A 143,765-nucleotide genomic window follows, 5' to 3' on the forward strand; every position below is an offset into this window, starting at 1 on the left:
CACTAGTGTTGGAAATTTAGTTAAGAGATTCCTTGATAATTCTTGCTATTTTTTTATTTCTAATATTCACAATAAAAACAAAAGAGAATTATGGCCAATCAACATCAACAACTTACTAAGTTTGTATATAATTCTGTATTTAATCATGATGCTCAACAACCCAATAGTGTTTATTGTCTTTTCTAATGGAAACGCCATTTAAATAAAAGTCATTATTAATATGTGATAAATATTATGGTTGTAGTGTTTAAAACAATGTTTGGATACTGTGATGCAAATGTTATACTCGAATTCTTGTAATTGCATTATTGCTAACCCCAAACCTAGATGACAAAAAAAGAAAGGGTGTCGTATTCGGCATTTGACAGCCAACAATTAAACTTTTGTTAGAAAATAAAGAACACGAGTTTTAACTAAATATCGAGATGTAGATGGATGAATTATGAGATTGTTTTTTTGTGCATGTTATTGTGCTCCTTTGTTTTTTTTTTTCATAGTTGATCTCTTTTTTTACTTTTCTAATAAAATATATATAATATAAATTTACTTGTTTTTACATAACTAAATAAAATTTTAAAAATTAAGAAAAAACATCTCCTTAAAAAAATAAATTGCACAATTAAAATGAATCAAATTCTTCAAAATTTTAAAAAACTTTATACTATATATACATTACAAGTTTAGACGGTAACAAGCCATAATAACAAAAAATATATACTTTCTATATAAATTATGGTACTTATTATTTTTAAAATCCTCTTAATCAGTATACAACATCAACTTGGTTTCAAAATAAAATTACCTAAAATCCTAAAACACGACATCAGTAGGAAAAAAAACTCTGAAAACTTCTATTATAAATTTTATAAACTACTCCATAAATAAAAAATAACATAATTTATTTTATAAACAAGATATGCACACACACATATGTATATATATACATATATAATTCTTTTTATCTATAAAGACAAAGTGCCTCCTTATAAGGACAATAACTAAAACATAGGTAGACAAGGGTTTAATTTATAATTTTATTGGAGACCATGAAGCTAATAATAAGTAGAGATGCAAGAGTCTATTATTAATTTATTATAAACATGAAGGAAAGACTAAAGAGTAGCACATAGAGATTGGGAAAGGCCTGTTAGTTTTCTAATAATTAACAAGAGACCAAAAGAACCACATGTGCACAACCCCACCATGCTTTGCTCCTTCACCGTTTCACAACCATCCACAACATCCGCCATTGCTTCTGCTTCTCTCTTTCCTTTTTAATTAATTATTTATTTTATTCCCCTAATTACTTTTTTTCTTTATTTATTAATTACCTTCTTATTCACTTTATTCTTCTTTTTATTTTTATTTTAACTGTATATATATATATATATATATATATATATGTATGTATATATATATATGGAAAACATCATCTAGGTAAGTCCCTAGATTTCAAATCTAGGGATGTTTTAAATCTAGTCATTTGGATCATCATCGATGGTTGATTGTTTACATCACTGTAGACCTTTTCTTTGTTTATGATCAGCATGCAATGACATCGAGCGCTTGGTTTATACGTAATGATAATAGGCAGTCAAATTCTGAGTCCGATACATCTTCTATGTGACGTCTATCAGATTTGAAATCTGAGGGACGTCGCTGGGATGATGAGTCCCTCTATATATATATATATATATAGAGAGAACATCGTCTAGGGACGTCCCCTGGATTTCAAATCTAGGGATGTTCATAGTAATGCCATCGGATGATCGGCGACTCTTTGATCATTACTAAAACGATGAAAGCTAGCGTTTACCGGTGTTGATCGATGATCATGAGCATGAAAAAGTGTATAAAGATTTATATAATCAATCAACCGTCGGATGATGATCCGACAGCTCGTTAAAAACATCCATAGATTTGAAATCTAGGGACGTCCCTAGATGATGTTTTCCCATATATATATATATATAATATCCCGGGTAGGATGTATTTTGTTTGGTGAACTCCAATGATTGTTTTTTTAAGTAATGATTTACATCTTATTTAGTATAATTAATATAATGTATTTAATATCAACTTTTATAAATATAGTTTAAAAAAATCAATTTAGCAGGTTACAAATTCAATTATCATGATGAAAATGTAGAATAACTTTTGAAGTTCTTATTTGACTAAAAAAAAATAGTATTTCAATTTAATATGGTCTGAGCGCAAGTCAAAAAGTTGTAGTTCTTTATACATTTCTATGTTTACAAATATAAATTTTTTTTTTTATCATAAACACTCAAAATTGATATAAATTTAAATAAATAAGTTATCTATGATAATGAGTCAAAAATTTTTTTAAAAAAATCATTATAAAAATTTTAAAAATATATTATATATATAGATAGATAAATAGATAGAGGTCAAAACTTTTTAGACCTAGATGAATAATGAGTAATTAACTATACATCCACTTGCAATTGCAAAAATCAACCATCTCACTAACCATGTGATTATAGTAATATGTCCAAGAGAAATGATAAAAACTTTTATTAATTTAGCCAATTAATCTTGTTTTGATTGCACAACTCTATTGGAAAAAAGTACTTAAACTTATTGGCTACAACAATTGCATAATCTTTGCATAGTAGAGATTCTCTTCAATCAAGCTTGCAATGTTTGGCATTTATCAAGATTAGGTTGTTCTTGTTGTTGATGTGATAAGATCTAAAGAATATAATGTGCTTTTTGAGCAAAGTTTAGTAATTATTTTACTAATAAAACACTATTATTTGTCATGTTTCACTCCATGTTACATTATGTAGGTTCATTAGTCTTTATGTAAATATTATTAAAAAATTATTATAGTGGTAATTGGCAACAAGAAAAAGGCTATCCAAGAGCTGTTATTCTCATTAAGGTTTTTATTTTTATTTTTTAACTTTTATACAAATATGACAAAACACTATCATGGGCATGCACACAGTGGAAATTAATCATTTAACTATGTGCCCATACATTTCAAATTTAGATAATGAAAATTTTATAAACCAAATCTTAAATTGATAATAAAGTTATTAAAATTTAAATTTATTACAATGTGACTTTATGAAACCGAAAAGATGACATTGTTCTTATTTTATTAAAAAGATATATTATTGATAAATTTGTAATTATAAATTCTTCAATTATTAAAAATAAAGATTAATAAGTAAATTTTGCTTACATTATTTAGATGTATTGTAACAAGCTGATGGATAAATAATAAATATCATATGGAAACGGAAGTTATATTTGAATTATTAATTTTATTATTCAAATGTCCCGTGAAATATTTCTTATGCATCCAGTGCATGGCCTTTTGAGAGCTTTTGCAAAAATAATAATAATAATAATAATAATAATAATAATAATAATAATAATAATAAATTATATAGCATCTAAATGTAAACTTGAAAAAAAAACTGAAATCTCTTAAATGTTTCACATTCATTTTTTATAATAGCATCAATATCGCTAATTATTCATATTCATTATCGTAAGCCAAAAATATTTTACAACATTCTGTTATGTGCTTTTCTGCTTTTAACATGAAATAATTAAAAAACTTCTTGCATGAAATGTTAATATCCTTTTTTAAGTAATATATTGAAATATTTATTCCACATCTATACACACAACCTCATTGACTACTGAAATTGGCATGGTTATTCCTCATATTTGCTGCAATAAACCAACCACAATCAACATAAAAATAAAAAGAAAAAAAAAAGAAAAAAAGATTTGATGATCAAAGAAAAGCATATCAAGGATTTGAAAAACACTAACAAGTCTATAAACTTCACATTGTCTCAACAGACACAGCATTCACATAATTTATTTAAAGATGCTTTCTTTCTTTTCTTTATTAAAAAAAAAAAAGTAAATTTAATCTAACCATAAATTTACATAAAACTAAAGAGTAACATCATGCCCCAGCTCTTATACTTCATCTATTTGTTCCTGCAAACATGAAGAGTATGGTTAAATTTAGTATGATTTTCTTACTTTACAGTTCGATAGTTTAAAAAATACGAGAAACTCTTAAGAAAATATTAACCTGTGCATCAGAAGACCAAAGGGTGAGATTATCGCGCAGAAGTTGCATTATGAGTGTGCTATCCTTGTAAGACTCTTCACCCAGTGAGTCAAGTTCAGCAATCGCATCCTCGAATGCCTGCATTCGTAGAAAATTTATAAGTAATCAATTAAAAGTAATTCTAGTTATGTTAATGCTGTTACTGCAAGCAATTTTACCGGAAAATTTTGATTTTAGCAACCAGTTTATTTGTGCTAAATTGCACTAAATACTTAGAACTTAAAAAGATAGCGATGACTAATTAAGAGTTGTCTTTAAAAAGTCAAGTGTTCACAACTTCACATTTATTGCCAATTTTATCATAACATTAAACTTCAACTTCTCAGCATTCCGCAAATTTAGATAGCTCTTTTTCGGTAATATTGTTACATATCTAACTTGCCGATGACTTTGGCACTAGTACTAGTCACACCAAGTTCTCTTCATAGGGGTACTAAGATCATTATTATCAAATGGCTTAATGCTAGTTTAATGGTAATCTCCACAATAATAGACCATATGTTGTAGTACTTATTCATAAGTTATTCAAGTTAAAACAATAAGTTTTGATAAAGTAGCTTTGCTGATCTTAGGGTGCTCTTTTCAACATCTTCTAAGCAAATGCATTGTGGAAACAGACCTGTTTCTAAGAAAAACAAAATTAATTCAAAAGCTTTTTGGTATACATAATGACACAACAATCAGTTAAATTTTTTCAATAATTGGCATGTTTTCTGCAAATTATTAATAGCCATATAATGTCCACACAAACCTCCACTGTACCTTGGTATACTTGCACTCTAATTAAGACACACACACTTGTATTTGTGAAAAGGGATTATGGCCCCTCTACAAGAGGCAAGATGAGCATTTGTTTGGTTGGGGGACAACCCATCAAGGGGGGCCACATTTCCATATCTTAAGAAAGATATGCATGTAACCCATCTTTTTAAGTGCCTTGTGAGAGAAAGGGAAGCATATGACCCCACTAGTCCCTTAAATTCAATGGGGTCCCAATTAAATGATCAAGTCATGACCATATTGGATGTCACATCATCTATGGTGCTAATCTTAAGAGAAACTAGTGTTGGCTTAGCAGCAACAAACAAACTTTAACTATTAATAATTGAATTTTCAATGATTTCATGCTTCTACTTATAATTCCAGCACACAAGTAATTTTGAAAGAGTTGAAGTGAATATATGTAAAGGAATAACAATGCTCTCACTTCTACCCTAGTGAAGGTAAATAATTGAACACAAGAAAACCACAGGTATAATCTCTCAAAGTTTACTGAAGATAAAACTAGATAATAAGAATGTGGACCTGAATGCTCATGTTCTAAGCTGCCTCCTATCAGGAGACAACAGAACATAAAACCTTTTTCAATAAAAAAGAACTGGTATAAGATTTCACAAAGCTTGATGAATTTAGTAGATGTTAACTAGCAAGTATCTTTCAGTTTTTTCACTTTACCATCTCTATAGACCTATCTTGGCATTTCTATTTTATAGAATCTGCAAGTTATTACAACAATGAGAGAGGTAGGCTGAAAAATATAAAGAGATGATGTATGAAACTGTTAGCTTAGTAGAGAACAAAATAAAGATAACCTGTTTTGCCATGCTACAAGCCTTCTCGGATGAATTCAGGATCTCATAATAAAAGACGGAGAAATTTAGTGCCAGGCCCAGCCTAATAGGCTGTGTTGGTGGAAGATCCACAAGTGCAATACCCTAACAAAGTAGAAACAAGAAAAATCAAGGAAAATTAACAAGTAAGAAGCGCATTACAAATACAACATAATTCTAGGAAGTAGTCCCACTGATCACACCTAAATTCAGATTATAATATGATAACTGAATATCTCAGAAAGTATATCCTATGGTAAAGTTCTTTGCTTCAATCAATAGCATGCATGCGCTCAAGAAAGAAAGTGTACAGAATTGAATGCATCATTCAAACAACTATGAGTAGACAATAACTCTGAATAACAAGGCTAAGTCGCAATATTTTAATAAACGAAACAAAACTAGAAATGCACCATTTTTATTTCTTACATCAGGCTCTCGATAACAACCGTGTTTAGGAAAGCGAAGAGATCAATTACCAAGGAAAATTTTGATTCCACACTATAATAAAGAATGCTTGGGGAGTGACTGTAGTATGCTCTGTAAATAAGAGTAATGATATAATGAACAAATAAAAAAGAGCCTGTGACAAGCCACCATTATAGAACCCTAAAAAAATGGACTGGAGAAGGATCTCCGCTCATTGATCTGAATAAATTCCAGAAGGGCATATGAAATCAATCCTATTTACTGCTCTAACAGTCCATATGTTCACTACACAAGAAGAATTGATAGTAATAGCTGAACAGTGGAACATTTTCCCATGGAGCAAGCAACCTTTGATTAGTATTTGAAGAAAACTTTAGATCATAACCAGAGAATTAACACGCTATTATGCATTGTGAGGTTTTAAAATTGAGAAAGAAAGAAAAAAAAAACGTACTCACCAAACCAAATGCCTAATAATAAAGAGAGAAAAGAGAAAAATGATGATGACTAAATTAAGCAAATTAACCAACCAAAATTTCACCTTGTTATTATCAGCATAGAACTTCATGGTGTTCAATTAGTGAGAATTGAAATCTACGTTGTTAAGGCCCTTTAATATAGATTACAATAAGAACAAGTCATCTCTTACAAAGAAATAGGTATTAATAAGCAACCAACTATACACAACTAAACCATAAAAAAGAAAATAAAAACAAGGTGGGAAAATTGGTAAAGAAAAGAAGACAACAATTACTAATTTTCAAGTAGTAACAAACAATCCTAATCCAAAAAAATGAAAGGCTATTCTTAAATTGAGGGAAACTACAAGGAAAAGAAGGGAAAGAAAAAAGATGGCATAAAATTATACTTGTGCTCACTTAATATCTGAACACAATAAAATGAACAAGTAAATAGAACAATCAAACTTTTGTGGCAGTGTTTCCCTTTCCTTTTCCCCCCAAATCCCATTATACTCCAATTTTTTTCACTTTCTATCCTATTACACCATTTCACCCCAATCCAAACTACATAATCACAGTTAGATAATTCTATGTAAAATCAATAAAGATGCAAACTTTGCAAGAAGAAAGCCCCAAAAATTCATCAAAAAAAAAAAAAGTATACCTGTGCTTCCTTGTACGCAGCCATGGTCTCATCGGCCGCCTTCTTCCTCTCATCCCCAATCTTAAACTCCGCAACATATCGATGATAATCCCCCTTCATCTTCAAATAGAAAACCTTGCTCTCACTCGACTCCACTGAGGGCACAAGGTTTGAATCAAGAAGCCCTAGAATCTCTCCACAAACCGAGCTCAGCTCACTCTCGATCCGACCACGGTACGAGCGCACAAGCGCGACGTGATCCTCATTCCGGCGCGATTCCTCCTTCTGCTCGATCGATGAGACGATCCTCCACGCCGCTCGGCGAGATCCTACCATGTTCTTATAAGCGACGGAGAAGAGGTTCCGCTCCTCCACCGTGAGCTCTTCGCCCGGTGAGCAGCATCGGACGAGACTCTTCATGAACCCCGCCATCTCCTCGTAGCGCTCCGCTTGCTCTGCTAGCTTAGCGAGGTACACCCACTCCTCACGAGTTCGCCCTTCCGCCATCTCCGCCATTGGAATCAGAGCTCAAGCACCGCTCGCGAGAGAAAAGACGAAGACTCTGAAGACGACGACGACAACCACGTGTTCTTCTTTTTATCTCCCCTAAAAAACTTAAATTTTTATTTTCATTTATTCCTTTTTTTTAAAAATATTTTTTTTAAAAAAATTATTTATTATTATTATTCTGTTTATGGAATATGGATAAACCCTTATCCACCCCCAACTATTTTAAATAAATAACTATATAATAATAATAAAAAATTTAAAAACGAATAAAAATCTAAATTATCAACAAAAAAAAATAAAGAATTTTTTTATATTAATTAATTTTAATTAATTAAACACTCCATTATCTCCAAAAACAAACACTTTTTTAGTCCAAGAGAAATTTCCCACCAAAATTCATGCCAAGGATCTATTAAAAATAGTCACCATCTCAGGGACCAGTCATAAATTTCACCCACTACCATCTTCTTCTTCTTCGCGCTCAACCGCCATTGTTGCCCTCTTTGCAAGCTCGCTGAAGCTCTCAATGCCCTCCAATGGTATCTCCTCGTCCTCCCCCTCTCCCCTGGATCTCTCCTCTCCACTACCCGAAAGGGCTGAAACCTTCCTCCCCTTCCCCTCCTCCCTGCCCCGCCGAGAGCCGCCCTCGCCGCCGCTTCATCTCCCATACTGACGCCATCCGCCTGATCACTCACCACTCCGACCCCCAGCAAGCCCTCGACCTCTTCAACTCTTGCGCCGCGCAGCCCGGCTTCGCCCACAACCACGCCACCTACTCCGCCATCCTCCTCCGCCTCGCACGCTCCCGCAAGTTCCTCGCCATCGACGCTCTCCTCCACCGCATCTCCTCCGAGCCCTGCCGCTTCCACGAGTCCATCCTCCTCTCCCTTATGCCCTTCTTCTCTCGTGCTTCCCTCCATGAGAAAACCCTCGATGCCTTCTTCTCCATTCTCCCCCTCACCCGCTTCAAACCCTCCTCCAAAGCCCTCGCCACCTGCCTCAACCTCCTCCTCTCCTCCTCCCGTTTCGATCTCGCCCAATCCCTTCTCTCCCATGCCCAATCCCATCTCGGCATCTCCCCCAACACTTGCGTCCGCAACATCCTCATCAAACACCTCTGCAAGTCCGGCGATCTCAGCGCCGCATTCAAGGTGTTCGACGAAATGCGCCACTCGGACTCCTCCTCCCCGCCCAATCTCATCACCTACTCCACTCTCATGGCCGCTCTCTGCAATGAAGGTAAGCTCAAGGATGCATATCAACTGTTTGAGGAAATGATCGAGAGAGACAAGATCGCCCCCGATGCTCTCACTTACAATGTCCTCATCAATGGATTCTGTAAACACGGGAAGGTTGAGAAGGCGAAGGCCGTGCTGGAGTTCATGCGGAGGAATGACTGCGAGCCGAATGTCTTCAACTATGCTTCTCTCATGAATGGTTTCTGCAAACAAAGCAGGATTGAGGATGCAAAGAAGGTGTTTGATGAAATGCAAAGCTCTTGCCTTGAGCCTGATGCAGTGACTTACACTACATTGATCAGTTGCTATTGCCGAGCTGGGAGAGTTGATGAAGGGATTGAATTGGTTAAGCAAATGAGGAACAGAGATTGCAAGGCTGATGTTGTCACTTATAATGTGGTCATTGAAGGTTTGTGCAAGGTTGAGAGGTTTCGGGAGGCGATGGAATTGCTCGAGAGCTTGCCGTATGAAGGTGTTCGATTAAACGTTGCAAGTTATAGGATAGTGATGAACTCCTTGTGTGCAAAAGGGGATATGGAGATGGCTTTGGGATTGCTGGGTTTGATGCTTGGAAGAGGAGTTGTACCACATTTCGCCACTTCGAACAAGTTGTTGGTTGGATTGTGTGACGCCGGAAGCGTTGCTAATACAGCAATTGCTTTGTTTGGATTGGCTGAGATGGGGTTTGCGCCGGAGATTGGTTGTTGGATTAGATTGGTTGAGTGTATGTGCCGGGAGAGGAAGCTTGTGAGGGTTCTGCAAGTGTTCGATGAAATTATCAATCATTGTGGAGCTTTAGAGTTCTGAGATTTAAGCAGTGGAGATGATGAGATTGCTCTAGAGAGCTTGTGGTGAGAAAGTGTTCAACTTTATGGGCATGTTCATTTGGGCTGAAGTGGGGGAAGTGGGGGAAGTGGTGCACTTCCTCCACTTCCCACTGAAGTGAAAACATAACTAGATCCACTTCAGGCTTTTGTTACTGAAATGACTACCATATAAATAATGAGTTCCTTCCACTTCCCCCATCCTAATGAGCTCCTTGGAAGTGAGACTTCCTCATCGGCCCTACCTCTTTCTTCCTTTTTCACCACTCTTCCTCTCTGGATCTTTCAGACCTTTTCAAATGTGTTCATCGACGCAACAACGCCGGCAGATCGACTGCTGACTGCCGGCCGTGACCATCGCCAGTGCTTTTTTTGGGTTGTTTTCTCAAAGGTAAATTTTTTTCCATGTCTTCTAGACTTTTTCATCAGCCTTACCTCTTCTTTCCTTTTCACCGCTCTTCCTCTCTGGATCCACAGATCTTTTCAGACGTGTTCATCGTCGCAACAACGCCGGCGGATCTGACAGATCTTTTCAGCCCTACCTCAAGGTAAATTTTTTCCTTTTCTTCTAATATTGGTTTTGATCTACAGCATGCTGCCAAAAAAATAATTTTTTTTTTTTAGTAATTTTTTGTGGTTGATCCAGATTGATAGCCAGTTTGAGTTATCAATGGTTACAAATGATTCTTATGTTTTTTGCTAATAAATCATTGTTTTGATCAGTGTGCAGTTCCCAAAATTTTGATTTTTTTTTAGTTATATGATGGTGTGCGGTTCCCAAAATTTTGATCTTTTGAAACTAATTTATAGCTTCATACCAATATTTATTAAAATTAACTGAAAAACACCAACAAATATTTGTGTGGAGTAAAATTTAAATATGCAACATTCTAAAATAAAAATTAAAAATATGTAATTAAATAGAGACCTCCAAACATCATATCATACAAGCGATCAGGTACATGCTTTGCAACCCTGGACTTGGCCACCTCTTTTAGTGACTACGTTATGCAGGCACATTATGGAGATAAATATAGAAATAAAAATGGTAAATGAAAACACTATTGACAGAGCACAACACAACACAAGATAGGATAAAAAGATCAGAGCCTAGAATTAGGAAACACTGATGCATAAAATTATTGTCATCTGTGAAGCTGGTCAGCAGCTGAACTGGTTGTGGCTGATGAGGCAGTTGCCCTGCCATTCGAAACTCCATTGTCTACAGGTGATGAAATTCCCCATCTACCTTCCGACTCAATTGGCTCGACAACTTTAACTTATCCATCAGTTAATCCTTGGTTAGTCAAAAATTTATAGGTTTCTCTGTTAATCAACATTGAGTTTTACTTTTGAGAAATCTAGTCTTGTGGATGTTCAGAATTGTGTATTTAGAGTTATGCTTAGTCAATACTTGCACTATATTTAGTCTTTCCTGTTTGTTGGAGGAGAATTAGAGTCGCTGAATTTTTGGTTGTGTTGATAGTATCATACATAAGAAGGAAGACAACAACTAGTATATATATTAATTAAATTCAGTCAGAACTATAATTTTAGGTATAATCTTCTTTCTAAATGATTAGCCAGGATAAATATTGTATTAACTAAACAAAAAGTTGCTATCTTTTGCATATTGGCAGCTTTTTCATAATATTTTTTTTTGTTTACCATAGGTCTACAATGGTTACTGATAATTTAGATGATCTCCTTCACATTGACGTACCAATGTTTGCAACTATGGCAGTTATTTCAGTCATGATGTCTAACCGAGAACAACGGCAAGCACTACCCCGAGAGCCTTATAAGGAGGTATGTGAATGAATGTTATTTTTTATGTTTTCTTTTTTAATGTTAATTTTCGATATGATCAATGAGTTTGATTCATTTAAATAAATATTTTTTTAACGGAGACAACCAAATAGAGTACCTAAACAAGCCTGTACCTGTTTTTTAGGAGTTAAAGTTGGTTGATGATGATGATCATGCCACCGGTGATCATGTCCGTTCAATCTTTGACCAATTTGGTGGTACAAACCCTGACGACGATTGTGCGCCTCCAACTAATGAGCCAAAGGACTGTGAATCATTTGAGGTAAATAGCCGAAGACATGAAACGCCAAGATCATCTGGAACTAAGACTGGCCGCACAACAAGGACTGTGGGTGAAAACACTGCTATGGACAATGTCGGGGATAAGTTGGGTGAGTTGGCGGCGTCAATTGATCGGGCAAGAAAGAAAACATGGAAGGAAAAACTATCAGATGCTCTATGGGATATGGAAGGTTATGATGATGGGGACATGGAAATGGTCTTTGATAGATTAATGACTAACAAAAAACAAGCCGAATTATTCTACTTGAGAAAGCCATCTCTTCGCAAAAGATGGTTAGATAACTTTATTGAATCTATAAAGAATTCCAACTCCTGAAGTTAGCATCAAGGTAAGTTTTACTCATGAATTATTTTAACATTAGTTTCTTCATAATATGGAACCTAATGTTGAACATAGTTGCTTGTTTGCAGGAAACAAGAGTATCTATTTGCTGGTGATCATGTTGCATGGAGTTTATGGGTTTGCTGGCACAAGTTGATCTTATAAAAGAAACAAAATCCTGCCAACATGTTGTTTCTTTAGCTTATGATTTTGTAATGCAAAACCCTGTGTTGTTCTTCATTATGCAATGGGTTAAATTTTTATTTTTTACTATGAACTGTGAAACATTGTATTGGTATTTGTTATGTGAAACCTTGTGTTGATGTTATGCTACTATTACTAATTGTATGCAATATTTGCACTAATGAATTTTTACATGTGAGTTTGTTAGGTGGATGAATGTCTCTAGAATAATGGGAATTTTTACATGATGTTGTAAATGTGAATTTTTTACATATGAGTTTGTTAGATGAATGAATGTCTCTTGAATAATGTGAATTCTACAAGAATTTTTATATGTATGGTAGGTGGATGAATGTCTCTAGAATAATGACGCTGTAATTTCTTGTATACATGAATTTTTACATGTGAAGTTGGAACCTTATTTTGCATTTGTTAATTTTTCAATTTTTGACAATAATGTGGATCCTATTAAATCTATGCCGTCAATAGTTCCACAATTAAGATGCAAATTATTTTTTAATATTAAATAATAATGGAAATAACGATAATATTATTATTAATATAAACTATGATAATAGTTTTTTCACAAATATTTAAAAATGGAGAAGTGGTCACTTCAGGAAAATGTCAATTTCCTTCTGAATAAACTAACGAAAGTGATATCACTTCTATTTATTTCTGAAAACGGCACTTTTTTTTCACTTCAGTCCAAATGAATATTCCTAAGTAATTTTGTGTGTGAAAAAAAATACAAAAAAATGGTTTTGTGATTGCATGTAACAAGAATTTTTTTTTCTCCTCCAATACGAACAGCATAAACCTCGACAGAGCAAGAGGAATTGGAAGCGTACACATGTGGGTACTAGAACTACTCATATATAATTATTATTTACACTTTTAAAAATATGGCTTCATTTGAGATTTTAATTTTTATCATTTATAAAGGTATTTTAATTAAGACCCGACTACTAATAGATTATTTGGTCGCTGGTTGCATGTAAATATGCAACAAAAATTGGCCCTGCCAGGTAGGACATGTTAGGCAATTGATTAGTTTCAGGACTATTATAATTCACTTTTAACTGTCTATTTAAACATGTGTTCTTTCTTTCTTTTTCTTATTTGCTAGATAGTTGATACACAAAGGAAAGACAACCAACAAATGATTTCTTGGCAAGAGATGGTTGACAACAGACATACACCAACTTGTATACTATTTTTATATATCACATACTATTTATAAAAAAACAAATCATAAAAAAACATATGGATGGAAACCAAAAGTTTTAAAATAACTAACGACATTTAGGTCAATTGGTATCGAGACTTTTACATAGAGTGTTCATTTTGAGGAAGACCTGACATCGAATCTTATATCCATACAAGGTGAGGACACGTGGGTCAGTGTTGAGTTCTGCTTCCCATGCACGTCCCTGACTTGCTTTTAAATAGGAGGCGCTTGTCGTCTATTTGTCAAAAAAAAAAATTTAAATACATGTACCTTAAGTCTTTTTAATGTAATTTTCATACATACTGTGTATTATGTATATCAACGTATGCATACCGTATATCTGTCTATACCAATGTATATATATACATGGACACAAGTGAAAGTAATAAATAAATAAAGATAAATGCCAAAAAAAAAAAAAAATGAACTTCCACACGTGTGTCCGTTTCCCGCCGTCTACCACACGTGTGTCAAACCCTTTTCCATTATATATATATATATATATATTAAAAAAATTATTTTCCATGAACCCACACCTTTTTGTTCTCTAGTTCAACAGGGTTCTTGTTTCTTTCACTGCGTTTTCCCCCAAATCCCAAATGCTTTGAATTTGGCCTCTTCCTCTCTCCTTCTCCTTCTCCGCCACCATCATCCACCTCTCCAATGGCCTCCATCTCCGGCTTCTGCTCCTCCTCCGCTTCCCCTGCCGCAGCTCTCAAGCCTCGCCGCTTGCTATCTCCACAGAAATCCCCTCTTCTCCGCCCTATTGTCGGCCCCCGCACGCTTGTCTCCGTTGCCCGCGATATCTCCGCTGATCTCTCCACTAACTCTTCCATTCCCGTCTCCCCGAAGTCTGCCGCCATCGAGAAGGACCCTGTCAATCTCTGGCGACGCTATGTTGATTGGCTTTACCAGCACAAGGAGTTGGGACTGTACCTTGATGTTAGCCGGATCAGCTTCACTGATGAGTTCTTTGATTCGATGGAACCCCGGCTTCAGAAGGCTTTTTTGCATATGAAGGAGTTGGAGAAGGGAGCGATTGCGAACCCTGATGAGGGGCGGATGGTGGGGCATTACTGGCTTCGGAACCCTAAAATGGCGCCGAATTCGTTCTTGAGGTTGCAGATTGAGAACACGCTGGAAGCTATCTGTGACTTTGCGGATAAGATAATCAGTGGGCAGGTATAAGAGTTTGATGGGGTTTTTGTGATCTAGTGTTTTTGTGAAAGAAATTCATTTTATGATTCTCTAGTGACATATTGAAATGTGGAACAGATAAAGCCTCCATCTTTTCCAGAGGGCCGGTTTACCCAGATTCTTTCTGTTGGAATTGGTGGTTCTGCCTTGGGGCCTCAGTTTGTTGCTGAGGCATTAGCCCCTGATAATCCTCCTCTAAAGGTGATTGCTTTTGTTGTGGATGAAACTGTTGTTATTTATTTGTATTAGTTGATTATAATAGCTCGGTGTGATGGATTGCATTGTTTTCATGGTTTATTTCAATTCCAATGCGTAACTCTTTTGTTATATACACATCTCAATACATATTAAAGATTGCTAGAGGCTGTTTTGTAGTACTCACTTGCATTGTCAAAAGGAGAGAGAAATGGAAGCCCATATACAGGCACATATTTTGAACTTGGAGATCTTTTTGCAATCTTAGTGTTCTAATGTGTGAGGATAAAGAACAGTTTTAGCAAAATTGCTTTGTTTTTATGGTTTATTTCAATTCCAAACCACTACTCTTCTGCTTTGTGCCCATATCAAAGCATATTATAGAGTAGGGGAGGCTGCTTTTGTAACACTCACTTGCTTTGTCAGAAATTAGAGAAATCAAGTTCCAAACATAGGCACAATAGCTTGGACTTTGGAGATCTTTTTGCAATCTTATTATTCTAATGCTTGAGGATAAACAAAATTTTTGACAAATGTTCTGATACTTCATGCAGTAACTATTAATTAATAAGGTGAAAATAGTACTCTTACCTCATCTAAAGTTCTAAACTAGGTTGCTGTGATCCTTGAAGGTAGGAAATAGTTCTATAGTGAAGAAAATTAGGTGAAGAAGTATAGGTAGAAGCAGAAAAATTGTAATGGACCCATGCATTCTTTGGTGGGGCACATGGACATGCACTTTCCTTTATGGGTCAGTATTTTTTTCTCAATTAGAAATTTGAATTGTATTATAAACCATAGATCTTGACTATAAAGTGTCATTATGCTTTGAAGTCCTTGTTTGATATCACTGGACTATTGGAAAGCTTTTTATAAATGCCTTTATTAGCTTGGATGTATATTTTGCTTACTGTTCTCTTTTAGGTGACGTGTAATTTTTGTTTAGCAATCCTAGATTATGACAATATACGACAAACTTTGATGTAACTTTCTGTGGTGATGTCTTTGTTCGCATGTCTAGATAGAAGTATCCTTCGAAAAGCCTCTTCCCTTTACTTTCTCTTTTTTCTTTCTCCCATGATGCTAGATTATCTTTCTGATTTCATCATAAATGATTTGAGGTATCTTGTTTATTTAACAGCTTTTATTGAGTCTTGACAATGGAGTGAATTCATGGTTAATTTATTAAAATGTTGATCATGTACTTGAGCCTGCAACATCTTTGCAGTCCTGAGTTTTTAACCTGATACTGCAAACCATGTGTCTTCATCACGAATGAAATTTTCTTGTGTAAGTCAAAACAAGAAAACTCATATGAAGCATGTAGGTGGCGACCTCAATTTGATTCATGAAATCCATTTTTAGTAACTATCTGGTTTTAATTTTTTTTAGCATGTCCCTTTGCTTGTTGCAGATATTCATTTTCACTGCAAATTGAAGGTGACAATTTCAGTGTTAAAAATGCTTATTTATCTTGTAATTCTATGATTGCCCAGATAAGATTTATTGACAACACAGATCCTGCTGGAATTGATCATCAAGTTGCACAGCTTGGATCAGAGTTAGCATCTACGCTTGTTATTGTCATATCAAAGGTCTGTGTAGCAGGGTTTTCCCCCCTTTCTTTTTATTTTAATTTGTTGGTCATTTATGTTGGTAATTTTGGAAAATTGCTTATGAGAGATGCTGACAATTCTTGCAAATGGTTAGAGTGGCGGAACACCTGAAACCAGAAATGGCCTGTTGGAAGTACAAAAAGCTTTTCGAGATGCTGGATTGGACTTTGCGAAACAGGTTTTAATCTCAGGTTTTTGTTTCTGCTTTGTTTTCTTTGTCAAGTTGGCTACACCGTATATCAGGTGTTTTCTTTTACCCCATAGTTGTTGACATCTCAATGCCTGACAAGTTTTCTTCCTTGTCAATGACGATGTTATATCAATTGGTGACACATTTGCTAATAACTATATTTTTCGAACTCTGGATATGCTCAATGCTATAAAATTTACCTTCATGTGAACGGATTACTTCCTATATATTGCTAGTCTCTTTGTTTCCTACTTTACATGCTATTTGTGATGCATTTTCTGCACCAATATTCCTACCTTTGGTGTCATTATGGTGATTCGCTCTGATTTGGTCATCTTTCACATAATATTTAAAATATATATATATATATATTTGATTTAGAAGTGGGCTATGGGAGGGGATGATGTGTTGCTAGGATATACTGATGATCCCTTAGATCATTTCTGTGTATTGCCCATGGTTTGAGTGTATTCACCTAGGCCAGGGATTTAATCAGACATCATTTCAAATTTCAAAAACATATATGTTGTTTAAATTGGGCCAGTTTTTCCTTTGAATCTATTTTTTTTTCTATGCTCAACTATTCAGTGTTTGAAGCAAAATTATTTTGCAGGGTGTTGCTATTACCCAACAAAATTCCTTGCTAGATAATACCGCTAGGATTGAGGGGTGGTTAGCAAGGTTTCCTATGTTTGATTGGGTAGGTGGTAGAACCTCTGAGATGTCTGCAGTGGGGTTACTTCCAGCAGCACTCCAGGTAAATTGTGTGCTATTATTTGCCCAAGTCTGTGTAAAGTACTTCATTATGAAAGTGCCTGTACATATGGCTTTGTTTGCTATCTAGGGCATAGACATAAGAGAAATGCTTGCTGGTGCAGCACTGATGGATGTTGCAAATAGGAATACGGAGGTAATGGATATGTTTTTGTGAATACTTCTTGTATAGCATTTATCCATGTGCCCCTTATGTTTTAATGTGCCACTTGAAAAATATATTTGCTGATCTTCCTTTGCTTTCCATTATTGCATCTAGGTAAAGAATAATCCAGCAGCTTTGCTTGCTCTTTGTTGGTATTGGGCTTCAGATGGAGTTGGATCAAAGGTATGGTTTTGCTCTTCTTCTTCCTTAATGGACTCTCTCTATTATAGCCATGTTGATTAATTTTATACAATGGGTCTTTACAGGATATGGTTGTCCTCCCTTATAAGGACAGCTTGCTATTATTTAGCAGGTATTTGCAACAGTTGGTTATGGAATCACTAGGAAAGGAATTTGATCTTGATGGCAATCGGGTATATATATCTCTTTGCCTGACAAATATCCATGTGTATACTTATAAATTTATCATGCTTATTTATCTCAATACTGAGAAAAAAAAACATGGTTTCTGAATGTTTCTCATCTTACTAGCGTTTGCCCTACAAATATACACATACATACATACATCATGAAGTTGTATATGCTTATTTGTCTCAATACTGAGGTAAACATTTGGTCTTTGGCCAATGTTTATCTAACTTGGTGATCATATATTAAAATTCCATATTATAAATTATAGATTTGTTATGCATCTGAATTTCTTTGGGTTTACTTTGTGAACCATTTTGCTTTGTATGTACCTTAAGAGGCTACCGAAGGTTAATTTAGAGGGAAGGCTGGTGGTTTTTTAAGAGGTAAATATTAGTAGGTTGTTTGCAATTGTTTCTTCAAGAGTAAGAGGCAAGAAATGCCACTTTCAGGTGGTCAACTTTAGAATGATAATGGCATAATGCTAGATATTTCTGTACAAACTCTAATCTGGCCATTATATGGATGGATGCAATTATTTGTTTAGACTTTAGGGATTAGTATTAGCGATCAGGACTATTTTCAGGAAACCGACTGGTTTCCAATTGTGAAAATGATCTAGGTATCCAAAACAATGACAGAGCTTGTCAAATAACAAACAAATGTAGGGGATCTCCCTCTTTTGAGCTATGATGGTTCTAGTGGATTACATTATTTCCTTTGATGCAACAAAATGATATAAAAGAGGACAAATTCAAAAAGCATTTTTAAGTTTGTGATATTTCATTATCCAAGCAAATAATCTAATGCAAAATTATAAAATTACTTTACCCTGTACCCCTCGAAAATAATATTGTATATGTAACTTCATGTGATCAAAATATCTATTTATCATATTTTCTGTGACATATCTTTTATTTTGTCAGAGTAATTTGTTATTTGAATGAGCACTATGCTGACTTAGTTAACTTGCAACAGACTGCTTGTCAATTTGCCTTTGACATCCTCATTTTTTGATTGTTCTAGAATTAAGTAGGCTTTGAAGGTCATGAGCAAGGGTTAGATTTCTTTTGGTTGCAGTCTAACCATAACAAACTTTTTTTTTTTTGGTACAGGTCAATCAAGGGCTTAGTGTTTATGGAAATAAAGGGAGCACAGATCAGCATGCGTATGTATCTTACTTATTACAAGCATTCATGAAATATTAAGTTATATGATTACTGACATCGTTGTTTATTCCGATTGCCAGCTACATTCAGCAGCTGAGAGAAGGTGTTCACAATTTTTTTGTTACTTTCATTGAAGTGCTCCGAGATAGGCCCCCTGGTCATGATTGGGAGCTTGAGCCCGGTGTCACATGCGGTGATTACTTGTTTGGAATGTTACAGGTTTGTTTTTTCTTTTTCAAATACCTTGTTAAATGCTTGTAATTTGATTTCAAGGCCAATAATTACTGAAATATAAGGAATTAAATATCACACTAAATCATGTTTAACACATTGATATTTCCACAACAGTCAAATATATTCACTTCTCAAAAGCTTAGGACCATATAGTATTATTACCATGTCTAGTTATTATTATTGTTATTATTATTATTATTGAAATATGTACAGTAAGTTTAGAAGCATGTATTATGATGGTTTTGTCCTAAAACATATAAGAAATAAATGTAAAAATTTGCAATTGGTCATCAAAGTTTTTGAATATAATTATATTTTTTTTTTCTTAGATCCATTTTCCATACCCACAACCACAAGGCTTCAATCCCATGTCTCTTGCTCCAATAAGCCCAAAAGTTCCTTGTTCCCTCCCTGCTCACAAACATCTGGTTTCACCTTTCCATCCATCTCTTGCACATTTGTAGCACGTCCAATTTTAAACATGTGGTTCTAATTAAGGAACATAATCTCCTATTCATAAAAGTAGTGACTGTCAGAAATATATCAAGTTGAAGAATGGCCCTCATTCCCAAACATGTGTCTACTTCATGGATGAAAGCACTTCATTGGACATATGATTTTGGTACAAGTAGCTGTTCATATTCTCCATCTGTTTCAAGATTATATTCTATTGTAGATGCAATGCTATTCTACATCGCATTTTAATCCAACACCCTAATCAAACTCACTGAAATGCATTTGCCATTTGTGCAGGGTACGCGTTCGGCCCTTTATGGAAATAATCGGGAGTCCATATCAGTAACAGTGCAGGAAGTTACTCCTAGATCTGTGGGAGCACTTATAGCACTTTATGAACGGGCTGTAGGGATCTATGCTTCTCTTGTTAACATTAATGCTTACCATCAACCTGGTATGTATCCTGGTGATGCTCAATGAATGACCTTCAAATTTGCTCTTTCTTTAAGAAAAAAAGAAAAAAATTGTTCTTGTAAATGATTACGCTCTTCTTGGCTGCGCTTTCTGCTTTTTCAAATTTACTGTAAGTGTTCTTACTGCAGGTGTTGAAGCTGGGAAAAAGGCAGCTGGGGAAGTATTAGCTCTTCAAAAGAGAGTTCTGGCTGTGCTAAATGAAGCTAGGTATAATAACTTATTCATTTGCATATTTCTTTTTCCTGCTGGCATTCATTTTTTCTTCATTCAAACATGGATCTCTGTACATTCTCTTGTAAGTTGACTAGGCTTGTATTATTTATTTTAGCTATTTGCTTTTCATATTTTTCTCTCTAAGCATCCGGATTGTGATTAACTTCAAGGTAACTGCCAAACATTAGCTATTTCCTGTGTTTTCTCCTATCAGAAATTAAATTTTTAAGCTAATTCTTGAGTTGGGAAAAATCACCTTGTACATTAGAGTTTGTTTTGTTTTTTTAAAAGCATACATCTATGCTGTGCCTAAATACTTAAGAATAATGTAAATGAAATTCTAAATCCACTTAGAGAAAATGCTAAGCATAAAAATATTAGAACGAAGAATTTTATTTCAAAGTTTTCTGCTGAAGCAATCTAAATGCATTACAAAGTAGGCTCTTCCTAGAAATTCCCAACTACCGTGGTATTTTAAGCACTCCCCCGTCTTACATTTCAAAGTGAAAATCAGGATCATCTTATTTACTAGCAATTATAATATTGAAAAATAAATGGTTTATATTTAGATTTTTTTAAAAAATTTTAAAGTACCAAAGAAACCCCTAATTGAAGTGGTCATGCATGTAGACCAATTTTTCGGTACACATGTTGGCACAGCTCTTGAATTCAAGAAGTTCATCACGATTATAGGTTTCTAACTTTGTATTCTTTCAATATTAGTTGTATGCCCTTTTTCGAGTTGGTCTTGAGAGATAATTATTATCTTTAACGTTCTGCTCTATCAAGATTAGTTGTGGATCATGGTTTGAGTTGGTCTCAGGAGATCGATCTTATTTTATTTGTTTGCTTTTATGTTTGAAAACCATGCACATTCCTTCCTAGTTGATGGTACTCAATTTATACTGATTAAAGTTAGATATTCCATTGGTAGTGGTGGTTTAATATGGCATTGCTTTTTGAGGATGACACAGGTGTCTTCACATGAGATCTTGTGGAGGTCAATGATAATTTTAAGTTCTGCACTTCATTTTACTTGGCTAAATAACTATGCTTAAATTCATCGTTAGCTCTTTCAAAGAATTTCATGTCAGGCTTCTTATGTGTTACAAATTAGCTTGAAGTGTCCTGATGAAAAAGAAATCCCTTTTCACATCCAAAATGATCAAGTTTTTGACAGTGTGCATGTGCCTCTTCAACTAGAATTTCACAAAAATTAAGTGACAATTTTGTGCCCATATATGCCTTATTTTAGCAAACACTTTATGCCACCAAAAGATTTGATTTTAGTTCAAAATGCACGGCTCTAGTTATTTATCTTTTTAAATTCTTTTGCAGTTGTAAAGAGCCTGTCGAACCATTGACACTCGACGAAATTGCAGATCGCTGCCATGCTCCTGAAGAGGTAATCTTGTTCTTTTGCCTTGTTGAGCATCCGTTGTTAAAACTTAATTTCCGTCACCATTTCCATACCACTCGTAGTCTACTCACACTTCTGCAAATGTCGAAACATCTAGTAATATCATTCGCGTACGTGTTGCTTGAAATCTTCGAAGAAAATGATTAATCTCTTTTTTGCATGATTTGCAGATTGAAATGATATATAAAATAATTGTGCATATGGCCGCGAACGACAGAGCTCTCATAGCTGAGGGCAGCTGCGGTTCACCTCGAAGCATCAAAGTATTCCTTGGTGAGTGCAATGTCGATGACTTGTATGCTTAAACATCACTTTTCTATGTAATTTTGTTTGATACAGCAACAAGAGTTCGAAATAATTTACGATGAAGGCTTGTATCCGACCTTCGAGTAAAAAACACCATTGCCCAATCATTCGATTTACTCGATCTTTTGGGTAATTTTCAGATTTCTGTTTTATGTTTTCGAATTTCTTTACCCTTTATTTTTATTAGATCAGTGGTTCTTAAATGGTTGCCCTTGTTTTGTTTCTTTGGATTTCATCCTGTATTGTTTTGTTTTGGTATGTTTATGCTTTCTGAAGCAGTGTTTTTTTTTTACATGAACACACCTGTAAAAACCTGAAATTATGTTTTAGGTGAAAAAAAAACATATATTTAATAAATTTTAAAAGAACTACATATTATTTTCTATAATTTTGAAATATATGTAAGAGATCAAATCAGCCAAAATCAAGTGAAGTTTACTGCAGCTGTAGAACTTTGGAAAAAAAAACAAAAGCTGTGCTAAATGAAGCCAGGTATTGTAATTAATTCATTTTATGTTGATCTTTTGATCTATTAACACTAGAAAATCATATTCATTGACACCGGATCTCTGGATGTCCTGAGATATTAATATGGTATTTACATATTTTGTTTTTGTTTTTTTTTTAAATCATTGTTTCTTCAATAACAATTAGCATTTGATTGCATCAGTTTCAAACATGGATCTGTGTGCATTTCTCTTTTGTAACTTGACTAAGCTTGTAGTATTATTAGTTTTAGTTATTGATTCTTTTTTTTTCTTTTCATATTTTGCCTCTAAACATCAAGATTGACATTAACTTCAAGATAAACCGCCAAAAACTAACAAATTCACCTTATAAATTAGATTATTAATTAATTATTAATTAATTAATTAATAATAATATTGTTATTAATATTTAAAAAATTTACAGCAATAATGCACTGCCTAACTTTCAGTGGGAAATGATATAAAATTCATTTCTAATTTTTACATATATATATATATATATATATAGATAAAAAAAATTATATCATAAAAGAAATATAAATATATAATTAATCTATAAATATTTCATGAAATTTAAAATTTAAGTTACAATTACTTTACACAAAAATATAATTAAGAAGTGTATCGATTTTCTAATTATTTTTCAAGAAATAAATTATGATTTCAAATAATAGTATACATGTACTAAAATTTTATATAATGATAGTATAATAAATATTTATAAAATCACAATCCCATAAATAGATATATTTATAGTATATTGTTTTAAACAATTAAGATAAATATTTATAGATTAAGTTATTTATCAAATTTTAAATTAATTTTTAAATAAAATAATATTTTTTTTAAAAAAAAGATAAATTTAAAGATCAATTCCCAAATCTAGAATCAAGAATAAGATTTATTTCTAATTTCGCCCTCTTTATAAAACCATCAAGAAACTTGTGCACACAGAGAGAGGCTGAGGAAAAGAGGTCAAGGTCTGTTCTTTTTTTCTTTAGTTGCTTGTTTTCAATAGTTATTGATTGTTTTTGGGTGATTAATGAAATTGATTTCATTGTAATTAAATGTTAATTGTTTGTGTTTAGTTCTTGGTTCCCTTTTTTTTTCTGTAATTTGTGGGGTTTTTTTATTTGAATTTTATTTAGGGTTTACTTGGTGATAGTGTTAGTTTAGATTTGAATTCAAATTAAATAACGTGGTCCAGTAGCTATAATTAAAATCCTATTGTGATCATAGTAGTTAATTTGGATAACTATCTATTTAAAAGTTTTAAAATGAGTTAATTTTGAAAAAAATTATATATAAAGCCGTAATATTTTTATGAATACCAAGTTTGATTAATTGAGGAGGACGGAGAGAATTGGATAGATTGGTCATCTTGTTTTATTCATTATGGCTGAAGGTAAATGATTCTATTTTTGTTGTTCCTGTGAATTATATGAAATATTTATATTTTTAATTACAGATAATTTTTAATATATATATATATATATATATATATTTAATTATTAGCATGTTTTGTTCTTAGTGCTTGAGATCATATATGCTTGTGGGGGTTTTTTTTTTTATTGTTTTATGATTGGCATTAAATTTTAGTTTCAGATTTGTTTAGGGGGCATATAATATAGTTGTTCTCTTGGTTTATTTCTAGTGTTTACTAATTTGAAATATTTTGTTCATGTAAATTGCTGTACTATTTGCTTCCATCCACCTAGTTCTAAAATACTAAACATAAGAGGTCATGTTATCATTTTATTTTATTTTATTTTATTATTATTATTATTTTTTAGGAAAAGTAATTGAGACAACTTTTTATTCAAATAAAAAAAAAGGTACATAAGTCTTGGAAAACAAGAACACACAAAACAAAGATACAAATAATCTGAACTAGCAAGTAAGAAAGAAAAAACAAATACTAGACAAAAAAATTAATTTTGAGAAAGATTTGAATGACTTCTCTAATATGCTTCTAGCTCATCACCATCCCATTAATTATGTATATATATATATAGAGATACAATATTGGATTACAGACCTAGTGGTCACTCCAATGATATATATATATATATATATACACACACACACGATAAGCACAACATTCAAGGATATATGCACAATCTAGAATTGATCATTCGGTCATATGTTAAATGCACGCGAGGAATTATATGTTAAATGCACACGAGGAATTGATCGTCTGATCATACACTGGTCATATGCTGGATGCATACTTGAAATTGATTATCTCATCATACCCCTTTCATCTGTCGGTATAAGGTTTAGGCTACAAACTCGCTACAAACTCACTTCCACACCGAAGACTCTCACTAGACTGGGAATTTTTGTTGATTATGTGATGGGTGGGATTTTTATTCTTGACACCTTATATAGCAGCTAATACTTTATTTGTTAGGCTAACCCAATTTTAATGATGTAAAAAAAAAATCAAGCATCATGGTAAAATACACCTATAAATTAAGATGATCCTAAAAATTATTATATGCATGCTTTGAATGTTAACCTAATGAAAATGCATACCTTGTCCTTAATCAAATTATTTGCTTATTGTATGAGTAATTTTGAGAACAGGGTATGTTACTATGCTTCCATTAAATCAATTATTTCCTCATTGCTTTCTTATTATAAGTCATTCTAAATATTAAATTTGTTGTTTTGCTTTCTTATGCATTTGTCCACTTAAACATTTACTAAATTAGTTATTTTGTTTAATGTTCAAAATAGTTGTATTATATATTTTTGGTAATCTAGGTTTGATGAAGATATAAATGTGATTTGTTTTTGGGACATTGAGATTTTTTATTTTTTTTTAATCTTTAGATTCATCCTAAATATATAATGTAGTTGTCTTGTATATTGATTCTTAATGTTTAATTGTTTGAAATATTTGTGTAATTTTTTCTTAAAGATCAAAATTGATAGAGCTAGTAACATACCATGTTATCGTTTAGACATTTCTTGATTAATTTTCAGTTTTTATTTGTTTGAAATATTATGTAATTTGGTTTTTTTTTTTAATGTATTTGTTTAAATAGTTATTTTGGTTATGTAATAATACACTCGTTTATATTATTTGTGGATATTTTTGAGTAATATTTGTATGATATAAAATATAATTTCTTTGGTGCACTTTTGGGTTAAATAATTCTCTTTAGTATGCTTTGCAATATGGTGCCATATATGCTAAGTATGGGAATCTTATAGGTATATTTGGGGTGTTAAAAGCAAAATAATTGAAACATGAATATATTCTTATCTTTTGACATTTTTATATGATTATTTCTTAGTTTAAGTTATTTTTTATTAAAACTAATTAGTTTTCAAAATTGAATGTAATAAGCCCACCCATGCTTACCTTCTGGTAGTGAAATTGAGCTTTGTTAGTTATTTCCTTATTATAATGAAAGCTTAACTTTAATTAAATGCTTAATTAAGAAGGTGTGTATGTTGTCAACATATTACTCTATACTGTTCTTTTTTATTCCATTAATTTAATATATGAAATGAAATATTGCTTCCTGTTTAACTTGACACATTTCATTATTTTATTCTCTTATTTTTTAAAAATAAAGAAAAAAAATCATCATCTATTTAATGTCATTTATTTCTGCATTTGTTGGTTATAATGCTTAAATTTTCATTTTTAAAAAAAATTTAATCTATTGTTAAACAAATATTTTATAATAGTATAATTTTCTAAACAGTTCCTCTAATTTTTTTTAAACTTACCATTTTAGTCCATTTACTAGAGATTGACATGTAAAGAAACTAAATGTTACAATTTAAAGCGAAGCACTAAAAAAATATGTTTTAAAAAAATAAAAAAATTATTTAGAGAATTATACCTTTTATAATCATACAACAGTGATTACCTAAACCTATTCTCCTCCAATGTATTCCCCACCTTCTTTCATTTCTTCATGTAATTTTAATTGATCACTTCTTAACAGTTTACTCTACTTCACAGAACAAAGTAACATGAGTGGCTCCATTAGAAGCAATAGCAATGGAGGTGAAGGTGGTGATGGTGATTATTGCGGAGCTTGTAAGTATTTGAGAAGAAAGTGTGCACCTGATTGCATATTTGCACCATACTTTAACTCGGAGCAAGGTGTTGCCGACTTTGCCATAGTCGAAAAAGTTTTCGAGCCAAGCAATGTGTCTAGACTTCTACATGAGATCCCTGATCACCATAATCGACTAACAGCCGTAAAGGCCATCATTTGTGATGCTCAAGTCCGTATTGATGATCCCATCTATGGTTGCTGTGGTCGTATTTTGAAGTTAGAAAAACGATTGCGGAGTCTACAAGAGCAGATACAGAAGAAAGAAAAGGTTAAGCGAGATCTAGAAAAGCAGATACAGAATTTACAGAAATAGTTGGCGATATTTCAATCATAACCGGTGATGGTAATGATCAAGATAAAAGCATTGATCTTGCTCTTTTTGATAACATCATAGTTCTAGCTCTTACCATTCTCCTCCATTTAAATAAAGTTTAATCCCCGTTGAAAATGTCATATAACTTGTTTATCTTGTTGAAAACTTATTTAAAAGTTTTATTCATGGAAAATGTTGTTTAAATTTCTACATATTCCCTTATTAAACATTTTTAATATATATGTTGATCTACTTATAAATACATGTACAAGATTCTATTATAGCTTCACTAGATAACTTGCATGTTTTCTTTACTTTGTTAATTTTCTCAATCCATCTATCTTTATATATATATATATATATATATATCATGTATAATAACCCACTGATTGTTAAAACAAGGATGTAAAAACTTGCTATATCAACATCTAACTATAGTAAAACAATTAAAATAAATAGCAATTTAATGAAATAATATAACTAGATTAAGTAACATGAAAAAACACTAGTATTTGTTTTATGAATAGCAACAAAATAAGAAACTTTTGAGTATGAGTGGGTAAACTTAACATAGGTCAACTGCAATTTCTAAAAAGAGATGTAATATCAAGTTGATGAATCAAAAGGATAAAGAAAAAGAATTGAGTTCTAGAATTCTTACAGAATAATAGGGCAAAAAGCAAGGTGAAATGCTCCATATCTTGATGCACCCAAGAAACAGTGAAACACTAACATCATCAACAACATGAAATCAGGCTTAGGAAAACGAAAACAAAGAATTTCATTCATTTCATATGGTATCCAAATAACAAATGCTAAGAAACAATTTTCACTCAAAATTGCATCAGTAATGCTCCAACAGTTTGGACAAAAATAAAAAGTATACTACTAATGCATAACTTACTCATTTTAATCCTAAATGTGGAGGCAGAGCCTTTTATTTTATTAAAAATGAAATCACTATCAAGTATATCAGTCTTCTAATATCTTACAAGTATGCATGCAAATCCAAACAAGTATGAGAACCGGTAAATAAGAGTGCATTGTTTAAAGTGTTTACCACCTTCAATGCCTCTGCCAATAAACAGGCATTACTGCACTGATCTGTTCTCTTTCTTTTAATATTTTATATTCAACATGAACAAACTAAGTTCATGAGTATATAATCAGAAAAGCAATAATATGAGACATGGAAGAGCTAAAACGAAAGAAGAATAACACCACTTAACCGGATAAAGGAAAAATGAATTGCAGAAAGGGGACCACAAAACAGTGAAACCATGACTACAAGATCTTAAAGAATCAACATTAAAAACATAAATTCACCGATTGTAATGCAGGAAACAAAATGATGATGCTATTAATCTGCGTTGTCTCTGAAAGAAATCATTGTTATCAAAAGTAAAAAAAATTCTAAAGATCATAAAGCTCCAACATCACACTTCTTAGTACTCTAAAACGAGACAATCTGCAGGTAATCACCAGCTGATAAAACTCAAAGGATATGTCTTATTCAAAAATGAAGTACACTTCTCCATCACCATGCATTTACATTTTTTCTTTTTTGGCACTTCCTCAATTGGTATTAATCTCAGAATGTAATGCATTAATAGCTTTCATCTAACACTCTTTGGCTTTATTTAAACAGGTGAAACAGTATTCAACTCATGAATTCAAAACAACAGATACCTAACATCTGAACCTCAAAGCTTGAATATTATTACAAATGTTAACAATTGGCTCAATTGTCAAATGATTAGCAGAAATCAATATTGCATTGGTTCAGCAGATCAGGCAAACAAAATATAACCACTTTCCATGTTCTCTCAAGGACTAAAAATCTAATTAAAAACAAGTTGAATAAACAAAAAATAGCACATCAAATTGCAAGTTCAATAAACTAAAATCAACAGATTTCAAGCAAAAACCATAATTAAATTCAAATCAAAACCAAAAAAATTCAAACAAGATCAAAGCTTTTTGATCAACAGAACAACAGAAAATAGCAAAGAAATAAAAGGAAGCTTGAGTTGAGTGTTTCTTCAAAGAATAATAAATGTTGGAAAGTTCTTTTCCATGCTAATTCAGCAATTAACAAAGTTTTTATACCTCATCTTGTTTGAAGGTGTTCCTCCGATCTGCAAGCTTTTGACTTTCTTCCAAATTCCACAGAGATGCGTCTTGCGCTTACCACCGGTTTTCTCGCCGATGAGGAAGATGGCTCGCCGACCTCCACCATGGCTTCAAGATTCGGAGGATTAGGCTAGGGTTTTGAGAAGTGAATTAAAAGAAAAAACACAAAAAAACATGGGCGTTGGGAGAAGAGGCGACCGGTGATGATGCGCAGGAGAGTGCGCCAGTGATGGCCGTGAGTGGAGAAGCCGATGGTAGAGCCATTGCCGGTGAGGAAGAAGCCGGAGAGGAGGGAAGAGCTGGCGGCGGAGGTGTGATCGGAGGTGGCGAAGGTGAGAGCTTGGGCTAAAACATCAAGCTTTTTAAATATTGAAATCCAGTTTCTAATTTTTGAAATAAAAACATTTATATATTTTTTTAAATTAAACATAGATTAAAAGAAATTTACTTATTTGTATCACTTATATCTATAAATATTTAAATTAAAATAGCTTTTTTTTAAAAAAAAATTTGTAATTATAGATTTATGTTGCTTATCAATTTTTTTAAAAATAAATATTTTATTTTATTTTCATAAAATATAAATTAAGAAAAGGATTTCAGAATTCAGATCAATTGAAGATTTTTAAAAAATAGAATGAGATTCGCTTTCTTCATAAAAATAATATTTTTATAACAGAGATCAAAGGCTCTTCTTTCTCTCATTGATTGTTTTTGAATAATTAATGACATTGATGTTATACAGTTACAGTATTATGCTGAATGTTTGTGCTATGTGCTCTTATGTAAATTTTCGGAGTTTTTTAATTTAAATTTAAATTCAAATTAAATAAAGTCATCCATTACTTCCAATTAAAATCTTATTTTTATAATGGTTAATTTGGATAATATATTTTTTAAAATTTTTAAGTTAGTTAACTTTGGATGAAAGATTATATATAGAGTCATCTCTATTTATAATCTCATTATCTATCTGTCTGTCTTATTTGTTATGGCGGGAGGTAAATAATTCTGTATTTTGATATTACTGTATATTATGTTTGAATGCTCATATGTAGATAGTTTTTAATAATTTTTAGGGGTTGAGATGTTATGGACATGAGAATACAATATGCTTTGTGGCTTATTTGAGTTTTTTTTTTACTTTTTTTTTTTAGGCAAGTAATACAATTGTTATCTAGATTGATTTCTAGTGTTTATTTGTGCTATTTACTTCTATTCCTTGACGAACTTTTGGCTTATCACCATACTAAATTTTTTTTTATTAAGAAAAAAATATGAAGTAGACTTTGACACCATAGAATCAATCCAATATGACATGCGGCCTTATCATCCATATTAACTCTATAAATTCTGAGGAGTAATATATATAAGATTATAGACCTCATTGGATATTTTAGAACACGCTTGATACAATAGTGCCAAAAGCTCCCACAGCAAATTTGCAACCAAATTCTCATACAACTAATTTATGTCATGACGGTCAATTATTACAAATAGTCTTTGAATATTTTTGCTGATGAAATAGATCAATTATTTCATCAATTATTTTTATTATATGGGTATTTTTAAACATCAAATTTATTATTTTGCTTTCTTATGTGTTTGTTCACCTAAAACATTAATAAACTAATTACTTATTCAATGTTCAAACAATTTTGAGAAGTGGCTTAGGGGTCATTCTTGTTTTGGTGTTTCTCGGTAAATTTGTAGATTTTTTTTAGCTTTGATAGTTATATTATTTGTTTCCAGGATCTAGATTTGATGGAGACATAAATATGATTTGTTTTTAGCACTTTTTTTCTTTCTTTTTTAGCTTTTGGTTTGTTTAGTAATATGTAATGGATTTTTTTTCACACTTTTTGGTTGATTCTTAATGTTTAATTGTTTAAAATGTTTGTGTAATTTTTTCTTAGAGATCAAAATTCCATGAATTTAGTAATATGAGATTTGGTATTTAGGATTTTTTTAAAGTTAATTTTCAGTATTTATTTCTTTGAAATATTTATATAATTTGGTTTTTTTTGTGATTCATTAATAATTTTAGATTAAAATTCATTTTTGAGATATTTAATGCAACCAATTGATGCTTTGTTAATTTTAGATTATGACTTCATATTTAAATTGGAGATGTGCAGTGCAATAGCTTGTAGTTCTATGGTCTGTTTGCTTGAAATATATAAATAGTTTTTGAGTTATGTAATACACTTGTTTATATTGTTCTTAAATTCTTTTGAGTGAAATCTGTTTGATTTGAAATATAGTTTCTTTAATTGGTGTATTTTTTTTTAACTAATTCTCTTTAGTATGTATTGAAATATGGTGTAATAATATGTATGGAATGTTATAGTCATCTTTAGGATGTTATAAAGCAAAATGAATGAAGTATGAATATATTCGTACCTTTTTATACTCTCATATGATTATTTGCTAGTTAAGTTTTCTATTAATAATGATTTGCTTTCAAAGTTGAATGTAATAAGCCCACTCATGCTGATTGAGCTTGTTAATAATTTCCTTTATTAAGCTTGAATACTTGCAAAGATATATATGCTGCCAGCATGCTACTCTCTTGATATTACTGTTGTTTTTCCATTAATTTAAGATATAAATTAGAGTATTGGTTTTCTATTTAACTTAGCATATTTTATTATTTAGTAAAGGAATCATCATCTATTTTGTTTAGTGTTATATACTGCTTCTGTTTTTTGGTGTTATGTTTTTTATTTTTATTTTTATTTTTATAAAAATAAATAAATTACAAATTTATTGAGATAGAAGTAAAACGAATTAATACATAACAAACAAATAAAAAAAAAAAAAAAACTCTCACCAAAGATAAGGCACAAACACAACTAAAGTCATAACCGAAAAAAAAAACCACAAAAATAGAAACAATTTTGTAGACAAACGCCACCAACAAAGAACATAGGTCTGCGTTTGGTGTTATGTTTGGATATTTATTTTTATTTTCCTAGAAATATGAGCTCCTTTTAAACATATATATTTTATTTTCCTAGAAATATGAGCTCCTTTTAAACATATATATTTTATTTCCCAGATGAAAATGATTTTCTAAACCTCTTTCTCCTCATATTACTCCCCACTTATAGTTTAATTTATTCTACTTCACAGAACAAGATAACATAAGTGGTTGCACTAGTGGCAGTGATGGTGGAGGTAAAAGTCATCAAGGTGGTGGTCGTTGCGGAGCTTGTAAATATTTGAGAAGAAAGTGTTTAACTGATTGCATTTTTGCACCATATTTTGACTCAGAGCAAAGTGTCTCCCACTTTGCTATAGTACACAAGGTCTTTGACTTAAACTATGTATCTAAACTTCTATGTGAGATCACTGATCACCATAAGCGTCTTGATGCCATAAAGGCCATTGTCTATGAGGCTCAGGTCCGTGTTGATGATCCCATTTATGGTTGTTGTGGTCGCATCTTGACATTACAAGAACAGTTGAGGAGTCTACAAGAGCAGGTGCAGTATCAACAACAACTAGTGGCAACAAGGCAGTTGCCAGTGACTAGAGATTTTCTTTCACTTCTTGATAAAGATCTTAGTTCTAGTTCTGATAATCCTCCTTCATTGAAATGAAGTTTAATCTAATGAAAAATGTCATATCATTGGTAGTTCATTTTGTTAAAAACTGAGTCAAAGTTTTATTCAATGAAAATGTTATTCATTAACCTACATTGACATTGTTGTTTTAATCTCTACAGATTCCCTTATTAAACATTTTGTTGGGTCCAGCCCATTTGTTAGGTTGGCCCATGGTTAATAATAATAGAAGCTAGGTCAATAGTGGAGAAGATGGAGGGCAAGAAGGTAACTTCACAAGGTGAAATTACTTCTCATTCTTTGGGAATGAGGAGAGGTCATGCAGGAGAGTGTGGGCTTCTTTTTTGGATTGAGAAGGAGTAGAGAGAGAGAGAAAAGAAGAAGAGGGAAAAAGAAGAAGAGAGGGCTAGGGCAAGGATTTCACTCAAACTTCGGGAGAAGACTCCTTGCAAGAAGCACTACCTATTGATTAGGTTTGATCCTTCTATTTTCCCTTACTTGTTGTTTGTTAGCCATCTTGATGATGATGATGATGATGTTTGTCAATGAGAATTTTTCTCTCATGAATGTCTTTGCCTTTGTGCATGTAAACCTCTAGTTAGCTAGAGAAGATCCATTGTAATTCATTATTGACCTAGTGGATTCATGTTTAAGAGGCTCTAAGGAGTCCCGTGGTTTTTCCCTCGATTTCTAGGGTTTCCACGCTAAAAATCGTTGTCTTGAATCTTTGTATGTTTGTTCATCTCGTTCTAACAAGATTTGAGGGTTTGATGGTGTTTTTGAGCTTGTTTTGAAGCCTTGAAGATTTGTAGAACATTTGGGAAGATTTTGAAGCCTCAAAGGATCTAGTTCAAGGTGTTTCCAGTTCACGCGGGCTGCACGTGGGCCGCGCAAACTTGTTAGTGAAGTGTGCGGGCTGCACGCGGGCCGCGCAAGCTTATTTGTGAACCACAGCGGATCGCCAGTGAACCGCGCGGGCCACACGCGGGCCGCGTAGAATTGCCAGTGAAGTTTGCGGGCCGCACACCGTCCGCGCGTAAACAGTAACAGTGCTACAGTGAACAGTACCATTGCTACAGTAATTTCCGCAGTTTTTCACTGTTTCAAAATATCGTCCAAACCCCAACACATTTGATAGGAACTCTTAAGAAGAAGTCTAGATCTATAACCAGTTCTTCAATCTGAGATAAACAAGGATGCTCAAGAGAATGCTACTCAAAAATACTTATAAAATGAAGAGAAGGTTGTTTTTAAAACATAAGCAAGTTCACTCATTTAATACATTCAAAGCAACTGAATATAAAGATACATAATGTGAATGCTAGTCAAGCATCTCACAAGATACAGGATAATACAACAAACATTAAACAGTAATGATTCAAAGTGAACCATTCCAAACAGCATACAAACAACACACACATATAATTGATCAAGGTTGCCTCTACTGTTCTTCAGTCTTCTCAACAGATACCAGCACTGAAATATTCCCGCCAATTCTCTGATCAAACGCCAACAACATTAATCTGTTTTTCTTTATATATCTTGATTTACTTATAAGATTCTATTATAGCTTCACTAGATAACTTGCATGTTTCTCTTTATTGTTATTTCTCTTTTTTACCTTGAACTTGTTCCAACATTAGCATAAGATAAGATGGACTTTGATATATGTCCATGTAGGTACCTTAGACAATTGTTTGACAAAATCTATCGATAATTAATTGAGTGTGAACTATTGTTTTTGGTTTTAGAACGCTATTTTTAAGATAAAAAGAACTTCTATTAAATATGAAATATGGTTTTTTTTATTTATTTATTATGGTTTCACTAAATCTTTATCAACAAAGTTAAGAGTTTTTATTGAGTTAGGGTCTTTGTGATAGCAACGACTTTTTCTCACAACACAAGCATAGTACTCCCCTCACTTATCATCATCCTGCCCACATATCACCTTATTCTCACCTTTATCATCTTGCTTGATAGCATTCACATTTTTGAGAAGTGGACATTCACTAAATGACGGCATGCATTGCTGATTACACTTGTAGCACTAGCCCAAAATTCGCCCGGATTTGTTGATTTACTCACCTCTTTTCCCACTACTTCCTTTTATCTTCCCTAATTTAGATCATTAAGTTTCTCATAGTTGGGGTGTTCATTTCAAGAGAAGTGAACTAAAATAGGGAAATGGGGATGTACCACTTTTCTGAAGTGAGAGAAGTGATATTACTTCCCCTCATTTCTAGTGTCAGAAAGTGAGAATATAATTGGAGAATTTAGGTGTTGAGTAAACATCTATGAGTTTAAAAAAAATTTGAAAGTGAGGGAAAATGAGTTTTTATAAATTGGATCACTCCCACCTCCCACTTCAATAAAAAATATGTTGAAGTGGGTTTAGTTCAAAATCCACTTCAGATATAAGTGGGGGAAGTGACACTTCCCCACTTCAGGACAAATGAACACCAGAAGTGAGGGAAATCAGACCACTTCCCTTCACTTCTCCCCACTTCTCCTAAAATGAGATAAATTCTTGTATAGAACTCCTATCCCATTCAAATCTCCAATGTTCCTTTCATAGAACTCACCATGGCCTTTTTCTTGAATCAACACCTCAAATTCTGAGCCCATGTTTCAAGCCTCCGCCAATATATAAAGTGACTAAATCCAAATTATGTCCTCAATTGCAGGTGTTAAACCATCCGAATACTGGACAACTTGTTACCCCTCAAATTCTTGCAATTCATTATGCTTTGCTAACCTCAAAAACTCCACAATATTGTCATGCACATTCTTATCAGCTTATACATATTTATAATATTCTAAAAATAAAATTTGTTTATAATATGGGGTTAAAAACCTCGCTAATAGTTTCTGTTTGATCTTTTGCCATGTACTCATAGCGTGCTTCCCCTACCTTCACCTATTAGTTTACAGCCTATTCCACCAAAGAAGCACCTCCTTTCGATTGATATAAGCAACTAACTTTACTCGCTTCCCCTCTTGTTTTTTTATATATATTTATTTTGTCAAGATGAGCGGTCTAGCCGCTAAAAAAAATAGGGACATGCGCAAGCCTCGGCGGAGCAAGTGGGAGCGGGGCATGCGTACACATGGGCATTGGGACCACCCGCACACAATCACTATTCACACTCTCAGAAATGTGCCCTCACCCAATATCCAAACTCTCACCACTTGTAAAGAGTTCTATTGGGGATCCGGTTACCAATAGACCACTCGCCTCTCCTCTTCTTAGAAATCTCCAAATATTCAAAGAACCATTCAACCTCAAAATCTCAATCAATAGTCTCTTCAATGCTTATCTTCCAATTAAAGTTGAGAATATCTACTTTTAGCTTGAATGATTATCTTTACAATTATTGTCACCTCCAACCACATAATCAGTTTATCCACTATCCTCATGTAACAAGTCATCGATATTAAAATGCTTACGTGCAGGTTGTTGTTCAAGCCTAAATATAGCCGCTTTTTTGACACCTAATAACCGAGTTGTCTCTTCAATAAGATGTTCCATGCTCCTAATTAAATTAAAAATAATGGATCAAAAGTAAAGTTTGTGGCCAACGACCAAATGGTTTATTTGTATACGGGTCACTGATAGAGCTCTTCACCGAGTGGTGAGAGTTCGATTCTCAGCTGAGGACACATTTTCTGGAAGATGTGAGCGGTGGTTGTGTGCGGGTAGTCCCAGCGCCCATGTGTGTGCGGGCCCCGGCCCCACTCCCCACTTGCTCCACCGAAGCTTGTGCATGCTCCTGATGGTTTAGCAAGGCCTTCGGGTTGTCTGTTCCTTGTAAAAAAAGATAGAGTAAAGTTTGTGACAATAGGCCATTTTAAGATATATATAATAAATCAAATTTAAAGAGTAAAAAGGTCTATTTTTTTTTTATTAGTTAATTTTAAAGAGTAATATGTTGCCACCATCAGCCAAGGAGAAGATAAAGAGTTTGGCATGCTAGGCAAGAAACAAATACATATGTTAAAAGAACATTGGTTTTCCAACATTGACTTAAGAAAAATATTTGGTGTTAGATAAGTTTGTTTATGGATTATTAAGAACTTTAGCTTGGGTATTTGTTGGCCAAACCATTCAAAAAGTTTTAAAGATTACATGCGTGCTTTGTTGGTTAGAAAATCTTTTTTTAAAGTTCTTTAGAGTTAGCTTGGTACATATACAACAAGTGGATGACTTGTTTTATTTTTGTTTTGCAATTGAAGTTGGTCATCTATAATTCAAGCTTACAAGTTTGCTTCTTGATTTATTAAATAAATTTATAAAAACAAAAATTAAATTTGGTTATTTCTGAAAAATGTATTGATGAAATTGCTTACGGATCCCTACAAGTTTTTAATATTTTTTTCGATACTTTTCAATATTTCATTTTTTATATTTTCTTGTCCTTATTACTATATATACACACATATATTTATAAAATACCAAAAATACTCATATTACTGACAGTCAAAACACAAGATGATGGGTGAGTTTGTCTTTTATAGCGTGCGTGTGGTTAGGTGTTTGCACTGCACTAACACACCTGTGCCTAAATGTGAGGAAACAAGCACTAGGAGTCTAGCACTCTATGTTGTCTCTAGCATTAGTGTCATTGAGTAAAGACATACTGCCAGTTTCATATTTATTTAGATTTAAAAATAAATGGTACAAAAAGAAATAAAGATTTTTTTTATATGATAAATTAGAGAAATGTTTATAGAATTGGAAAAACCTTGAGGGATTTTCTTGTAGTATTAAAAAAGCCAGAGAATATTGAAATATATATATATATATACATATATAAAAATGAAAACAAAAAATTGGAATACTTGACTGAGAAAATAAAATAAAATAAAATTATAATAAAGGAGAGCAACAAAAACAAAGGACTGATTAGCAATTAAAAGAAGTTCAAGTACTAATCTGTCAGCTTGAAAATCTATGGGGACTAGTAATTAAATAACTTAGTTTCTTTTTTCAATTCCAACGTTAATTCCAATCACAATTCCGCGGGTTCTCAAGAGTGTGTGTATATATATATATATATATATATGAAACCCTCGCTGGAAGGCTTGCAGAGCTGGAGAAATCCCTAAATCATCTGAAAATCTCTTCTTGTGTGAGTTCTCTATGAGTTATTCTCAGTAATTCAAGCAATTCTTGATTTTGATTGGAACTGTGGAGTGTTATATATATATATATATATATATATATATATATATAGTTGAATTCATGTAGGAAATGGTTCTATTTGTAGAAGTTGATAATTGTTATGGATTTAACCATGCTTTTGGTTATTTTCTAACAAATTTTTGATGTCAATGAAAGCTTTCATGTAGTTTTTGTGGTTGAATTTGAATTGTTAGTTTTTATTTATTTATTTTTGATGGATTTTTACAGGTGAAATGTAAGCAATGCTATATGTGTAGAATTTGAGTTTTCTTTGAGGAAAGTTTAGTGCTTTTATTTCTTTTCTAAGAGTTTTGATGCCACTGAAAGTTTTCCAGCTTGTTGTTCTATTCTTCTTCTTAATTTTTGGTGATGAAATGTTGTAGGACATGCCATTTTCTTAGAATTTGATTATCATTGTTATTATTCATTATAAATTGCTGTGCTTTTGGTTCTTTTCTAGAAATTCTGATTGTATTAATCATTATTTTGTGCAGTTTCTGTCGCTTGAATGGTACAGCTGTTTTCTTTGATTTATGTATTTTTGTTTTCAATTTTTTCATGAAACTGTTTTTTTGGATTTTTCATGGTGAAAGGGTTCATAGATTTTCATGATTTAATATTATGCTTGCAAGATATGGCCCCTTTATCTGATTGTTTTTCTTTTGTGGGTTTAGGCTTATTGTTTTTTCATGTTTAAAAACCATGATGCCCTCTGAGAAACTTGAGCCACAAGGGCTACAATGGCCCCAAGAGGTTAGCGGTGCCTGAAATCTCTGATTTTTGGTTTATTTGTCTTGAAAAAATTGATTCTATTTTCATGTGATTTTGATTGTTGGATGAATGTGTTTTTTAGGAGCATACATTTACTTTGAACCCAAATGATGGGCACTTGCCCCCCAGTGCCATCCCAGTTTCTGTGCTGATGGAGGATGATTCTGATTCAAGCTCATATTTATATGATTCCTCTGAAATTGAGGAGGATGATGTTTCAGATAAAAAAATTCAAGACGTTAACTCTATGGTTGCATTGGCTCCGGCTTCTGCCTCTGCAAAAAGTTTCGGTAATGGGCTTCGGAGGCATACCGATGCTACACATGAGTATGGAGAGACTGAAGTGAAGCAAATGCATCAACAGAGGAAGCAAGGTTTTTTCCATGGTTATGTAGAGAGTTTGTCTTTGGATTCTCGGCGGAGTTTGGAGTTCAGTCAGCCACCAGAGAGAAGCAATGGTGGAGTCGGGACGGATTCACAAAGGAATACTGATGTTAGGAGTTACTTTTACAGTAGTCCGCATCAAGAGTATGTGGAATTGGATGATACAGAGGTTTGTTTTTTGCGGCTGTATTCTGTTATTGTTAAAAGTAGCAATCTTTGTGTATTTAGATAACTTGTAGTATAATTTTGTTGATATCTTGTGTCCAATGCATGCAGTATACTGTTTTCACTTAAGTACAGTTTAAGATATCTGTCAGTTATATTTAACTGCATGCAGAATACACTACTATCATTGCATGGATGTGATCAACCACCATTTGCAAGACCATGTGATACTATCAGTTCAAATGGTTCAGATGGATCATTTTGCGAAAGATTATTAGTTTCACAGGCTAATCAACATGTCAGGTATGTGTAGAGTTAATAATTGTCGCTCTGTTTAGCTTAAGTCTTACATAGAAGAAAGATTAGATGCTTGTATTTATTAACTTCCATGTTTAAATAGGAGCATTTCAATTTGTGCTGAAGCCTCTCTGCCATCTTGCTCATTACCGGTTCGAGTTCCTATTTACCATGCTAGGTAAAACTCAAGATTTTTTAAGTTTCTGGAATCCCTAGATTTAGTGTTATTGTATCAAATGCAAAAGGTGGAGCTACTGCAACTGCAACATTGTTTTCTTTGAAATTCTACAGTCACCGTTGTTTATTGTATTATCTTTCATCTTTTAGAACACAAGGGCCTTGGCATTCTGTAATTGCCTATGATGCATGTGTGCGGTTGTGCCTTTATTCATGGGCTACAGGTTGCTTGGAAGCCCGAATCTTTTTGGAAAACGAATGCGAGTTGTTGCGGAATGCATTTGGGTGAGTTTTATCTAACTTGCTTCATTGTGCATTTTATGAATAAATGATAGTAGAGTGAAATCTTGGAGTTCTGAAATTTAAATTGTCTGAATTTTGTATTGGACTTAAAGATTAGTGATGATTACTTTGAAAATTTTACTAATTTTTTTTTGGATTACTAATAACTACATCAACTGGCCAAGGGATAATTATTCACTAGTCCGTTTAACTTGTGTAATGTAGGCTAAAGCAGATTCTATTACAATCTGAGGAGGAGTTACTGGCAGAGCAGCCTTTGCAGCTTGTCAGTGAAGGGGTTATGGCGAAGCCCCAAAAGACAATTGGCAAGATGAAAATCCAAGGTGGTTTTTTATTATTTCCCGAGTAACTTGTCGCTTTCTCAACAAGTAGCTTCGAACTGTATCTTTATGGTTATAGGAAGTTATGTGATAGATCAACATTTTATTCATGATCTACTTTCAATGCAGTAGTATAAGTGCACATTTGGTCGCTAAACTATGCAAGGAAATTCATTTTGGTCTTAAACTCCAGAGATCAAAAAACTTTAAGTAGGGCACAGAGGTCTGAAACCACTCATGTTTTTTCATAGTTTCAGGACTGTTTGTGCACTCTTTGTCTTAGTTTCATGTGTAATGCACTAATATATGCTAACATTGCAGTGCGTGAAGTCAAAATCTCTCCGAACTTGACTCCAGGATGCAAAGTTTTAGCAATAAAGCGACCAACCATAAATTTTGGTGCTTTACATGGTCATCTGTCCAAGCTACAATTTACTCTCTCATCAGCAAGGAAATCATTCGGAAAAATTTGTGTATTGCATCATCGACCTGCCAACCTTTCCTTTTCGCAGTATACATTGACACATTTGCGCCATGGTGTCCAGTATATTAAAAAAGTATCAGGACTCCTTAAAAATAAGGCAACAGCTTTGCATAAGAGTTTTTCCTACAAGAACACTGAAGGTACCTAATCTATGTTTACCCCAATGTATATTGTTTCATTTGTACTTCTGACAGTTATGAATTTTTCAGAAATGTATTCTTGTCATTTGAGATTAAAAAGTTCAACAGAGGACGGAGTCATAATGCAGCCTGGTGGAACTCATCTCTTGTGTGTATTGTTCTTCCTTGTTTTCACTAGTGATTTTCCTCTTGAACATGATTCATATTTCTTGCTTAATAAGCTGTAATGGTCTTTGATTGTTATCGACTCTAAAGATACATTTTCTGGTATCCAAAGTTTGGGCCTTACTGGTTAAATTTCTCTGTAAGTTACAGTTTCCCAAGTAGTCTGATGGATGATTTGGTTGTCGAAGTCTACAATTCAAGAGGAAAGCTTCATGGTCATGTTATTGCTCAGTTAGCTAATATTTCTGAAAATCCAGTAAGCATTTATCCTATAATGATGGACTGACTAGTAAGAAGCAGTGTGGGTTACATAATTATTCTCTTTAATGCAGGGTGGTAAAGCATGTTGGTGGTCTATTTATCGAAAGTCAGATCAGAAACGTGTGGGCAAAATTCTAGTCGATATAAATTACACAAGCAGTCTTGACGAGAAGAATATTAAGGTTTAGTATTTAAAATATAACATGAGGTAGCTGAAAATGCATCATTTTTTGTCTTTTATTTCCTATCTCATTAACAAGCATTTTGGTCTTTTGATGCTGGTAAATTATGGTCTTAAAATCCATCACACCCTTTGAATATGTTAATATATTGCACTAAATGAAAATTTCCTGCTTTCCTTTGTTGAATACTCATTGCAGTCGATCTTTCATGTCATATGTTCAGTGACGAGGTTGCTCAAGCGTCCTTCTCAGCATCTTTGCATTGTCAATAGCACAATTTTCACGCTTCTCTTTTGTTGGCAGTGTGGGTCTGTTGCAGAGACAGTTGCTTATGATATTGTCTTAGAAGTTGCAATGAAAGTCCAACAATTTCAAGAAAGACGGTTATCATTGCATGGAGAATGGAAATGGTTGTTGACAAAATTTGCATCTTATTTTGGTGTTTCAGATGCCTACACTAAACTTAGGTATTATACATAGCTTGGTTTGTTCTATATTTTTTTGCCGTCACTTTGTGTTTTCAATCTTAATTTGTAGTTTAATGTTTATTAGATACCTTTCGTATGTAATGGATGTAGCAACCCCAACGGCAGACTGCCTCACATTGGTGCATGATTTGCTATCACCTGTTATTATGCAAAAACGCAACAAAAATACCCTGAGCCATCAAGAGGTACATCTTTTCTTATTTTCATAATTGAAACCGAAAACAGATAGATCATTTGGCTGCTTAGATTTTACTTTACATCTAAAATATTAAAAAAAATATATATAGTTTACTGTCATGTCTTACTCATTACTACATTTTTCTTGAATAACATCATTTACTGTTGCTTCTGGAGCAGAACCGAATTCTCGGTGAAATTGAAGAGCAAATTGAGCAAGTTTTGGCTATGGTATTTGAGAATTACAAATCACTAGATGAGTCACTGCCTTCAGGATTGGCTGAAGATTTTAGGCCTTTCACTGGATCTCCAGCTCCGGCACTATTGGCTGCCGTCAAGTTATATACTCTTCTTCATGAAATGCTTCTGCCGGAGGAACAATTCAAGCTATGGAGTTATTTTCAGGTTTATGAATGTGCAAAATTGGCAAGAAGGTTCTGTTACTCTATTTGAGATATTCTTGTTCATGAACACTTTGCATGTACAGCTGGCTGTTATGAAGAGATCAAGGAGACACTTGGTTGATTCCGATGAGTTTCTTCCCAGTAATTTTGAAGGCCGTGTGATGGATGCTGTAACTCTTTCTATTGCTTACCAGAAAATGAAAACCCTCTGCTTTAACATGAAGAATGAAATTCTTACGGACATCGAAATCTATGACCAACATGTGCTTCCAAGGTATTCTTTTTTTTAATGTCTCTGATAATGGTTACATTTTCATACTATAACTAAGATAAGCACACACAAACTAACAATGTTCACATTCTTGAATGCAAGACATTTCATAGTCCATTTTTCATGAAAAAACTTTATAAATGAAAATTCAAGATACGGTTAACAAGACTATTGTTTGCGTTAGTTTTATTATGATAGATGAAGAGATAGAATCATTATACATTATACTTCCATTGATGTAACAGAAGATAAAAACACTTTCTTGCTGAAAGTAAAAAAAATTACATTGTTTAATTGCAAACCTCTTGAAGAAAGCTTCATCAATCTTGCTTATAATGGTTATAGAAGTCTTATTGGATTGTCTTCATTGATACCTACAAATACCATGTTTTTCTGTTTTGGCACATTAGCACGATATTATTCATAGCAATAATAAAATCATTAAGATAGCAATCATCTTTCTAGGAACATTACATCAACTTTTATCAATCCATCTTCTCTGGTTGGTTTGTGAATCATCCGATCTTAGTTCATGTTCGTGTCCTTAGCAAACGGTGCTTAAGTGAAGCAATGGATTTCTCTATACTTGAATAATTGTACTTGAACATTTTTTTTTGTCAAAGTCTTCTCATGGCTACTTCACTTGCATTTATTTTCTAGCTAAAAGTTTCCATATCATGTTCAACTAATCACTGCTCTTGTGAAATGTTCATTTGTAGTTTCATAGACCTTCCAAACCTATCTGCATCAATCTACAGCACTGAACTTTGCAGTAGATTGCGTGCATTCCTTGTCGCATGCCCTCCAACTGGTCCTTCCTCAGCTGTAATGGAGCTTGTAACTGCTATCACCGATTTCCCGAATGACCTTACTCACTGGAACATATGGTAACGAATAAACACGTTATTTAATGTGTTCATATTTTGTTTTGTTGGAAAACTATTTTTCTACCATGATGTTTGAACTTTTTTATATAGTCCTGTCCAAGGAGGTGTTGATGCAAAAGACTTGTTTCATAAGTATATAATTTCATGGATTCAAGATAAACGTATTTCTCTGCTGGACTCTTGCAAATTTGATAAGGTATGATATGATCTGCAGTTCTTTTGGAAACTGTTATTATTTGCTATAGCAAAATACTTAGATTTGCCTACAATGATCATAATGCAGGAGAAATACTCAGGGGTTCACACACAGCATCAAACAACTCCATTCATTGATGAAATCCATGAGCAACTAAAGAACATCTTAATTGAATATGAGATGATTATTTTTCTTTGGCCAGGCTACACTTTTGCCCTGGAAAATGTATGAATACATCTTCTCTAGTGCTTCAGAATTTAAATTTTTTCATGTATATATATATATATATACAACTTTTTTTTATGTTTGATCTGTTTTATGTCTTTGCAAATTAAAAGGCAATTGTTGATATTGAGAAGGCAGTCATTAAGGCTTTGGAGAAGCAATATGCAGATATTTTAGCACCTTTGAAGTGCTTTATGAGACCGAAGAAATTTGGACTAAAATATGTTCAGAAATTTGCAAAGCGCAATCCCGTATGCCCTTACATTGTACCCGTTGAGGTGAGCTCCTTCAAACAACTTCTTTAGTTAACAATGTCGGTAAATATGTTACTTGCTGAGATTATGAACTGTCAATTTCAGCTGGGAATTTTCTTAAATTCTATCAAGAGATTGCTCGATGTACTTTTGCCATCAATTGAAATGCAATTAAAATCTTGGGGTTCATGCATCCCTGGAGCGGAAAACAACACTGTTGGAGATCGTCTTAGTGAATTAAATGCGAATTTGAAGACCAAGTTCAGAAACTACATAGAGGCCGTGGTGGAGAAACTGGCCGAGAATGTAAGTATTACAAAATAGTTTTATAACTTCAGTTCATTATTTCTGTTACATGTGAACCAAACACATATTACTCGAGCTTGACTCAATGCAAAAACTAAAGATTGATGTGAGCCTTTTAGTTATTCTAATACGCCAACTTGATACAAGCATCTTTGATTTACTAAGTTAAACTACGTCGTACTGTTCTTAATAATTTCAATTGTTTCCTTTTAGAATCAGTTACAGAATGATACAAAACTTGAGAAGATCATCCAAGATTCAAAGAATGTTGCGGCGGAGACTGATATTCAGAATATGATGCAACCTTTGAAAGAGCAACTGATTCGAACAATCAATCAACTCCGTTCTGTTTTTGAGGTTCATATCTTTGTTGTTCTATGCCGAAGTTACTGGGATTGGCTCGGAAAGGTACACAATTTCACTAAAAAGATCGTCTTTCTTTAATTTTATTCTATTAGTTTAACAAACCACCTTTCTATAACGTCGTCGCATTGTAGTGATTGAAGAAATTATATTAATAATTCCTTGTTACTTTTAAATGATGTTTAAACTTTGATTGAATCTGTTTGCAGGAACTGCTTAATTTCTTGAAAAATCAAGAGAATAAGTCATTATACAATACTTCCAAAGTCATTGTAGATGTGAGTATCTCAGTCTAATTTCCATTTTTCATTAACTGATGAATTGCTTATAATTGTGTATCTTAGTCTGAATCAAGAAGCATAATAGTACTAATTATCATGGAGTTTTCCTTAACTAGTTATGATTATAATTTTTAATTTATTGCATTTCATGTATAGTTATATATGCTCCATAAAACTGTGGATTGTTGCATATGTGTATATCCAATTGCCTCCCTCTTCATGGACTTAATTTGGTTTAGTTTGAGTATTTTAGCAGTAATTAATAACTCTTTAAAACGAAAAATTATTTCTAGAAAATATAAGGGCTCTAACTTCAATTTTAGCTAACTTCTCACAAAGGTATTCTTATGGCAAATTGAGAATAATTATTTTCTAAAATTATGATGCTTGGTAATTGGTCAAAAGACAGTCTGTCTTGCCAAAGAGTTTATACTCCAACGGCATTGACTTCACCATAAAAACTATTGGTGTGGGATATTTAAAAGGTCCTGAGTTCAAATCCTGTTAGACGCACTTGTGATAACAGATCCTTAGTTGAGGATGTGGGCTTGCAACCAACACCTCGCGTCGTCAGGTGAGGGCACATAGGTTGAAAGTTCAATTTTCGGCCAATGCACCCCTGCTATCCATGTTACATCTTGTTAAAAAAAAATTCATGTTAAATTAGGAGATATCTAGCCATTATTTTGGGGATGTATGCTCAATTTTAGACATATGGAAAGGTGAAGGTAAGTATGAGAGCTATTAAAAAATAAATAAATAAATAAATACTGTAAGTTCCTAAATTAAAGGTTATAGTTTGTTTTGGTCCCTTAATTGAACAAGTTTGTTTGTTTACTCCTCAAATATCACCATGACTAGTATGGTTGAGAATTGGTAGTCCAATGATGGAGAAATATACTGCTAATGAATAAATCATTCAATTGAGAGATGAAAACTAATAAATTACTAGTAAATTTTGAAATTTGAGAGATGAAAACTAATAAATTACTAGTAAATTTTGAAATTAAATCTTGAGGGAAATCTTGATTTTATATAATTTTCACAATAACAACAAACTGATAGTCCCAACTATTTGGGATCGGCTACATGAGTCTTTCTCTTTTACACTGTTCTATCAAGAGCCAAAAAACTAGATAATCCAATCTTAGACATATCATTTTGTAAAGTTTCTGCTAAATATTTTTTTTGTCTATCTCTTCTTTATCTATGCCCCTTTACTTGGAAGAACTTCTAATTTTTTTTTATAAAATCATTTACCAGTCATTTAAGAACATATCCATATCATAATAACTGATTTTCTTTTACCTTGTCAATAATAAAAGGTGCAACTTTCCATATGTTTTAACTAATTTTTTAAAAATAATAAATAATAAGTTCTTTGAGAAATAAAGAAGAAGAGATTAATGATAGGAGGGCATGAGTTTGGGGCAGGTGTTGCAGGAGACATTTTTAACACAGATGCAACAAATGGTTGGAGGGGGAAATGCACTACAAGACAAGGACTTGGAACCACCAAGGTCAGTATTGGAACTTCACTCTTTGATTTGCAAGAAGAACACATATATTTGATCACCTGTGCATTTATTGTATATTAATAGGAAATCAAAGTACATATTTATATGATTTTTTTTAATTATTATTATTCCCAAGTTCAATTATCTTGATCTTTGTACCAATAATGATATGTAAATATGTACAATATTATCAAACTGAGTTTCATGAGCACAATCAAAGTCTAATGAAAAGGTTTTTAGTGGCTGAAGAGAAAAATTAAGCAGTCTGAAATGAGCTTCTGAAATTATTAACCTGTGATTAAGTCTATTCAAGAAATACAACAATTAATGATCAACATAAATTTCAAAATCCTTTAGATAAAACACAATTTTCAGCTCTGAATTCACAAATTAACAATGAATTAACAATACTAACACTACGAGTTTTCCAATCGGGATAACAAATAAACATAATTCATTGCACAAGATGACTAAAAAACGAAATACCTACAAAAATTTTACACAGTCAAAGGATTTATAGTTCAACGATGTTAACCCCACTACGAAAAGTATTGATGTTAAACATTCTAAAGATCTCGAGTTCAAATCCCACTAGATGCAATAATAGTAACAGATCCCTAGTTATGAAATATGTTAATAAAAAAAAATCACACATGTAATCTGAGGAAGAATATATACAAACAACCAAGAATATGCTTAAGATTAAAGGCCACAAAAACCATTATAACAAGTTTGTTAGTTCAGAGTGTCCATGGAGACAGCTTTCCTCACTGAACAAGAACAATATATTTACAACTGCACACTTGGTTTAAAGTTTAGATAAATAAATACAGCAAGGGTTTCCATACATGCACTATGATTTTTGAGTAAACAAGCAGTGTGGTATGTCTGGCACAAGAGTGAAAGATCGAAAAGCCATCAAAACTGTGCTTGTCTGAGAAGTAGCAAGTGACCGATACTTGTCGAGTGATATGAGGAATGGAATATGTACACTTTTTCCTCAGTATGTGATCGTAAATGCAATCACATAGTAATGCAAGAGTTTAATTAGTTTACGTTCATAGTAACTTGGATATCACACCGAAAGAACTCCAGACGGCCGCAGTTGCTGCCTTCACTATTGCTGGATTTTGATATATCCTGAAAAGACGAAAACAAAGAGAAAGGGAGAATGAATTACCTGACTGAAATACGATAAATGATACATGAATGGTTCACTCATCTTAAATAAAGAAAATGATACGACCAACGAGTAGATATGAACTTCACTGATATGGTTTTGGTGAAAGATAAACAATTTGGGAAGCATTTTAATGTTGAAGAAAATTAAACATATATAAAGACGGAAAATATCAAACACGATGGTTTTAAGAAGTGCAACTATTCGTGTAATTTTGGGATATGTTCATACAGTTCAAAAAAAAAAAAAAGTTGAGCTTGACTAAGTTTTAATACAGGACACCATAGTAGGATATCTATCATCAACATATGAAATTTTCAATTTCTTAGATTCTACAATGGTCTGTAATTTCTCAGCAAGGAACTCGACATAGACAAGAAACAAATGCTCTTCGATGACAAACTAAAATGACAAAAGTTTTCCAAGACAAAACAAGTACATACTATACACTTAAATTTTGAATGGCTTGATGCAATTGGGGCATTCTTGGCAGTATGTGCCAGAATTTGACTGGTACGATAATAAGACAACCCTTCTATCCTCAAACCATTTACTAATCTCTATGCCTCAAAGTAAATGCTAAAACAGGTAGAGAACCTAGCCGGTGTCTAAAGATGTAACAAAACATAACATCTAAAGCGCGGCATAAATCACACAGCTCAAACATGAACGAAAAATGCTGTGTCAATGCTTAACCCTATCAATATAGCAAATTGCAATCGCATTGTAACACAAACTTAAATAAGAAATGATACTTTACGCATATCAGAGATCAAAAATAAACTGCAAGAAAAAGAAATGTATTGTGGAAAGATAGCATGCATAATTATCCTGAGTTTGAACAATATTACCTGAAAAATGGTTGCTATTGAACAAGAAACTACTAAATAATGCTGAGATAATGGAATTGAAATTACAAAAGAAAATGCACACTTACCCAACTGCAGTTGCACCCCAAGAAGCAACATTATAAATAACTTTGCTTCCATCCCATGCCTTCAGAAGTCTACTCTTTCTCTTTTTTACAGAGAATGTTTTGCTAAGAGCTGATAATATTGAAAGGAAGTGGTAAGCATACCATAAAAACAGGTACTTCAATGGTTGCTATTAATTAATGGTGATGTGAAGAACGAAATAGAATTGTTTCCTGATACTAACCTTCTTGAAGTTTGTTGGGAGACAATTCCTGAAAAAATTAACTGAAACATATGAAACCCCCAGCACGCATAGCATGGCAAAACAAATATTAGAATATCAACTTTCCATGACATATAATGAGCAATTTAATTAAATTCATTCCTCATGCAACTGATTCATCTCACAAATACAACTATTTTGGTTACTTCAAAAACATGCATCATATAATGAAAACCCATATGGATTATACTTATAAATAAGTCATCTTAAGTGTTTAGTGAGAACAGACAAATTAATTTCATAATTATATGTGTATTACACGGTTCAAGATAGTCTGATGAATAAAATAATTAAATAAATTGATGTGAGGGCAAAATTTTGATGAAGAAACTGTATAAGGTCCAAAGTGGAAACTCTCTTCTGATAATGCTATAGGATATTACATTTACTATCTTAGTGATGGTTTATAGGATCCCAATGCTAGGAGGTAATGATGTTTCAGTTCTTCAAAGGTCTTACCCCTGAATTTTCACAGCTGGCCTTTTTCAAGTCATGCAAAATTAAACCAAGAGAAAGGGTGTAGAGAAAGAATTCAAATCCACATCAAATAAAAGGGCTATAAAAATTTGTAAATAGCCTCTGTCCTTTGTAAGCCAAGCAAGACTGAGTTTCGCAATGCTTAAACTCTTTTGCTATGCACTTGTTCTCCAAACCATATGTCAAGGACAATATTATAGAAGAGAATAAGAGATCACAAATATAACACCACTGTTTCCAAAACAATGGGGTTAAGGTAACTGACTTAAACACCAAATTAAAAAGGGGAGATATAGGAAATGAAAAGTAGAAGCAAGCATAGGAAGATGATACATACTTTTGTCTGTTTCAGTGATAGTAGATATGCAGCCATAAAGCCAGCAATGCCCTCCACTACGTCCTCTTGTCTAACAAGCACAAAACTATCTTGATCCAATTCATTCTCGCTGTTCAAATATGTATCTTCCCACAGATCTGCAGTACTGACCATATCCCAAGATGCATTATCATCTACAAATGTATAGAAATACTATTAGCAACAGTGACTGATACTGAATTGAATGCAATATCAAGCAACATTCATTTAAAATCTTAAATGATCCAGTTAGCTACTTACCATAACTATTTTCTAAAACTGATGCATGGATACTCCCAAGCTTTTCAAGAAAGTCAGGTGATTCCACTTTAGACTTGATAAGATCATATAACTGTATAAACAAAAAGAGTTTATACCTGTCATGAAATATACATGACATATCTAAAGCAAAGTAATAAATCACTATGAATAATTTCACCATAGTCTAGAGATATAAAATCAATCATGAGTGTATACACAATTTATGCACAACAGAAGTAACAAAGGTTCCGGAGAAAATACTTACAAGATTTCCTTCCCAACCATGAACCTCAACCCAATCAAAAGAAAAATAAAAAAATTTATATATGCAGTTTCCCATATTTTTGCTACATTGCAAAACTGTGAAAGTTTCCTTTCTTACAATATATATTTTTATAAAAGATTTCTCTACTATTTCTCCTCCACTTCTAAATACTGCCTGTTTATGAAAATTGGCTAATGATTTGCATCATTATTATCCACTATTCACATAGCTACCTCAACCTTTCCATATACCTCATCATAGCATCAAGATATAATCCACTATTCTCGCATTTGCCTTAACCTCTCCATGCGCCTTGTCATATTTAAGAATAACTAATTAATATTTTACCAAGGGGGTTTATGATAAGATATTATATAATCAGTAAATTAATGCCATTACCAAGCATGATGGCCATGTATTTATAAATTTTTGTTAGAAGAGTAAATTATAAAATTCTTATTTGCTATTCTAGAATAAATAATTTGGTTGAATATATTACGTAAATATTTATCAAAAGATGATGAGATAAATATGAATATTAATAAAATTGGAATTTATTATTTAATGCTAATTCTCAAGCTTAAAAATTGGATGTATGTTGAATATGTTATGAAATAATCACAAAAATAAATACAGTTTAGCCTTGACTGATCTTCAAGTTGATATTGCTTCTAGTTACTTTCTTGACAAGGACAATCTTGGTAAATAATTCAAACAGCTCTAGATCTAGTATATATAAAATAAAGATATGTGGTAAAAGTAACGCCTACAAACTGAAAAATCTTTGGCAAAATATCTATGCATTTTATAATCATAGATAAAGAAAGTCAGACAACAGCTGGCTCCTGGTTCTTTCGTTGAAGGAGTTTACTAGGTGATATCAAATAGCTCCGAAATAGTAGACACCTTTACTCATTTAGGTGTATTCAAAAACCTCAAAATTCAAACAGTGCAACAAGCAAAATGATCGTAAAAACAAAAGACAAATACAGTAATCATCAAGGAGACTAATTTCTATATACACATAGAAAGTTAACATCTTTCATGTAAACTTATATGTGACTTAAAACTTAGATCATATTTCCTACACTACGTATAGAAATATTAGTAAATACATAACAATGGACTTATTTCCATTAAATAAGATTCAAAACGTATGATATGCGTATGTATTTGTCATGTGGCAATGATTTCATTTCATCTATGGAGAGGAACATATATCAGGGATTTCTTTCTTCATCCAATTTTTCTCAATCCAAAAAATCCCATCAATGTCACATTGCAAATTTCCCTCATCTCACAACATACTTATCAAATTCAATCCCTATAACAATTGCATCAGAAACCCTAATTCCGTAAGAACTCTATAATCAAGAAAAGAACTCTCATCAATGTCACATTGTAATCAAAACAACCAATCTCCCTCATCTCATCGCATAATTCTTATCTAATTCAAAATCTACAACCATCCCATCACAAACCCTAATTGACCCAAATCCCAATTCAGTAAGAATAACACAATTAAATACTCCAATAACCAAGATCTGATGATTAATTTAAAAAAAAAAACAATTCAATCACATTCACCATCCAAACAAAACACAACAAAACAAAATTAAAGAAAAAACCAAAAAAATCATGAAGAACCCTAGAAAAACAAAAAAAAAAACAAAAGGCATTACCTCCTCGGTTTCAAAATCACTTTCAGACGATCCCACCCCCTTCCCATCCTTCTCCTCCTTCTCCATCATCTGCTCTCCATCATCATCATCATCATCATCATCATCTGTTAGCCCAGCCCCCAAATCCCGATCCGCAACCCTGAGCAATTCAAGGGTTCTCTGGCACTGCTCGATCATCTGATGCAACGCCTTCTTCCCCAATCTGACCTCCTCCGGCATCCTCCGCCGGACTGGCCTCGCCGTCGACGCATCCACCACCTCCATCACCACCATGAAACCCTAATTCCTAACAAGATCTCCAAAACCTCAACATTGAGATTTCAAATAACACCAAAACAATTTTATATATATATATATATATATATATATATAGACGTAGTTGGCCGCCGACGGCAAAGTTCACTGTTTTAAATAGAGAATTACCTAAATACCCCTACATAATTACTAATACAACCTCTGTAAAAATCATATTTATTTATTATTACCTTTAAAAAAATATATTTTTTTAAAAAATTTATGAAATTATAAATTATTTATGTTCTTCATTTTCTTTTTTTATTTTTTAAGAAGTTTTCTGGCTGATTCTACTCGGAGAGTATAAAAAAACAAAATCTATATGAAATATAATTATTTTGAAAAATATAACATAAAAATTCTGAAATTATGCATATATCCTCATAAATTTTTTATGACATAAATATATATATATATATATAGGACTAGTATTTGAAGGGTGTTCACAGATAGTTTTTCTTTTTATTGACCGTTCGATTTGAATCCAACGGTTGACATCATTCATTTCACTGGACAATATTCTATCAATAGTGTTAAGTTTGATGAATTATAAATATTAACACAAAGTATTTATATCTCAACCATTTGATCTTGACCTAGCCGTAAAAAATTTAATCCCACTCAACCACTGTTATTTATATATATATAATTACAAGCCTAAGTTGCAATCATTTATTAACTCACCTTGATATTTATTATAGCATGTAAATTTATTTTATTAATAATTGGAAACTAAAATGTGGAAAAGAATAAATGAATATATTACCAATAATTTATAAATAAAATTTTAAAATATTTGGAAATTCATATTTATGTAATTTTAAGACTCAAGAGAGGCTATAAAAAAATATATTATTTTTCTATGATGTTGTCCAATTAAGTGAACCAGACTTTTAATGTTTTCATTAGTTCAAATAAAATTTTATATAAAATTAGCCTTTTAAATAAATATATAAAGTAATTTTGCTTATTCACCTCTATAATATTTAAATAACTGGCATTGTAATTACTGAGTTTTAATCTTATAATTAGTTAATATTTTATAAGTTTGGTTAAAAAACCAATTAAAGTTAATAAAAGTTTTAGGTACTCTAATTGATATTAAGGAGCATTATATTTCAACCAAAAATAATTAGAAAATTACATACAATTTCATATAAATCAAATTTTTTCAAAGAGAAAAGACAGTTCATGTGAACTAACTTCGTGGACCCCACTCCCACATGCCACGTGCTTTAAAAAAAATCAATAAAATAAACCACTAACATATAAATAATTATTAATTAAAAAAACCTCCTCCGCATAACATGAAAAACATTGTTTTAAATAACAAATTAAATAATAGAAGGACCACACGTTTAAAACAAAATATATATATATATATATATCAAAATTTAAATAATATTAATTGGCACCATCACAGCCCTCCATCCAAAATCCAACGGTGAACAACATTTAAAAAAAACCAACATATATTTTTTTAATTAATTATGGAAAATTCCAGCTCAGCAAAACACCTCCCAACAAACAAGGAACAACACACGACCTTTTTTTTAAAAGTAAAAAAAAGAAAAAGAAAAATAATTCTCGAAAATAAGCATAATTGATCATCATCATCATCAACATCATCAGAGCCGTCCATTTCAAATCCAACGGCTGATCACACGTCCTTGAACAAACGCTTAACCTGTTCCAGCGTCACAAAGAGCACGACCGTGAACGGCCCCTGCCTCGACACCGTCGGCACGAAACCCTTATAAAGGGCCATCACCCCCTCCGCCCTCACCGTCTTCACGGCGCAATCCAGTGCTCCGGCGTACGGCGGCGCCTCTCCCGGCGCCGTGCGCATGTTCATCACCCTCGTCTTCACAACATCCACCGGATTCGACGCCATCGCCGCCACCAGCCCTGCAGCGAAGCTAGCCACGACGTGCGTCCCAAGCCCGTCAGCGCCGGCGCCGCGGTGCCGGAGGATCGCCTCCTTCGCCTGATCGTACGTCGCCAGCTGCGACGCCGTCACGATCATCGCCCGATTCACCGTCAGCGACGACCCCCGCCAGAGGCTCGTCACCCCTTCCTCTCTCGCCATCCGTCCGATCGCATCCACGACGCTCTTGTAGTTCCGGCGCTGCGCGGCTGGGAGCCTTCCGTCGGCTTGCATTCTCACCATCGCGACATCAGCGGGGTTACCAACGGCGGCGCCGACAGCGCCAGCGATGAGACCGGCAGCGATCTTGCGGTGGAGCGGGAGAACTCCAGCATCGCCGGACCAGCTCTTCTTCATCATGTCGTACAACCCCATCCGAGTGGTGGAATAGAGCATTTGACGGAGCACGGTGGCGGAGACGCCGGAAAACAGAGCAGCCGTACCTTCAGATCTGAGGATCTGGACTCCAACCGAGATCGGCCCAGGTTTCGGCAACGGCGCAGTCGATGCCGCCGTGATGTGTGGCATGGTAACAGTGGTATGAAACCCTACCGCCGCCGGCCGGAGAGCGTGCACGGCGGCGGGATTAGGAGCCAAAGACTCACCCTGGAGCTGCATCCGAACCTTGATGAGATCCAGTGGATGCGTCGAGCATCCAGCAACGATCGATGCGATGCCGCCTTCGACGAAACCCTTGATTCCCATCACTCTGATTCTCCAAAAAAAATCAGGTAAAAAAAATTTTCTATAATTTTGGTAATTAATTTCAAGAAGAAGTAAAAAAAATGGGGGAATTAGGGATTTGGGAAAGTAGTGAGAAACGGAAATTAGAGCCAGTTGGAGTTAGGGTTCATCTCGCTGGAAACGAAGAGATGAGAATGGAGAGCAAAAGCTATGGAAGAGTAGTGAGGAACGTTGGTCCTGTGACCCATAAGACTAAGAAAACAATGCTTGTTGTTGATGATGATGATGATGATGATTAGGGTTGGGAATGAGCATGGGTTGAGGAAGAGAGAGTCCCAATTTATAGTGGTTTAGAACACGGTGCTCCTGGGGACGGTGGATTCTAGGGTTTTGCTTTTATTTTTTATTATTATTATTTTTTTTTTAATTATAACTATTTTACATTTATACCCCTGTAAAAATTTAAAATTATATATATATATATATGATCTTATTTGTTTGTTGATTTTATTATACATTTTTAAAATTTATATTTGAGTAAATGTGTTTATAAAAGTAAATTCTTGATTCATTTTTTTTTTTAAAGAAGGTTTTCGTTAAAATTATTTATTTTATAAAAGTTTTGTATTTTGAGCTTTTCTTTTTTGTTTAATTTTTGCAGGTTTTTACAAACAAGTGTTTTAGAAAAAAAAATAATAAAATAAAATAAATTGAATTAAATTACACACAAACTTGTATACTCTTACACTTTAAAAATTAAGATTTATGTGTGTATATCATGGCGTCAATTAAATATTTAGTGATCATAAACAGGTTAGTCAAAGTAGTATAGACTCTTGTAAACATATGATTTATAGTTTAAAGTCTGTGATTTCTACAAAATTGATGAATCAAGAAAAAAAATTTAAAAAAATATGAGTATTGAACCTACTGACTATATTTATTTAAAAAAAACAAATATATTTATTTATTTTATAAAATAGAAATCCAAGCCTACTTTTTGTGTGTGTATACGCAAATCTTAATTTTTTTAAGGATATATATAGAGAGAGAGAGAGGATCAATCATCTATGGAAGTTCATAAATAAGAAATCTATGAATATTCATTATCAGCCGTTGGATCTTGATCTAACGGCTAACATTGATGAACAGTATATACTACAGCAATATAAATAGTAATTACTGTTTGAAACAATATAATCACTCGTGATACAGTTCATCAATGTCAGCCGTTGGATCATATGACGTTCATAGATTTCTTATCTATGGACATCCATAGGAAATGTAAATTCTATATTATATATATGTATATGAGGGTAGGTGCATAATTATAGATTTTAGAGGGGTATAAATGCAAAAGAGCACAACCGTCTGGAACGCGGAAAAGTGGGTGGTGGTGAACTGGGGTTTGATTTATGCTTTGAGTGAGACGCGGTGTTGATTATTATTAATTCAGGGAAAGAGAAGGCTCAGAGGCAGTCTGATTTAGGGAATTAGGGTTTCTGGAAGTGGTACACGATTCGCGTGATCTGAGCCGTTGGATTGAATGGTGGAGCACTGGAGCGGCATCGGATCCTTTTGGCTAAGCGTGAAAATTATTGGAAAGTTCTAATAAAAGAATTATATGGTTTCTGTCTCTCTAAATAATTGTATTTATATATATTCGCAAATTATTGGGAAATTCCAAACTTATTCCATTAACGTATTTTAAAATAATATATATGTATTGTAAAGTTTCTCTTTTGGTGTATAACAAATATATAAAAAAAATTATATATATATATTTATTATATGTTTATATCTTCCATAGAAGTATTTGATATAATAGAATTTAAAAAAAAAAACGTAAATAAGCCAAGTGTCAAAGCGAACATATATGTGGAGCGTAATTATAAACTTAATAATATATGTAGCCTTATGTTGTGCAGGTTGAGATTCGAATTTGTCATCTCAATAAGATACGAACACTTTATACAGGATATTCGATATGAAAAGATCAAATTATCGTTGGTTTATGATAGAAATTTATATCAATCTAAATTAAGGATAAAACTTTATATATAAATCAATTAAATAATCTAGTATAATAAATAGTTGTTTTAGAATTTTTTTTTTCAATGAAATAAATTTAAAACATATATATTTAGGGATTATATCATAAGCAACAAACTCGAAAACATGTATGTTAAGCCAAAAATCAGGTCGGCATAAGAAATAAATAATCTAAGAATATATGTTTGTTTAATTTTGTGGTTTTATAGGTGTATATTTGTAAAAGCAGAGAGAGATCTGAAGTGAAAGTTAAGCAGCGTGTTGAATGCTTTACTTGAAAGCAATGTGGTGGGATTGGATGCTTCCGTACAAGAGGTAAATGCTAAATTTAATTTTATTTATTACTTGCTTTTATTTTCTATTTTTCTTTCTAGTTTTTCAGTTTATTTTACTTTATATACCTTTTTTTTTTCCAGTGTGTGTGTGTATATATATATATATATGTGCTTATAAAATATATAAAAAAAAGTTGTACCTTTGGCTTAATAAATATATTATTAGAAAATGATTATTATGAAAAACTATTGTTTTTAAAAATTGGTAGAACATATAGAATGTTTATTAAAATTCATATTATTAGGTATGAGATACATATATACATTGAAAAAGTGGATTGATTATATGGGTCTTATAAAAAAATAAAAAAAAATTATATTATATAAATATTAAATGATATACATTGTGAATGAGCTTTTTCATATAAATAAAAAATTTCTAAAAAACATTTTTAACATAATTTATAACATCAAACATTGTTCCATAGACCACAAAGAAAAATAAAATTAAAAGAAAGCTAGCCAGGAAATTATTATTATTATTATTATTATTATTATTATTATTATTATTATTATTATTATTTTTAATAAATAGTCATGGGTGATAGTTAAGTGTTACATATGGACTTTAGTGGGTAACATGGGATAGGATTCCAATTTCCCAGCCACTTGGAAGCTGCCCTTAATGTTCATGCATAACCATTTGGATACTTAAACATCATTGAAGATGACAACTAAGAAGAGTCACCTATACCGACATTTAATTATTAGCACCAACTTTTGGACTATATATATATATATATATATATATATATATATATATAAATAGCTTTGAATTATATGAATATATTTGATTTAGTCTCTTCATTTAATATGATATGTAAGGTGGTTTAATACATAGTAGTAGATTTAAATGAGGCTAATAAACTTGCATAGTTTAAAATTCAAAGTGAACACAAATTTTTATATTTTAGTGATTAAAATGAATAATAGTTTTTTTTTTATATTATTTGGGATGATGAGAATGATAACAATCCAAGATAAAAAATAAAATGAAGTTATATCTTATGCTAAATTCACAGTAACATATATTCTAAATTCATGTTTTCATAGTAATTATTTACTTAATTATTTAATTATTTATTTATTTATTTATTGTGTGAGAGATTTTGAGAAGTTAGAATAAGCCGGGCTGGATGCTAACTGAGTATTTAAGACAAAATAATAATTAATTAATATTAAATAAATAAATAAATAAAAGGTGCTCTGAATCTAGATAATTTTTTAAGATGATTCCAATGAAGTGGACCAATGAGAGGCCAATTCCATATTACTGTTATTAGTGGTAGTGAAATTACTTTCTTCAAGATTTGAGAATGTATATATATTATTGAATGTATATATCATATGCCAACAGTCTAATTATGTGTTTTATTATGGAATATTATTATGGGAAATAAATAATAATAATAATTGTATTATAAAATTATTAAACCATGCAGACTAATTACATATTTAACTTATATTTATTTAAGTGAATGCAAAACTAGTTGTATACATTTTTATCTTTGTTAATAATGTGACCTTGTTTTTTATTTTAAGGTTTTTATTACAAAGAAGAATTTGCATGTTATATGGAATTTTTAGAATTTGAGTTATTATAATAATTTCTAATTAATGATCAATATTAACTAATATTTGATGATTTTAAAAATAGTTAATAATTAAATCAAATTAGTAAATTATTTTATCAAAATATATTTATAATTTCGAATTCCATATTAAATTACATATAATATATATTTATTTATACATCAATAACTTGATATATATATATATATATATATATATATATATATATATATATATAGTTTATAAAGAAGTGTATATATATATTCCAAATGTCACACTTATTTAAAAGAGAAAATTTGATAACGATATTTTTATTTTTGAATTTAAGAAAGAAAAATTAAGATCAAAAGTAAATGTAATAAATTAAAAAAAAAAATTTAAAAGAATGAAAAAGGTGAAAACTGTGAAAAAGAAAGAAAAGCTTGGGATTCCCTGGAAAACGCATGGGAACTACTACTTTTCACGGCGCGTTTGCACACTCCACGCGACCATGTTTTCTTGGTTTTCCAACTTCATGTGATCATTACCAAAATTAAATAAAATAAAATAAAGCTTGGTTTCAAGTAACTTCATGCCATGTGATCATTTAAAAATAAATTTTTTTTTAAAAAAAAAAAAAAAGCTTGCGACGTTAACCGATAACAAGAATATTCCAACGCTCAATGTTTTGTTTCTTAATTAAAAATTCGTTTATATATATAATCAACTGCAGATGTTTAGATCAACAATAGATCGTTCAAATCATATTATTGTATATTCTATTTTTCACCATAAAATTTTACATCTTACTTCAAATTATTGATAGTACTATATATGTTACGATGGTGGAGCATTATAGAGGACACATTGTTTATAAAAAATATGATTTGACTGAAATACGAATATTTATAGAATTGAATTCTATGAATGTTTATAAAAAAAAAAACGACCTCTTTCTATATATATTTTGTGAAGTTTTAAAAAATATAAAATATTAATCATTAAAATAAAGAATAAAATAACAATGAACAACTACCATAACAATAGCTTAAAGCATTTGACTTTCAGATGAAAGATTGAGAATTTGACTCTTTTCTATTATATAATTTTATACGTAATAATAAAAAATGTATATGTTTGAGATGATTTGTGCATATTCTAAAAATATAATAATCATAATAATAAAATGGGTTCAAAATGATTTACCCATATTATAAAAAATAAAAAAAATAAAAATCACAGAAAACTAATATTATTTAGACAATACATTGACCAAATAAAGATTTTAATTTATTGAGAGTTTTTCTTTAAAATTTCAAATAGTCAATTAAGAAACATTGTTGTGAAAGTCTCTTGGTCATAAAAAAGCATCAAAAGTCATAACTATGCATTCATTTTTATGGAATACTAAAAGTCGATGAATGATGAAACAAAAAGATTATGGAAGTAATTGTCTTTGATTCCCACGGAAACCCAAAAAAGAAAAGTCGCTTTGAAGTCGTGGTATAAAATTAAAAATATTTCTCTTCTCTCTGTTTTTTTAGTGGGATTTGCGCTTTCCATGCGTTGAAGAATCCGGGTTCAAGAGTGTTCGGTTTGCGTTTAGTAGCCAAACATATTTAGAACTTTTCTTTCATGAACTATGAGTTAGTCTCTCCGTTCATTTTTATTTGTCGTAATTAATTCGTTCATTTTTATCTAAGAAAAATTATTGTTTACCCCTCGATAATTTCAAAACTTCTTATACAACCCATGTGAGTTTTGCATACCTCTGACAGCCTTTCTTTTATTGTTTCACTTTCTTTTTACCCCTGCATTATGAAATTCCATCATTGTCCTTAAACCTTTTTGCATACATTTTTTTTATTCTTTTTTACATTTTTTTTTGCATGTACTCATTTCTTAAACAGAGAGCTTATTTTTTAAACAAAGAACTCATTTCTTAAACAGAGAATTCATTTCTTAAACAGAAAACTCATTTCTTAAACAAAAACCTCATTTTTTTAAACATAAAACTCATTTTTTAAACAAAAACATTATTATTTAAACAGAAAAACAAATATTTACGTGATAAATTAATCCAGGATATAAAAACCAATTAATCTTAGTCACTCGTACATATTTAAATAGAAACAACGATATTTAAACACTTTTTTAAACGTAAAAGCAATATATTAAACAAAAACATCGATAGTTAAACAAAGACAAACAAGCATATAAACAGAGAACTCATTTATTAAACAGAGAGTTTAATTTTTTAAACGAGACCCTCATTTTTAAACGAAACCCTCATTGAGTAGGGACATTGAGTATCTCATCGTCGCGATCTCACGCGAACGCTGAGCACCGAGCTCCGAGATCCCGGCGAGCGATCTCGAGGTGGCCCTGCTCGTGTGGGGTCTTAAAGGAGAAATCTTTGTCGGCGTTGGCGATCCGGTTGGCGGCGTTCCTCGGCGGTCGGAGTGGTGAGGTCTTGATGGCGACGTCTGGATAAGACGAGTCGAACTCGAACGGAACCATTCTCGATCGCGAGACCGCAACATGGATAGCGAATAGGGTTAGGGTTAGGGATCATTCGTGGGGTTTGGATCCATGCCGCCTAAGTCGGTGACGGGAACGGAGGGAGGAAGCGGCGCCGATGAGGGTTCGATCTCGCCGTCTTCGTCTTCGTCTTCGTCTTCATCGTCTTCCTTGTCGTCGACCTCATCTCTTTCATCTTCTTTGTCGTCGACCTCGGGGAAGACCGCACACTCCTCATCGTCGAGCAAAGGCATCGAAAGGTTGCACCTTTTTCTCTGGCAAGATCGAGATCTAGATCGAATTGGAGATCAAAATTCTAGGGTTTGAAATCCCATTTTTCATGCAACGTGACTGTGATTGTGAGCCGCATGCTTTGTCTCACTGGCCCAGCCCAACTGCAATAAAGAGATTTTGGGGGTGATAAATACACCCCAAAAAAACTCATTTCTTAAACAGAGACCTCATTTTTTTAAACAGAAAACTCATTTCTTAAACAGAGACCTTATTTTTTTAAACAAAAATCTCATTTCTTAAACAGAAAACTCATTTTTTAAACAGAAAACTCATTTCTTTTAAACAAAAAACTCATTTTTTTTAAATAGAAAACTCATTTTTTAAACAGGAAACTAATTTTTTAAACAGAACCTCATACCTCATATTTTAAATAGAAGCCTCATTTTTAAATAGAAACTCATTGCACCCAAGGGCATTATAGTCAAACCCTGTCACACTTGCCACAATTTCCCACGCAAGTGATAATTTCGTCCAAAAAATTTCAAATTAATTCTATCAATCACTGTTAGATGTTTGGGGGAAAATCTGTGCATATTGCAAATTTTGAGGGTGTTTTTAGCAATTTCCATTTTTATCTATCATAATTAATCAAATTTCACATATTAAAAAACTTAATTATTTTTTAAAATTATCTCTAATTTATATATTTATATTTCTCTCTCATATTTAATTAAAAAAAATTAAATAAAATGTTAAAAATAATTTTAAAGAAATAATAAATATTTCTTGATATTCAAACATGATAGATAAAAAAAAAAATATGAATTTGTAACATATAAATAGAAATGGAGAAAGTAATAATTAAAATTTTAACATTATTAATATTATAAAAGCAAATTATTATTATTTTAAATTATTTAATTTTTATTTATATTAATTAACTCTTAATTTGATCATCTATGTCTATATTTAAAATTATCTTCTAAATCCCACATTTTTAACCCCCTCTGAAACACCCGGGTTTTCTCAAAATATAAATAAATTTTGTCATAATATATAAGCAAATACCAATTTTTATGATAACATATTAGAAATTACGCTGTTTCCAAGAATATGCAACCAATTTTCTCAAAATTTATTTATCTAAAATTTATCAAATGGAATTATAATTATTAAAATATATATATATATATATATATATATATTTATATATTTTAAATTGAGTCACCGTCACAATATATATATATATATATATACATATAAAATATTTGCAGAAACCCTTTAATTCAAGAAGCAATACTCAAAAATATTTATATTTGTTTGTGCAATGGTAAGTTTCCCTTATAAATCGACAACAAACTCCACACAATATCATATATATATATATATATATATATATATATATATATATATATATATATATATATATATATATATATATAATAAACTCAAATTTCTATATATATCATATATTATCCAACTCCAGATCAATTTAGAAATATAAACAAAAAAGTTTATAAATTTTTTTTGTTATGACCACCAGTGATCTTCCCTTCATGAAAAGCTCAAAAACTCAACTTGTTAAAGGCTTATCTCGGCTTAATAAACGAATCGAATGATTCCAAACCTCGATGTCTACCCTCATCGAGTAAACAAGCCGACTTTGAACACCACCAAACTTGGTTTATTAAAACTCATAAACAACTTATTTATAATATCATTAGAGGTTGGTTCTGAAGAATCATTAAAAGACTCATTCATAAAATCATTAATAAATTTATTTATAAAAATCATTTATATAAAACATTTTTAAAACCGTTTATAGTAATATTAATATGATTGTTTATAGGATCGTTAATAATAATGTAAATGTACTACAAAAATATTACACATCCTTTTAATACAAGTTCAAACAAAATATAAGATTAATTTATAGTTTTTATTGGTAAAAAGTTTAATATTATTTAAAAACAACATTGTTTTTAATAATAATGATGTATTATTTATGAACAAAACAATCAACCTTAATCGGGCTCGTTCATCATTCATCGAGCTAATGAGCCGAACTAAACTTTAGAATTTCATAAAACTTGACATAAGCTCAAGCTTTACTCGGGCTCAATTAAAATGAATTCAAGCGCAGCTAACGCTTGATTAAAATAGACTTGAGTTCAATTAAAATAGTAGCAAGCCAAGCTTCACATGACAAAGCTCAACTTAACCCATTTTATTTACACCCCTATTTTTTATTTTTTTATTTTTTGCCCCTAATTTTTTATACACAACTAAAGAAACTTTTGCCACTTTTGATTTACTGCAAATACCTAAACCAAAAAAGCAAAATGTAAAATCGAAACTTTGCCTATATGACAATGAATTGAAAAAGACACAAAACCAACTTTGAATCTAAGAGGAAAAAAAAAAAGGTTTACTATTAGGTGAGTTTTCAATTTTATTTTATTTTTTTTATTTTTAATAAAATAGACAAACAACCACCTTGACAATTTCCCTGAAGGGCATTACTATCCTTCTATTATGAATGCAGTTCTTAAGTGAAAATTTTAATTAACAAGTTAAGAAGGTAGCAGTTGAAGACAATGGTATTGGTATTAATTTAGACGAAAAAAAAAGTATATTTGAGAACAAAAATGCCCAACCCAAAAAATTGCAAACCACACAAATAAATAAATAAATAAATAAATAATCAACAAATATCAGAAATATTCTTTACCTTCTCTAAAATTTTCTTTACCCATTGATGAATCTGCACAAGGGGAAGATTCCAGGGAGTAGCACACCATTTAGGAAAGAAAAGAGTAGGTTATCTATAAATACAGAAATTTCAGGGAGTGTAATGAAAAAAATCAACAAAAAGAACTAGAGAAGCAGACATTATAAAAGCAACCTTGTTATATACAGTTTCATAAAACAAATAACCAACACAAACAACTGAAATTCGAGTGTATATCTTTTGATGGAAAATGAGCTTCATAGTCAATAAAAATAGAAGAATTTTGAGTTATATATTTCTCAAGATGCTTAATATGAACCGAAATTCCTGTTCTCGGATTAACTTCAAAGGTATTATTAAGTGAGAGCAGGAGATGCTACGATTACCTCCGTAAGATACATGTCTCATAGTTTACTGGATTCCATAGTTTACTGGATTTTGAGAACTTCGATCTCAAAAACTAAAACAGAGTTGGGGAGTATCCCCCATGCTGGGAATCCATTTGGTCCATACCCATAGTCTGGAGAGCACTGTAAAAAGTTTTCATACTAAGTCAGCATACTTCAATATGACAAGATATCATACTTTAATATTAACAATGAATTCAGAGTGACTTGAACTCGATGCTTGCTTGGCAAAACAAGAACCAAGGAATGTAGCTACTCAACAACTCAGGAACAACTGAGTTAACATATGAGATCATCAAGATTTGGGTCAAACATAATTTGGTTCTAATGGAGCAGTAATACGGAAAATAAAAATCTACTTATTATCAGATAACAGTGCTGAATTAGCAAAATGAAATTGATTGTGTACTTTTGATACCTAAAGACATGGTAAAAATACTATCATTAATATGTACAGAGTCATTTTTCTTCTGCGTATCACACTACGAATGGTACAGATTTTGCAGAATTGTTGTGTTGTTATGTTTGAAAAATGATCACATATCAACATCTGCTTCAACTATAAACTTTTTAAAAGGTTTTAGCAAATGACATACAGGTCATGCTCATAAAGCCTGTAGATGATATTCTAACATGGCATAATGATGGTAATTTGTTGAATAATATTTCCCTACTTAGCAACAATGCCCTACTTTGCTTTAGATGCTCCACTGCATCCTCATGCCTGATTATCCTTGCTGACTAAACAAACATTGTCTCACTAGAAGCTCATTAATAACTGCTTTATCTATCAATTTAGATCCAATTTTGTTTGTAGAGTACACTTATTATTAACAAAAAAAGATTAATTGAATCCATCTATGATGCTGTACATCAGATTTTACCTGAATCCGAGCAATTTCTCCCAGTTGCATACCTATAACCCCTTCATCCCAACCTGCAAATGACAAAGAAACATGTACTAAGTCAAATTTCATATGTTATGCTGTAAAACCTAAGAACATTTACTGAAATAGCCAAACATATTACACTAAAAGAAACTGTTATACAATAAAAATAAATTGTTATACAATTTTCTTGTATGTTTACATAAGCTTTCGCTGAACCAGGTTGTATACTTTATAATGTGCTAAATTACAATTTTGTAATCTAAAACTTGTGCACATAAGATTCAGGGTCAATGACAAAAAGTGCACAATTGACAATTTTCAATTGCCAATTTACTCACATTTTTTAGATTATAAAGGGTTAAAGAAGACATTTGCAAGGCTTCGTTAAGGGACAAGGGTAATTAACCATGGTTAATCCAACATCTACCACCGGGTTAGACAACAGGTTTACATGTAAAATACTCTTAATTTTGCAAATGCATTTATGCTAATAGAAACTTTATTGATACACAGACACTGACACTTTCAGTTTGCAACAAATGGCAAAAGCATTGGTACCCATCAGATTAATACAAAAACAAAAACAAAGGAGCTGCCTTAATATCAGATTTATGAAACCCAACAAATTAAGAAGAGAAAGCAAGCTCAATCTATTATATCTTCACTGTTCATTGCAGGCACTCCACACATCGATTAGGTAAAATAACAAGTTCTTCCCTTTATACAATTCAGATCTTCTCATATTCAGTATTTTGCTTGACTTGAATTTTCAGCACACCAAAGTTGCTTTCAATAAGAGATGGAAGGGCTTTTTGCTAGTTGACAATCTTATGGAGCTCATTCTGAAGATTGTAACCCTTAAGAATTATAAATATTATGATAAAACTAGCTTAAGAAAATTGGCAAAACTGAAGTAAGATTTGAGCAAGTCGACCTATTAATACATGTAAAGTTTGGCATTGTATTTCAAATCAAAGGCTCTATGAGTGACACAGGAGAGAGAGAAAAAAAGGGAAGCATATAACATACAAATACAGAAACTTAAATTCAAAGAACTTGAAATATAGTAATGTGGCAAATAAAAATCATTAAAAAAAAAACTAATTTTATATGTCCTGCATGCAAGATTCACCAAAAAAGAAATATCACATCTTTATATTTTAGATTATTCAACAGCATGAGTAAAATTGTGCATTCAAACCGTGCATTAATGCCGATAAACTACATGAAGACAAGAATAATCAAACCACCTTTAATGACGGAACCCATGCCAATCTTAAAAGTGAATGGCTGCTGCCCAGGATCTTTAGTGCTGAAATAATCAAAAAACCAAACCAACATGATTATTGATCATCCTTTTCTTACACTCTATTCATAGAGAAGAAACCAATAGATGCCTAATTACCTCCAAAACTTCTTACTGAGATCACCATCCTTCCCTGAAAATACAATTACTCTTAGAAACCAAAAACAAATACACACTGATTTGCCAAAAATTAGGGTTTCCAACAAAATGAGATCATACTATTAACACTGAGATATCAAACAATTACTCTTCCAAACTCCATTTTTATTCAAATATAGCAGCAAAATCAGGAGAGAACGAGATCAAACGGTTAAAATACCAAAAACAAATGCACACTGATTTGCCAAAAATTAGGGTTTCCAACAAAACGAGATTAACACTGAGATATCAAACAATTACTCTTCCAAACTCCATCTTTATTCGAATATAGCTACAAAATCAAGAGAGAACGAGATCAAACGATTAAAAGCTAGAGATCAAACGATTAAAAGCTAGAAATCAAACAATTAAACTTGAAAACCCAAAGGGAAAAAAAGGGAAAAAGAAAAATACACCGAATCAAACATCCAAATTAATCCCTTTTTTTAAACAGGACATCTAATAAATCAAATTCACAAAAAAATTAGCCAAAAATAAATAAATCAAAACACAAAAGATCAAAAGCAAGAAAAAGAAAAGATCCACAACAAAGGGACAAGTGAAGATCGAGAGCAAGAGAGAGAGAGAGACCGAAGCCAGTGCAGTGAACGGTGACGCTTTGGCCTCGGAGAGGTGTGGCGCCATTGCCGGCCTTGAGGACCTGCTTCTCAAACCCCATCGCCGCTCTCGCACCGAATGACATGGAAAACGCCATTGCCGACCTTGATTTTTCTTATCAGCAAACCCCAAGAGAAGGACTTTTTTGCAATTATTTATTGTTTTTACATTTTACCCCCTTTGAAAGTACAATTTACTTTTTTCATCTTTTTACCTCAAGATATTTTATTGGCAAAATTATCAATAGATCCCTGAATTTTTTTTAAAATTATCATACTTGCCATTTTCTTTGTCCTTCACAGTTCACATATATACCTTCATCATTTTGTTTTTGCAAAAATAATATAAATAAAACATTATAAAGTTATGTATAAAAAGACTTACCTTCGAATCGAAGTTAATCCTTGTGAGCCAATTTATCCCCATTCATCAGTCAACAACCTTCAGAAATACGCCGAGTTTTCTCGCTGCGATACATGATACATTAGTGCATTGTTCATAGAAAATAATAATACAAAAAACAATTTTGTAAACAGAATACATTGATGCATTATTCCTCCCAAGATTCTTCATCTTGCAGAGATTTTTGAGTCCCGAATGATTCGAAGAATGCAACAATTTTCATTAGAATGAGAATTTCATGTAACCGATGAGTCTTTGAAGTGTGAGTTAAATTTCTTAAAGCATAATAAACCAAACAGACCATCCAACTTGTTTTGAATGAAAATTGTAGAAATTTATTTGAACCATTGACATTAGTAGCTTCCTTAAGCATAGCTGAATGTTTGGATATGAAAAAATCAAGAACTTGAGAATACATTGCCATTTAGAGTTGCATTAAACTCGTATAGCAAATCGAAGTTGTAATTAAACATAGCTGAATATTGCAATGTGAAAAAAATCAAGAACTTGAGAATACTGAGAGTTGCAATAAACTCGTATAGCAAATCAAAGTTGCAATGAGCATAAACTGAATATTCTTATACGAAAAAAAATCAAGAACTCGAGAATATTGAGAGTTGCAATAAGCATAGCTGAATATTTTGATACGAAAAAAAAAATAAAGAACTTGAGAATACATTGCCATTGAGAGTCATATTAAAATCATATAACAAATCAAATTTGCAATAAATTCGAATAGCAAATCAAAGTAATTACATGCCAAGTAAATTTAGGCCGTTGAAGAAAGGTTTTGTAACAATCAGAGTAGAAAGTCTGGTTTTGGATAATTTTGATTTGAAAATTAAACATTCAAAATAAATCAAACACATGTTATTTGCATACGGATGCATACTTTTGATGCAGTTTCTCTCAAAATAAATCAAACTTGATAGCAATAAATCAAACATTCATTGCTTGAACTATGTTGTTTTATGCAACAATAAAAATGCATATAGGACTTGAATCAGTACTGAATTGCTTTCTCTCCAAAAGTTTTAGCTTGCTACCAAGTTTCCATAACTATCATAGATATGATGTTCGAAAAATGAAAAAAATTAAGTCACACAACAGAAATATATTGGGTGACCACAAACATGGAGAAACAATTTATATTAGAACAAAATTTATCACTAAGAGCAAAAAAAATTTCTGTAAGGAGAACAATTATATTAAAACTTTAGTTTAAAAAGGAACCAATTTATTTCACAAACTACCTGAATATGTTACATGAACTCATCAATAACATAAATACTGAGTTCAGAACTCAAACAAACAAAGAGTTTCTTAAGGCATGACAAAAAGCATTTATTAAAACCTTAAATCCATCAACCAATAAAATCAAGATTTCGCCAATGACCAAATAGTCTATTGATAAATGGTCACCAATAGAGCTCTTTACCAAGTGGTGAGAGTTTGATTCTCGGCTGAGGGCACATTTCTGGAAGATGTGAGTGGTAGTTGTGTGCGGGTGGTCCCAACGCCCATGTGTGCACGGGCCCCACCTCTACTTGTTCCACCGAGACTTATGCATGCTCCTGACGGTTTAGTAGGGCCTTCGGGCTATCTGTTTCTCTTGTCAAAAAAATTAATAAATAATTAAATCAAGATTTCCATAACAAGAATTTAAACAATTAAAAAGATTCTTGAAGCATTGGAGTTGAAAAAAGCATTTCCTAAAACCTTAAACACAAGAAAGCAAACAAACAAAGAAAAGCAATGAGATGCTTGAAACATTAAATTAGGGAAAAAAAAAACTCATGAACCAATAAAATCAAGATTTCCTTTATCTTACTTCTTCTACATTAAATCATTTACAAAATAAGTACAGAAATATAAAAGACAATGCAAAGAAAGCATTGCAACTGTAAGAAGCGTTCCAAAATTTCTATGCCCATTTTTACCAAAAACACACGTGCACACACAACCCTCACTAATCAGTACAATCAACATTTTCTTGGTTATTTCACCTTAAATCTTGCATAAAATGAATTCAGAACTGAAACAACCAAAACAACAAACGAGACCCATGGGTCATTAAAAATTCCCCTTTGTTATTTGTTTGTTTTTGGTAAGATAAGCTGCTAGACCGCTAAAAAAGACAGAGGTATATACAAGCCTTAACAAAATAAATAGAAGTAAAATCTATATTTATATGAGCGCTGGGGCATCTATACATAATCACTGCACATATTCTAAAAAATACGTTAGTTGTTTAACTGTAAATCAATCATCCATCACGTGAATTCAAGAGACACATGAGTTGAAAAAACAAGCCCTGAAATTGGGTCAATGTTGCCACTTGTTCACTTACTAACCGCGTGAAAGTCACGTGCTTGATTTATATTGCTATTTCATTGGTTAGATTTTTTTTTTTTTTAATTTGCAGATAAAACCCCAAGTGCTCAGGGAATTAGTTATCAGTTTTCTATTGATTTTGCGACAAGATCCCCGGAAGTTAATAAACTTTTGTTTTTGAAGTTGTATAATAACCAAAAAATTATTGTTGGAGGCCACGTGTCCGCTCAGCATTGGCTGAGTTGAATTATTTTGTAGACAAAACCGTGAAATTTAGCTAACTACTTTGACGTTCTCCATTGATTTTACAAGATATCCATGGAATTTACCAAAACTTCGGTAGGGCCGCTTTGTTTTGAATATTTTTTTTTTTTTTAGTTTTATAAAAAGATTCTATTTTGCATTTGTTTATTATGAAGCATATTTGTTTTAATTATTTCAGAGAATTTTTTTTTTAATTTTTATAACTATCACAAGCTCTATATATATATATATATATATATATATATATATATATATAATAAAGATGAATTGAACATCCAGTCATACATCCCCACTAAATGGTATAGAAATTAGGTTACAATCCCATTCTTATATTGCGGGCTCCTTAGCATCACTGTATCAAATAATAAAAATCCCTCAAATCAATTTTTTATTTTTTTTTTTTGTAATGGATCGCTGTTGATGAATCAAAGTCCTCTGGCTAGAGAAAATATTTTAGAAACGAAAGAAAAACATTTCATTGAAATAGTGCAACAAAATATTTTGTTAGAATTTTTTTATTCTTGTTTTCTGTTATTAAAGAATATGTTGTTTCAATTATTTTATAAAATGAAACTGTAGAAATAAAAATAAAAAACTACTCATTCAAGACAAAATTTAGACTTCACTCACTGTAAACAAATTTTAGTGAGCTTGTAAAGTAATTTTGGTAGGCATTTCAAAGATATATCACTCGTCTTCACTCAAATGAAGATAGCGAAGAGTGAAATTCATGACCTGACTTATACGCAAAGGATTATTTAGGTATCAATAAATTAAAAAATACGAGATATCTATGAAATTTTTAAATATATTATTTATCTTAGGTACAAGACATCTATGAAATTTTTAAATATACCATTTATCTTCCCCTAACCTGACCCAACTTCCGTCAAGATTTAAATGCCATTTCATAAACCAAAAAAGGTACAAGATATCTATGCATTTTTTAAACATACCATTGGTCTTTCACCTAACCACCTAATTTGACGGTAGACAAGTGAAACTCATAACCTCACTCATACACAAAAGGACCTAGGTATCAATAATTCAAGGTGCAATGCAAAAAATAAGAAGTAATAGAAATCTAAAGCTAAACGTGGTGGCATAAATCCACATAAAAACAAAAGAAAAGCAAAAGATATCATCAGATCCCAGACAAGCGTCAATGGAGACACTGGAAACAGTACCAGAGACTATCATTCAATGAACCAAGCATGGAGCATCACAATGATAAACACACCATGTGAAGACTCTTATCCTCACTACTCCTATACTAGCCCTTTCCTCCATATAAAATTCCTAAAAATACACAAAAGCCAACAAATATCATAAATAAAAAAAAAAGAAGAGAAATTTCTACATAAAAGATAAAGTACATCAGATGATTACATTGATGATACATTTAAAACGAAACACATCCTAATAATTCACTTGATACTCCAAATGCCACGTCACACTAATTAATTAATCTTGTCTAAGACAAGAATATTGCCAGGATAAAATATGATTTAAGTAGCTTCAGTTCATCTGAGAGATTTAAAGAGTGAACATGCAAATAAACAAAGTTGTTTAAGATTGCTCATTTTCATAATTTAAATAAAGTCACCAATACAATCAAAATTTCTACAAACATATAAAACTAAAAAGCATATCATAACCATTCACATGCTAGTCACACTAATTAAAAAACAGGTCTAAACCAAAGACAGGAAAAAAGGAGCTCAATATACTAATGTCAAGCAAATAAACAACTTTTATAATATCAGATATCTCACACACACACACAATGAGCACATTTTACATAAATTAAAGAAGATACTTTTGTATGAGCTTCTTTACCAATTAAATGATACTACATGATATTCTCATTCATATTCTCATTGTCGACAAATTTATAATATTAGTCTAAATGAAAACATTATTAGAACTAAACACCATATTACAAATCATCACATGCTAGTCCAAATTACAAGTCACTCAAACAATAGCTCCAAAAGCAAAGAGAAATACAAATAGTTCAATATAGTACAGTAATGCAAATCAATCAAACACATATACCCTATGGTCCTAAAAAAGCAGAGAGATATAATATAAAATAAGCTCAAGAAGGTCAAGAAATTAATCCAATGCAAAAAATCAACACACAAATCCCACTGTTTTAGTGAAGAGAGAGAAGCAAAAAAAGCTCAAGATACAAATGTGCAATTCACATACACACAAACTCCTTTCCAAGGAATACACACACTAGTCCAAATGATAGCATTATTAAGACAACAAAAACACACACTTCATCATATTCATTAATATGATAACCCAAACTAAAAAACCATAGCAAGCAGGTGCAGAAAACAAAGTTCTCCAAGGTTACACACAGAGCTTCTTCACTAACATATAGAGAAAGAGAGCTCTTATTTATCCAGACACACTAGTTCAACACTAAACAAGAAACAACTGACCCAAACCAAAACACACATGAACTTAAGACTTAAGAGCAGGAAAGGTGATGCCTTTCCTAAGCTCATGATGAGCTCTCATCACAACAAGCAGAATCAAAAAAGAGAATTGAAAGGATTACCATCAAGCCCACCACTGGTGGACAGCAACACCTTGATCTCTGAGCTTGCCATAGAGAGCCAAGCATTCCCAATAGGCCCTTCTCCCCCTGCGCCATTGCATGTTCTTGCATTCCAGGAATAGTTCATCCACAAGCCTCACTGCCTTCCCCTTCAGCATCTCCTCCACCACCTCCGCCTCTGCCTTCATAACCACATACTCCTCTTCCTTCACATTGCTCTCCAGCCACTGCGCCGCAGCCACTGCTCCCTTCCCCACTATGTCCACCCTTATCATCTCGAACTCGTGGTTCTTCGTTGGATACCGCTTCTTAAACCACTCCTCGCTCTTCGCCGGCCGGGATGGGAGGCCAACATCGACGAACACCCTTCTCGAATAGCCATCCAGGGAGTCTCCAGTTAAGTCCGGGAGGTATGAGTACTTACCTGGTTTCATCTTCCTCGACGCCAACGGTGGCTCCAGGAGCACATCCTCCAGTCCATCCAGCACGTCCTTCTTGGCCTCCGGCACCGTGAGAAGCCGCCGAGCACCTATCTTCTTCGCATCATCCGGATCTAAATTGGAGATCTTTCTCATCCCAACAATGGTGGACCCAAACCTCCGGATGTACACCATCCTATAATTCGCCGGTATGCGGAACGGATGAGCCGGATCGGCGGTGAGCGGGAAGGCGGCGACGCCGCCAACCTTCAACGCCTTATCAGTAGATTCCCCAAACCCATTCCCAGCGAACACGAAATCAACACCCAATCCATACCCCTCCTGCACGAGATCTATCTGGTTCCGCTTCAGCAGAGGGAGGAGCCGCCCAACAGCACCGCCGGCGAACACCGCCTTATCACCAGGCTTCAACAAGCCTTGTCGGTTCAGATCGCGGACAACCATTGGCAGATAAACAGAGTCCTCAACACTCCCAATCTTGGCATCAACTGAGTTGTTCCGGAGCATAGCGCGGAGCCACGGGAGCGAGAACATCACGGTGACAAGCAACGCCGATCTAGCAACAAGGCTGATCAGCCGCGGATCCGGCAAACGGATCACAAGACGGTCATAGCCGACCTCGATAGAGCCGGCTGCGTAGCCCTCAGCAGGGCGGCGAATGCCTCTAGGGCTCTTCACCATTGTTGAAAGAGAACAACAACACTAAGAGATCTTCAAAGAAGAAGAAGAAGAAGAAGAAGAGAAGCAGAGAACTAGAGAGCGTGAAAAACGGGGGTGAGGGGGTGAGATTAGCGAGTGCAAAACCTAGCAGCGGTGTGGTTACCACCCACGAGAGCAACACGATTGCTTTGAGCTCTAACGACGAGGAGCATAAGGTTCTTCGCCCGCTCCGCCTCCATTGTCCCAGATCTCGATCAGACGGCGGAGATCATCGATCCTTAGATCATCTACGGTCTCCACCGTCGATGAAGACGGTAGGCTTCGCCTGGGGGTATTTCGGGAAAGGGAGGAGGAGAAGACAAGGTTGGGAATGCGGAGTGGAAGGTGGAGATGAGGGAGTATAAATAGTCGAGGAATGGGAGAGGAGATGATGATAAGGGTATAATTGGAAACTCAGTGTTTTTTTTTTATTTTTAGGTTTTTTTTTTTCCTATTTTTATTTATTTATTTATTTATTTTGAGATAATTGTTTTTAACGGTCGAGCGTGAAACAAGGGTACTTGATGATGACGTGTCATTGCGTGGGCCCAGGCTGGCCCATCTCATTGGACACGGTAAGGAAACGCCTGGTTAAATATATATTATGTATTTAAAAAAGAAAATTGTTATAAAAAATTCTGAAATTTTTACAACCGCTCATAAATAATTTTAAATAAAAATTACAAAATTAATTTAAAATAAAAAAACAATATTAACCTGTTTACTTCATAGCAAGAACGCGTTTCCCTAAAATAATTGGGTCAAACGTAATTCACAACTCTAAACCCCCGCCTTAATCGCAACCTTAAACCCTAATTATAGGACTAATTAAAATTAAACTCTCATACATGAAATTCCACTTATACCCTTCTTGTCGTCATCTTCATCACCTATAAAATTCGTGACTCCCTCCAAAATACCCCTTCATCCTTTTAATATAAAAAAAAAAAGTATACTTTTCCCGAAATACCCCCACGGCGAAATCAACGGCGGAGAACGAAGATGATCTAAGGATCAGAAGATCTCCGCCGTCTGATCAAGATCAGGGAGCATGGAAGCCGAGCGTGCTAAACGGTTGATGATGCTCCTCGTCACCGGAGTTCAATCTCGTGTTGCTCTTGTGGGCGGTAACCACACCGCTGCCCGGTTTTGCACCCGCTAATCTCACCCTCTCACCCCCCATTTTCCACGCCCCTTCTTCTTCTCTTCTCTCTCTATATACATCTCTCTTTCTCTTGGTTCTATTCTTCTTCTTCTTCTTCTCCTCCTCCGAGAACAATGGCGAAGAGCTCCCGCACCGGCCCCGGCGCCGGCGCTGGCGCCATTGAGATCGGCCACGATCGGCTGGTGATTCGTTTGCCGGATCATCGACTGATTAGCCTTGTTACAAGGTCGGTGATGCTCGTCATCGTCATGATCTCGCTGCCGTGGCTCCGATTCATGGCCGGCGGCAATGTGTACTCCGATGGTGGCGGAAGAGGTGAGGATTCGGCTTTGCTTACGATGGTGGTTCGTGATTTAAGTCGCCAGGGTTTACTGAAGCCTGGTGATAAGGCCGTCTTCTCCGGCGGTCCAGTGGGATGGCTTCTTCCTTTGTTGAAGGGTAGCCAGATTGATCTTGTGGCTGAGGGGCGGGAATCCGGTGTTGATTTCGTGTTTGCTGGGAATGGGTTTGGGGAATCCATTGATAAGACGCTCAAGGTTGGTGGTATCGCTGCCTTCCGGGTGATCACTCACCCGGCGGAGCCTTTCCGAGTGCCGGCGAATTATAGGATGGTTTACATCCGGAGGATTGAGTCCACTGTTGTTGGGTTGAGAAAGATCTCCAGTGTAGATCCCGATGATGGGAAGAAGATGGGAGCACGGCGGCTTCTCACGGTGTCGGAGGCCAAGAAGGTGGTGCTGGATGGATTGGAGGATGTGCTCCTGGAGCCACCACCGTCGAGGAAGACGAAGCCGGGGAAATACTCATATCTTCCGGACTTAACCGGAGATTCCCTGGATGGTTACCCAAGAAGGGTTTTCGTGGATGTTGGCCTCCCATCCCAGGCGGCGACGACGGCGGAGTGGTTCAAGAAGCGATACCCGACAAAGAACCACGAGTTTGAGATGATAAGCGTGGAGGAGGTGGGGAAAGGACCGGTGGCGGTGGTGAAGTGGGTGAAGAACAATGTGAAGGAGGAGGAGTATGTAGTGATGAAAGCGGAGGCAGATGTGGTGGAGGAGATGCTGAAGAGGCAGGCGGTGAAGCTGGTGGACGAGCTGTTCCTGGAGTGCAAGAACACACAATGGCGCAAGGGGAGAAGAGCGTACTGGGAATGCTTGGCTCTCTACGGCAAGCTCAGGGATCAAGGTGTCGCTGTCCACCAATGGTGGGGTTGATGGTAATTCTCTCAATTCTCTCTTACATTCACTCATTCTGTTGAAAGCTCACTCTTAAGCAATAGAAAGGGGATTCCTTTCTCTATATTGAACACACAAACACATGCGCTTTGGTTGCACTGTGACTCCTCTGTCAAGTTATTGCTGACATTGTGCGTGTATATGGGGAGGGTTGTTTGTGTGTTAAGTTATTGCTTAGAGTGTGCGTGTATATGGGGAGGGTTGTTTGTGTTTATAATGTGATTCCTTTCTCTATCTTCAGTACATCTTGGGTTTCAAAATTTTGATTTTTGGCTGGTTGTTGCTTGCTTGGTGCAGCATTATCATACTATCATGTGTGCATACTGAGCTTTCTGCCAGAAAAGAAGCTTAGACACCCACTCACACAAACACATGCATCCACACACGACATGAGCTTTCGTTGCATTGTGACTCCTCTGTTAAGCTATTGCTTGGAGTGTGCGTTTATATGGGGTGGGTTGTATGTGCCTCCAGAGGACGTCTGTTATTTCTTCGTTGCTGATATCTTCGTTCATTATTGTTATTATTATTATTATTAGGGAAAATTACTGTTTACCCCTTGATAATTTCAAAACTTCCCAAATGTACTTTTCGTGAGTTTTGCATACCCTCGCATAACCCTTCCTTTATTGTTTTCACTTCCTTTTTACCCCTGCATTATGAAATTCCATCATCGTTCTTTAAACCTTTTCAGACACATTTTTTTCATTCTTTTTCGATTCCTTTTGCGTATCTTCATTTCTTAAGCAGAAATTTCATTTTTTTTAAACATAACTCATTTCTTAAACAGAGAGTTCATTTCTTAAACGAAAACCCTCATTTTTTAAAACATAAAACTCATTTTTTAAACAAAAACATTAATATTTAAACAGAAAAACAAATATTTACATGATAAATTAATCCTGGATATAAAACCAATTAATCTTGGTCACTCGTACATATTTAAATAGAAACAACGATATTTAAGCACTTTTTTAAACGTAAACGCAATATATTAAACGTAAAACATCGATAGTTAAACAAAGACAAACAAGCATATAAACGAGAACTCATTTCTTAAACAGAGAACTTTATTTTTTTAAACAAAGACCTCATTTTTTTAAACGAAACCCTCATCGAGTAGGGACATCGAGTATCTCATCGTCGCTGATCTCGCGTGAACGCTGAGTCTCGAGCTCCGGATCCCGGCGAGCGATCTCGAGGTGGCATGCTCGTGTGGGGTCTTAAAGGAGAAATCTTTATTGGCGTTGGCGATCCGGTCTGGCGACGTTCCCTCGCGGTCGGAGTGGTGAGGTCTTCGATGGCGACGCTCGGATAAGACGAGTCGAACTCGAATCGGAACCATTCTCGATCGCGGAGACCGCAAATACATGGATAGCAATAGGGTTAGGGTTAGGGATCATTCCGGGGTTTGGATCCATGGGCGCCTAAGTCGCTGACGGAACGGAGGGAGGAAGCGGTGCCGATGAGGGTTCGATCTCGCCGTCTTCGCCTTCATCTTCATCGCCTTCCCCGTCGTCGACCTTATCTCTTTCATCTTCTTCGTCGCCGACCTCGGGAAGACCGCGATGCTCCCTCGTCGTCGGCGAAGGCATCGAAAGGTCTGCACTCAGTACATATTTAAATAGAAACAACGATATTTAAGCACTTTTTTTAAACGTAAACGCAATATATTAAAACGTAAAACATCGATAGTTAAACAAAGACAAACAAGCATATAAACAGAGAACTCATTTCTTAAACAGAGAACTCATTTCTTAAAGCAGAGACTTTATTTTTTTAAACGAGACCCTCATCGAGTAGGGACATCGAGTGTCTCATCGTCACGATCTCGCTGCGAACGCTGAGTGCTCGAGCTCCGGATCCCGGGCGAGCGATCTCGGCTGGCCCGCTCATGTGGGGTCTTAAAGGAGAAATCTTTATCGGCGTTGGCGATCCGGTCATGGCGACGCTCCTACGGCTCGGAGTGGTGAGGTCTTCGTGGCGACGCTCTGATAAGACGAGTCGAACTCGAACGGAACCATTCTCGATCGCGAGACCGCAACATGGATAGAAATAGGGTTAGGGTTAGGGATCATTCCGGGTTTGGATCCATGGGCGCCTAAGTCGCTGACAGGAACGGAGGGAGGAAGCGGACCGATGAGGGTTCGATCTCGCCGTCTTCGTCTTCGCCTTCATCGCCTTCCCCGCCGTCGACCTCATCTCTTTCATCTTCTTCGTCGCTGACCTCGGGGAAGACCGCACGCTCCTCGTCGTCGAGCGAAGGCATCGAAAGGTCGCACCTTTTTCTCTCGAACATGAAATCCCATTTTTTTCACGCAACGTGATCGTGATTGTGAGCCGCATGCTTTGTCTCACCGGCCCAGTCTAACTGCAATAAAAGAGATTTTTGGGGTGATAAATATACCACAAAAAAACTCATTTTTTTAAACGAGACCTCATTTTTTTAAACAAAACCCTCATTTCTTAAACAGAAAACTCATTTCTTAAACAGAGACCTCATTTTTTTAAACAGAAACCTCTTTTCTTAAACAGAAAACTCATTTCTTAAACAAAAAACTCAATTTTTTAAACAAAAAACTCATTTTTTTAAATAGAAAACTCATTTTTTTAAACAGAAAAACTCATTTTTTTAAAACGTAACCTCATACCTCATATTTTTAAATAGAGCTTTCATTTTTCAAATAAAACTCATCAGTACTCCAAGGGCATTATAGTCAAACCCCCGTCACACTTGCCATAACTTCCCACGCATGGACAATTTCAGTCCAAAAAAATTCCAAATTAACTCTATCAATCACTATTAGATGTTTCGGGGTTTAAAAAAAATCATTGTATTCAAAAGGAAGGGGTTTTTGAGGAGTGCAAAACTAACGGGGTGTTTTTGGCAATATTGCAAACTTACAAGGTGTTTTTGACAATTTCCACTTATTATTATTATTATTAATATCAAATGGGTTGGATGAATATCTGTATGTGCATGGGTGAACAATTAGTGTTGTGCGTGTGTGGGTCTAGTGGGCATGCAGAACAAACATTATTTTTGTGTTTGATGTTGTGTGTGTGTGTGGTGAGCAGGCACTTGAAACCAAATAACCAGTAGTGTGTGTGTGTGTTTTGACCATGAGAATGAACACAGTGTGTTTAAGTGTGCGCTTCGGAGCAGATATGCTTATTGGCAATACAACAACATGGTGCGCTGATAATTTGATTTGGTTGCAAGTGATATATGATATTTTGTTAGGTACGTCACATGTATGATAAGAGTGTTATATATTCATTTTGCTTTTGATTGGTGACTTCTCTGTGGATGATGATAAGGTTTCTGAGTACTCACCTTGCTGTGTTTCTCGAAAATGTGATTTTTTGATAACAGTAATGTGTGGAGCCTTTATTTATGTTATATATGTCATCATAGCGCTATTTATTTGTTCTGCATCTGTGTATAGTGACTTCTCTATGATGGTAGCACCTGAGGAAGGTGGTATCCACCTTTGTATGTATCTTTGGTGCCACATGGCATGTTTATTTTGTTTGGTGGTTGAATGATACTCTTGCTGAAAGGAACTGATTTGGCACTACACTCATAGTTGCATGAGGGCTATATCTAGAGATCTCTTCCAGTGATTATTGTGTTTGGAAATTGAAAATTAGGATAGATGGACATCATTTTCTCTAAACATTGTTATCTTCAGTTACATGATTTGATTTGATGTGATTTATCTGAACTTCCATATTAAATTGAAAAGTAATCAAGAATATTGAACATTGGTAGGTCTGATATGAATGATTTGTGAATAATTGAGGGAGGTATCTATGAGGCTAACCACTGGTTATATTAAGTTGATGCTGAAATTAGTTAATTTCAACAACAAATGCTGTGTGGGATCTACACCCATTTGTTGTGGGGGGACTCATTGTTTGCAGTTGCAGGTCCACTTCTTAGCTTGTGTACTACCAAAATAATGAATGAAATGCTGTGTCGGTGACTAGTCCTTTATTTGATTCATTTGTTTCTTATCTGTTCTAATGAATTCTTCTCTTTCTTACCCAGCTTGAAGTTTAATTTGTCTAATGTTGCTGTCACTCTCAACTGTGAATTGTTAAGCACTTCACTTCACTTGACTGGAACCTGCAGTAACTGGGATTCATCTTTTTTGAGGTTAGTTTGTTTTATGATATAAATAATGTTTTGCTTGGCCAACGATTTTCGGGTCTATTAGTACATGGATCACCGATAAAACTCTCACTGAGTGATGAGAGTTTGATTCTCGGTTGAGGGCACATTTCTGGGAGTCGTGAATAGTGATTGTGTACAGGTGGTTCCAGCTTTCACGTGAGCGCGACCCCGTCCCCATTTGTTCCACCGAGGTTTGTGCACGCCTCTGGGGTCTCTAGTGGGTTCGCCCCGCTCTTTTTTCTTAAAAAAAAAAAAAATGTTTTGCTTGGCCTGAATATTTTATTTATCTCTATGGTATGTATTCATTGTTAAGGCTTTGATAACTCATTAAAATTTTATTAATTTTTCTTTATAATATAATTGTATATTCTGTTTTCTCCCTTAACATATTGTTTTAGTTTAAAGTATTGAAAAATATAAGAGTGTATTAAAAATAAAAGATAAAACTAGAAAAAAATATTTAATGTTTAATAGATTTTTTGAAATGATCATACAAAAACAAATTAAAGAAGTTTCTTAAATAGAACAAGTAAAAAAGGCCCGACGAAGTATATAATTATAAACAATGCAATAAATTTAGTTTTCTTTTATAGATTTTAGTCCCTTATTTTATCTGTTCAATTATTATTATTTCTAAACAAATTGACGACAAATACTTTTTATTTTTATTCAATTAATATTTTTTATGACTGTTTATTTATTTATTTTTTATATTATTGCGATTTTCTGATTCTCTAATGAAGAATCAATCTTTTATGAAGCCTGGATAATTAAGACCATGGGGTATACTGGCCTTTGGAGATGAAGGGCGTTTGATAAACTCTGATGATGTATTTCTAAAAAGTTATGTTAATTTTTTCTGATGAGGTTTTTCTTTTCTTTTTTTTCTTTTTGAATAAAATTACCCATATACCCTGGAGATGTGGGTATTTTAGTAGATATAAAGAACGGAAAAAGTCATTTTAACAACTATCTTGTTTTTTTGTTGTTTTGATAAATTGGCGACAAATATTATTATTATTATTATTATTATTATTATTATTGTTATTATTATTATTATTATTATTATTGTGGTTGAGAGATTTAGAACTCGAGACATCTCAAACACAAGCAAGATAGGAAACAAATTTTTTGTTTCTATTATAAGATTTGATAAATTCAACCATAATAACAACCCAAAAAAATTTGGATGTTTTTAATACATTTTTTTGACAAATATATGCACAATTTTATTTTATTTTTTTTTCAGGTGCATACACAAATGCCACTTTTTTCTTAAAAAAAAAAAATTGCTAAAAATACTCTTTGGTTTGATAGTAATCACTAATTCTAGACTCTGATCTTAATTCTATTAAAGGCTGAATTATTTTCTTATTATTTGTTTGGCTTTACTTTTCATACCCTCTCAACAAAAACTTAAAACAACTTTTTGGTTTTTTTAATTTATATCATACATATTGTACTTATTAATTTCTTTTTCTCGTATATTTAGATATATTAAGAGATTTTCAAATTTAAATTCTTTTTTTTTTTACTCTAAATAAAAGCTCAAAATTTTAGTAAAAATTCAAATTTGAGTTGTTTTTTCATTGCTCAGTTGAATAAAAATAATAAATATAAATTTGCCCCAGATGAAGAGAAGAAAAAGATATATAGAGAAAGATTCAAAGGAAGATGATTTGCATTTTTTAGCGTTTGATATTATACCCAATGATTAAGAAGTTTTCATTTTATTATAAACTACCAAGATAAAATAATTTATGTTTTATTTTAACTTTAAAAAATTTATAAATGATTAAAATAACTAAAAAAATGCATTTGCAATGGTTTATCATGTTGAAGAAAGATATTAGTTTAAGTACATTTTTCATAAAAAAAAAAAACAAAAATAATTTAATAGTGAAGAGGTGCAATGTTTTAAAACTTAATCTCTAGGTATTACTCAAAGTGGTTTCAGAGTTATAGGTCAATGGTCAAATCCGGATTGACCTAAGGTTAATTGGTCATGAATATAATAAATATTTTTTATAATTTTAATTGTATATAAATATATAAAATATATTACAAAATTCAACAAACATGTTGAAATGTATCGAATATAATTTAAAATACAAATTCAAACAAAACACAACATTAAAAAATAAAAATTTAATTTAATATATAATCCCTAAGTTGATCTAATTTGAGTCAATTAGGTTAATTCCTTGTGTTGATTTTTATAAAATCTAACCCGTTAATTCAAACGGGTACGATTGAACCAAGTTGAACCAATCATTTTAAAATATTAGCTAAAAAAATCTATAGCCAATTCGAGCATAAAGAAAAATTTTAAGATAATGTAAGGTTTTCTCTAACATCTCAATTTATTTTTATGTAAAAAAATTAAAAATTAAAATATAATGTTTTTAAGATGTAATGCAGTGTAAATACCATAAATTTTAAACAAATAAAAATTGAGATGTGTGGATAATAAATAGCCACGAATCATATGAATGCCATGATTATCATGTTTTTTGAATTGAGATAAATAATAACATTTTACTTCTTTTAAAAAAAAAATCTAATTTGATTCTCATGAATTGTGAGGAATAATGAATTGATTTTTTTTTCATTAATTTTTCTAATTTTCTAAAAAATTTGTATATTTCTAATTTCAACTTATCATTCCTTGAAATGTGCATGGAAAAACCTCTTCACCTGTGAACACAATGCTTAGTTTAATTATCGACAATAGTTCCGTTAATACATTGTTCCAAAACCTATCGCCGATGTAAATCCTAATGTTTAGTTTACTTATAAACAATAAATTCATAAACAAGTTTTATCGAATGCTCATCATAATCCATCTTTTCATCATAATTAAACAATGAAGAGATGCAATGCTTTGAAACCTAAGAAGGTTTATGAGTTATAGGTCAATGTTGAACCAAGGTGGAATTGGTGATCTGATCATAAATATAATAATTATAATTTTAATTGTATGTAAATTTATAAAATATATTACAAATTATCAAAATTGAAGAACAATAATGCAAAAGTTTAATAAATAAATAGTCATTTTTATAATTTATGAATATAAATTTAATGTCTTAAATAAAATTGAACAAAAATATCATAATAATCTAATATGATTTAAAATACAAATTCAAGTAAAATAAATAAATAAATTTAATGCATAATCCTTTCATTAGATCCAATTCAATTAGATCAATTACTTGTGTTAATTTTTATATAATCCGATCTATTAACTCCGATGAAACCGGGTTGCATCACTTGAGCTAATTAGCTACAAAAATTTATAAGCAAATTCGAATATCAAGAAAAATGTTCAGACATGTAGGTTTTCTCTAACATCTCAATTTATTTTTATATAAAAACCATTAAAAATTTAAAATATAATATTTTTAAGATTTAATGCAGTGTAACTACCATAAATTTAAACAAATACAAATTAGACGAGATGCGTGGATAATAAATAGACATGAATCATATGAATGCCATGATTATCATGATTTTTGAATTGAGATAAATAACAATATTTTACTTTAAAAAAAAAAAATCTTCTTTGATTCTCACGAGGTGTGAGTTATAATGAATTGATCAATTGGAATTTTTTTAAATTTTTATAATTATATATTTCTAATTTCAACTTATAATTTTTTTTTTAAGTTTAGAACATTTTAACCACCAAAAATAGGTGTGCCATCATTGTTTAAGTGACTAACTTCGCCCTATTTTATTAAAAAGAATGAAAAACTTCTCCACCGTAAAAGTTAGATTAGTATATATATATTGGAAAGAAATTAATCACAAATCATGTTATTTTTTTTATTCATTTATACATAGAATAACATGATGCTCTACCTAGGGGTGGCAAAAATCCGGGTCTAGACAAAACCAGATCCGGGCAATTACTACTATAAATAAGTAAACTTGTTGCCCAGACCGGGCCCGGATTTATATCCAGACAAACCTAACTTGTCCGGACCCGATTTCTTTTAAAATCGGGTTATCTGGATGACCAAATTTTGTCTGAATCTTATAAATTACATTTAACTTCACTCAAATATTAATTTAATTCACATTAAATACAAAAAAAAAAAAATCCAACAATCCAAAACTCAAATCAAATCATACAAAATTCGAAGTCTTAATAAAAAAAAAAACCATATAAGTTTGAAGTTTTTGAAAAATTGGACTTAAAAACAATTGGGCTCATGATTTGGGCTTTTTAAATTTTAGAGGTACAAAAGCCCGGTTGTCCAAATTTTTTTGTCCGGATCCGGCCTGGATTTAAATTCGGACAATCAAGCATTGCCCAAACCCGACCCGGATTAATAAAACTTTTGTCCAAACCCTTTTTATTCCCGGCCGGACAAAACCGGGCAGACGGGCCCAGACAAAATATTGCCACCCCTAGCTCTACCAAAAGACTATCATATAATAGCTTCATCAATAGAGGAAGATTCAAAGGAAAATAATCTGCATCTATTAGTCTTCAATACAATATCTAATGGTTTAGAAGTTCCCATTCTATTATGACTATCAAGATAAAATGATTTATGTTTCATTTTAAACTTTAAAAATTTATAAACAATTAAACAGACATTTACAATTGTTTATTTTCAGGTTAAAAAAAGATATCAATTTAAATACATCCAATTAAAAAACAAAGAGATTTAATATATTGAAACTCAAGGTGCAACGTAACAAGCCTTCTTAATCATGGGTCTTGTTATGAGGCACAGTTCAATATTACATAATCTTTGGGTTGATTCAAATTTACCAGTTCAATTGTTCAACTGAGTCGGTAATATAATTGGTCTAATCGAAACTAATTAACCATGTTTTAAATAAATAGGTAAGAACATCAACAAAAAAGTTCAATTATGTTGGTTTTCTCTAATATCTCAATTTTTATTAAAAAAAAAAGTAAAAATTTAAATATAATGTTAATATTTAATGTAGTGTAAATACCATAAATTTAAGTAAATAGAAATTAAACGATATGCGTGTATAATAAATAGGCATAATTCATATGAATGCCATGATAAATAATTATCATGGTTTTTTTTTATTGAAGATAAATAATAATATTTTTTTATTAAAGATAAATAATAATATTTTACTTAAAAACAGTGGTTTGATTCTCATGAGGTGTGAGGTATAATGAATTGATTTCTTTTTTCAATTTTAATTTTTCTAATTTTTTTTAAAAAAATTGTATATTTCTAATTTCACCCTATCATTCTTTTTAAATTTAAAACTTTTTAACCATCAAAATTTTTTTTTTTTTTGAAAAAAACGACAAGTGTTAGAACCCAAAGACAAACACATGAGGGAGCCACATTCACCACTGAACCGTGCCATCACCTTCTGGCTTCTAAGTTGCACGAATTTATTGAAAAATTAACTTCATATATGTGTATAGGTTGGCCATCAAATGTGCCATAGACTAGCAATGCAGCCACTGATCATTGAGATGACTAACTTTGCCACTTAACAGCGCCAATGTCAGGCCCCCTAATCTACAGTGGTTTCTCATCTTGTTAAATAACAAATGATGATTACAATGACTTATAGTTTTTTAAAAGATTTTCTTTTGTACTTTTCCCAAATAATAATAATATTAATAAGCCCTTCATTTATGAAAGTTAGATCAATATATTTTATTTATTTATTTATTTATTTATTTATTTTTTTGGAAAAGGAATTAACCACATTCCACAAATCATGTTCTCCCTTTTATCCATCATACATAGAATAACTTGAGGCTCTACCAAAAGGCTAGTAAATCATTCAAGTTATCATATAATAGCTTCATCAAATTGATGTAGTAAAACGTTAATATATAAATCTTGTGGATCCCAAAAGGCTAGTAAATCATTCAGGTTATCATATTCACTAAAAACATCATTTTTGCATAAGTGAACTGATCATTGCACTAAACTCATGATGTTCTACCAATTCTTTTTAATCAATGCTATGAATGAATCATATCAACCAAGAAATTACAAAGTTAGAAAACGATATATCTTGCGAGGTTGATCAGGTTAATACCTGTGTCATGTTGGGATTGTTGACGAATATATAACAACCGACGCTTGAAGATCCCGATCTACTTTGAAATGTGCATGGAAAAATCTCTTAACCTGTGGATGAACGAAGAATGATTTTCAACAATAGCTCAACACACACATTCATCGATGTGAATACAATGCTTAGTTTAATTATTGACGATAACTCCGTAAACGCATTCTTCAAAAGCCTATCACAGATGTAAATCCTAATGCTTAGTTTACTTATAAACAATAAATCCACAAACAAGTTTTATCGAATGCTCATCATAATCCATCTTTTCAGCAACATTGGCTATATAATTCTGTTTGAAGAATGAAAACTAGTATTAGTTGAAGAAAGATTACAAACAAAAGTTCTAACATTCCTTGCTTTAGTCGATAGAACTAAACTTTTAAAAATAAAAAGAATGATGAGTGTAGCATAAACCATAAACCGATCTAACAATAGTTTTTACCTCTTTATAGGAATGTGAAACCAGAAGCTCTCTAAGATGTTTTTCTTCAGACTCAAACATTACCAGATGGCTCGGCAGCGATGAATTTTCCAACATGGTCGAAACAAACCCAACAGGATTGCTCATGAATCGGTCAGACTCGTCCACATAGCCCTTATTATCACTGCATATCACACAAGAATAGCATCAAAATAAAGAAATTTTTAGTCGAATGTGGGATATGCAACTAGTGTTTATCAGAGTTACCTCGGGGAGCAATCTAAGATGCGCATCGGCAAGTTGCTATGTAGAGAAGAGTAATAAGGTGTAGAATGACAAGGCATTAGGAATAAAACACTCTTCACTTTTCCATCAGAGGCTTGTTTGGATAAATAGTAAATTGCATCCTCACTTCCTCTCTGGCCGACAAATTTTCAAGTAAGAAATAAGACAACAAGACTATAATAGCAAAGTAAAGATGACCATTCTAAGCCTTGCAATGTAAACAATAACAGAAATAACAAATCTTTAAGATAATAAAATTTGTAACATAATCTAAATTATTGTGTCCTCACTCCCTCTGTGACTAACAAATTTACAAGAAACAAGACAATTAATGAGACAATATAAGCCTAGAATTTGTAACAAGAACATGAATAGTAATTATTGAATTTTTTTTAAAAATAAAATTTGCAAAATAACATAAGATTAGCCTTACCTGATGAACTAGACTCATATACAATGCCATTGGAACATTTGTCGCAACAAGAAATAGAATAGCTACTTGTGCTCTAGAAGGACGTCTAGAAGAAGCTTTTGTATTTTTTCTTTTGGAATCTGAATCTGAAAGCTCTGCTAATGAATACCCGGAGAACATCAGGGATAATGGAAGCACTGGCAGGACAAACCTATACAAAGCCAGCAAATATGCAAATAAGAGAACAAGTTAAAACAAAATAGTTGCTAGAATGAATAAGTGTACCTGAATTCCTTGTGACCGAGAATGCTGTAAACACCTAAAACCCAAGCAATGAGGCCAGAAAACCTCCAATCTTTTGATCTAAAAATGCCAATCAGTGAAAATGGCAAGAAGGTGAAAAGCATGACTGAGTATCCCTGACTGAAGTACCAATGCCACGGGTGGGTTCCATAATAGTCCCCTCCGGCTGAAAAGAAATTAAATTTAAGAAAATTAAGAGGCACAAATACCATTGACCTATACATCCACCAGTCCAAGATACTCGTCAACCCCAAAACCGAAAGCCTGTCACAGTCAAAAGTATCATTCAGAATCTAGGAAATGCAGCCAATTAAAAGTGCTACAACACATACACTGATGAATCATTTAAAAGCAAAATGTGAGACTATCATCAATTGGAGTATCGCAATTTATGCCATTTCAAGAAATGAATCACATGTTCATTTCTTCTGTCAGCATGCCACAAGATAATTCCTGATTTCCCCACAGGAGTTGTAAGTGTAGCAGTGTGCTCAATAATAAGAACCTTAAGAAATGACTCACTTTCCACTAATTTGATCAAACTTATAAACCCCTTCATTGAGTTTATTAAACTTACTAGCAATGGTTGAGTGTTCTCCCAAGCATGAAAATTTAGCCAGCTTAATTAATTAGAAGAAAGTAGGATATGCATCTATCACCACAACTGAAAACATACCCTATAGGAATCACCTCAAGAAAGATGAGCTTCAACCGATTTCTTTCCTGCCAAAGATCCACAAACCCGACATATAACCATGTAATAGCACTGGTCGGCCGAATTGCACAAGCTAATGATGCAATAAACAAAGCCAATTTCCTTGAACCAGATGGATGTTTCTTAGAAGAACTTGCAAAAGAAGACCAATAAAACAACCCCACGACAGTCAAGACAGTCTCCAAGCTATTCACAAGTGTCCTTGTGATGCAATAGAACATAAACCAGTTCACCAATTGGCAAAAGAGCTACACAAAAAAATTGAGCAATTTATATCATATTATGAAAAATAAAAAAGAAAATACAGTCAATTCTGATGATTTTAAGAATTGATTAAAATACAAAGAAAAGGATACCGTCCATCGAGCAACACGTGCATCATAGATGAGCCGAGAAAGCTTATATAGGTAGAGATCAGCAAATGAAGCAAACACAGATTGCAGAACACGCGGAGCTTTCCTCTGTTTATACATTCAAACTGCTTTCAATTAATTATTAGAATCACACCATAACATTTGAGGGGGCATAAAGAAAGAGAGAGATCTGATCAAGTACCATTAACCACGGGGTGTCCAAGTGGAGAAAGCCCATGACCTTATAAAGAAGCGCAAAAAGCAGAGGATGAAGGTAGCTCCGGATACCCTTCTTCCACTCCCAGGTGAGATGCCCATACCTAGAAAGGAAAAAGAGGACCAAATGTCAGTTTCATAACAGAGAATCAAGAAACAATTGAATGAATGAACGGATGGATGGATACCCAAAGGTGATATTGTGGGCAACCTCAAGGGTTTGCCAATGCTCATCTGGATTGAAGTAGGTTTGTACCAGCAGAGAGTTTACCACCCGGAAGGCCAAGCAGAATGCCCAGATCCACTTATCAGAAGACACAGTCGTTACTGCACAATATTGGTCTTTGGAGCTTCGGTTTGTGAAAGACATTGCCTGTGCCGGCGGAGCTGCAGATCTTCGTCTTAGACTCATACCGCAAAGGAAGATAAAATGGTATCTTATTCAATTCTGTACTAGTGGCTTCTGATAATGCCTTAGAGACCCAAATCAGGGCCTCTCATCCTACATTGCCCATCTAACTTCATCAATCTTCTCACCTCCTCAATTTCAAGCAAATGCAATGATTCAAGATTTATTTCCTGCATCACGGTTAATTTCAGATATTGAGAGCTGGAAATTGTATCCTATTCACATATGCCCATCAGCATTTCAAAAAAAAATTTATAGATGTGCATGATGTCACAGAACTCAAGTACCCAATGCATATTCTCTCGCCCTAATCCTCCATCAAAACTCTGGAACATCCCACAAAAGTATCAAATTTTATCGTTTACGGTTGTTTGCATTACAAAGACAATAACTAATCAATGCAAAACTTAAAACATTGCAAATTGGCAATAATAAACATTATTTCAAACATGCTTTTTTGTGAAATCAAGGCTCATAACACAATGTATGTCACAGAACTCAGTATCCCATGCATATTCTCTTGCCCTAATCCTCCTGCAAAACTCTAGAACATTCTACAAAGGTATCAAAATTTATCGGTTACAGTTGTTTGCATTAAAAGGACAAAAACTAATCAATGAAAAAGTTAGAACATTGCAAATTAACAATAACAAACATTATTTCAAACATTTTTTTGCAAAATCAAGGCCAGAATCATTCCTCTTACATTGCTCTGCAAAACTTTAAAATTTAAGCCTTTCCAAGATGCAACCTTTCCTAGTTTCATTTCAAACAAAATCATTTGAACTCTATTTCAAATCACTTCTGATTCCTTTACTTCACAAAATTTCGCAAAATGAACACTATAAAAAAGCAATTATCTAGATCAGACATAACTGAGAAAACAATGAATTCAAATCATTCCTAAGAACATAAACCCTAGATCCGATTAAATACCACAAAATCAACGCTTGCTTGCACCTCATAGATCTCTAATTCTTGAGGATCTTGAGCTTTTTGATTGAATTTCTCTTCTCCGATTCCTCGTTCTCAGATTTCAAACCAAATTTTCCATTGCGCTTGTGAGCGAGCGAAGCAACCGCGATGAGTATTATTGTTGGGATTCTTTTTACAAATCACACCCTTGAAAAGTTGAAATTCATAAGCTTAGCAAATTTTCGAAAAGAACCCCAACAAAAGCAACAATCTAGAACATTTTCATTTCCTTTTTCTTTGAATTTAATTTATATAATTTTTTTTTTTGGAAAATTTATTTGCGTTTGATAGATATTAGAAATAAATTTTCAAAATAGAAAACACTTATAAAATATAGTTTTAAAAAAAAATGGTTTATATACAATATGATCACGTATATAAACGCAACTTATAAATAAACATCAAAATATTAATCACTCAATTTGGGGTACCTATCTCACTTTTATAAACGTCAACTTATAAATATATTTATATAAAAAAAATCATGAATAAAGATATATAACTTTACCACTAATTGTTTATGTTAATATAAATTATCTGTTTTTTTTTTTGGTAAATAACTGGATATTTCATGTGTGTGTATGTGCGAATATATATAATTTCTATTATATTTATTTTATATTGTTGTTGTTTAAATATTGTCATATATATATATATATATATATATATATATATATATATATATATATATATATATATATATATATATATATATATATATAATAAAAAAATAAAAATAAAAATAAATAAACATATAGCCTTAAAAAGATAAAATATATATTTATAAAAAAATAACAATTAATTTGAAAGAAAACGTGGAAGAATTGTAGGCAATTTTCTTCATCTGTGACTCCTTGTTGATTGGAATGGAAACCAAAGAGGTCCTTATGTTTTTGCGCCAAGGTCCTCCATTATTAGTGAAAATAATTCATATTTTTTTTTTCTTTAAAAAAAAAATCTCAAGTTTCCTTCACATAAGTGGGCAATTAGTTACATGGGCATATAAATTGTTTACCCACAAAATATAAATAATAAATAATTATAATGTTTATCTTATATAAAATTTCAACCAACTTTACTTTATTTTATAAAATTTATTACAATTTATTTATTTATTTATTTATGTGTAGTTTTGCTATTGTCCTGGCTTCTCACGAATTGCAACTTGGCACCATGCATATAACAAATTGAGCCGGTAATAAGCCTCTAGAAATTTAGACTGAGAATATATATTGCAAACGAATTAAGAAAGTGTTTAATTGATAAAATAAAATAAATTGGAATTCAAAATTCATAAGCAATTTACTAAAATATACATATAACAATTTTACATAAGATATTTGTTATGTTAATGAATTCCTTATCATCATCATCTTCTTGACAAATACGACAAACACAAGTTAATTAAGAACATATATTACATACCGAGAATTGATTGCCCAACATATACGTCCAAACCGATAATTAATTGATCCAGCCTCAGCCTGTAGACCCAAACCCACAACTAAAACCTGATAATACCGCTATGTCCAACAAAACTTGAACTCAAAGCTCTTAAATTCTCACACCATATTTTACCAATACCACTAAACTATGAACATTTTCCTTATTAAATCTTTGAATGTTTTTTTTTAATTATATATATATATATATATATATATATATATATATATATATATATATATATATATATATATATATATATATATATATATATATATCCCATGTATTACACCCAATGGCAACAAATAAACAAATATAAAGGATGTGATACGGCACACGAGCAACAAGCTCCTGTGTATTGCACTAAACCGATGGATAAACATTAATACAAAATATATACATGAATTACTCATCTCAAATTACACTGGCAAATTAAAACCAAGCTTTTTATTCAGAAAACTTATCTATCTTTTTATGTTAATTTACCTCCACCGGAATTATCTCTTCCAAAACATCAATATTTTGTTTCACTTTGAATAACAATTTGGTTAGCTTTACACACTTAATATCTTTTTTCTTGATCTTTAAAGTACCCATTCAATAATTAATCCACTATAAGCTTGAAGTTTATGCTTATAGATAAAAAAAAAAACAGAAAATTTAGAAAGAATGATGCTCGTCTTGTTTCATTATTTTCACCAAAAGAATCTTTAAAATTCACAAACAAAACAAAAGAATTGATTAAAAACGTTGTTTTATTTTGGACCATCAAAACAATCCATAAGTTCTATTGCTAAGAATCTCTATTTATTCAAAACTCCCTTATTGAAGTGCTTGCAAACAATCAACAACATACCTTGGGTGTTCCTAATAACTCAAAAGGGTTCTGTTTATGTCTGTATATAAACACACATGACTGGGTGTCTCATAGTGAAGGAACAAATCCACAAGATAATCTTCAAGAATCAAATAAGAGTGTGAGCTAACAAAAATAACACATGGATTGAGTCTATATGCACAAGCTCTGATTCTTCAGAGTTAACGAGGAACATTACATTACACGGTGAAACATGCCGACCAAATCGCACAATAAAGCAGATAATAGACACATAAGCAAGTTAACCTATAATAGCACAACATGACATATATATATATATATATATATATATAACGAAATTGGGATCCTCAAGAAGTACCCTTTATTACGACTACCGGGCAGCTAACCTGGTTGATGCAGTAGTGGCTTACACTCCCCAAGAACATTCTGAAACAGCATCAGGTTTGTTTAGATTCAGATAATTTAGCTTTAAAAAAAGGGCAACTGAAATATGCATAAAGAAGAACATGGCAAATGGGAAAAGAAATCATTGTTGCAGAAATTTTGCAAAATAAATATTGATAGCAATTGCTGCAATTAAGAGACAGAGTCCCCACCAGAGTTAGGGGGTTAGCCAAAGTAAAATTGGAATGCTAGTTAAGACTTTCCAAGATAACACAAAATAGTTTTATGTGGACAAGTCAAACACTTGATGTATCATCTACGTGCACTACAAGGGTGCTCTAACCATATACTGAATGGAAAAAATACATGATTAAAACTACAGTTAAAGCGACTATTGGCACCTAAACTACGTGAATTTGTTTGTTTTGGCCCCTGTCAAATGCGCCTAATGTTTGACACATCGGTTGTCACATTAGGCAAAGAGACCAAAATAAAAGAATCTATGCAGCTTAGAGACCAAAATGAACATTTTTTAATTAGTTTAGGAGCCAAAACAAACAAAGACATAAATTTTAGAGGGCCCAATTGGTTTCAATTCTTCAAACCATTTAACCATACATTAACCAAAAGATAGCCTACTATCAAACTTGCCCTTCATCCACCAAAACATTTAATTGTGTTCAAAATTCAAATGACAATTAGGGCATCAAAACAGAGTTTTATAGGGAATGTGTAAACAAAGCACTAGAAGCACTGATGAACTTTTCTGACAGCCACAGTATTTGACAATAACCACTCGAAATCATATTTGGTATCAAACAGTTGTCTAGACAAGCCCAAATCAATACAAAAATTCATAGTCCATGACATTACTCCCATCCCTCCATTCTCCAATAATGCACTGTTCTAACTTCTAGTACTAGACATCGGAATATTTGCTTCTATTTCACTTTGAGTACAATATCATCACAAGGCTTGCTAATAGCTTCACTCTATAATAGATGTTATGGAATACAATTGAGAGAACTAACTTGAGAGTATTTGAAAGTACTTCATATGCTTAAAAAGGAAGAACCAACAGAAAGGCTCATTCACTTACCCAAATTGGATCACTATAGTAAATATACCAACAAAAAACATACCGTTTGCTAAAGAAATATTAAAACAAATATGCGTGATAATGAAGATGAGTAAGTGGAACTTAAATGCCATTTCCGAAGTACGCAATTGTAATTTAAAAAAAAAAAAGCTTCTTAATCAGCACGTACTATAACTTATAATGAATCAAATCTATCTTGAAAAATACCTCACAAATGCTTGTATCAATGTCTACAATAAACCAACTGAAGAATACATCATCAAAGACTCCAATGAGGCACAAGCACAAAAAGCAAAAAAATTCTAAGAAACCAAATTCCCGTATATCAAAAAACAGAGCACATATGATCAAATATTATAAAGCAAGTATATATCCAGAGAAGAATTGTTGATACTTTTCAGTCTTAAAGAACATTTTAGAGGATTACAAATTAAAGCAATCAAACTTAAAATAATTCGAAGAGTTAGCATACCTTGAACTGATTCTATTGTTATAGAAGAAAACCCTACATTTTTGGAAACTAGATTCAAGTAAAATACTCATATCAATACAGAATGTTCTCATAGGTGCAACACTTTGCATAATCTAAAACTCTCAAGAAACAATCCTCAGGGGAATGACAAACTAGGCATGTATAACAAAGCAAGCATAGAGAGAAAAAAAGCACTTAGAAAACTATACTACTTCATCAGCATCAAAAAGCATTTGCTAGTAAAACAAGGAGCAATTCACAGTGCAAAAATCAGAAAATGAATGAGAATTTTGGATTATGACCTCTTGATCGGCCCAAAACCACGGGATCCCATCACAAGCAAATCAGCATGTAACTTGTCCACCACCTCACAAATCTTATCCTTGGGATCCCCCACCACCACTTCCGTTTTCGCTTTCACCTTCAAAATCAACAAAAATCCCCAAAACCATCAAAAAAATCGAAAGAAAAAAAAACAATTCATTCAAACAAACAAATCCAAGGTCACACACTCACATGCAATTCATCACAAATCTCAAAAGCACGATTCAAGATCGCATCAGTGATACGCCGCTGGTGCGCCTCGATTGCCGCAGCGAAAGCCGGCACCTCAACATCACCTGCCAGGAATCAACAATCAACAATCAACAATCAACAATCAGAGGGATTGAAATTGGAATCGAAGCACAAAAGGATCATACTGGGGCCGCCGAATGGGATGGCACCGGGGTTGAGGCTGGTGGCGATGGAGGGAGGGGATTGGACGTGGAGAGCGAGGAAAGAGCCACCAGATCCGTCGGTTTCCGATTGAGGACGAAGGCGGAGGTTGGTGAGAGCCCAGCGGAGGGCGTTCATGCTCTCCTCGCTGCCATCGACGGCGATGACGACGAGGCCAAGGTTGCCGGACGCCATGAGAAGCAGCGATGGATCTCGATGAAGCTTGTACGGTAAGGAAGGAAGTGTGATCACCATGACGTCATTCTCCGTCATCGTCTTTTCAAGTCGGTGATTGTTCACTAGTGGGTCCCATGAAGTATTTAACCGCGGTTAAATTGTTTTTTGAAAATTTTAAAAACACTTGTAATTTCTTTTGCAAGAAAAAAACAGACTGAGATTTGATTTATTTATTTATTTTTTCCATTTTTAAACTATATTCAGCTAGTAAAAACATAGTTAATAAGTCTTTACCAGTGATAACTCACAAGGATTAAATAATTATTTTATTTAAAAAAATCTTTTTCATTTGGTATAAAAAAATATATTTTTTTAAAAATTTATTAATAATTTTTCAAAATTCTAATAAATAAAAAATTAAATTAAATTCTAAAATACATACAAAATCATATTGAAAATCATGTATTTTTTTTATATGTGTGGTATTTTTTTATAATAAATTGACTACTTGGCGGCCTTGGCACAGTGAATTATGATTTGTTAACAAATTTTTCTTTTTTAAACCAGAGAAACCATATAATTTAAAAAAACAAAAAAATAAACATATGCCTGCAAAAACTAGAAAACCATAATAATTTTTTTAAGAATATTTACTTTTGAAACAACAATTTAAAATCAAAAACTAATTATTTATTACTTACAGTTATTTTTTGTATATTAGTATTGGTTCCGCGTATAATATTTTTGTTTTGGGGATAACACCTTATCAAAATCCAAAGCCACGTGAGATGGGAATATAAGTACTTGTTGAGTTTATTCCATGTTTGTGCACATTTTAGGAATGGCACTAGATCAAATCATAAAATCCACGGTTGTCCACATTGCTAATATGCGCTTGTCTTATTTCTTATGAAAAATTATACATTAATTGTGCTTTGAAATGCAGTCGGATTTTAATAATCCAAATCCTCAACTGTGGTTTAGAAACGAGTTGAATTTTTTACTTTTTGATATAAAAATTTATAGTACTATTATTTACCTACTGCAAAAATGGTAAATGTGATTTTCTTGGACAATAATTCTTAAATGTATTTGTTAAATAAATCCAATTGTTGTAGTTTTATAATAGAAAAAAAAAAGTAACCCAAAATTAATTTTTTATTAAATTAAAAGTCCAAAACAAGATCATAAGTTGGAGAGCATAATTAGGGAAGTTTGGTTAAAAAAATTAAAATATAATTACGAGGGAAAGTTTTTATTTGAAATAACCAAATTTTTTATTTTTATATGAATATATTTAAAAATAAATTTTTTTATAAATTGTTTAAACTATATTCAAAGGTAATGGTTGAAAGATTAAAAACTTGTTTGATTTACAAATGGGAATACGGTAGACAATCCATTATAACACAAATGGTTGAACTATTACACAAGTACTTAAGGCCTATTTGGATTGTTGAATATGAATGAGAATAGAGAGAATGGGAAAAGAAAAGAAATTAGAATTGAAATGAGAGAAATAAAGATAATGTGTTTTGTTTAAGGGAATAAGTATCGAGAATAGAAAAAGTCAAAAAGTAAAATGTAGTAAAATTACATCAATACTCTTGTAGGTAAATTGTATGATGTTATATAAGATAGTGGATTATGTTTAATGATAAATATTTAACATTATTTATTATTAATTATTTATAATATAAATACATATTTCAATATATTATAATTATATAATTAATTTTAACAATTTATTTAGGGAAAATTACTGTTCACCCCTTGTAATTTTCAAAACTTCCCAAAAACCCCCTCCAACTTTTGCACACCCCAGACAGCCCTCTGTTATATTTTACATTCCTTTTAACCCCCCGCCGGTAAGTTGAAGTGGGTCCACGATATGAAATTCCTTTTTTGCCCTTGCAAAAGGTGGGAAAAATGACGCCCAATCATAACTTTCTTTATGCATAGTTTTTTCATGCCTCGCTTGCTTTTTTTCTCAAACAAAGTTTAGAAGGCTCATATCTTGTTCTTCTTGTTCTTGTTCTTGTTCTTGTTCTTGTTCTTGTTCTTCTTCTTTTTCTTCTTCTCATTTGGTGTATTCAATTTTAGCTCTTCCGATTAAATTATGGAGAGTTTTTTTGTGCTATTGCTAGATACAACGGGGAGGGACGAGTGCTAATGTTCACTGCACGACTTCTTGGGAATCGATGTTAGCTGAAATATGTGAGCGATGGGGTCTCGATATTTCCGTAGTCGAGGTGAAGTTTATCACACCCGATGGACATAAAAGCAGTATGTCTCATATAAAACGAGGTTGACTTCCAGCAGCATGTGTCACGCGTGCACTCCATCTTCAAATGTTACGTTGTTGATCTTGTTGTTGAGCAGGATGATGTGGCATCGTATCCTCACCGAAAAACGAGTTCTTCTCGTTGTAAGTTTCTTCTCGCTTATGTTTATATAGTTGTAGAAGTTAATTATTGTTTATTATCCCCTGCCATCTGCTTTACATTTATCAAGTTTCCATTTAAAACACTATTGTCTCCGATTAACTTATTAACTTATTATTTAACTTTTTGTTTTTAACGCTTTAAGATTTATGTTTATCGCTTTAAATATTTTGTGTCTCTATTTAAATATTGATCGTGTTCGCTTAAACTAAAAGTGTTGCCGGAATTCGAATCTGGTAGCGCTGCTCCACATCATGGCGAGCTCGAGGGTGTGGCATGCCTTCCTTCCTCATTCGATCAAGTCAAGTGTTGTCGTTGGATATCGACAATGTTTTTGAAGGCGTTGAACATTTCGGAGACGCACTTAGGAATTTTTGCAATCAAAAGGAATTTTGACTTCAAATTCATCAAGAACGAGAAACACCCGGGTGATCGTGGAAGGAAGCTTCGACTTCAAAAATGGCGTATAAGGAAGCTATATTCCCCATACCGAGACAAACGACAGTCGATGGATGAAAAATCGCGAACTGCATTTTGCGATCACCTGTGACGAGAAGGCAACCCGGGTGTCCTAGAGCGAAAGAGGATCGAGTCGTAGCGTCCCGAGGTCCGCAAGTTGCGTTGTAGCCATCGCCACGCTTTCGTGTCACAATCGCAGATCGTGGAATGAATCATTGTCAAACTAGGCATTGTGTATATACTTCTTATTATTGTTTAAATATTGAACTTTATATTTAAATATATCTCTTACGCTTTTAAATATTTTTATTCTCTGCTTTAATCGTTATTTTTTTATCGTTTAAAATAAATTTGTATCCGCTTAAAATGTACTAACGGGATGGTGCTAGCGGTTCCCCAGCGTGACTAATACACGCTCGGTTCCCCAGCGCTTTCCACTCCCGTCGCACATAAAAAAATCGGAACATTACATTACACTCTATAAGAGATTATTAAGTAATAAGGATATTTTTAAGCAGAAAAATATTAAGTATATTTTTTTGTTGTAATTACATTGATATTATTAAATAATAAGGATATTTTTAAATGAGAAAAATATTAAATTTAAACAGAGAAACCTAAACTTAAACAGAGAAAACGAAAGTTAAAAGGGCAAAAAGTTATCATTATACGCTTAAAAATAAATGTTGATATTAGCCGATAATGAAAATGAAAATGAAACAGAACCCTACCCGATAATGTACCCTGCGGACTACAATATCATCCAACAAGAACAGAACCTCAAAATGAAACAGAATGAAGAGGATTGTACCCAGGAGGTACACCATCAGTAGTTTGGCAAAATTCTCCTCTTCTCCCCTCTGTCCAACGAGTTGCTGAAGAGTGCTCCTGATGGAGTCTCTGTGTCTCTCGTACGTCTTCGATAAATACCTCTCTTCGAAAGCTGACCGTGTTTTCTTCTTCTGAAACACGACTGCCTCCCCATCGCAATGTAGGCCAAGAACGATTGCCACATCTTCAGGCCTGAAAGTCAGCATGCTTTCCCCGATCCCCGAATTTATTGGTGCGGTTATCGATCTCTGCAGCGAGAGTCAAGAAGGGCCCGCTCTTGGTATACGACTTCCAACTCGAAGAATCGTCGTGAACGGTGTCCCTTCGGATGATCTCCCGATGTCGAGGGATCATGTGAACTTTCAATTCGACCCACGGTCTCCACTCACAGGGTGTCAAGTAGCATCGCCCATTAACTAGATCGACCGCCATAATCACAAGCCTCGCTGACAATAATAGCACATTGTTAGCGGAAATGTAATTTGTTAAGCGGTAAACACTCGGCTCTTAAACACCGATATCATTTTTTTTAAGCAGTGACGTATACTATTAAACGTAGATACAAATAATTAAACGGAGACGAACTAACTTAAACGTAGAAAGCTCATTGTTTAAACGGAGACCTCATTTTTACAACTGCAACCATATCAACTGAAAGGGTAAACGTAGATTATAAACATTACACAAAGCACAACAATCGGAAAAACCATTTCGATCGTATACATAGACGAAAAATGTAAAACAAAACAAAAAAACCCTAGCCGAGACATCTCCCTGCAGACTAACAAAACCCCGCACCGATTAATCCCCTCGAAAGCTTCAATGTCTTCCAACAAAAAAACAAAATCACAAACCAAAAACCGAAAAAAATGTCTCTTCGTAATGTAATAGTTAACAAAAACCATAATGAATACCTTAGACCGCAAAGTGACTGAAATGCTCGAATACTTGCACGGGACTTCTTCTTCGAGGCACGGTGGAAAGGGAAGAGTGCCGGTGGGAAGAGAAGAGTCGGAGACGCGAGTTGAGTCGGAGTCGCGAGTTGAGAGAAGACAAGCAAATTGTAATGCCTAAGAAAAACCCACCCACTTCCTCTCACACCCCTGAAAATGGGTGCGACACGACTTCCGTCAAAGGGCATTTTCAGTCCATAAAATTTTTAAATACACTCCGCTTTAATGCCAGTACGTACTTTGGGGGTTTCAAAATCATGGAGTTGAAAAGGAAGGGGTTTTTGGGTATTCCGAAACTATGGGGGTTTGTTTGGCAATTTGGCAAAGTTGTAGGGTTTTTTTGGCAATTTCCACATTTATTTAACTAGTATATATTTATTAAATTAGTTAATATCATGAAATACATTTAATTAAGTTAATTTCATTTATTGATTTTAATTTTAATTTCCCAAAATAATTTAATTGAATTACTTAATAATTAAAGTTAAATATGTAATTATATTATTTAAATTATTAATAAATATTCAAATTTAATGTTTCATTTCAGTTATTTGTATTAATTTTAATTATTGTACTTAATTATCTACATTAATTTCAAGTTAATATATAAATATGTAATTATACTATTAATTAAATTATTTAATAATTAAAGAGAGGCTTTATATACATCGGATATAGTAGTTATTTCATGGCATGGTTCTTTTTCTTGATTATTAAACTAAATAAGGGCTTGGGAATAAGATTCTCATTCCCAAGCCCTCAATTTATGATCCAAACTCCCTTTTACTGTTTAATGTTTGATATTCAATGTACTTCACAAATGTCTTGTATTACATAATTATTGGATAAATTTGTAATTATTATGATATTTTTTTATATTGTTTGATGTTTGTTTTGTGATAAATATTTTCATAAAATAATCTTTTACAAAATTTTTATCTCCATGATGCCATTCACCAATTAATTTTTTTTATAAATAGTAAAATTATTAGTTCATAAATCTATCTTTAAAATTAAAAACACATTAATCAATAATTAATATAAAATATTTAAAATAAAAAAATAGGATTTTTAAAAATAACTCACCAAAATTAGTTGTGCCTAAGTTAAAATATCAAATATCAGTTCCTGACTAACTAATAAAAATCTTTAGTCAAACCAAACAGATAAATATTTTTAGAGAAAATAAGACCGTTGTATCTTTGGAAGAAAAAATTTATGAGAAACTTAATCCACCTCTTCTAGACATTGTGATTTTTTAATTTTCACTATGGTAATCATGTCTTTAGTCTTTAGATTATGTTGTATTTTAATAAAACTTACGTACTATGATTTTCATAAAGGTTATGTTATACCTAATCGCTCTTTTGTAATGCCATAGTACTACTTTATTTGCAAATGAAATATACGACGAAAAATATTATGTTATACTGTGCTTCAAATTTTTGTATATCAAAACAACCCAAAGTATTATTTGCCTAACAAACCAATGTTAAAATCATAATCTCACCCCTTGTGGTATAGCATGGAATGAAGATATAATTAGAATTTTATCACAATATCAAGCTTTGTGCCTTTAAGTTACATTGATTCGTTGCATTTTCTTAACTAATTTATGTCCCGGTTACATCAAAATTTTAGAGTGGTAATATGGTTTGCTGATAAAATGAGTTGAAGAAAAAAAAAAAATCATTGATGCCTCTTTGATTTTGATTTATCAAAAATAATTAACAGTGCTTTCTTTCTTCCTTTAAAAAATGCAAATATAATTATACAATCTTAAAAAGTTGTCAATCATCTTACAAATTTTTTTTAAGGATATCTATTGAATTAATATGATGATGTTGATAAGCTCTATGCAATTTCAAAGTGGTCACAATTAAGAGTCTATTGTTGAAGTTTTTCCTTTGAAACTTGAAAAAATAACACAATGTCGCTATATTGATTAAATGTAAATGTTACACTCTATTAAATTTTCTTACAGTTGAAAATCAAGTTAGCCCATTGTAAACAAAATAAAGTGAGGTAACACTTTGAAACTAAACCTCGAGTAGAATATATAATTATAATCCAAATCATTTGCTATCAATTTCAACACATTATTTATTCATTACTTATTACCATCAATAATACTCTCACACAAAAACTAGAATAATAAAATAACACGGACAAATATTTTCCAATCTATCGTCATTGTGGATAACCTACCTATCAAAAGCAAAAAATGACGTAGATAAGATGTATTAGTCTTCGAATGTTTTACTCTATTAAATTTGTTAATAGGCGAAACTCAAGCTAATGCACTTTAAATAAAATAAAGCAAGGTAACAATTTGAAACTAATTTTCAGCAATAATTGTCAACTTTTCAAGTTTATTACCATATTGCCCCTACTTAAGGTATTGGTATTTTTACTAAAAAGCTGGTTCGAATTTTAACTCACACAAGTGATAGCATAAAATATATATGTGGAGATAGTTATTCTACGTCTCTACATGTTTTTGACAAATAGTTTGTCAAATTTTGTCAAAAAATAAAATAAAAATATCCGTCAAAACAAATATTTATAATCCATATCATTTGTCACCAACAAGGACACATTTATTTAATTATTTATTAATTATCAAACAAAGCACTCTCATCCAAGAACAAAAATCATAAAGTAAAATAAAATGCACATCTTTTTCCACAAACTTGCTCAACTTGAAACAATTGTGTTTGTTCTCAACCTTAACAACAGAATAAAACAATTCTCTCAACCAAGCAAAGCTAATGTCACAAAGCACCTAACTCAACCATTTCCCTTTTGATGTGAAAAAGAAACCTTTTGGCATATTCCAAAGGCCTTTATGTCCTTACAGATAGTTAAGAAGCTGCTTTAAAAGGTTCAGTGTCATTCTCAATTACACATCAGAGATGACTAGGATTTGGTGAGAAACTTCAATCTTTAATGTTTCATTTCCATGTCACAAGACTCACAACTCATTCACAATAACAAATTTTCATTTATTTATTTTATTTCTGTTTTATTTGTGGTTGATTTTGGCTTTGCTTTCAATATCACAATATTAGACAATTCTTCTCTATTTTTTTTCAATGAACTCATTTAATAGCTTAGAAAATTCTTACATATTTTGCCTGTTTTTAGAAGTTTGGTTGTATATTTTTATAATATAAATATTCTATAACTAATATTCCTTTTGATTGTATTTTTTTTAATACAAGTAAATACTTGCATATAAATAGACTTGTATTTGTATATAAATAAACTTGTATTTTTGAGCCATGTTTCATTCAGAAATGAGAACATTTTATGTAGTAATGCATGATATAAGCGCAATGATACTTGTAGTATTTTATATTTGATGATTAATTATAACGTAAAATTTTTATTATATTTTTTTGAGATCAATTATGCCGAACATAATTTGAACATTTTTCATTATAGTAAAAGTAGTTTTTAATTGTGATGTACTCGTTGAAATTTTTGTAACATGTTTTTAGTTTAAAAAAATTCATGAAGTTATGATGTCTTTATTTTCTTTTCGTGCAATCCCTATCATATTTGTAAAATTAACAAATCATAAAAGAAAAAAATTTGTGTTTCAAATGTTCGTTCACATATCGATCATTATCCTATAGTGTGACAATCAATCATGTACCCTTTTATTACTATTCTCTTCAAATAAATAATTTCTTCATTTGAATTGACTGCTATAAAAATGATTAATGTCAAATTTTAATTTAACTATATAATTTAAAAATAAATAAATAATAAATTACCATATATACATAGAGAGAGAAATCCACCAAAATACACAATTCTCTACACTAATTATATATTTACATAAATATATAATTTTAATTTTAGAATATTAAAATTTAAATAAATTAACTATGTGAAAGTTTGGACTGATGTGAACCCTAATAACTTAATTATAAAAAAGCACATATTAATTCCACATACATTTCTTGACTAACTTAGTGGATTATGATGTTGGTCACAAATATATATATATATATATATATATATATATATATATATATATATAAGGGAAAAACACAAAAATATCATTGTAGTTCTCGATTTTTGCAAAATAAAAACAATTTTTGTTTCCTTAATTTATATATAAAAAAAACTGTTATTATGTCATTAACAGTGTTAACTCATAAAAAAAACTTTAATTTTATTTAAAAATCGATTTATACGACATAAAAATTTATATATTTTTAAAATTTATTATTAATCACTCGCAAAGTTTTACTAAAAAAAATACTTCAATCTCAAAAATCAAACAAAAACAATGTTGAAAAAAAAAATCATGTTTTTATGTCCCTTGATTATTTTTACATGAATAGATGATTTTTTTTTTATATTTGAGAAACCACGTATTATAAAATAACAATATATATATATCTTGTTATTTTGCAAAAGTCAAAAATAACAAAGATTTTTTTAAAAATTAAAATATACATTTCTTGTTATTTTTTTTTCAAAAATAATAACATATATATCTTGTTTTTTGATTTTTTTTTAAATTATTTCAAGCACTTGAAGTTAAAAAATAAAAAACTAATTTAATAACTAGCATATTTCCACGTTCCCAAACAGTTCACTCTCGTAACTCACAAGTACGAATTATTTTAAAATTAAATATTAAAATAAAATAATTATTTAAATTTAAATTTTAAATTTTTATTCAAAGTCCCATCTGGGCCCCACCCACGGAACAAAACGGCAGGTCCGCGCCGTCCCACGACATCGAATCTCTCATTATGAAATCCCTTCCGTACGATCTCCCGCCGTTAATGTTTAACAGCGCCGGCTCTGTCTCCCCAGAGACCATCCCCACCGTACATCACTGCCTCGTGATTTGACCGCGCGCCAGCCTTGACAACCATCACGGCCATCTCAACCGTTAGATCTACATCTGACGGCTGTAATTCGATCGAGATGAGATTGGAACTAGCTGGCGCTGCATCGGCTTGCGCGCCGACGCTGAGACCGTACAGACAGCTTCACATGCGCCTTCGCTCGTGCTCGGGGCCGTCGCACGTGCTGAGTCACGTGATAGAAAAGGACCCATTCACACTGTGTGCACGTGTCCGTCACGTGGGCCCCACCTCGCACGAAATAACCATGGGCTTTTCACGCATATATTGATATATATCCTCAAAACATCCATTAGTTACTTTAATTAAAATTAAATAAAAAATTAATTAAATTAAGTATTTTTAAAACCCATAGCATTATATTGTAAATTAATAAAAGTATTACATTAAAAAATTATATGTTCGGAGAAATAATTGGTAGTGTAGTGGTAACTTATCAAAAAAATTGGTAAAAGACCATGATTCAAAACTTTGCTCTTACAGTACTGTAGTACTATATTGCTTATGTACTGTATATTATGACCTAGTGCACATTACTATTTGTTGATTGTTGGTTATTATGTAATTTTTTCCGTGGGATAAATTTTTTTTTTTTTTCATTTTGAGGGCTATTGTGTGCATGGTCAGAAATTTATCTTCAGAAATAATTAATCTCCAATACGTGTTTTTTTGACAGGTTATTGTAGTTTTTGTCAAAAATAAATAAATAAATAAATAAACCATTAAAAATATTTTTAAGTAATAAATTAGTTTTAAAAAGGGATTATTTTAAATATTTAAATAATTAAAAGTGATTATTGATTTTTTTTTTAAAGTATTAATATAATAATATTATTTAAAAAATTTATTTTATCTAGCATTATTGAAGTTAAATTTGGTAACTTCATATATTATGATTTTGAAAAGGGTATGTATATGAATAAAAACCTTAAATTAAACATAAAGAAATATATAAAAATAGCATGCATGCATTCATGATGCCATCATCTGAAGAAAAAACCAATCTGAATTATTTATTTAATATAAAAGTATAGAGTCTAAATCCAAGATCTCTTTTGGGTTGTTTTATTAAAAAAAAAAAAAGAAAGAAAAAAACTGGGGATGACGTCATGCGTGTTAAATTATTCCGCGCGTGCAGTATACCGGGAAGAACAAGTTAACGACCAGATCACTCCCCGGGCCAATCAAACTGATCGAATGGACTAAACAACGGAGTCCTCTCATCGGACGGCTACGTCAACGTCTGACTCGTGGGTCCCACTCTCCCATAGAAGTCTTCGTTCCCAGTCCCATCACGCACTCTCCCCGCGGTGCAACGGAACTCTTATCCTCTACCTACTACTCCCACCATCGCCCTTCATCTTCCTCGAGATTAGCATTTGTTATCAATCTCGAGGTTTCCTTAACACTTGAGTGGTTTTTAGATTTATGAATAAGCCCCTGAGATTTGTTATAATTTTAAAATAATCTTTCAAAATTATTTTTTTCTGTAAATAATCCGAATTGTCTTTTTTTCCTACAGTATCTTCATTTAAAAAATATTTTTATATCAATAAAAGTTAAAAAAAATGTTTTTTTATGCATATATTTTTGTAAAATTTGAACTACTCACATTCCGTTTAGATTGAAATTTAATTGATCAGTTTTTACGTAAAAAAACAAATGTTATTAATTAAAAAATTATTAGTGGAGAGACAATCAGCTACAAATATGCACCCATCAGTTACTATAGGTTACAGACCTTACTAGACATCCTTTGTCATACAATTTTTGAGGCACCTATTAGGGTGTAGTTAATTTGTAGATTTTATGAAATATGGTAATTTTTAAGGGGTTTATGAAAAATCAACCAGATTCCCTCATCAGTCTATGCTACGCGATCAGTTCTCATGATCGATCCCGGAGCTGATGTACGGCGGATATGAGTCAAGCGCAAGTGCACACAATGCCTCGAGATAAGAATTATCCGATCCAGATGACCAGTATTCGTGAGAGAGCTCCATCACCAACCACAGTACCTCGAGATAAGAACCCATTCCAGTTTTGAGGCAGATAAACGGTGGATGAGAGGCAAGCGCACGGATAAGAACATGCGGGGAAAACAAAGGTTATATAGTTGAAAGAAGTAACGGGTCTCCATCACCGTTGCTTTGCCTCAAGATAAGCACCTATTGGTAATTCCGAGGCAAATGTACGGTAAATGAGACGAAGGAGCAACGAAAGTACAATTCATGCCTCGAGATAAACACTGAGTTCCTATCTTGAAGCAATTGTACGGTGGATGAGACTATGGCGCACGGATAGGAATGTTCGAAGGGAGAGTCAGAGTTCACGACCACTAACCGTGCCTCGAGATAATCATTCATTTGAGATTTGGAGTCAAATGTACGGTGGATGAGAGGGAAGGCGCATGAATAAGAACGTGCGGGTGAAACCACGATAAAGTAATCGCACGGGCACCGCCGAATATTTGGTTGAGCGAGGAATTCACTCTTTTCGAAAACCCCCGGAAAAATTCCTTACCCTCTCGTTACGAACTCAATTTGCAAAGAAACCCCTAGTTATTTTTTATTTTAGAAAATGTCCTTGAACTGGATTGTCTTTATGCAGAAAGACCCTGACGTGTGCTATGAATTAAATTAACTTGACCTTTGAAATGATAATATGTAACAATTTAAATTATTATTATTTTTTAACGTATTTAAAAAAATCATTAGTAGTGTTTTGATTGTAGACTGGAAATTCAAAGTATTAGTCTTAATTTTTGAAAATGAAAGTTCTAAATTTTTGGTCTATTTTTGATGGCTTGACTCATATTTAAATTACACCATTACCCCTCTCTCTCTCTCTCGATGAAATTATCACGTTTTTATTATATCTTTATAATTAATATTTTTAAATAATAATGAGCTTAATTAATAACCGACTGTGGAAAAGAATTTCCAATTAATATATTGAGGGAAAATAGAAATGTATATAAAAATAAGCATGGATAAATATGGAAACTACCAACTATGAAAAATTTAATTTTTTCCAAAAAAAATAAAAATAAATTATTCAGTAAAATCAAAATATAATAGTGGGGTCCTATATATATATATATGTAAAAATTTTTTATTTGGGAAAAATAAAGACAAGAAGTTTTGTCTTATTAGGGGGGACAGGTTAAGACGGGAATTCCGGAGGGGTAACGGAAGTTGGATTTTACCCCTTTAGTTCATAGTCACTACCAATACGAACAACCCCTTCGCGTTTCGATCGTTTCGTGAGGTTTCTTCGCGTCTTTGTTTGTTTCTCGTTGGAGCAACGTCGGGATTCCGAGGGAGTTCGAGGTCGGATGAAGGTGGAGAGCTGTGGATCTAGGGTTAGATGCCCGCGAGAGGGGGTGTAGGGTTCCCCGGCTGGGCGCTGGTGGTGGCTTTTGTCCTCTGTTCGGCGTTGGTGCTGATTGTGAAGCGGAGGTTGAGGATCGCGGCGGAGAGGAGGGAGGAAGTGCGTAGACTAGCGGCTTTAGCGGCGGAGGAGTCGGAGAGGGCGGAGGAGGAGGCGAGTTTGGTTTACGTGTGGGGATCGGTTGTGGAGAAGGAGATCGAAAGGCCGAGATGTGCTGTTTGCTTTAGCCCCACCACTACACGCTGCTCTCGGTGCAAGGCCGTTCGATATTGGTTAGTTTATTCAGAAATTTATCGATTTTGTTTTGTTTATTTTGTTTATTTTTTTTTTTTTGGGGAATTTTGATGCGGGGGTTCTGGATTTGGTTTACGTGGTTGGGGATTCTGACAATGGGGGTTCGATTAGGGTTTTGATGTTGCATTTTTAAGACATGAGATGTTAATTTGAATTTTTGTCGGAAAATTACTTTTTTTTTTAATTTTTTGAAATAACTGTTATTTGAATGAAATATAGATTGTTGTAAATTCTATTTTGATTTTGACGATTTCAGTGCTGGTTTTTCTTTGTGGTTCCTTGATTTCTTGTCTTGTGACGAGACTTCGATTGGCTGAATCTTGGCTGCAGGACCAGAACTAGTGATCTAGAATTGAAGGGAAAGTGAAGAGACTTTAGGTTGAATCTGATACCTTATTTAGGAAGTGACATTAAGCCTTAATCTGCATCATTCACTGATATGGAAATAGTTCTAGTTCTGGGTTCTGTTACTTTTTGTGGTTTTTTCTCATTTCTTTGTTTTTCTTGGCAATCACTGGTTTGCGGTGCTGCGTTTCCCTTCTGCCTTTTGATTTGAAGGTAATAATGTTAGGTGTTGTAATGTCAGAAACATCACTTTGACCTTGGGGATTTGTTATTAATTATATCATCTAATTATTGCGAGACTACCAATGGTGACTGACTAGCCTATTTGTTTAACGATCACAAATGCCAACCTTTTATTTTTCTTGGCTTCATAGTTAGAAAAAAGTGGGATGCTTTCTTTTATAGTTTTGATTTTTTTTTTTTTTTTTTTTTTTTTAAAGTTATGTTTGAGCATGCGGAGCTTGCCTTACCCATACCTAAACATATCATCTGGTGTTAGAATGTTGCCACTGTGGATTCTTTGGAAAAGGCCATTTTGTGAGGGTCTCACATGACCAAAACTAACTGCAGAAATGTGATTTCAGTTTTACTTTTCCTGCTTAAGGGAACCTCAAGTGAACAGAAAAAGGTTTCCACAATGATCAACTTCCCTCAAGTGAACACCTTCTACCCATTTATATGCGAGTTGCATACTGATTATATCCTAGCCATCTTAATCTTTTGCTCCTTGTAGCAGGAAACCTTCTATGATATGGGCTAATTATGCATTTTCCTGGCTGTTTACTGTGTTAGGTCTATTCTCTGTCCAATCTAGGTTCTGTCGTTAATTGATGCTTTGGTTGTTATGACTATCTGTCCTTGTTTTTCCTGCTTATGATGTGTTTAACTGAACTAATGGTTATTTTTTTCTGTCATGTTTCCTGAATGTTCTTTTTCCATGGGGATGATCTTTGACTGTATTATTTGTGCAGCTCTGGAAAATGCCAAATTATTCACTGGAGACAAGGGCATAAAGATGAATGCCATCCTCCACAAATTGATTATTGCCATAATGTTCAGATAAGTTCCGGTGATGCTATTGGAGAGCATGGCGATCAATCTGATGTATATGACAATGCTGTAGAGACATTTTCTGCTAGTCCGCCACAATCTGAATCCAAATGCCTTTCGGAAAGTTTGGGCAAGCATGACAATTTTGCTAATCAGGATGATACATTTGGAGTGGAGAGCTCTTCCAGTCCTGTGGAAAAAAGCAGTGAGACCCTTTTGTCTGATGTCCTTCCTGACAATCATGCTGAGATGCCTGGGCCTTTACCTTGTGATGCATCTGATCATAACTCTCGGGAAGTGCTTGGTGATAGTCAGTTGAAATCTGTCCAAGCCACACATTCTGCGGTTGTCAGGGAGGGCATCTCTGTTAATGATGGTTCTTGCTTGAATGACTTTAATCAGAGTATTCCCAGCTTAAATTCTGAAGATGTTAAAAGTCAGGAAAGTGTTCCCTGTATGGCAAGCACTAGTATTGGTCCTTCAAAAGACACTACTGGTTGTCAGGAAGGAGCACGCAATTTGAAGGTGGCTGAAACTGCTCAGGAGAGCAATTCTGTTAAGCCCCAGTTCTCTGATAGCAAGTCCATTCAGTTGGGTGCTGGATCTCCATCACAGGCATATTCTAGGGTTTCTAGTCAGAAGGAAAATATTCACATAACACATTCTGTCACAGTTTCTTCTGATGAAGTTGTGGCTTCTGAAGACACTGCTCAACCTAATCTCAAGGAAAAGCCATTTTCAAGGATTAGCAATTCTACCTGCTCAACTGGTGGAAAAGTCACACAACATTCTAACCATCCAAAGCCTGTTTCCGCTGTTCATGCAGCTTCCGTCAATCAAGGTCTTCCCGTGTCAAAGGAAAATTATCAAAAGATTGAAAAGCCTCCTATAGTTCCCATGAAATCATCGATACATGTGACTTCTGCCCTTGACAGCAACAGTGACTTGAAGACATCTGTCAGGAAAGTTGTTCAGCAGTGTAAATCTTTGAAAATTTCTAGACACTATTCATCTGGTCTTGGTAGTGATCTATCTGGAAATCAGAACCATAAGGTACTGGTTCTCACTGTTGTTTCTTATTATCATCAAGTTTTAGCTAGTATTTATTTTCAGTGGCTTAATCTTTGAAATTTTTGTAAGGTTTACCCCTATTTTTCTTGTTGTGACAGATGCTTTTCCCGTATGATGTTTTTATCAAGCTTTACAATTGTGAAAAGTTGGATTTACGTCCTTGTGGTCTCATCAATTGTGGCAATAGGTAAGGGGTGATTGCTACCCACATGTCACAGGATCAAAATTTTAACAATATTCATGTGTGTTGAATAACTTGAGTTCACTGATGAAATTTATGCTCCGTTTTTATGCTAACTATATGTCCCGCCATGCAATATGTGATAGGCAGGCTATTAGATTCTCATGCTTGTGCATGTTATGACTTATTTCTATTAAATTGTGATAAATTGTTTGTTAGTTTTAACATTTTTTTTATTCGTTACTTCTTCCTTTCACTGATGTAATTTTTTGTGCCATGTACATTTGTTGTTTTATCCTGTAAGTAGTATTGAAGTGTGCTTAGCCGTCCTCTGCATGTGATGATGATACTCTACTGTACTATTAGTCTTCTTACAAATGATACTTAATATTCCTTAGTTGAAGCTGTTTCTATTTTGTTTTTGTTCCATGCCCCATATTTAATTTATTCATGGACCTTTATGGTTACTCTATTCCTATTCAGAGTATGTATTTGAAATTTTTATTTTATTTAAAAGTTTTATTTTACTTTTATTTTTGTATGCTGGTTTGCCATGATGTAGTTTTTAACTAATAAAATTGGCATAGTCATGCAATAAACCCAACTGAATTAAAATACTATAAGTCAAAGTGAAGAGATGGCGTCCATGAAGAATTACTGTGTTTGCTGTTATTCCCTTTGTATCATTTGATTCACTGGCCCTGTATCTGTTTCTCTGCCTCCTAAGATTTCATTATCCTACAAAATCGGCAGTTTTGTGCTTTCTATTTTAATTGTCTGTTTTTGCTTGCTGCAGCTGTTTTGCTAATGCTGTGCTCCAGTGTTTGGCATTTACTCGACCCCTTACTGCATATCTTCTTGAAGGGCTTCATTCTAAAACATGTATGCTGCGCTCTTTGATCTGCTATATGCTCATATTCTATGGTTTTTTTTAATATTACTAGATAATGAAAAGTCTTCTGTGTTCTCTTTTGACATGCAGGCCCAAAGACAGGCTGGTGTTTTACTTGTGAGTTTGAGAGTCTTGTTCAGAAAGCAAAACAAGGAAGATCACCCCTTTCACCGATTGGGATTCTGTCCCATATGGGCAACCTTGGTCGTGGGAGAGAAGAAGATGCCCATGAATTTTTAAGGTCATATTTCAATCAAATTTATTCTGTTAGTTTTGTGGTTATGCTTTGCCATTTTTCTTATTGTCGTTTTAATTCATTTGTATGGTTGGACTATTGTAGTGACAAGCATTTGATGTGAATGTTATCTGATAAAAATTTGATCTTAACAACTTGATCATTTAACGTGCAGATATTTCATTTGATTGTATATTTAAGGCTCGAGATCTAGCATGTTCTGTTAAGCTTATTTGTGTGACCACTCCTACACTCAAAATTGTCATTTCTAGTTATGCACTCCATCCCACGTTCTAGATCATTTTAGAGCCTCCTTTTAGGTTGCGTAAGAGTAAACTTGGAAATATTAGGTTCATTATTCCTATCCTCCGCCATTGCTGTCTTTCTGGTCCGGTCCATGCTTATTTTTTATGAGCATCAGGAATATGGAGGTTTCTTTATCAGTGACTTACCTGAACATATCTGAACTTAACTGCGATTCTGTTTATTATTATGACCCTGTTTGATGCAAGACAATTCTCTCTGGTTAATTATACAAATCAGGACTGGTTTTTTTATCATTAAACCAATGCAAAACACCGCCGTTTTAGACGACAAATTAAGAAATTTAGTGTAGAAATAGATGAAAAATATATTTAAGTACAACTGTGCAGAATTTTTTTGTATAAAAAGGCAAGATAGGACAGGTTAGCTATCATTTGTTGGATTCAAGTCTTAGTTTTTGGGTTGAAGGCTGGGTAAACCAGTCAACTAGCATGCAAATCAATAGATAGAATCTAAACTAGATAATTAGTGTAGTTAATGATGGATTAGAGAAAGATTGCGCTATCCAATAGTAGAAGGGTAGTCAGATCTTATTTCCATGCTCAATCCTCTCAGCATTTTACTTGTGAATGATGTTACAAAGACCTAATTTTTCATAAAAACAAGGACATCTAGAGAAGGATAAAATAATTTATTAATTTACTCAAGGAACTAATTTACCTTAACCTATCTCATGTATCTAGGCTCTTTATATTTTATGGTTTTGGCTACCACTCTTAAAGGAGAATGATTGGGAATTAGAGGCTTGCATTGCATACTTACATTTGTTTAATGTTGATGTATATGTATTATGTTGCAAGGTTAAGGTCATTTAATTGAACTTAGAGGCTTGTAATGCATACTTAAATTTCTTCAATGTGGATGTATGTGATTCATGCTGAAAGCTTAAGTTCATTTAAAAAGTGATGTGCTTTGAGTTCATTTTATATATTTATGCATTGATTCATGTACTGCTCATCTCTGATTGGGTTTTGTTTGGGCTCCATTTGATTGATGAATCAGGTGTTTTTCCTTTGAGATTTCAATTTTTTAATATGCCGTGACATTTTTGGGGAATATATATCCATTTTCATTGGTATTAATTTTGCAGATTTATCATAGCTTATTATATTGACAAAGATGTGTCACAAATCATATAAAACCAAAGTCGTATATTGCCGGTAACATCTGCAGCAGTCGGAAATTCTTAAACTGTTATATATAATGATTATCTGGGTATGGGGGAAATTTACCAATCATACTTAGAAGTCTATTTTCTCTTTAGATACACATGACAAGGTGGGGATATGTTTGGATCATGTGTTCCATTCAACACTTTTATCTTAATATAGGGTTTTGATCTCTCCAATCTTCTTTTGATTCAGCACTCCATCGTGATTTTTCTTTTTTGATGTTTAATTTATATTCAGTTTTATAAATACCTTATAGTACAATAGTGTTTTTAAATTGCATTTTTTCTTTATCTTCATAAATTGATTTTTAAATTTGTGAACTTTTTAACAGTGATTTTCATGATTTATAAAAATTCTATTTTGCTTAAATATAAATTTAATATAATCTGTATATCTTGTCCTAAGTTCTATTTTATATAAATGCGTGTTTGGACAATGAGAATGAAGGCTATGTATGAAGGCCAATAGTCTGTATGAAGATGATATCTCCTCCTTATTGGATTTTTCATGTAAAATAGTGTTGAATTCATGTGGGTTCATGTTTGATATATGTAAATGTGGATCTATTGACGGATTTTTAGTTTAGCTGATCAACTTTATTCTTTTAATAATAATAATAATAATAATAATAATAATAATAATAATTATTATTATTATTATTTTTGGGGAATCGCCATTCAATAAATTTGCAAATTATAATTTATTGGATTTGAAACAGTTCTGGAGTTGAATACTGTTTTTTTTTTTTTTAATTTTTTTTAACAACTTCATTGATAGAACCTGATTTATTAATGCATGCGCTCATGACAACTCTGCAATTTTTCTTTCTTTGGGGGAATTTCCCATGTGCATCTGTTTCATATTTCTTCTGTTTTGACAGGTATGCTGTTGATGCAATGCAATCTGTATGTCTAAGAGAAGCCGGGAAAAATGCTATAGGCCAGCAGGCAGAGGAGACAACTCTTATACAGCAAATGTTTGGTGGCTACCTTCGTTCAAAGGTAATTATGTTTCTAAGTGTAAACTGCAGTTCTGATAAATGTTATACCATTTCCTTTGAAGAGTTTTTTTTCATGGTGTGAGGTTGTCTTCAATGCAGATAAAATGCATGAGATGTCAAGGCAAGTCAGAGCGGCATGACCGTATGATGGACTTGACAGTTGAGATAAATGGTGATGTTGGCAGTCTTGAAGATGCACTTGCACATTTCACAGCTACTGAAGTTCTGGATGGCGAGAATAAATACCACTGTACCAGGTTTGTTCCACCAGTTATGTGCAATGCTTGTTCACTGGATTTTTTTAATGCTGCACCTTATGGAATGACATGTATATGAAGTAATTGATAATTGCTAGTGTTATTATTCAAATTAGTGGATGGATCAGAATTTGAATGGGTACACTGATTCGAAATTGTTGATGCATGTATTATGAGAAACTTAAAGCCGTAACATGATAAAACTTTTAGACCCATATAATTTAAAGGATCATCCATGTTGTGTCCGCTAATTAGTTAATGGTAATAACACTAATTTCATGTGGCTGGCATAATTGCTCTCTTGAATTTAAGGAGAAACTGGGGGTTTGTATTTGCTGCAATTGGAATAGTTCTTTTTTTTGTCTGAGCTAATCAGTGCATTACAAATTTCGATTTCTTAATAAGTAGCACCTGACAATTTAGGTTATTTTATTGGTCATTTCAATTTTTATTGTCTGTTAGAGGCCTAATGCCATTCAATGTAAACATGTCAATAATGTTATGCTTGAAGCCCGAGTATATTCCTTACTATGTCTATTACATGTCTAGGTGTAATTCTTATGAGCGGGCTAAAAAGAAACTGACAGTTTCAGAGGCGCCAAATATTCTTACGATTGCATTAAAACGATTTCAGGTAATTATTCAGATCCACTTTTATTCTGTATGTTGAGCATTTATGTGTTTGTATGGCACTCGGCTTGATGTTCATTGCTAAAGCTTAGTTTCAATATTGTTCATCAATTTGATGGGAGCCCATTTTCATTTTTCAGTCAGGGAAATTTGGCAAGCTCAACAAATCTGTGCGATTTCCTGAATACCTGAATTTGGCTCCTTATATGAGTAGGACAGATGATAAGTCACCTGTCTACAGGCTCTATGCAGTGGTGGTTCATCTGGATGTTATGAATGCTGCATTTTCTGGTCACTATGTATGCTATGTGAAAAGCACACAAGGGAAGTGGCACAAGCTTGATGACAGCAAGGTAACCCATAGCTTGTCGACTCTGCCATAAGTAGAATTTGCTTGCTGTTTTCATTTTCATTTTTTTTTATTTTTAACTTAAATCAGTCTGCTGTCTGCCCTTTCCTGAAAGGACTGTTGCTGACTGGACCAAGTCATAGTCAAAATTATTAATGCACTGGTTCCTAGCCAGACCCTGTCAAAGTTTACTTAAGTTTTAGCATATAAAATGCTCTTTTTTTGGGCTTTGCATTAGGAGTAAAACAGATATAGTAAACAAGTTCTATTAGTTTATAAGATGGACCTTTTCTGAAAACATTTCCTTAAATAAGTTATTAAAATGATACACGTGTTTCCGGCTTTTGTTTTGGTGAAAGTAAAAGCAATAAAGGTTAAAAGCCTCAACTATTCTTCATTTCAACACCTCCCACCCACCACCTACTTGGTTTTAATAGCAAGTCAGCATATATTTCAAAACTTGGTTTTAATAGCAAGTCCACATATATTTCAAAACTTGATTGCATAAAGGTATTGTTTTTGTTTAAATTCACTCTTTTTATGTATATTTGGTCCTATGACTAAGGAGCTTAATTGCCCTAGATCACAAGTGCTAGAGCACTGGCAGTGTTTCCTCGGCAGAATGCTGCCTTGTCTGTGGTTGTAGAGTAGTCCATAATTATCCTGTACTTTGTGACAAAAGAATTACTTGTCTAAAATTCTCCAATTCATTCCAGCATTTTTTTTTCCACTGCAATTGATCATGTTGAACTGTGTGCTTAATTTATTTCTTGTTGTTTAGGCAAATCACTATCTCATTGTAATAAATATTTCCATTGATCTCATGCATAGGTGAAACCTGCGGAACTTGAGAAAGTCTTATCAAAAGGTGCATACATGCTCTTCTATGCAAGGTCAGCCCTAATTTTATTTCTGCTGATTTTTCCACCAATTTAGGATCTGCACACTTGAGAGTTACAAAAACTTTGTAACATTTACCAGGTGCTCTCCTCGTGCACCAAGTTTATTGAGGAAGGCAAGATCACAAGACCATGATAGTACAAAGAAGAACTGGTTCAAGGTCCAGCCGACTGCTCGGGATGTAGTGAGGACCAGCTCAATCCCGTCGCGTCGGGAAAACATTAGTCACCAACACCCTGAGCGAACACCGGGAAGCTCCGCACTCTTTGATCCATATGACTTTGTTTTCGAGAGATTCCAGAGATTCCAGCACCCGAAAACAGATTCTCCATCCAGCGACAGCTCCTCCCTTTTCAGCTGCTCCGATGAAGGTTCTTGGAGCACCGAGAGCAGCACAAGAGACTCAACCAGCACAGAGGAGTTCTCCGACTACAGCTTCATAGATTCAAACCATAGCAACTGGAACAGCCCGTACCGATCATTCGACGACGCCGATGGCTTAACCGAATCCTCCGAAGCAGCTTCACCGTCAAACATCAGCTACAGAGGTCAGGTAGATCATCAGAACCACAATCAAAGAAATGGTATAAATTATGGCAAGGAATGGTATGATAGGGATGAAAACTTAACCTTTTTGAATGCTGACAAAACTACTCAAGTATGTAGAAAATCAAATGGACAATGTAATAGTATTAGTGGTAGTGGTGGTAGTAGTAATAGTAATAATAGCAGTAGTGGTGGTAGGGATGTAGACTGGAGTAGTAAATCTAGTTATGGGGTGAAGTCCAGTTTGCAACAGAGAAGAAGAACAGCTCAAACATTTGGTAGTGGGTTTGGGTTGTGATTCTAAAGAAAATAAATAAGTTTAGGTTGTATTAATATTTTGTACTCCTTTGCTCAATGAAAAAAAAAGAAATAGAGGAAATGGGGAAAGGGTTATATGAATGAATGGATAAATCTAATGTGTTTTTGATTAAATATAAAGTCATATTTCATTGTTAATTAATTAAATGATAAGATGTCAAAGACAAACTTTAAATGTTGGTGAAGGTTGGTGGTGTCTTTGACTGGACTTTTATTTTTCGACTTTTGTCTCCATATTTTTCTTTGGATTTGTATTTATAAAAATTAATATAAGTGTAAAAGGTTCATTAATTTTCCAATACTAATATTATAATCAAGATAAAAAAAAAAGAATGAGAGAGAGAAAGGGTGTTATCTGTATGCTTTTCTTAAAATATTTCCAATACTATTAGTATTATTATTAATATTATTGTCATTATTATTATTATTATTTAATTTTTGACCCATTAGTTTTTTAAAAACTGTAAGTTTTAAATTGATTCGAGATGAAGTATTAAGAGTTTTATAAGGGGTAAATTTCTTCCAATTAGTGTTTTTAACATAAAAATTTGAAGAGAAAACTATCTGTTTAAATGATTTAAGTCTTGAACTAATTTTGTTAATAAATAAATAATTAGATTTATTTGGTGATCATATGAAAAAAAAAATCAATATAGGTAAGACATTTATTTTGAGCTATTCCATTGAAAAAGTAAAATAAATAAATAAATAAAGGAAGCAATTTGCAAATCATGGTCTCCCTCAATCACAATCACAATCACAATCAAAAGGAAGCAAGTGCAATGCAATGCAAATGGTTGTTCTTTGAAAGGTTTGTTTGTGCTACTGATGTCATACTTCTAATCAATAATCACTAAAGTCACTTCTCTCCTTTGGAAATTCTTGTCACATTTCATGTCTCTAATTAAATGGATTGCATAAATACCTCAAATCTTTCTGGTCATTTTCATGGCGTGGATTTCAAGCTATGTCTATCTACTTTGCATGGTTTGGCTTCTTCCATAGTTTGGAATTCAAATTAGGGTTAGGTCATTCATTTTTTTTTTTTTTTGAGAAAGGCGATAAACACCGGAATCCAGGAGATGAATATGTGGGGGAACAGCACTTACCACTGAACCGTGCCCTCACCTTGCTTGAGATAAGGATCGAACTTGAAAAACCACGCTCAACATTCGAGGCGAACACTTTACGCAAGTGATCCAATGCTAATAGACCAAATAGTCGTTGATTTAGGTCATTCATTTACTCATGTTATTATATCTATTATCTACCTTAGATTTTAATTTATTTTTAATAGGTAAATTAACTAAAATTTATTTTTTAAAAAAATTGATGTTATTATCATATAAATATGCAACAACAACAATAAGCTGTTAGTCCCAACTCTACTATTCCTGTTTCTATACTCAATGAGAAAAGAAGAAACTATTATGTTAAAGCAGTTAATAGTTAATAGTTAAATTTCCTTCAAAACTAAATATGTACCTCTCAAATGTGGTACGTGTAATACCATGATATGATGATAACATTACTAGTTCTTGTAGCTTATTTTCATGAATGAATAAATTCAACGTAGCTTGTTCTAAAAATATTTTCTTTAATGTGGATGGCGTGATTATTATTATTATTATCATTTTTTTTTAGTAAAATAATATTTTAGTTGATTTGTTCATGCGTAACTAATTTTTTTTTACACGCCAAAACACATTATCAAAATCACTAGTTAGGCATATATAAATAGATGAACAAAGAGAAAAGAAAAGAAATTAGTATAGTAAATAATACATTTAAATTCAATTTTGTATTCTACTAAGATTATACGCATAAAATAAAAAATTCAATATGAAGGTAGGTTTTTATATATATTAATGTTTGATAATGTCTTGTTTGTATTTAATTTTCATGTAATGTGAATGTGCTTGAGTGGTTGGTGGGAATTGGATGACTAGAGCCTACCCTGGTTTTGAATCCCATGAGTTTCAATGTTGAGTTTTTGATACTTTTATTAATTGTAACAAATTTTTTTATTTTCAAAAAATTGCTAAAATTAAATTGATATGTGGCATTAAATTTTCAATTTTCAATAAAAATTTATGAATAATATTAATAAAATTCATAAAAACAATTTAATAATTAAAAAAATTAAGTTCACAGTGGGTTGCAATGTTAAACTTTTGATACTCTTACTAATTAAAAACCAAGTTTTTTTATTATCAAAAAGTTGCTGAAATTTTAAATTTTATAAAAATTTAAGAAAAAAATTAAGTTGGTAACGTGGCATTGAAATTTCAAATTTTTTTTAATAATATTATTAAAATTTTTAAAAAATAATTTAATAGTTTTTAAAAAAATTAAGTCGATAATGTGGCATTACTAATATAATAATATACAGTGTTAAGAGTGAATGAATGATTGTTTAGTTGTCTGATTGACCATAGTTGTTTTTTTTAATCAGATACATCATGATAACGATAGTAGTTAGATACGCTTTGACTTTAAGCCCCCTACCAATAAGTTCTATTTTCGTCACTGCATGTGCTAAAGACTTCGGTTATTTAAACAAGTGATTTTGAGTTTGAATTATTATGTATGCAAATAATATCAATCGGGAGATGTCTACCTAATTACAATTCTTTTAAAAAATCCATCATCATCTTATAGGTTTTCAGTAGGATATCAGTAGGACTGATTCAAAGCCTATCATTCTTAAGAAACCAATGGATCATAGATCAAAAAGAAAAGAGCAAAAAGCTAAAAAGTACTCAATGAAAAGAATAAAATTTAAAAAAACTAAAAACCAATAGCTTTAGAAGAGTCTAAATACTGAACACTAAAGATATAATAGAGACAAGTGAGGATAGTGGACAAAGAAATGAGAAAGAGATAGGAAGGACAAAGTACATGGGGTTTGATTCACTGAATTTGCAATAAGTTGTGCAAGTGTTTTGATGTGGCCTTATTTAGCAAAGACCTTCACTGAGCCCCACATTTGCTTGGTCCATGACCAAAATGATCAAATTCTCCACCTGCCTACCCTACATTTGATTGTCAAACAAGTCTGTCCTTTGAATTTTTGGGGTGGCATGGTTGTTGGGTGTGTGGGGAAGGAAGTTTCCATCTGCCTTAATTTGTGTTTGGTTGGGATTGGGATAAGGGGACTAAATCTTTTGGCTTAATAATATTAATCAACATTTTAGTTTATCTTAGTTACTAATAAGACTTTAGTTATGTAATATTTATTAAAATATCTACATTTTGTAAAAATTGATTGTTGAATAATTTTTACGAAAATTGGTTTGTTTTGTTATGTAAAAGAAACTCACTATTTGATTTCATGATTCAAATAAGAAAATACTAAATAAGAAATTTTGGCATGAATTGAATGAGTCTAATGGTTATTTTTTTGGTAATATTTTCTTATAAAAAGATGAGCAAAACCTCGCTTCTTTAGTTGTATTTATATCTATTCATGATAAATTTGACTTATAATTTTTTTTGAAGTAAATTATTGTTCCTTTGCAATATGCGGTTGTCCACGTGATTATTCTTATCATTTGCATCTTTATATACCTATCAGATGGATTATAAAAAGAATATTTTAAAATTTAAATTTATATTAATATGAAAACTTTTACTCGAATCTAATGCAAAATTATCTAGCAAACTCTAATCGGATCAATTTCTAATTAAAATGAATAATTTTCGATTCAAGTTCTATAAATTAAATAATATACATATAAATTTTAATAAATTATTTTTTTAAAAAAAATTGATAAAATATTATGATTGGAAATTTAAAACCATGGTTAGTTGGTGATTGAATGAGTGTCCATAAACAAAAGGGAAAAACAAGATGGGAGAGGAGCACAAGGTTCCATCCTCTTTCTTTCAAGTGTTTAATCATAGTCTTAATCACATCTCCTTACTACTCCTTCATGCTTATCCTTCAATCAATTCTAATCAATGCATACTTGCTACTAGAAATCATTAAATGTTTTCATCAAGTATTCTAATTACTATTTTTTTTAAATTTATTAGTAATACTTTTAAATGCCACTTCATCTATGTTTTAAGGCATTGCTTGAGAACCATTCAATGTTAAACTACCAACTTACTCAATTTGCAAGACATTTATAATGAATTGTCATTCTCCCAAAACATAATCTCAACCTTGTACTTGAACATTTGGACCTTATCCCAATTGTAGGTAGTAGATAAGTCACATGAGATTGTGTTTCATAAGTCAACAAAATTTTGTAATATTTATAACCAAACTATTCTAATGAAATAAATCATATTCTTTTACTTGTCAACAAATTTTCATGACCGTATTCGAATAATGATTAAGTAAAAAATTAAACACTAAAGTCGTTTTTTTATAAAGTATGTATTTAAAAATAATATAAATAAATATAATAATGAATTAAAATAAATAATTTTTTATAATATCTCTTTGATAATTAACATAATTTTTTAAATAAATATGGAAATTAACTGCCATTTTCCTATGTGAGGGTGATATTTTTTTATTTAAAAAAAATAGATACATCACTAATTAATTGTAAAACGAGAGCCAAAAATTAAAGACAAAAAAGACAGACAAATTAAAAAAAAAAAGAGAACCTAGATCACCAGAAGTGAATTATAAAGATAAAACAGAAAGAGCAAATATAACTGCCAAAAAATAAATAAATAAACACATCCAACACAAACTGAAAAATAGATGATGGAACTAAGTAGACTAATATAGCGCCAACAGCGAGGGTGATAATTAACATAGAGTTTTGAAATAATCAACTAATAATATTTCATAATAAAATAGATTGATTTGATAAATCAAAAGTATGAAAGAGATGGGGAATTAACAACTTTTTATAAAAAAATTTTGGAAAAAATATATATTACATACAAATAAATGGAGGGAGGTGGGCCCAATAGGTTGGTATAATGGGTAGCCATGAGACCTAATGACACCAAGAGCACATCATGGGTGGACCATGCAAATGCTTGACATGGATTGCCATAAATTGTCCAATACTTAGTTTGTCCTTTTTTTTAACTTTCCATAATAGGGTGAGATTTTAACACTATGTATATGTATTTAGATAAATGTATTTTACTTAATGGATGAGTTACTATTATCTTTAGTCTATATGGCATATGAATTGGCAAACAAATTCAAAATTAATATTATTTGTCTAAACAACTCTAGTGTTTATAAACAGTAATGGTAAAAAAAAAGAGAATTTTAAAATGAGTAATTATATAATTTTTTTTATCTTTTTACAATATTATTTCTTTTTTTAATTTTTTTTATTATTACTTATAAGAGTTCCTTCTACTTCAAAGTTTACAGTAATAGTGTTCTTTCAATAAGAAAGGAAGAGACTTTTATCCTAAACAAAGAATAGGCTATATGGAGAGGACAAGTTGTAAAGAAAATTCTAACATGAAATAATTACATGTTTAGAAACAATAAAAAGTTTCAATTATAAATTTTCGAATCACCGCTTGGAAGTCTAATGTTTTTCTATTTAGTAAAAAAAAAATATTTTAGCAGTAATAAAAAACCTAAAAAAAGTTAATTCGTGTTGAACACAAGAAAACTATAGAACTTATTATTATTATTATTATTATTATTATTTATAATTTTAATATAATTTTTCTGTCAGACATAGAAGAGTTTTTTTTTTATAAGCTATGAATTTTAAACTGAGTTAATCTATATGTATGATAGTTTAGTAAAATTATTCTAAATATTTAATAATAGTCGGTTGTTTAAGAATAACAAAATATATTGGTAATGAGAGGCCTTTTAATTTCCTAAAAATGTTTGGAAGTGATGAAATATATGAAAGTCCCATTTCACAGGAATAGTTAAATATGATAAAAAAAAAAATTACATTTCAAATGTTTATTTTGCAAGAAGTAAAACAATACAAAAGTAATTGAGAATTTTACGAGACTTCGAATCATATTTTTCATAATAGAAAATTGGATAAAAATTATTAGATTCTAGTATGTTCCCTTTTATAATATGGTCCATTAGAACATCTAAAATGTTAGTCATTACTAGTTACTTGAAAACAAAAGATATGTGAACACCACTGGATTGCTTTTGGTCACGACCAAAGAGTTTTATAAGTAAATGAAGTTGGTATATTTGCTTGATAAGTTTGGCAAGAAAATCCTAAATCACTGAAATTTATTTGGTCATTTTTGGATAGAGTATTATTTTATTTAGAATAAGATATTTTCTATGTTTCTAAACAAAATGGATTGTTTGGTTTAAAAAAAAAAACTAAACCAGTATTAATAATTTATTATTAAACCAGTATGAATTATTTATTATTCACAAATAGTATAGATTAACCACAAACAATAAGAAGCCTTTGGCGTTCTAGTGTTCTTTTTAATTTTTAAAATTTTATGATAAATACCATAAAAAGTTTTTTAAGATGGATAATGAATTAGTCAATACTTAATGTGTTGTTTGTTTGCAAAGAATGGAATTGAGTAGGAATGAGATAGAAATGAGAATAAGGAGGAATAGATTAGGAATGGAACGAAAACTTTTTTAATTGAAAGGTATAGAAGAGTAATTTATTGGGAATAGAAAATATAAAGAAAATATGTGAAAAATATCTTTTATGCCCTTATTAAGAGAATATTAAATAAATAAATATATTAGTTAATAATATTATTTTATTTATAATATGTTGTTATTATTATTATTATTTAAATTGTTTTTATTTTTTATAATTAATTTTACAATTAATCTTCATTATTTAAGTGGAAATTGCCAAAATAACCCCCTAAGTTTCTAATATTTCCAAAAACACCCCATTAATTTGGGAATCCCTAAAAACCCCTTCCTTTTAAATACAATGAATTTGAAACCCCTCAAGCATTTAATGGAGTTAGTTTTAAATTTTTTGGACGAAATTATCCCTTGCATGGGAAGTTATGACAAGTGAGACGTGGTTTGACCATAACGCCCTTTGCTGCAATAATTTTCTCTTTAAGAGGAATCCGTTTTTTTCTTGGTTAATCCCCAGAGAACACCATTATTGGTGCTGGTTTCTTTTTTCTCTCTTCATCTCTTCAGCTTTTCCTTTTTCAAAGTTGTCGTTACCTGGACATCTTCTGTAGGATTGGACCACTGCCTCGAAGAAGAACTCCCACTCAACTCTTTGACATTTCATTAGTTTGCGCTCCAAGGTATTGATACGAGGTGGATGCCGTTGAAGATGTTGTGCAGTTTCCTTTTGTTTTGATATTCTGTAGGTTTCTTTTTAGTTTGATTTCTAAAGTATTCTATTAGAAAGAGAATTTTTTCGGTTTCATGGTGTGATTATTGGATGATCTTGTAGTTTGTAGGAAGATTTTTGGGCAAGAGTTTTGTTTGTTTTTCATTTTCGTTTGTGTACATAATCAAAAGCGATAATATTGTGTTGAAGGAGATTTTTTGGTTGTTTTACAATTTCATTGTGATGTCCGACTCGATCCACATTTGTCTAGGACGGCCAGGTTTAATTTTGAATGTAAATATTGTTATTTCTGTTTAATTATCGATTGTTCTATTTAAGTTTCAAAGTTTATGTTTAAATATCAATGTTTCTGTTTAACTACGACATTTTCTATTTAAATTTCATCATTTCTTTTTAAATTTGCGTTTGTTTATGAAAACGATTTTCATAAATAACGAGCAAAATGTACAATAATATGTGATAGTTTGTGGCAAACATATGTAACGAATATAAGTTATCATTTATGCTTAGTTGGCGATAGTTTCTTTGCAAGATCTACGATTGTGTCCGCACTCGTGGTAGTGAAATGAGTTTTTTAAATGATTAGCGCCTTCAAAACGTTGTCCGACATGCAATGACAAAACTTCAAAATGATCTAACGAGTAAGGAAGGCCTACTAAATCGTTAGGGTGGCCTTGAGGTGGGACGGATACGCTCATAGAATCCGAATACCTACTAAAATCATTTCTGTTTAAACTGAAACTGGATATATTTAAACAGAAACTTGATAATTTTAAACGGAAACATTTATGTTTAAACAAAAAACTGTATAATTTTAAACAGAAACAGGGACAAGACAAGGATAAAAGTCTTCCAAAGTTTGTTTCAGAAAATAAAAAAGAAATGTAAAAAATGTTAGACATGATGTGATTGGACGTTTTTTTCCCACCATTTTTAAGGGCAATGATGGAATTTCACAACATGGACCCAATCCAAATGACCTACAAGGGGTAAAAAGGAAGTAAAATGATAAAGGAAGGTTTGTCCGTGGTATTCATAACTTGCAGGGGTTGTTTGGGAAATTTTAAACAGTGTAGGGGGTAAATAGTAATTTTCCCTTATTATTATTGTTTTTTTTACAATGTTATCATTTTATTTTTATTATTTTATAATTAATTACATTTTTTTGTTTTTATTATTATTGTTTTTTTTATAGTATTATTTTATTTGTAATATGTTATCATTATTATTTTTTACAATGTTCTTAACATTTTTCTAATATATATATATATATATATACAAAGAAAAGGACAAAACATGATGGAAAAACAATTGAAGTCAAAGGTAAAATAGACATTTCTAAATCCGGATTGGGCAATCCTCAAGAAAATTGGAGGAATCCCAATAAGAGTTCTCCCCTCATCTCATTCCTCAAAGACTCTCTCATTCCTGTCTTCCAACCAAACAATGGATTGGACCCATTCCCAATCCAATACCACTCCACTCTTTCTAAACAAACAACACCTAAGTATCTTCAAAGGATTGATTAAAACTAGAGTTTAAGATGTGATGAAATAAAATATTAACTCTTTTATTTTAATAATAATAATTAAAAAAATTATAAACCTTTTAAAAATCATAATTATTTATTTATTTATTTATTTTGAGTGAATTATAAACACATCACAAACAGAATTTAAATTCTCATCTTATCTTATGAATGAAGTGAGGAATAAATACTAATTATTTTTTTTAAACTTTTTCAAACAATATGAAAAAAGAGTATACATTCTAAATTCTCAATTTTGCTGTAAAAAAAAAAAATCAAAATTTTATACTTTAAATATAAAATTTAACTACCCTAACACCCACATGTGGTAATAGAAAAAGTATTTTTTTTTTCTTTCTGAAAAGTAGATAAATCACGGTAATAAAAAAGAGTCCGGTCACTCAAAAAATAAAAATAAAAATAAAAATTAAAAAAAATGACAAAACCTCACATTTGAGGGTTTTTTTTTATAAATATTGTAAAAAAAATAAAAAATTACTGAAATACACATGTTCTATGTTATTCACCGAAATGCGCATATTTGAAGAAAACGGAAAAAATTTTCCCGTTTTCTATTTTTTATTTTTTTTAATTATTAAATAGAAAAATGGGAGAGTTTCTCCCGTTTTCGTTTTTAAAAAAAAATAAAAATTAAAAAACTGGATTTTCTCACCCGTTTTTCATTATTTATTAAAAAAAAAATTGGAAAACGGGAGAAAATCTCCCGTTTTCCACTTTTTGATTTTAAAATAATAATAATAATAATATATATATATATATATAACCCTCACTTTTAAATCAGGAACCCATATTATTTATTTAATGGCTTTAATTATTTCCATTGAATTTTATTATTATTATTATTATTATTATTATTATTATTTATAAAATACCCACTTCCCACTTCATAACATCTCCCCTCCATTCTCATGTTATCCATTTTAATTTTATTTCAACTTTTAATTACTGATGGGTGCAGATTTGATCGATCTAATTTGTACTAATTATTGACCGGTGCAAGTTTGATCAACCTACTTTGTGCTAAGTACTGACCGGTGCAGGTTTCACAGTCCTACTTTGTGCTAATTACAAACCGGTGCAGGTTTGACCGACCTACTTTGTATTAATTACTGACCGGTGCAGGTTTGACTGACCTACTTTGTGCTAATTACTGACCGGTGCAGGTTTGATCGACCTACTTGATAGTAATTACATACAAGTGTAAGTACTTAGTACAAAGTAGGACGGTCAAACCTACACCGGTCAATAATCAGCACAAAGTAGGTATGTGAAATTTGCACCGGTCAGTAATTAGTACAAAATAGGTCGGTCAAACCTGTACCGGTTTGTAATTAGCACAAAGTAGGACTGTGAAACCTGCACCGGTCAGTACTTAGCACAAAGTAGGCTGGTCAAACTTGCACCGGTCAATAATTAATACAAAGTAGATCAATCAAATCTGCACCAATCAATAATTAAAAGTTGAAATAAAACTAAAATGGGATAAAATGAGAATGGAGGGGAGATGGTATGAAGTGGGAAGTGGGTATTATATAAAAAAAAATAATAGTAATAATAAAATTCAATGAAAATAATTATACCCATTAAATAAATAATATGGGTTTCTGACTTAAAAGTGAGGGTTATATATATATATATAATATTTTTTTAAATCAAAAAGTGGAAAACAGGAGATTTTCTCCCGTTTTCCAATTTTTTTTTAATAAAAAATGAAAAACGGGAGAGAAAATCCCGTTTTTTAATTTTTATTTTTTTTTTAAAACGAAAACGGGAGAAACTCTCTCATTTTTCTATTTAATAATTAAAAAAAATAAAAAATAGAAAACGGGAAAATTTTTTCCGTTTTCCCAAATATGTGTATTTCGGTAAATAATATAGAACATGCGTATTTCGATAATTTTTTTATTTTTTTACAATATTAAAAAGCCCACATTTGACTTTAAAAAAAAGTAACATATAATAAATGAAGCTAGAGATAAAACATAAAGGACAAAAACCTTGGGGGACCATAACGCTAAATCCCTTCTTACTACAAAGATAGATAGAGAGACAGACAGACAGACACACAGATAGAAGAGATAGGCCCACATCAAACGTAACGCATCCAACCAAGCACAAAACCCACACCTCCTCTTCATCATCCTCATCTTCTTCTTCCTGGAAATTAACCCTCTTTCTCCCTCTCTTTCTTTCTTTCTTTCTATAAATATTTCTCTCGTCAAAGGATGCGGCCGCTTAATGATTGATTGTCTCCTTTCCACATACACACAAATCCTCACACTCTATCCCAACGCTTACTCATCTCCATCTCTCTTTCTTTCTATGTAGACATACATATATCTACATAGAAGAAAGATAAACAAACACTACACCATGTATATCTAAATTCCTCTTCTTTCTCCTTCTTCTCCATCTCTCTAACTCTACAAGCAAAAAAATCACTTCTCTTTCATCTTTTATTTTATTTTTTTCCCACTTTCTTCTCTTCAATCTCTCTCAACAACCAACCATTTTGCTCCTATCTTCTGCTTGTCTCCATCATCACATCTTTGCTTTTCCTTCCCTCATCCCAACTAACAACCTCTCTTTCTCCCTCCTTCCCATATTTCTTTCTCTTAAGCAATAGTAAATCTCAAAACCCCCACCAACACCACCACCACCACCACCCCTCTTTGGTCCCATCTCATCTCCTTTCTTCTTTCCTTGCTTTCAAAGCTCAATCTCTCTCAAACTCACCCACCTCCTCTTTCCCTCTCTTTATCTCTATCTCTAATTTTCTATTTCTATATTTATATATATATAGATTTTTTTAGATATATATATATATATATTTATATAAAACTTAAAAGCTATGCTTTTCAGTGGCTGCAACAACAACAACTTCACTGATGACATGAAGAACCACTCTTCCCATCACCACCAAGAACTCTCCGGCGATGACCAAACCAAAAGATCCAAGAAAAACACCTCCATCTCCGATCTCACTACCAAAACCCTTACCAAAACCACCGGCGACGGCGCTACTATCGAAGTAGCTCGCCGTCCTCGAGGCCGCCCTCCGGGATCCAAGAACAAACCCAAACCCCCACTCATCATCACCCGCGACTCCGAACCTCCTCCCGCCGCCATGCGCACTCACATCCTCGAGATCTCCACCGGCCACGACATCGTTGACGCCATCGCCTCCTTCGCCCGCCGCCGATCCATCGGTCTTTGCGTTCTCGCCGGCTCCGGCTCCGTCTCCAACGTCACCCTTCGTCAACCGATGCAAACCCCTGCCACCGCCATCGTCCTTCGTGGAAGGTTCGAGATCCTTTCTCTTTCTGGTTCCATGCTTCCACCATCGCTTCCGACCATGCAAGGCGGCGTCTCTGTCTCGTTGGCTGGACCTCAAGGTCAAGTCATCGGCGGCATGGTCGCTGGCCCTTTGCTTGCTTCCGGCACGGTGGTTGTCGTCGCCGCCGGGTTTGAAAACCCTACTTTTACCCGCCTCCCTGATGACAACGACAACGACGGCGATGACAACACCGCCGTCGATGTTTCTACTGGCGGTGAAGGTTGTGAAGCTGATGCTCACCACCACCACCACCACCATCATCATCAACATCAACAACAACATCATCACAACCAACACCACCGCCATGAACATGAGCTCAATGCTCCACCGGCGGAGTCATGTGGCATGACTATGTATGGCTCCGATCCTATCTGGGCTCCAACTCCCCGGCCACCGCAACCGCCACCAGCATCCCGTTACTAAAAACAAACAGGTTGTTTCGAAGTTTTAGGGCTTTTCTTTAGTTTTTAATTTCATTTAGTTTGTGTTTGGTTTTCATTTCTAGTTCTTTTGGTTTTAGCTTTTGCTTTTTCTTCTTCTTCTCTCTCTCTCTCTCTCTCTTTGAGGAACAACTACTTGAAAACTAAAATCATACCATTTGATATTATGGTTATTTATCTTCTTATTTTGGTATGTTTATGAATGTATGATGTTTGTTTGGTTTCTTTGGTTGTTTCTCTATATTGGCAATGTGGTTAGAGTCTAGAGAGGAAGAGAGAAAATAGCAATGTGTTTCACCTTCTTGATGTTTTAGACAATGAGTACTAGTTCTTTGCTTTCCTTTTTCTTTCTCATTGTAGTATGTTCTCACATAGAGATACAAGTCTAGAGAAAGAGGGAGAAGGCATGTGTGTTCTTGATAGTACAATGGAAGGGATAAAAGTAAAGGTTTATCAATGTTGTTTGTTTCTATGTAAGGTACCAAGGGTAGTAAACCAAAGGATAAAAGAAGGGAAAAGAGGAAAAGAGAGAAAGATGTGTGTGGCTAGGGTTTAGAAGTACAAGATTAGCAAGTGTGCTTTGCTTGTCTTTTACATATACTCTTTGATGGAAAGAAAGATTGAAGGCTGGTTGGAATGCTTACTAGTTTTTGTGTGTGTGTGTCTTAAAAGCAGTGTCAAGACAATACAAAACATGCTTTCTTCTTGCTGCTTTTAGCCTCATCTCCTGAAAAGCAAAAGTCCCTTCCTCACTTATTTCATGTCTTTCTTTCTCTCTCTCTCTCTATCTCCCACTTTCTTTTTAAACTCAATTATATCTATCATGCTTTCTCTCACTTTGATTGGTGCTAGTGAAGGGGGAGGAGTGAGGTTGAACATTGGAAATTGGAATATTAGAAATGAACCAATGTTGTGCTTTGAAAGAAAGAGAGAGAGAGAGAGAGAGAGAGAGAGAGATTAATTTAGTGTCTTTGATTTCCTAACTAACTTTTTATAATATATAATTGTGTTTTGATTTAGAAAGTGTGGATTATCAAAGAAGGATCTTTGGTTGGATCATGTACTTTCAAGTAGATTCTCTTTGATTGATTCAATTTTTAAAAAAAAGTTGCATGTGTGTACTTTCAATAGTTTTATATTGCTAGGGTGCACTTTACATGCATATCTATGTATGGTGGATCTTGAGATTAGGAAAAATAAATAGCAATAATATTTGAAGACAAAGGTGGCCATGCAAGCCCTCTTTTTTTTTTTTTTTAAAATCTTTGGGGGACTTGTATCTATTAATTAAATTAATTATTAGTTTATACAATCTTATATAAAATGGAGTTGTGAGAGCTATTAGGAGTTTGCTATCAAGGTTCTTTTAAGTCATTGGTGCAAAGAGACTTCTCTCAAGGTTTGGTGTGTCATTGAAGACAAATGTTGTATGGTCTTCTTCAAAGTTGGTAAATGTAGACTAAATCAAAAGTGTTGGAAGTTTAGGTTTTGTTCATCTTCTCATCCTAATTATTGAAAATTTTATATTTATGTTTTTCTTCTAATTAATATAATGATGATCACCCCAATCATCTTGCCTTGGTTCCTATGAAGTATAGAAGTCACTTAAAGGCAAAATTGGACATCCAAGACCAAGGTTTAGTTTTAATTTATCCTATGATGGAGGATTTGAAGGCATCTTTGATTCTCTTGCCATGAGAGGCAAGATTCAAAGATAGATCAAAGTTAATTGAAGGCATCATACCAATTGTGTTTGATCTATAGTTTCCACTTTCAACTACTCTTATTCTCATTCCCATTTAGAGTTATGGATGATGAACCCTATAAAAGAAGAGATTTAGAAAGGACTTTCTCTTGAATTGATGTATTCTTGCTAGTTAGTGATATACGATGATGGTTTCATGCTAATTTAAATATTATTTTTAGTTAGATTAACTTCGGGATAAAATTAATTTAAATTTAGATATAAATTACCTCGTCTCCTTTGTATATCTATGTTAAAAATTTTAAATAGAGTTTTTTCTAAGAACCCGGGGTTCTTGTCTATCATGAATATCAGGTTCAAGCCCATATAGAAACTATATGGATTGGAAATACCGTGATTTTTGAATTTCATCATTATTTTCGTCCAAGATCCGAGAAAACTATGGAGATTAGAAATACCTTGTTTCTTCAATTTCATCATTATTTTTGTCTAATATCCGAAAGAGCTATATAAATTAAAAATACCATTATTCTTGTCTAAGTTGTGATGGGTGGAAATACATACCATTACTTCCTCATATCATCTATGTAATAAAAGATTATTGGCGTGGATATCATGTTATATTAATTTCTAACACCTCCATTGGATGGATTTTAATTAAGTAAATAATGTTGACTTTAAATCCAATGTATCGGCGATATGTTAATAGTAAAGTACGTATTAACAGTCATCATATTTTAATTAAACCAATTATTATGTACTTAAGTAAGGTTTTGGATAATTTGGGCTTAATACAATTTGAGTAAAATGTGAGGTTTTATGTGTAAAGACCATTAGATTATGTTTAAATTTAGGTATAATACCCGAATTGGTCCCTCTACTTTTCTCTCTCTTCTTTTTTGGTCCCTCTACTCAGAAATGCTCCCAAGTAGTCCCTCTACTCTTGAAAATGGTTCTACTTAGTCCCTTCTACTCTAAAATAGGCCAATTATTGGCTGTATTTTTCAAGAGTAGAGGGACTAGATGGGAAGAGATTAAGGGTAGAGGGACTAAATTGGGTCATTTTCAAGAGTAGAGGGATTAGTGAGGCGCATTTCTAAGTAGAGGGACCAAAAGGGAAGAAAGAGAAAAGTAGAGGGACCAATTCGGGTATTATACCTTAAATTTATGATGAGTTAAATGTAAAAATAAAAAAATTTTATAAACATGTGATGATCCTTAAATTGTATCCATGTCAGAGACTTAAGAGACTTTAATCAACCGTTGAATTCTTTGATCAAGATAAATTTTCACTAATTCTTTTTCTATTTCTGAATTATTCTTCAATGCTATATATTCTTTTATCAATAACCAAGTGATCTATTGGTATTTAAGTCCCCGAAAATTTGAATCACATGTGAGAGTATATTTTTAAGATTATGAGCAGCGGTTGTGTATCTTTTTTAACGATTTATCTACTCATCTTGGCCAATCCTTGACTTGGATAGGTCATGTAATTGAATCCAACTCTTTAGTTCTAAATATATCGTAACAGTGTTACTATGACTATAATTGAGAAACTCCAATGCATGATTCTAGAAGCTAAATTTGAAAGCTAAAGGGCTAATAAGAACAGAAAGAAAATTCAGTCAATGATATTAAAGCATTACAACTATAACAAGCACTTGGCTCGGGTGTAAATGTTGCAATACATACCAGTGGTAGTTTAAAATTAGTCCCACATCGGCTAGGAGGAGTTATCATATATATATATATATATATATATAAGAGTTGAGCTAACTTTCATCACTAAACCGGTCTTTTGAGAATGTAGAATTTTTTTTTTTGGAGCTACAATGTAGCTATTTATTAAAAAAAAAAGGAAATAGGATAACAAAACAGTCGAAGAGAGGAAGTCCTCACAATAGAAGAAACAAAAAACAAAAGCACACTAAAAAACTAAAAGAGAAAAGTAATTAGAAGTTGAAACCGGACTGATGAGCCACTCTCATGATCCAATTCAGTTTTTCCATGCCTTGATGGAAGAGGGATAGTTGCCCAGCTTTGATGCCTTGGCTTGCAAGAAATGCTGCAATTCTGTTTTAAGAATGAGGGATGAAAACAAAGTGCGGATTAATCAAATCAGCAATCCATTGTCCTTGTGTCATTTAAAAGATCGAACGATCGCCAATGGGTTGGTTCTTCGTTACTTTGAATCAGTTGATATAAATCCCATGAGCTGATGTATATGTTCGAACATCTTTCGTTCAGATCCTTAACCTTCATTAGTGTTGCATTGAGGGCTTTTAATTCCATCTCCACCCTCCCACCCAAATTAATGGGGAAGAAGCCTGCACAAATAATATTGGAGGAAGAATCCATAATTAGAAAGCTAGCTCCTCCTTTACATGTTTGCTAATTCCATGCCACCGTAGAGAAAGTTCCCATGCCCCCAGGGTTGGCCCTATTATGCAAAAAGAAATTCAACATGTTAAGATTGTTTTTTTTTTGGGAAGAGGAGCGGGGCGAACCCACTAGAGACCCCAGGGACGTGCACAAGCCTCGGTGGAACAAGTGGGGACATGGCCGCGCTCACGTGGACGCTGAAACCATCCGTACACAACTACTATTTACAACTCCCAGAAATGTGCCCTCAGTCGAGAATCGAACTCTCACCACTCGGTGAGAGCTCTATCGGCGACCCGTGTACCAATAGACCCGAAGGTCGTTGGCAACATGTTAAGATTGTTAGAGTGGATAATGTTCTCCTTGCAGTGATTGATAGCATTTTTCGTGATTTGAAAGAAATTCCGGACTTGCTGCCTGAAGATAAAGTCACATCTTGACTTCCATATATACCAAATGGTAGCCACTATCAGAGATGCAATCTTCATTAAATAACTATGTTGTTGGAAATCAAGCCAATACCCAGTGTCAATATGCACATTTAAAATCAAATTCAAACCAGATTGCTCTTTCACCATGTTTCACATAATTTGGCTTCTAGTACAGCTTCTGAAAAGATGATCAACAGTCTCAGTGATCAGTCTATACAAAACACAGAATTCAAGAGGACTTAAGTTCATTTGATAAAGGAAATCATAAGCTTTGATATTTCCTTGAAGCATAAGCCAGATGAAAGTTTTAACTCGTAGAGCCACCTTCAGCTTCCAAATGTTCCTCCAACCATTCCAGTGTTGGTTATCAGTATGAGTATTGTATAAGAAGTTGTAAACTAATGCTAAAATCTTGTTATTGTTAATCTTGGGAAACCAAACCCAATGATGGATCTCATCCGGAGTGATTTTCCCATGACTAATGATTGGAGAATTCCAATTAGGCCCAAAGATTATATTGAGCATGTGCAAGTTCCAACCAAAATTGATAATGCAGTCAGCTAACTGCATATTTTCAAAATCCAAGTCCATCTTGAAATAAACAGGTTTGACCATGATTGGGATTTCAAAGAACCAAGGATGTAACAAGAAATTAGTGGTGTAAGGGTTGATTTTGTTGATCCAGAGGTAAGGTTTCAGTAAATTAGCAGTTTTACACAAACCTTTAAAAAAGTAGAGAAATTCCGAGGAGAATTTTGAATCCAAAAATTATGAATATCATATTTCAAATGAAGAATGCCAACCAAAAGGTATCATGCGAGTTAAGAAAATTGAAAAGATTCTTAGCCATCAAGAAATGCTTGACTCTTATAAGATTTCTAATGCCCATTCCCCCCTCAGTCTTACTAATTGTAATGGTATTCCAATTAACCATCGGGATGCCACTTCCATTGCCACTAGAAGCCCAAATGAATTTCCTAGCGATTTGAGACATTCAAGTAGAACTGAATTAGGAATTGGGCACACCGAGAGGTAATAGATAGGAGTGGCCATAATAACACTATCAATGAGAACAACTTTGCCAGCTTTAGAGATATTAGACTTTCCCCAATTAGTAACATTAGCATTGATTGAATCAATCATTTGGTTAAAATGAGCAACAACTAACTCTTTTTGAGAAATGAGAACACCCAAGTACTTGAAAGGAGTTTTACTATCATTAAAATTGAGGATGGAACTAATATTGGTGAAGATTTGTTTGTTATGCCAAATGGGAAACAAAATCTCATACTTACTTTCATTGGGTTTTTGACCCGCTAGCTATGTGTAAATGTTTAGAGACATGTTAATATTTCTAGCAGTTTTCCTGGAAGCTGTAGTAATAATAATGAAGTCATTAGCATACATAAGATAATTAAAATTGAATATGAGATTACTACAGAAACCAGGAATTAAGTTAAGCTGTTGGGTATAGTTAAGAATGGCTATTACATTTTGGGCCACTGAAATGAAAAGATAGGAAGAAAGGCGGTCTCTCTGTTGAACACCTCTTGAAGGATGGAACCAAGTAGAAAAAGTGCCATTGATAAGAAGAGAAAAAAAAAAAAGTAGACTTAAGATAGGCTTCTATATAGGAAATCCAAATGCTAGGAAACTGCATTTTATCTAAAGTGGCAAGAATAACATCCCAATGCAAAAGTATCATAAGCTTTTTCAATATCAACTTTGATTAACATCCTAGGGGAGATGGATCTGTCCTTGTTGATGGCATGGATCATTTCATGAACCGCAATCATATTATCAACTGGAGATCTACCAGACAAACCCACACTATTCTTTGTCCACCAAAGAGTCAATGACATTCTTTAGATGATTAGCTAAGATCTTAGTAATAATTTTGTAAGAAACATTGAAAAGTGAGATAGGGTGGTAGTCATTAGCAAATTTGGGGTGCTCATTTTTAGGAATTAAAATAATATAAGTCTTGCCCCAGGTTTGAGGCATCACAACATTAACAAAAAAGTAATTGATGGCTGAAAAGAGATGGTCCCCTAAATATTCCCTAAAATATTTATAAAACTTTACATTCATGCCATCAGGTCAAAAAGATTTCCCCTCAGGCAAGGAAAGAAGAGTCTTATAGGTTTCCTCCTTGGTAACATGTTTGTTTAAGGTGCCAATTTGGACAAAGAAAAGAATGTTAAGGTCATTTGGGAGCACTAGCAGAGTATGGCCAAAATTCTTGTTCTCATCATTTCTCCAAAGGCTTGCAAAATGATTAATGAGGGTCTTTTCTTTCGAGGTTTCCTCCTAGAAAGAGGTAACCACATAATCCATGACATTGGCTATAAAATCATGATCTCTATGAATAATCACACTCTTGTGAAAGAAGAAAGAATTCATATCCCCATCAATAATCCAGTTCATTTTAGTTCTTAGCCTCCATCTGCTGTGATTTTGTCTCAACAACGCTGTGTATCTATTGCACAAGCTTCTATACTCAGTGGAATCTAAAAGAGAATTGTTACTATCATTGCCCTCTAAAGCCTGGATTTGAGACTCAATTATTTTAATTTCCATTTCAAGAGCACCCAAACCTTGCTGCTTAATAGCAATGACATTAGCTTTCACCGAAGCCAGAATATGGTAGAAAGCATGCATAGGGTTGGAGTGAGGTTTGAAATAAAATGCATTTTTAATGGCAGAAATTTAATTTGCATGCTCCAACCAATAATTCTCAAAGCGAAAAATTTTACACTGGCGAACCGGCAAGGAAGTAATTTTGATAAACATAGGAGCATGATCAGAGAGGATTTTAGGGAGATAATTGATATGCACCGATTTTAAAATGGACAAACACGAAGGGTTTACCAGACACCTATCCAGGCGAGCCCAGCGTCGTGCCTACCTACTTTGACCATTGCACCAAGAGAAATTTGCACCTAAGTACCCCACATCTATCAAAGATTTATGCAAGATGAAATTGGAGAAAAGACTAGCTTTCCTGGCATAATAGCAAAAAGTACTTCTCTTGTGCTCATCCAAAGAAGTAATAGAGTTGAAATCTCCCATGACGATCCACGGAGTATTGATGGTAGCTACTTTTGAGAGCTCCTTCCAAAGAATTTTTTGTAACATAATCCGCTAAATGTTGTATACCACACAGAGAATACATTGATTTTCAGAGGTCAAAGAAATGATCAGGTGCAAAGCATATCTGGAATGCACAATTGGAGATATTATACCGATTTTCCTAAGCCAGAGAATGATGATCCTGCCTGAGTATCCATCTGCGATAATTGCAGCCCAGTTCCAACGGTTGGGAAATATGGAGCAAAAGCATTTGATCCTTGAATCAATGACTCGAGTTTCAATCAGGGCGATTATGTCCACCTTAAGTTCCTTCTGCAAAGAATGAATTCTGTTAAATTTATCCAAACTCGTACCTCCCCAAAAATTCAAACATAAGGTATTAATATTCATATACATATTAAAATTCAGAAGAAAGGAAAAAGAATTCAAAATTTAAGACAATCTGATAAAATGGAAAAGAGGAAGGAAAAGATAATGAGAACGAAGTGGAAAGGGAAGGTTAAGAGGTGTCCCCTTCCCATCCACTTTCAAGCTTTCCTTTCTTTTACGACTTGAGTAGTAGTTGAGCTTCTTTTTGAACCAAAGTTTCCTTTAAGACCCCTTCTTGAAATTTGATGAGGGTTAATGAGTCATCTGCTTCTTCTTTCATATATGTGTCTTCTTCTGTGTCCTCATATTCCTCCATAGACTCTTCTAGGGCTTCATCATCTTCATTGTCCTCTGAAAAACTTTTTCCACTTTGTCTAACAGCATTTGATAAGCCTTGTTCAAATCTCTTTCCTAGTTCTCTACTCTATCATCTCTAGAGAGCAATCTAGGAATTGGATTAAGGTTAGAGGATATGGGTTCAGCAACCCTAGATGAGATTTGCTTCCTAGAAGACAATGGAAAGAGTCTCATCCCAAACGAAGAGCCTGAGTCTTCAATAATTATCTTTTTCCCTTTATTTGATTGTCCCTTTTTTATATTATCTCCTTGTGACTCTCCCGATACGTAATCCCGATGAGATGATGTCAGTTAGACTACCTCGGGACTCAGTGTGAGGGTTTCCTCTCTATCATTCTCTGGGGAAGAGAAACGGGTGGAAGCATGATGTGACGAGTCCCCTTTCCCATGCATCAGCCCCTCACCACACTCCCAAATTGCCTCGGGTTTCACTCAACGTGACTAGGATCAGCATCAACAGTAAGATGTGCATCATCACGTGGATATCCAATGGTCCGATTACTAGCATCACGTCCCACTGAAGTCACATGAGCAACCTGTGAGGTTGATGCTTTGGCACCGCCGCGGACTCTCCCTCTGTTTCTCCATCGAGAAACCAACATCCAAGATCCGAATTCCAAATCTTCGGGATTGGGATGGTGTATTTGTGAGAACGGATCCTTTAGCACTAACGTTGTTACCGGCCTAGCCCTAGGAGTCACCAGAGAAGACCTAGTATGGTTGGGGAGAAAGCCCTCATCGGAGCCCCCCCTCCCCCAACCCCAAATTGTCTGGTCCGCACCAAGCCTTACTAGACAGCGGTTACAGTTGTTAGTCCCATATCCCAACAAACCACAGATGAAGCGAAAAGTGGGTAATCTTTCGTACATAATAGTAACGAATACCTTGGTGTCTCCGTCTTCCAACCAGAATCCCCTCTTCAGCGGGCGAGCAAGATAGATTTCCATACAAACTCTTGCATAACAGGTTTGAGATAGGGATGAGGTAAACTCATCAACTTTGAGAAGTCTGCCAATGGGTTCAGTGATGGTTACCAGGGTTTCTCTATCCCACAGTTTCACGGGAAGATTATGAAGTTGAATTCAAACCAAGGTCTTGGTAAGCTTGGTGAATACGGGTTCAAAATATGGTTCCCAGGGGACCAATTAGAGGGTGACACCATTGACCATCTATGGGCCTCCGAACAGAAGTTATTGCTTTGCTTCTTTAGAAACACATCTAATCAACAAGTATCCATTGGTTATATTTGAAATGTGGATTAATCCAAATCATTTCCATAGCCCCAGTAGGATATTTCTCACCACCTCAAATGGGGAGGGGGGATTTACCAAATAATTTACCATAAAATGCGAACTGAAATTTCATCTAAACTCTCCTTATTGTGCCTGCATGTATGCAAACTGAATTCATGATTGAAGCTTTTAGACAGTCGAGGGTGTATGCGTCCAATGGAGCTGAGATTCCAGAATGCTAATGAACTACGCTAACTATTTCAGCCCATAAAGGGGCCAGAGGAGGTTTATCGGTGGAAGGCGAAGTCATCGGTTTATTCTCAGGCTTTTAGGAGCTTAGCAAACTTGACTGCCTTTCCAGAGGAACATAAATATGTGTTCTTAAAACCAATATTAATTACCCAGAAGTCTTAAGAGCCATCAAGGCACTTGAGTTGATGTAATTTACTATAAAATGCGAACTGGAACTTCATCTGAACTCTCATTATTGTACCTATATGTATGCGAACTGAATCCGTGATTGAAGCTTTTAGACGGTCGAGGGTGGATGCATCCAACGGAGCTGAGATTCCGGGACGCTAATGAATTGCGCTAGCAATTTCAGCCCATAAAGGGGCCGGAGGAGGTTCTTCGGTGGAAGGCAAAGTCATCGATTTATTCTCAGGCTTTTTGGAGCTTAGCAAACTTGACTGCCTTGCCAGAGGAATGTAAATATGTGTTCTTAAAACCAATATTAATTATCTCGAAGTCTGGAGAGCCATCAAGGCACTTGAGTTGATGTAATTGATCTGATATCAAATTTGTTAGACACTTGAATTGCTTTGACATAGTCTAGAGAGCCATTAAGGCATATGGTACAGCAGTACTAAGGCCAGCAACAAATTCAAAAGCTTGGATAACTGCTTGCAATTGCTAGTAATAATTTGTGTACCTGTTGTAGACCTACAAGGTGATCAAATGTAATCAAGATAGAGGGACTAGGTGAAAATGAAAAAGCCATTTGGAAACTTATATTCTATTTTTTGCTCTTATGTTTATATATTTGAATAATACTTTTCACAGGTTTTGTCACTAAGGAACATAGGAATTCAACAGTGCAAATTATAATGCCCATACAGATGGAGCAAAAAACTATTTGTCAACTTACAGTAGTATAAATAAAATAAATGCAAACACCACCAAAGGGAAGTTTCATTAAAGAAATAGTTGCCTTAAATAAAATTAACATCAGTGAACCAGACTACTAAAAACTTACACAAGCAAAGCAAAGATACATCCAGAAAATACAAATGCATGCACATAGATGCCTTCACTCGTTTCCATTAATGTTGGACAGCTCCGATACTACAAAATGATAGATGACTCCATTTGCTTTGACAACATAGTACAATGCAAATCAAAGTATCAGAAATGTTGTTTTGAATTCTTATTGGAGCATATAAGACACCACAGAAAATTTGTCCATTAACCTTGCCAGTCATTAAATAACCGGAGTCAAACACACCATCTACAACTCCGCGAACTTCTGCTTCGATCTACACAGTGAATTGCATAATAGTGAATACAACATATATGAAAGAGTCAGGACAATGAAAGTGAGAACACTTTAGTCGATGCTTTGCCAAAGTTTGGTAGAAGAAACCCACAAATTTATATGAGAGAAAAGGGCTCTCCACCTCTATCTTCTTCTTTGTTTTCCTTTCTGCAAAAACAATGAGACATATATGAGAGACTGATGGAGATGGGTGCTTTAGGATGAATGAGTTGTCGACCATCGGCGTCACTCACATGAATCTAGTGGTTCCTTTCTACAAAACAGTTAATGAGACATATATGAGAGACTAATGGAGATGGGTGCTTTAGGATGAATGAGTTTGTCGACCATCGGCTTCACTCACATGAATCTAGTGGTTCCTTTCTGCAAAAACAAAAAAACAAAAAAACAAAAAAACAAAAAAACAAAAAAACAAAAAAAAAAACCAATGAGACATATATATGAGAGATTGATGGAGATGGGTGTTTTAGGATGAATGAGTTGTCGACCATTGGCTTCACTCACATGAATCTAGTGGTTCTTTTATGCAAAAAAAAAAAAAAGAATGAGTTATC

At 33.0% G+C, this 143,765-nt stretch overlaps 16 protein-coding genes across 21 annotated transcripts; 9 read left to right on the forward strand and 7 right to left on the reverse strand.

Annotated features, from left to right (window-relative positions):
- Positions 1–3,783: 3,783 nt before the first annotated feature.
- LOC120282486 (14-3-3-like protein GF14 kappa) lies at positions 3,784–7,860 on the reverse strand. The gene is made up of 4 exons (XM_039289310.1): positions 7,291–7,860; positions 5,719–5,841; positions 4,088–4,204; positions 3,784–3,990 (listed from the first exon to the last, which is right to left on the reverse strand). Exons 1-4 carry the CDS (start codon positions 7,783–7,785, stop codon positions 3,970–3,972), a joined length of 756 nt encoding a protein of 251 aa, XP_039145244.1. The 5' UTR covers positions 7,786–7,860; the 3' UTR covers positions 3,784–3,969.
- A 349-nt stretch (positions 7,861–8,209) lies between these two features.
- LOC120282352 (pentatricopeptide repeat-containing protein At5g18475) lies at positions 8,210–9,852 on the forward strand. Its single transcript, XM_039289158.1, has one exon. It carries the CDS (start codon positions 8,316–8,318, stop codon positions 9,822–9,824), a length of 1,509 nt encoding a protein of 502 aa, XP_039145092.1. The 5' UTR covers positions 8,210–8,315; the 3' UTR covers positions 9,825–9,852.
- A 145-nt stretch (positions 9,853–9,997) lies between these two features.
- On the forward strand, positions 9,998–12,545 carry LOC120282353. Of its 3 annotated transcripts, none has more exons than XM_039289160.1 (5): positions 9,998–10,232; positions 10,319–10,389; positions 11,515–11,650; positions 11,796–12,282; positions 12,351–12,545. In XM_039289160.1, the coding sequence occupies exons 1-4, from the start codon at positions 10,020–10,022 to the stop codon at positions 12,267–12,269; spliced, it is 894 nt and encodes a 297-aa protein (XP_039145094.1). In that variant the 5' UTR covers positions 9,998–10,019; the 3' UTR covers positions 12,270–12,282; positions 12,351–12,545. The 3 variants fall into 3 exon arrangements, with proteins under 3 accessions (XP_039145094.1, XP_039145093.1, XP_039145095.1); XM_039289159.1 differs by having other exon boundaries at positions 12,365–12,545; XM_039289161.1 differs by having other exon boundaries at positions 11,805–12,282; positions 12,365–12,545.
- Positions 12,546–14,224: 1,679 nt separating this feature from the next.
- Positions 14,225–22,609, forward strand: LOC120282218 (glucose-6-phosphate isomerase 1, chloroplastic). Its single transcript, XM_039288977.1, has 14 exons — positions 14,225–14,871; positions 14,965–15,087; positions 16,578–16,676; positions 16,792–16,875; positions 17,501–17,644; positions 17,732–17,797; positions 17,921–17,989; positions 18,073–18,180; positions 19,291–19,343; positions 19,425–19,563; positions 20,332–20,488; positions 20,637–20,715; positions 22,060–22,126; positions 22,312–22,609. The coding sequence occupies exons 1-14, from the start codon at positions 14,353–14,355 to the stop codon at positions 22,444–22,446; spliced, it is 1,842 nt and encodes a 613-aa protein (XP_039144911.1). The 5' UTR covers positions 14,225–14,352; the 3' UTR covers positions 22,447–22,609.
- Positions 22,610–24,283: 1,674 nt separating this feature from the next.
- On the forward strand, positions 24,284–27,333 carry LOC120282167 (LOB domain-containing protein 30-like). Its single transcript, XM_039288920.1, has 2 exons — positions 24,284–24,340; positions 26,921–27,333. Exons 1-2 carry the CDS (start codon positions 24,331–24,333, stop codon positions 27,331–27,333), a joined length of 423 nt encoding a protein of 140 aa, XP_039144854.1. The 5' UTR covers positions 24,284–24,330.
- Positions 27,334–29,695: 2,362 nt separating this feature from the next.
- On the forward strand, positions 29,696–33,071 carry LOC120282168 (LOB domain-containing protein 30-like). Its single transcript, XM_039288922.1, has 2 exons — positions 29,696–29,798; positions 32,743–33,071. Exons 1-2 carry the CDS (start codon positions 29,696–29,698, stop codon positions 33,069–33,071), a joined length of 432 nt encoding a protein of 143 aa, XP_039144856.1.
- Positions 33,072–38,078: 5,007 nt separating this feature from the next.
- LOC120281713 lies at positions 38,079–47,475 on the forward strand. 2 transcript variants are annotated; one of them, XM_039288413.1, is made up of 23 exons: positions 38,079–38,167; positions 38,895–38,973; positions 39,074–39,544; positions 39,713–39,843; positions 39,941–40,015; positions 40,165–40,299; positions 40,522–40,640; positions 40,959–41,261; positions 41,331–41,409; positions 41,577–41,682; positions 41,759–41,869; positions 42,173–42,336; positions 42,422–42,542; positions 42,715–42,939; positions 43,022–43,212; positions 43,929–44,096; positions 44,187–44,292; positions 44,380–44,517; positions 44,631–44,795; positions 44,877–45,077; positions 45,297–45,485; positions 45,650–45,718; positions 47,156–47,475. In XM_039288413.1, the coding sequence occupies exons 2-23, from the start codon at positions 38,923–38,925 to the stop codon at positions 47,291–47,293; spliced, it is 3,456 nt and encodes a 1,151-aa protein (XP_039144347.1). In that variant the 5' UTR covers positions 38,079–38,167; positions 38,895–38,922; the 3' UTR covers positions 47,294–47,475. The 2 variants fall into 2 exon arrangements, with proteins under 2 accessions (XP_039144347.1, XP_039144346.1); XM_039288412.1 differs by having other exon boundaries at positions 38,081–38,167; positions 45,291–45,485.
- Positions 47,476–47,911: 436 nt separating this feature from the next.
- Positions 47,912–52,978, reverse strand: LOC120281661. The gene is made up of 6 exons (XM_039288355.1): positions 52,656–52,978; positions 50,709–50,799; positions 50,430–50,602; positions 49,577–49,604; positions 49,356–49,464; positions 47,912–48,378 (listed from the first exon to the last, which is right to left on the reverse strand). The coding sequence occupies exons 1-6, from the start codon at positions 52,926–52,928 to the stop codon at positions 48,297–48,299; spliced, it is 756 nt and encodes a 251-aa protein (XP_039144289.1). The 5' UTR covers positions 52,929–52,978; the 3' UTR covers positions 47,912–48,296.
- Positions 52,979–54,403: 1,425 nt separating this feature from the next.
- LOC120282470 (mitochondrial uncoupling protein 5-like) lies at positions 54,404–55,625 on the reverse strand. The gene has a single exon (XM_039289294.1). It carries the CDS (start codon positions 55,579–55,581, stop codon positions 54,610–54,612), a length of 972 nt encoding a protein of 323 aa, XP_039145228.1. The 5' UTR covers positions 55,582–55,625; the 3' UTR covers positions 54,404–54,609.
- A 9,519-nt stretch (positions 55,626–65,144) lies between these two features.
- On the reverse strand, positions 65,145–68,476 carry LOC120281727 (peptidyl-prolyl cis-trans isomerase FKBP12). The gene is made up of 5 exons (XM_039288422.1): positions 68,316–68,476; positions 67,686–67,719; positions 67,531–67,592; positions 66,275–66,327; positions 65,145–65,513 (listed from the first exon to the last, which is right to left on the reverse strand). Exons 1-5 carry the CDS (start codon positions 68,437–68,439, stop codon positions 65,412–65,414), a joined length of 375 nt encoding a protein of 124 aa, XP_039144356.1. The 5' UTR covers positions 68,440–68,476; the 3' UTR covers positions 65,145–65,411.
- A 5,058-nt stretch (positions 68,477–73,534) lies between these two features.
- On the reverse strand, positions 73,535–75,407 carry LOC120282372. Its single transcript, XM_039289179.1, has one exon. It carries the CDS (start codon positions 75,036–75,038, stop codon positions 73,920–73,922), a length of 1,119 nt encoding a protein of 372 aa, XP_039145113.1. The 5' UTR covers positions 75,039–75,407; the 3' UTR covers positions 73,535–73,919.
- A 309-nt stretch (positions 75,408–75,716) lies between these two features.
- On the forward strand, positions 75,717–77,702 carry LOC120282646. Its single transcript, XM_039289482.1, has one exon. It carries the CDS (start codon positions 76,335–76,337, stop codon positions 77,436–77,438), a length of 1,104 nt encoding a protein of 367 aa, XP_039145416.1. The 5' UTR covers positions 75,717–76,334; the 3' UTR covers positions 77,439–77,702.
- Positions 77,703–87,555: 9,853 nt separating this feature from the next.
- LOC120282684 (GPI mannosyltransferase 3) lies at positions 87,556–91,907 on the reverse strand. Of its 3 annotated transcripts, none has more exons than XM_039289529.1 (10): positions 91,807–91,907; positions 90,626–91,016; positions 90,424–90,541; positions 90,225–90,329; positions 89,830–90,116; positions 89,136–89,417; positions 88,872–89,061; positions 88,421–88,572; positions 88,175–88,337; positions 87,556–87,791 (listed from the first exon to the last, which is right to left on the reverse strand). In XM_039289529.1, the coding sequence occupies exons 2-10, from the start codon at positions 90,847–90,849 to the stop codon at positions 87,705–87,707; spliced, it is 1,608 nt and encodes a 535-aa protein (XP_039145463.1). In that variant the 5' UTR covers positions 90,850–91,016; positions 91,807–91,907; the 3' UTR covers positions 87,556–87,704. The 3 variants fall into 3 exon arrangements, with proteins under 3 accessions (XP_039145463.1, XP_039145464.1, XP_039145465.1); XM_039289530.1 differs by having other exon boundaries at positions 91,783–91,896; XM_039289531.1 differs by lacking the exons at positions 90,626–91,016; positions 91,807–91,907 and having other exon boundaries at positions 90,225–90,346; positions 90,424–90,512.
- Positions 91,908–94,247: 2,340 nt separating this feature from the next.
- On the reverse strand, positions 94,248–97,107 carry LOC120281652 (universal stress protein PHOS34). Its single transcript, XM_039288343.1, has 4 exons — positions 96,759–97,107; positions 96,574–96,677; positions 96,360–96,478; positions 94,248–94,528 (listed from the first exon to the last, which is right to left on the reverse strand). Exons 1-4 carry the CDS (start codon positions 97,045–97,047, stop codon positions 94,450–94,452), a joined length of 591 nt encoding a protein of 196 aa, XP_039144277.1. The 5' UTR covers positions 97,048–97,107; the 3' UTR covers positions 94,248–94,449.
- Positions 97,108–109,781: 12,674 nt separating this feature from the next.
- Positions 109,782–119,538, forward strand: LOC120281993 (ubiquitin carboxyl-terminal hydrolase 17-like). Its single transcript, XM_039288689.1, has 11 exons — positions 109,782–110,195; positions 111,534–112,665; positions 112,782–112,870; positions 113,661–113,746; positions 113,847–113,997; positions 116,368–116,488; positions 116,587–116,744; positions 117,294–117,378; positions 117,515–117,727; positions 118,555–118,616; positions 118,705–119,538. The coding sequence occupies exons 1-11, from the start codon at positions 109,900–109,902 to the stop codon at positions 119,465–119,467; spliced, it is 3,156 nt and encodes a 1,051-aa protein (XP_039144623.1). The 5' UTR covers positions 109,782–109,899; the 3' UTR covers positions 119,468–119,538.
- Positions 119,539–130,334: 10,796 nt separating this feature from the next.
- On the forward strand, positions 130,335–132,149 carry LOC120281864 (AT-hook motif nuclear-localized protein 17-like). Its single transcript, XM_039288557.1, has one exon. It carries the CDS (start codon positions 131,159–131,161, stop codon positions 132,065–132,067), a length of 909 nt encoding a protein of 302 aa, XP_039144491.1. The 5' UTR covers positions 130,335–131,158; the 3' UTR covers positions 132,068–132,149.
- The last annotated feature ends 11,616 nt before the right edge of the window (positions 132,150–143,765 follow it).

This window comes from Dioscorea cayenensis, chromosome 18, assembly GCF_009730915.1.
Source record: "Dioscorea cayenensis subsp. rotundata cultivar TDr96_F1 chromosome 18, TDr96_F1_v2_PseudoChromosome.rev07_lg8_w22 25.fasta, whole genome shotgun sequence".
Taxonomy (NCBI): domain Eukaryota; kingdom Viridiplantae; phylum Streptophyta; class Magnoliopsida; order Dioscoreales; family Dioscoreaceae; genus Dioscorea; species Dioscorea cayenensis.

Coding starts and splice junctions, on each gene's coding strand:
- LOC120282486 (XM_039289310.1), bottom strand. CDS start 7,785: ATGGCGGAGATGGCGGAAGGGCGAACTCGTGAGGAGTGGGTGTACCTC. Junction 5,842..7,290: donor CTGCGTACAAGGAAGCACAG/GTATACTTTTTT, acceptor CTACTTTGTTAG/GGTATTGCACTTGTGGATCT. Junction 3,991..4,087: donor TTTGGTCTTCTGATGCACAG/GTTAATATTTTC, acceptor TCATGTTTGCAG/GAACAAATAGATGAAGTATA.
- LOC120282352 (XM_039289158.1), top strand. CDS start 8,316: ATGGTATCTCCTCGTCCTCCCCCTCTCCCCTGGATCTCTCCTCTCCAC.
- LOC120282353 (XM_039289160.1), top strand. CDS start 10,020: ATGAGTTCCTTCCACTTCCCCCATCCTAATGAGCTCCTTGGAAGTGAG. Junction 10,233..10,318: donor TTTGGGTTGTTTTCTCAAAG/GTAAATTTTTTT, acceptor CTGGATCCACAG/ATCTTTTCAGACGTGTTCAT. Junction 11,651..11,795: donor CCCGAGAGCCTTATAAGGAG/GTATGTGAATGA, acceptor CCTGTTTTTTAG/GAGTTAAAGTTGGTTGATGA.
- LOC120282218 (XM_039288977.1), top strand. CDS start 14,353: ATGGCCTCCATCTCCGGCTTCTGCTCCTCCTCCGCTTCCCCTGCCGCA. Junction 16,876..17,500: donor GATTGGACTTTGCGAAACAG/GTTTTAATCTCA, acceptor ATTATTTTGCAG/GGTGTTGCTATTACCCAACA. Junction 17,990..18,072: donor CAGATGGAGTTGGATCAAAG/GTATGGTTTTGC, acceptor GGGTCTTTACAG/GATATGGTTGTCCTCCCTTA.
- LOC120282168 (XM_039288922.1), top strand. CDS start 29,696: ATGGCCGTGAGTGGAGAAGCCGATGGTAGAGCCATTGCCGGTGAGGAA. Junction 29,799..32,742: donor TGTGATCGGAGGTGGCGAAG/GTGAGAGCTTGG, acceptor ATTTTGACTCAG/AGCAAAGTGTCTCCCACTTT.
- LOC120281713 (XM_039288412.1), top strand. CDS start 38,923: ATGATGCCCTCTGAGAAACTTGAGCCACAAGGGCTACAATGGCCCCAA. Junction 42,940..43,021: donor AGCTATGGAGTTATTTTCAG/GTTTATGAATGT, acceptor TTGCATGTACAG/CTGGCTGTTATGAAGAGATC. Junction 43,213..43,928: donor GACCAACATGTGCTTCCAAG/GTATTCTTTTTT, acceptor GTTCATTTGTAG/TTTCATAGACCTTCCAAACC.
- LOC120281661 (XM_039288355.1), bottom strand. CDS start 52,928: ATGGTGGTGATGGAGGTGGTGGATGCGTCGACGGCGAGGCCAGTCCGG. Junction 50,603..50,708: donor AGTTTTAGAAAATAGTTATG/GTAAGTAGCTAA, acceptor ATACATTTGTAG/ATGATAATGCATCTTGGGAT. Junction 49,605..50,429: donor TATCACTGAAACAGACAAAA/GTATGTATCATC, acceptor TAATTTTTTCAG/GAATTGTCTCCCAACAAACT.
- LOC120282470 (XM_039289294.1), bottom strand. CDS start 55,581: ATGGGAATCAAGGGTTTCGTCGAAGGCGGCATCGCATCGATCGTTGCT.
- LOC120281727 (XM_039288422.1), bottom strand. CDS start 68,439: ATGGCGTTTTCCATGTCATTCGGTGCGAGAGCGGCGATGGGGTTTGAG. Junction 67,720..68,315: donor CGTTCACTGCACTGGCTTCG/GTCTCTCTCTCT, acceptor TTGTATTTTCAG/GGAAGGATGGTGATCTCAGT. Junction 65,514..66,274: donor GAGAAATTGCTCGGATTCAG/GTAAAATCTGAT, acceptor AACTTTTTACAG/TGCTCTCCAGACTATGGGTA.
- LOC120282372 (XM_039289179.1), bottom strand. CDS start 75,038: ATGGTGAAGAGCCCTAGAGGCATTCGCCGCCCTGCTGAGGGCTACGCA.
- LOC120282646 (XM_039289482.1), top strand. CDS start 76,335: ATGGCGAAGAGCTCCCGCACCGGCCCCGGCGCCGGCGCTGGCGCCATT.
- LOC120282684 (XM_039289529.1), bottom strand. CDS start 90,849: ATGAGTCTAAGACGAAGATCTGCAGCTCCGCCGGCACAGGCAATGTCT. Junction 89,418..89,829: donor CTTGAGGTGATTCCTATAGG/GTATGTTTTCAG, acceptor TGACTGTGACAG/GCTTTCGGTTTTGGGGTTGA. Junction 88,338..88,420: donor ATCTTAGATTGCTCCCCGAG/GTAACTCTGATA, acceptor TGTGATATGCAG/TGATAATAAGGGCTATGTGG.
- LOC120281652 (XM_039288343.1), bottom strand. CDS start 97,047: ATGACGGAGAATGACGTCATGGTGATCACACTTCCTTCCTTACCGTAC. Junction 96,678..96,758: donor CATCCCATTCGGCGGCCCCA/GTATGATCCTTT, acceptor GATTCCTGGCAG/GTGATGTTGAGGTGCCGGCT. Junction 96,479..96,573: donor AGATTTGTGATGAATTGCAT/GTGAGTGTGTGA, acceptor TTGATTTTGAAG/GTGAAAGCGAAAACGGAAGT.
- LOC120281993 (XM_039288689.1), top strand. CDS start 109,900: ATGCCCGCGAGAGGGGGTGTAGGGTTCCCCGGCTGGGCGCTGGTGGTG. Junction 117,728..118,554: donor ACAAGCTTGATGACAGCAAG/GTAACCCATAGC, acceptor TCTCATGCATAG/GTGAAACCTGCGGAACTTGA. Junction 118,617..118,704: donor TACATGCTCTTCTATGCAAG/GTCAGCCCTAAT, acceptor AACATTTACCAG/GTGCTCTCCTCGTGCACCAA.
- LOC120281864 (XM_039288557.1), top strand. CDS start 131,159: ATGCTTTTCAGTGGCTGCAACAACAACAACTTCACTGATGACATGAAG.